The sequence below is a fragment of the Leiobunum rupestre genome, chromosome 9, assembly GCF_980474605.1.
Source record: "Leiobunum rupestre chromosome 9, qqLeiRupe1.1.hap1, whole genome shotgun sequence".
In the NCBI taxonomy this organism is placed as follows: Eukaryota; Metazoa; Arthropoda; class Arachnida; order Opiliones; family Sclerosomatidae; genus Leiobunum; species Leiobunum rupestre.
In genome coordinates, this window is record NC_143392.1 from 18,443,168 (window position 1) to 18,587,346 (window position 144,179).

The 144,179-nt window shown below is 35.6% G+C and overlaps 2 protein-coding genes across 3 annotated transcripts; one reads left to right on the top strand and one right to left on the bottom strand.

Moving 5' to 3' along the window:
- Nucleotides 1–16,957: 16,957 nt before the first annotated feature.
- Nucleotides 16,958–82,186, bottom strand: LOC149926761 (acetylcholine receptor subunit alpha-like). The gene is made up of 8 exons (XM_090159505.1): nt 82,106–82,186; nt 81,801–82,021; nt 28,249–28,388; nt 23,024–23,068; nt 20,020–20,129; nt 19,634–19,814; nt 18,237–19,145; nt 16,958–17,248 (listed from the first exon to the last, which is right to left on the bottom strand). Exons 2-8 carry the CDS (start codon nt 81,865–81,867, stop codon nt 17,060–17,062), a joined length of 1,641 nt encoding a protein of 546 aa, XP_090015631.1. The 5' UTR covers nt 81,868–82,021; nt 82,106–82,186; the 3' UTR covers nt 16,958–17,059.
- A 27,948-nt stretch (nt 82,187–110,134) lies between these two features.
- On the top strand, nt 110,135–117,025 carry LOC149926762 (C-type mannose receptor 2-like). Of its 2 annotated transcripts, none has more exons than XM_090158406.1 (19): nt 110,135–110,245; nt 110,305–110,495; nt 110,564–110,741; nt 110,817–110,948; nt 111,011–111,139; nt 111,199–111,338; nt 111,410–111,518; nt 111,580–111,833; nt 111,892–112,066; nt 112,134–112,283; nt 112,347–112,460; nt 112,519–112,686; nt 112,756–112,788; nt 114,081–114,343; nt 114,406–114,580; nt 114,646–114,807; nt 114,875–114,982; nt 116,577–116,744; nt 116,820–117,025. In XM_090158406.1, the coding sequence occupies exons 1-19, from the start codon at nt 110,191–110,193 to the stop codon at nt 116,927–116,929; spliced, it is 2,814 nt and encodes a 937-aa protein (XP_090014532.1). In that variant the 5' UTR covers nt 110,135–110,190; the 3' UTR covers nt 116,930–117,025. The 2 variants fall into 2 exon arrangements, with proteins under 2 accessions (XP_090014532.1, XP_090014531.1); XM_090158405.1 differs by having other exon boundaries at nt 110,136–110,245; nt 110,814–110,948.
- Nucleotides 117,026–144,179: the final 27,154 nt, after the last annotated feature.

Here is a 144,179-nt window from a genome sequence, read left to right on the forward strand (position 1 = left end):
GACGAAAATTACAAAGGGCTATTCTATCGTGGAACGACATTATGGTCGATAAGTTAGCAGGGCTACCAGGTTTAAAACAAAATGGCGGACTACAGTGAATTATCGTAAAAAGATTTATACATAGTTTGCATCCCTACGTCATCATTAACGCAGTTCCAAGTATAGATATATGCACCAAGAATAAATATGTAATATTTTTATTTTTAACCAAGAATGAAATGTACAATCACGCCATTTTGCTGGTGTAGATTTCTTACTAATATGCGAGGGTTAACTGTTTCAATCGTCTGTTTGCGGATTTTAATTATTTTAAAATGATTAAGAATTACGTTAAATATGGTTACCTGCCTTGTTAAAAATTGTTCGATTAGTTCAATTAGAAAGAGAGACCGAATATTGTCATTTTATTCGAAACCGAAGGTAATTGTAAAAGGGATCACCACAAAGGCCTAATTTGATAAACTTTGCCAACCTCTTTTCGGAGATTTTCCTGTCGTCATTTGCTATTTATTTAAATAACCCGGGTTTAAAATCTTATCTGGTTTTTCTTAAAGCCCATAACGATATTATTTTAAAAACTTTAAAGCGTATAAATCTAATTTTCGCCAGTTTTGTCGCTTCAATGAGATAACTTACAAAATGGATACCTATTTAGTAGCTATCGGCGAAATGTTTTGAATTTTTGACCCCCCTCCCGGATTCCATGGAGACCATAGGCCCCTCCCTTCAGTGCAAACTATATATTTCTTTTCTCGAAAATTATTATTCGATGAATAATAATAATAATGGAATTATTTATTATTCAATATTTTATGAGAGATAAAAAAACATAACATAACATAAAATAAATACTTAAGAAATCACAATATATAACTTATGATTAACCGTTTCGTTGAATCCCACATTCAACACTCGCTGATAGGAAATAAACAGTCACACAACAACCGATCAAACACTTATTTATCGATTTTAGTCACACAGTCGGTTAAAGTCACGGTCACACGACAGTTAAAACTCAATATTTAACTATTTATTTACTGAGTTCGTTTATCGTGCGATCAGAACGAAACCAAATTCGACGCTCAGTTTTGGGAAGCACCACGAATCTTGACAAGAAAACTCTATTGATAGTGAGCCCGGACTAGCGACGCGCTAACGTAGAACGCTAACCGATGGGCCGTGACGTCTTAGACTATACTACGTTTTGTCCACTTTCGGTCGCTGATACTAGACAAACTATAGGAGCTAGGGAAAAATGGCAATGGACAATTTTGCTTCTTTGATCAAGTTTAACAACAGGTTTCAATTTGAAAAAAATTTGTCGAAAGTCAAATCCCATAGAAGAAGTGCCGCGAAGTCCCTTCTTAAAAATTTAATTCCAATTACTTTTTTAAGCTTTGAAATGCAATTTTTCTTATTTGACATTTTTGGCCAAATTTCCACTATTTGCCACTAGCCTGGACTTTTCTCCAGAATGGTGGTTTTTATTAAGCAAACATGATATCAGCAGTAAAACACTGTGCGATTTTGGTTAAAGATTGTTTACGGTGGAGTGATTACGTAATCGGAAGTTTCGGAATAGGAAACTCGTCACAGCCTGTTCTCTTCGTCAGAAAAATTACAGCCAGATTAGGTTTCGAGTACTAAAATAACTAGCTCTTCAAAAACCAATTTTTTTTTCTGATTCAATAATTTATTATGATGTTGCCAAAATAAACAAGGGTTATACTCTCGTTAAGTTTACTTTAGATTTAAATAATTAGGTTAAATCACTATTTTTGGACGCGTTACTATAATTCTCAGAATGTAACGAAAAGTTTAAATGTTCAGTTTGTTAAACTTGAATTATTATCAAAGTAATAAAATTAAATTAGGGATAGCAAAAAGACCTAAACAAAGAATTGAAGTAATCTCCAGTTCCCCAGAAATAGATAAAAAAAAGGTATTAATACACCATTTAATTGACCCTGGCTCTCACTTATTATTGGATTAGTCAGTGTAGGTTGTAAAAATCTTAAACGTATTTTCTTAAGTAATTCTATTCTATTTATTCTTCAAATAAGTATGACGTAATAAATTAAGGATGCATATTATGCATAGTATGACTTCCCTAATCAAATAATATCGTAAGGATTACCAAAATTAAATTTTTAAACGATAAAATAACAAACACAAAGAATATTTGTGAATTTTTTTTAGGATAACGAGACAATCTTTATTTTCTTAAAGGCAATGGAAACAATAAAGAAGTACTTCAATGAGGGCGTGTAAAGTATAAGCAGAGCTCACACAACTAATTTGGTAAATGCCAACACATCTAAATCAACATTCATAGTAAATATAAATAATTATATGATGATAATAAATCTCAATATTTAAGATGGAACTAAGGAATTACTAATTTCATATAAAATTTATGCATAAATCTAAAATATGGTGTTACATAAAAGAGGTTTATAAATATCGCTTGATTTAACTCCTCAAAAGGAGAGATGAAGCTCGAAATTCTTTGATTAGAAAAATCGTTAAAATCGATTAAATTCATTGAATTTTCAATTGCAAATTTTGTTACGATAGGCTTTCCCATAAAGCCTCTCTCATTTACACCCACTTGCTTAAAGTGAGATAAATGCACAAAATATTTTCAAGGGCTATAGTATATAATATTTATATAGTCACTATATAAATTAGTAGTTTTCGTGTTCAGTCTATGTATATTAATACTTACTGGATATTTTTGAATCGGTTAGTGTAGTGAGCTGTTGGTTCGCGTGGCATGAAGGGCTACGCATTGTAACCCGGCTTTTAATGGCTTTAAAAGTCGCTTGTTGCCTTAGCCTAAGGTGGTGCCGTGGGTATTACCCTAGCTGATTATTATATTGAGTCTAGTAGGCTCTGTTTTAATGACTCCCGAAAAAAATTATCCACCTAATGTCACGCAATTTTACCAGCCTTGTGGTAAATATCGTAGGACGGAATGATCAGTGGTGGCGGGATGGGATTGCTACCAAGGTTTTCTTTTATCTTGAATGCGCCAACGGTTACCACCAGACCACCAGAGGGGTAATATTGGCTCTAGCTTAGAGCAGCGAACTTATGAAAAGTTTTGTATTCATGAACAATTGAAATAGTGAAATATTTAAAATAAATTAATAAGTCTGCCATTTTAATAATTTAAGAAAATGGTCGTATTAAGAGTGTATACAATAGCAATATACTTTATGTGAAGCCTTGGATTGTAAGAAATAAGATTTACATTTTGAATGGATTTCGTTTTAAGCTAAAATTTGTTATCACCTTTAGACAATAATATCGTGAAATTTATTATGCCATTACTTAAAATAAAAATGTAAAGAAGATTGACTACGTAATAGGGACTTGGCAGGATGACGTAAATAACACGTCACCCATGCTTTTTTCCAATTGAAAAAAGTATACCAGCATGGCGGCCATTACCAAAGGTATGGCGTGACGTCATGCTGCCAAGTTCTTATAGTTTATTTTTCTTTAAGGACTAGGAAAACATAGTTATAGTTGGGGCTTTAGATACAGCTTAAACATTAATAATTTCAAACATTCTACGTTATTATTTATCTATTCCTTGCGTCTAGAAATAGCGGAAACAACCTTTATTAGGGGTTCAATGGACCTTTCACTGAGGGGCAGATCACTAAGCTTTAGAGTGGCCTAGTAATCATGATTATATCATTAAAAATTGATATAATCATTTTAATCACGATTTAATCATTTTAATCACGATTTAATCATTTTAATCACGGTTTCATAATTTTAATCACGATTTTATTATTTTAATCACGATTTCATAATTTTAATAACGATTTCATCATTTTAATAACGATTTCATCACTTTAATCACGATTTAATAATTTTGATAATTTTAGTCATTTTAATAGATGTTTAATCCTTTCAATCTCGATTTAATAATTTCCATCATGATTAAATCCGATTTAATAATCATGCTAGTGATCTTCCCCTTGCCTTTCACCTCTGAAATAACAACCACTCTTGAATAACTAATTAACAACATGAAAATATATAACAACTACTAACTGCTATCTAGCTGTTGGATCACGTGGCATGCTGGACTTTCCACCACCCCCAACGCATTCCAACCCGGCCACCGGTAATTCGCTTTACAAGTCGCGTAGTCGATCTAGGCCTATGGCGATGCCTTAGCTAAGCTCATTATTTAATAAATATCTTAATTAAGGTTCTAAATGGCAGAGATAATTCCCACCAGTATAACAAAAGGTTATTTCTTTCTTTATCTCTCTCTCTCTATAGACTCTTTTTAAAACGTTTACTGAGCACCGCCATTATCGTACAGGCAACCGACGAGCAAGCGCTCTACCACAGAAATTGTATCCCCCCAAAACCGGGTTTTTTCATCAGCCTGTAGACTGTAAGGTAATGGTGGTCGATTGGGGAGGCGCGTTTAAGAGTCAATACGTATATTGGTGCAAAAAATACGTCACTAATTAGCGCATGGGCAGATGGCCTTCACGTTGTTGGGCGTAGCGGTGGCGGCGGGACGGCGGCGGATACCGGATAGTCAGTACTTCAATATTTCATTGCTCACCCCTCAACATAGGCAACGAAATGAAAAGAACTAAACAAGCGCAATTCTGAAATTGAAAAAATAAGCATTTTTCCAATGCGCTCTAATTGGGGCTAAGACCTATTAGTCTCCTCGTCAGAGAGACTAGCAAGAAAAAGATGGTACGACTTTCGACTCGAGTGTACCAGGAGACGCGGCGTATTTGGCCCAACGCATTGGAGATAATAGGAACACGAGGTGTCGAGGGCGGCCGCAATTTCTTCTTTTCTCACTCATCGAACAAAATCGTCTGAAGCTTCTTTATTCGAAAGGGAACCCATCCCAACTGCCTCTCTTCTAGGATGGATGGAAGCGGAACTTTGCAAAAGGATGAGGATGAGGATTGAGGGCAATGCTCATTAAAAGCCTTTAAATCGATTTAGCAGACGCTTCAAAGAAGATGACGTGGGAGAAAGCAAATACCAGAAAATCTGCCTCAACTTCGTTAGTCTAATGAATTCAATTTTTTTTCTCCCTGTTCACTTCGTTCTTTTCAAAGTGGCATTTTTTTTATCGGTTCCGATATTCTCTATTCTATTTGAGGGAGATTTGACTGCTAAGGACGTTAGTCTGTCTTCTGAACGAATTATTAAAGTAATAATCTTTAAAGGGGAACGGCCAAGCTTTTCCAAATATGCCCTTATTTCCGTATCAAAAGATTAACAAGACGTTCAATATACTAACACGTACCTTTTTTTTGTCTTGAAAAAATAGCTTTTGGCCCAAAAAGTTGAAACGAAAAATAACGCTAGGTGTTTGGGTTTGAATTTTCGCCGCCATCTTAGGGGCTGCCGCCTGCGCCCCTAACCCCGTATGAGCGATTTGCGAACTATCCTAACTTTTAAAATCGCGCAATTTAGGCTTAAATCTCTTAAAACTGGAACGCGCCGCGCGTGCAAAACCAATTTTTTGCGTCTTCAGCAGCGCGCGCTTTTACGTTGTTTTTCTGTCTCACCGACTTCCCACCAGGTGTCGCGGCGAACGCGCGCTTTTCAATTTCCCGAAATTTCTTTATTTTATTAAAAAGTAACCACTCAATATTTTTTGATGGGCTTTCGCCATAAATTTTAGTTTTTAATGGGCTATAGGGCTATCTAACTGGTTAAAGGTTGACCGTTCCCCTTTAAGATATTTAATATGACGGCCATTGATTTTTACCAACTCTGTACTACTTTCTTAGAATTACTTGGCAAAATTGTTTTCAAAAAAACTGTTGTCAAAAACTTTAATTTGACAACTTTCCCCTCGTTTTGCCAACTGGCAAAAATTATTGATGGCTCTACACTTTTCCTCTGTTAATTTCATTCTAATCGCTAAAAAATTTCAGGCCTCATGGTTATTTTACCACCATATTAATCGTCTAAATAAGCGATAAACCGCCAAATAAGGAATATTTTTTAAAGGAAAATGGGTTAAGCAAACAAGTTTCGGGCCGGGAAAAAACCAATTTCACAAGAAGGTTGAAAAGAGGGAAATGAAACGAGTGAGAAAATTTGTCTTAGTTAAGCAATTTTAAAGGATTCTTTAAGCTCGACTGAAGAAAATCCGAGAAAACGAAGAGAAGACGCCTCGAAGCGAACCGCGAAAAGAGGCGACAGACGAGAGAAAGAGTTCATGTTATTGATTCGGGTAAACTTGAGGGGTGTAAAAGTGAGAGACAACAATCAGACGTTCCCCTACGTGTTTAATCCTAATTACAGCTTGTTAAAGGTTTGTTATCTTATTTGCCAAAGATCCGTGTTTATTCTTCATTATCTTTCGATACTTAAACACAGTCCCTTCAAAGCAGAGATTCGCAACTTTTAAAAGCAATTTAAATTGGCGATTTTATAATTAAGATTTAAAAAAGAAATATTTTATTTTAAAATAATATTTAACTAGATAAAACGAGAAGTAAATGCACCGAAGTTATCAGACTGCTATACTCCCCATGTTGGAGGCGTTTTCCTTATGAAGTTACATTTTGATCTCGAATTTAAAATTTTGCGCGCTCCTAGGCCGAAAAAAAGTTTTGTTTTTATGAAACAATTTTTTTTTACATAGAAATAGCTACACCACAATTCCCAAGCGCAATTTATCACGTCAAAAGACGAGGATTGAAATTAGCTTTTATTGGACTCGATTTTATCATCATTTTCATAAGGAAAACGCCCTCCGATTCTAAGCGCTATTTCGATAACTTTGGTTCATTTACTTCTGATAAAAATAATTTAAATATGTTTGTTAAAAATAATTAGATGGTCTAAAACCGATAACGACTTTAAAAGGTCTTAGACCTAAAATAGATGAAAACGCCTGTAGAAGTGTTGTTCACGTCATGCAGCGGTGTACACTGAGAAATTACCCACCAGAGAGTTACCGAGAACTTCATAACTATGATTTTCTAAGCCAAATATTTCGGTGATGAATAAATCTATTTTAATCTCGTAAAATGTAGTCTGATACTTTAAAGGACGTTTCACAAAGCTATCTTTTGAATTTCTAACTGCCATTTACGGTGATAAAAATAAATTGATTTTAAATAAATCTTCAGCCTCAGGATCTTCCGCTCAATTTAAAATTCTAATTTATAGTTTTTGATGGCGTAGTTTACACAAAGAATGAATAAAAAACCTTTAAGAGTTAGGAAAAGAAAAAAAAAGCGAAATAAATATCCGGAGATATTCGCAGCTGGTAGTTTTCATTGTCATAGCCGGAACAGCGAAGACGGATCTGGCATTTCAATCAGCGCCTCGCAGCGGCCTTAAACGAAAGCTTAGAGAAGGGCCCGACACTCTCAAATAGAAAAACGTGTCTGGTTTTCCCGATAAGTTCGCCATCTCGAGAACAGCGAGTCATAAAAAGTAGGGCGTGTGGAATACCGTGTTAACTGCCGGAAGAATGGGGGTGGAAAGGGGGAATGAAAAGAAATCAAAAACAAGAGCCATCAAAGAAAAAAAGCGAGTCTTTAAAAATAAAAGTTTCCGTCACAGATTACTGGCCTCGATATCTTCTTCATTGACTCGGTACTTGGCTCGTAATCTGGAGATACTCAGAGAACGTGTTTCACGGAAAAGCAGCACCCGGATTCAACCCCACAAAGCTTAAGACTGTGGGGAGGAGGAGAGCAATTCCCAAAAAGAAACAGATGGCTTCCTACTAAAACAATAAAAATCCTAAATGAGTTTGAGAATCCAAATCAGGGATTTATCCAAAAAAGACCAAAGTCCATTGAGGCAATTTAGTAATCCAGCAAAAGATTAAAAAATTTTGGCAAATGAATCAGGAAATTAAGTAGAATGTTCTAGTAATCCTATAAACAAATCAAGAAATTAAGCACAATAATCAAGGAATCATATCCGAAACAAATCAAGAAATAAAGCAAACCCTTCCTATATAAAACAAATAAAGAAATTGAGCAGAATAATCCAGGAATCCTATCCGAAACAAATCAAGAAATTAAGAAAGACATTCAAGAAACCCTATTCGAAACAAATCAAGAAATTAAGCAAAATCTTCCTATCTGAAACAAATAAAGAAATTAAGAATAAAGACATTCAAGGAATCCTATCCGAAACAAATCAAGAAAATAAGCACAATAATCCAGGTATCCTATCGGAAACAAATCAATAAATTAAGAAAGACATTCAAAGAATCCCACCCGAAACCAATCAGGAAATTGAGCAGAATAATGAAGGAATCATATCCAAAACCAATCAAGAAATTAAGCAAAACCTTCCTATCCGAAACAAATAAAGAAATTGAGCAAAATAATCCAGGAATCTTATCCGAAACAAATCAAGAGATTAAGAAAGACATTCAAAATATCCGAAAAAAATCAAGAAATTAAGCAAAACCTTCCTATCCGAAACAAATAAAGAAATTAAGCAAAACATTCCAAGATTCCAATCCGAAACCAATTAAGCAAAACATTCAAGAAATGCTATCTGACACGAATAAAGAAATTAAGCGAAAAATCAACGAATCCTATTCGTAACAAAATCAACAAATTTAGTGAAAAATCAAGGAGTACAATTGGAAAAAAATGAAGAAATTAAACATAAACTAAAAATATAAAGTAATAGCAATAAATAAAGGAAACACTCCAGAAATGCAATGCCAAAATCCAGAAATTAAGCAAAATAAAACAAATAAATAAATCAAGAAATTGGGCACTTCAGTCCGACCCCTCAAAATCATAATAATGTAGTCACAATTTTTAATTTTTTGTTTTGTCTTAGAAAACAGTTATCTTAAATCAGCTTAAAAGTATCTCTAAACCTAAAAAAGTTTTAAGAAAGTTGTATAGTAGTAAGTTAGTCAAAAGGCAAAACTCGGTAAAGTTTCAATAGATTCGAATCCCCGGAGGGCTCCTGTTTACAAATAAGAAGAGCCAGTGAGGCGTGCCAGCCGAAAACCCATCTTTTCATCTTTCCTCCGCGGTAACTATCCGGAACAGTGCCCACCGAAAGACGCGAGAGAGAGGTTATCTGGTCTGCTTAGAAACACTTCAGTCGCTTCTTTTTCAAAACTGATATTAGAGCCTAAATTAATGCTGATAGGTTCAAAAGTTTGCAAGTTACGCCACCAGAGGGCCACTGCAATTTCCTTTCGACCTTACCAAGCCAACGCATCATTAAGGGGTTTTATCACCTGGGTAGAATTGGTATTTTTATACATAAAAATCGTTCTAATGTAGTTTGAAATATACCATCAAATTATGATATATCATTTTTGTAAACTATTTTAATAAAACTTTGGTAATCAGTTAAATTTAATCTCCTGTAAAAAATGTTCTATAGAAATTCTAAAGTATCCTTTAGAGCTCTAAAAAGAATTGATGAGTCTCTATTGCAAATAATTTTCTAGTTGACTTTTAAAAAAAATTATTTTTATTAGAACTTTATCAATTGCTGTAGTCTTGTTTCTTTCTCACGAAACGTTATAGGCCTAAGGGAATATAGTCCTATCTAGCGAAGTGCCCAGAGGTCCCATCTTCGGCGTTATAAATAGTTTCTCAAGTTTCACCATACCTTTCTCTATATCCAAAAATACCTGGCAAGGGTCGTAAATCTTTAAATTGAATTTCGTTTCGGGGAAAGGGTTTTTTTAAGGTCAAATTATTTTGGTTAAGACCCCAACCCTTCTCATTATAAGTCGCTAGATAACTTGGGCCTAAAGTGGTGCCTTGGTATTAGCTTAGCTGATTATAATTATTTAGAGGAGACAGTCCGTCAAGTGGATATTATCTTATAGAAGATGCCGACCATAGGGTCATACATTTCATTTATTGTGTGAACTATCTGGGTCACGTAGACCACTTTGTTTCTCAACTGTTGATAATAACCTTGAACATTCTTGAAGGTTTCAGTTGCTGTATGTGGTATTTGTTTGGCTGATGCCCATTAAAAACAGTAAATACTTTTAAAAAGAGGTAGTGACCAAGATGTTAGGGTCATGTGGTCGACGTGGTAATAACCCGTTGTCAGGGTGGAGGAACAGACTAGAGAGGAGAACGATAGAAGAGACGACGCGAGAACTTATTAACTTAACTAGCAACTTCTGGAGGTGCCGCTGGTTCTGTTTCCGCTATGTCGTAGTATACGGAGTCTCGTGGTCCAGAGTATTAGTAAGAGTTCGTAGTATATCGTGTTGTTCTTCTTGCGCGATATCATAAATTGTTTTGGTCTTAGCTCACTTGTTAAAATGTTCCCAGAAATTCCGCATAGCCCTGCCAACTTCTAAAAAACACTTCCATGATCGGGGTTGGTCGTGGTCAAAACATAGGGCCTTCGTCACCCCGCTAAGTTGTCCGCTAACGGACTCTTCTCGCACCGAATTTTTAGCTGGATTGTCCGTCCCTTTAGGTATAATAAAGTCCGTGGAGTCACGTATACCGGTTTTGATTTCTTTATGGGATAAATCGCTGTTAACGTTATACCTATGGCGGCTCTAACGTATGCTAGAACTAATAAATTGAGTTTTTCCCTAGAAACATTTTGTATGAGTTACGCGTAAAGGCATGAAGAAAAGTGATATAGAATAAACACGTGTTCCCATAAAAACTTGTTGAGGTTAACGGTAATAGTTAGTGCATGGAGCTGTTGGCTCGCGTGGCATGAAGGGCTAGCCACCACCCTCCTACGCATTTAAACTCGGCCACCTGTTTAAGGCATTGAAAGTCGTTCGATGGTTGGGCCTAAGGTGGTGCCTTGGGTAATAGCCTGGCTGATTATTAACTGGGGCTAGTTATGTTAAAAACTTCATAGCCGACGATTTTTCGATTTATAATACGCTCTTTTTAAGGTCCCACGAACCGTTAATCAATTAAAAAACGCGTATTAATATTATAAAGGAGGTCGACCAATCCTACGCCTCATTATCATTATTTTTATGAATTTGGATTTTTTCAATAAGTAGTGCAAGTCAGACAGAAGAACGGGACGCGAAAGTCGATAATCATTCAGTAAACATTCGCAGATAAGAGAACGAAGATTTGGGGAATATTTTCCCGATGGGAATTCATTCCCTTTCGAATCTTCGGAAAAACCGTAAAAGTCTTTGGTCCCGGTGGCCTAAGGTTAGGCATCCGCGGAGGTTTTCCCCACTTATCCTAATGAAAGGCCCACCGCTGCCGAAGATTTATAAATTCTCAAAGGGATTTCCGAGAAGGCGGCCAAGACCCCCGGGCCAAGACCTTAGAAGATGAGAGGAAGCCACTAACAGTGAGCGGAGTCAAGACCCCAGCTGCGCAATTTCAAGAATCCGCGAGGCCTTTTTATGAATTATATTTTCAAACGAAAATGGTAACAAACGTTTCTTTGTCTTTAATAAGAAGTTGGATTTTTTAAAGCGATTTTACGAAACCTGCCCCTTCTAAGGTCAGTTTCGACCAACACTTTCGATTGAAAGCTATGTTGGTAAAGAAATTGATCTCTCGTTAAACCGTCAACTATATGCAGAAATAGGTGTATAGTAAATAAATGTGTGTAGTAAAATATTTGCTCTTGATTTAATGTAGGATAATATTTCAAATAATTCTGAAATACTGTATATTTTGCTATATAAATTCAATGTTCATAAAACTAGAAATTTAAGGCCGCAGGATAATATATGGTTTTAATGTAACCTCAATTGTTAAGTGTTCTTCTACTTTACTAGAGTAGTGGTCTATGACTTGAAGGACCACAGAATCAGTTGAATTTCGAAACGAGTATTTTGAATAATACCAAAATGTAATTGGAAGTATATGCTACCACGAGGTAGAGTTATTCAAATTATTATGTAACCCTTCAACTCTCGCTAACTTCTCAGATTTATACAATATATTTCGAGTTTTCCAGATATTTCGCTGACTTCTTTTTCAGCAATCTAATTCCGTGATATTTAAAGATTTTTCAGGTATTCCTGGTTTGTTTGAATTATGAAATTCGACTGCAACAAAATAATTTTTTTTCGATTATTCGGCAGAGCATTTAGATTACTCTCTGACGTCATCTTCTATTTTTTTTTACTCACTTTGAGCATTTAGATTACTCTCTGACGTCATCTTCTATTTTTTTTTACTCACTTTGAGCATTTAGATTACTCTCTGACGTCATCTTTTAACATTTATTTTATCTCTTTGAGATACAATAAATTCCCCGGGGTAAACGTTTAGATTGCACTACGACGACATATTCTTAAATTTCTTTTCTCTCTTTGCGCTACACTAAATCCTCCGTGTAAGCATTTAGATGGCACTGTCACGTCATCTTTTAAAATTTATTTTATATCTCTGCAAAACAATAAATGATCTGGATAAATGAATAGTTTTCGCCTTAAAAATTCCACATAAATGTTTTGACCATATGGCTTTCTGGGGATTGCGAATTTCTATCAGGATACCACTAAATTCATTTCTAAAAATTACAAAATTCCTTTAACTTCTATCGCCAATCGATTTATAATTAAAAAAATGTTCATTTCTATACGTATGAATGTTAATTTAACTTTAGAAAACAATAGGTTATAAAGCCTACTAAGATAATAATTAACCTTGACAAAGCGGATATCAAAAGTTTAAAATAGACACGAATCTGGTGTATTGAAATGTGAAATTAGATAACTTAAACTGCTCCTTAAACAGCATTCGAGATCATTTCAGTTCAAACTCGAAGCTAGAGTATAATGAAAACAGGTAGTGAAGGTTTTCCGAGCTGGACTATAGAGCTTAATATAGAGAGCGCGTGTTTGCGAGTCTTATCAAAAGCCCAAAGCCCGTTAGTTGCAATTAATTTCACCGAGTTAACAGAATTCAGAAGTAAAGCTTTCTCTAGACATTACAAACAACGCCTCATAAAATGTCTAATAGCGGGTTTCTTGCACGGAGAACATAACAAACAGAACGCAATCATGAGCGAAAATTTTTCTCTTTACGTACGTAGGGTTAATGATTCGAAGAAAAAACATAATTAGTAGGAGGAAATAAATAATAAATATTACAGCCTGACTAGAAGCCATTTTAAGTTCCAGATATTCGCCACTTTCTAGCTTCTGTTAAATATACCAGGTTTATACTACTACATGTAGGTTAAGAAGCTGCAGTATAAATACAGTCGTTGCTAAGCCAAAACCATTTTCGGAAATGAAATTTATCAGCGGCAGCCCCACGATACTTTTGTAAATTGGCTAATACTTTATTCTTATGAATTGAGCCCCCTTTTAGACTAAATTAAATTCCATTGCCTGGGCTACAAAAATTTATTAATAGCCCTTTTAAAGATAAACAGCGAGTAACTAAAATTTAAAAGCATGAAACAAATTCAAACTAAAAGTACAATAAAGGTACATAGTTTTACATACATTATAGTAACTGATTACAATTCTAGTTTCTAAAAAAAGGGTTTTCATTCCATGATAAGCCTAATATTGTTCGCAAATTTCAATTTCGAGGCATTTTCGCCTCATTTGGTCGAATCCAAAAGTAAAACTAAACGTCTAGACTAGTCTTGAATAAAAACTCTTAAAAAGTAATACATGTTTAAAATATTTATTTTTCCAATTTCCGCATTTAATTTTTCCGGAATATTAACAACTCTAATTCTAGTTGAACACTGTTCTAAGTGCTAGTTGATTACATATCGGCTCAATATTGCTAACTTCCATATAAGAATATAAAATACACTAACCATACTGAACTTTCTTTCTTGAAGGCATCACAATGCATCTTCAACGTTAATAAGTAGTAGAATTTTGTGGTTTCCATGAATTGATACTCTGTTCATTGTACTGAATTTCTGAAAGATAATCTATTTATAAAGCAGGTGGTTTCTTTTCGCTTGTTCCGGGATTTCGGAGTAGGGTAAGAAGAGTAACGCAATGACGTCATCCTACTCAGATTCTGTGGTGGCGAATAGTTTGAGTCAGAGTAGAAAAGTTCTTCTAAAATGGCTGGCTGTGGCCTTGTTAACAGATAAATTCTGGCTATCAGAAGGAGTAATAATAATACTCCGGAACAAGCGAATAGATTATGGTGCAGAGTAATTCTCATCCCCGGAACAGACGAATAAAACGTTTTAGGGTAAAAAGAGGGTATCTTCCCATTGCACCGAATCCCATTCGACCGAATTCGAATTAGACCGAATTCCGCCAATGTGTTTGATGAAATTAGCCCAAAGGCGGGTTTTGTATTTTTCTAATCGACCAACGCAATATTCACAATTGAGCGACCGCAAAAAAATAGATTTACTTGCCTGGTTAGGTTAGGTTGGGTTAGGTAACACTGCATGCTGTTCTGACAGATTCTGAAACGGATAAAACCGAATCCTAAACCCGGAGAAGTGCGGGTTTTTCGGTCGAATGGGACAATCCCATTAGACCGAATCCTAAATCCGCCAAAGTGCGGCTTTTTCGGTCGAATGGGATTGGGTTCGGGCGAATAGGATTCGGCGCAATGGAACAGATTCAGAAAGAGTACACTTTTAGTCCGAGAACAGGCGAAAAGAAACCACCATGCTTATAATTTCAAACTAATTAAATTATGAAAATGTACAATAAACAATACAAACTTATGGAATAATGAATTAGCTTCGTAGATCTACTCAGCAATCGCAAAGTGATATGAATGTTTCGTGCTCGTCATTTTGAGAACAGTTAGTCTTCGTAAAAGGAAACTTACTTCCGCTACTGCAGATTTTTGCCACTTGGTGTTGCATGGAATGTGCAATTTCGATTTCTTGACCCAGCTATTTAGTTAGTCCTTGTAGAGATAGAGCTAACGGGTGGACTCACAAAGGAGAGGCTCTCCAAGCTGAAGTCCTTCAAAAATCAGTACTGCAGAGCCATTTAAGAGCCATTGAAAAAATAATAATGAAGAGGCCTGGAAAGAATACTGTAGTCTTAAGAATTCATCCAAGTAATGCTAAATAGCATTACAATCTGATACCACCCTCGCGTACTTTGTAACGAAAGGTCGTTTGCTTTTAAATATCAAAACCTAAACGCAGACGCGATCGTCCTTATGAAAAACTACCATAAAAAGTCGATATGAGTTTAAAATCTCTGCAGTCCCACATTCTTAGGTACCTGAATTAATTCTTGGTAGTCTTATATACTTTTGGTTTTTGCGTCACATTTTATACCGGCTCCACTGTAGCTACGAGTCAAGATACTAGGCAAGACTTTTTTTTTTTTATAAAATTAGCAAACACAGTAATTGCACAGTGGATAAACCGCAGAAATCTGAATTTTCCTCTATGCGGTTTATGATGCCTTTTATGCCGGGTCCGCTATAGCTACGAGTCAAGGTACTAGGGCTACCAGAGTTTTTTATATAAATTGCAAACACAGTCATTCATGCCCCCGTGGTTGGCACGCACCTGCCCTGAGAAGTCGAAGCCCTATGCGCTCGCCTTGGGCGCCTATTGAATAATTCGCCACCGTGAAGTTCTGTGCAAATATCTGAAAATTGAGATGGGACACAGAAAGTAAATTTCATTGAGGCACAGTTTTATTATCTCTTTAAAATTTCGTGTCAGAAAATTTTAAACGTTTTTAATTTGTTTTCTGTGTATAATATTTTTTTCACATATTTAACTAATTTTTATTCCCTAAATTCCGCGAGGATGTCTGTACATTTTTCGAATATCTTAATTTGATATTATTTACATTGTTTCTTAAATATAAAAGCCTCCGACGACTCTGGTGTCATACAAAAACCGTCTGGCTTAACATGATTTTTTTTAGCAATTTAGAATGTGTACTTGGTATCAGGAAACGATTAAATATATAGTGTCGCCTATATGTGTGATAGAAAATGTGCAATGCATAGTCCTATGACTTTTCAAACAACTATGATGGTCCTACACAGACGCCAAAATCACGACTCTATGAACAATATTTCGGATTCAAACGCGACAATTTTGTTGCTACTGTACAATTAATTTCTTACCGTATTGTACCAAACGAAATAACAAAAATATTTCGAAATAAATAAAATTTAATTTTATATAATTTGATAATAGTTTTTTAAGTATTTTTAAAATTCGTGGCTACTGATTTTATCGAGGATCAGTTGTCGAATGACGAAATCAATGGAATTTAGATTTTTTTAACACGTAGGTCTTACGACCAATAGAATGACGAAATCAATGGAATTTATATATTTTTTAACACGTAGGTCCTACGACCAACTTAAACGTCCTAGAAGTATCGGCTAGACCTTGACAACAACGATATAAGGCATATTTTTCGTCAACACCGGGAATATAGAAGAAACCGGTTACAATTTTACGAAATATATTTTTTTCTTCGAAAATGCACCAAAATCATCCGCATTCGAATTTTCGAACAAATATGGCGTGTTTAATATTTTTTAGCCGTTCAAAAGTTGATGAAATCGATAGTCATTGGACGTTAGGGAAAATGACGTGAAGTTCACGGAGTGTATCATTGGGTTGCGATGTCGGGAATGTGATGTCATTACGTATCCCTATTGACCAATAACGCGAAATGTTATCAGCGCCGCGGAAATTTCATCAACTGTTGATGGACTTTTAGAAATTCTCTCGAGAGGCCAAAATAGGGATTTCCATGGGTCTTACAATAGGATACAAAAATAAGTATGGGTTAGTAACGGCCATAGCTTGTTTTTGCGCTTAATATATATTTTTACCTGGCTCTTGGCAATAGATTCAACGATTTCACGTTAAGGCTCTGAATAATTGGGATGGAATATTCAATCGTAAAGTGACGAGTACTTTTATGAATGTATTCCAAACAGACCTTAAACAATTATTTGGGTGCGCGTAAATGGTAAACTTAATATCACTTTTTCAAATATACGCCTAAAAAGTAACGTTAATAAATTTCCCGCACTCCGATTTATACAAGTATGTATGGTCGTTAATGGGTTTCCTACGATTAATGTCATTGGGTCGACATCAGCTTAGATTTTAAAAAGTCTACGAATGGTGACGTCCATCAAAATCTTCGATGACTGAGGGCCGCCATGGCCACTTCGGAGAGTTTAAAGTCAATGGGTTCGCGGGTGTCATACAGCGTGGGCGCGTGCAAGATGATCCCGCAGGTGCCGACTAACACGGCTACCGTGAAGATCCACAGGAAGAGGCGATCTAGCACCATGGCAACGTACTTCCAGTCTTCCTTTACCTAGAGCCAGAAATAAAGATTAAGTTACGCCTGAGGTTACGCTCATTATCCGGGGTGGAAACCAGAGAATGGCCCTAGTGGAACTCCTAAACATTTTGACCTAGTTAGCACCCTGGTGTCAGAGAGTTCTCTAGCGAAAAGGTATAAGAAAATAAATGCGAAAAATGGATGACAATATATTTCATAAATCCCAAAAGTCGTCCAACAAGAACTATTTTGAAACGTTCAATTCTCTTTCTGACAGCTTGGGCTACTCTTTTTATTTGTTGAGGGTTTATCATCACTTATCACCAACGAAGTCGTACAGTTCTATCGCGAATAATACCACATTCGTGACACATTTCATAACAGAGACACTCTCGGTCAAGGTCTCGACGGGTGGCGTCAATCGAGTCAAAGAAAGCTCTAATCTCGGATACTTTACTAGCTAGTTCAGCAGTGACCTATTCCCGTCTCGAAGGTACAATTTCTTTTGGCGCGTGTCCCCTCGCTACCGTACAACAAAGTGGTCCGACCCAAACGCCAAAGGAGAAGAGTGATTCGCATTCGCTCCACCCGTTAATCCTATGATAGCGAGAAGAACATCATTTCTCAATCGTCTCTTTCTCCTCTCGCGGCTATTCTTCCCCGAAAGGAGAGGAATCAGGTTGAAAAGATTAATGCGTTCTCTCGCTTCGGCCGATAAGCGAAGAAAATCGTTCGTCTCATCCGTAGAAGCGTTGGACTCAAAACGTTCCCCGATAACATTCAAACGAGAAAGAAGTACGTTAAAAAATAAACCGCTCCCGAAATATTACGGACGCGTTTTTCGGACCCCGAGGGTGGTTATTATATTTCATTTCAGCCTTCCAAACGCGCTTCGAAATTAATCGCGCCATACTTAAAAAATTAAAGGTTCTTATTTCTTTAGTTAAAGACTCGGCTGACGATATATTAACTTATTATGACGTCAATTTTTTGGTGGAAAGGTTTACGGGTATCGACTTACCGATATATGCTCCTCGTATCTGCGAGTGTGTTCGGCGATAAAATTAACAGAGTCCATAGCTCGTAAGAATTCGGGGCAGAAATGGAGTCTCCGAATGTGAATTGGGCTTCGTTCGACGTCGGAGGCCAGCAGGTATTCGTCTTGAAGAACCCCGGGATGGACCCGGTTCCCGGAACCGGCCCCGCTTCCGGCGGTGACGCCGCCGTTGCCGTGGATGCGACAACCACTGAAGTGTCCTTCGACGCTGACCTCGGTTTCGTAGCTCTGGCGGCGAGGACACGAGTCCGAGTGGACGTTGTAATCGCGAAGCTCGGTCCCGTTACAAGTTCGCACCATGACCTTTTTCTGGTCGTTGGGGTAGAGGGGCCGCCGCATCAGAAGCATGCGGGGCAACACGTGCAAGAAGACGCGTTTGACCCAAGGGGCCATCTTGTGGGTGGCCGAGGTCCTGAAGTGGACGTTGAGAACTACCACCGTCACGCAGATGGAAAGCGTCACCAGGATCATGGTGAAGAGGAGGTACTTCCCCAAGAGCGGCACGACCAACGAGGTCGGCGGGATGATCTCGGCCAGCAGCAGGAAGAACACGGTCAGCGAGAGCAAAATGGAAATGCTCAAGGTCACTTTTTCGCCGCTGTCCGAGGGCAGGTAGAACACGAGCACGGTCAAGAAGGAAATGCCCATGCAAGGAATGATCAGGTTGATGGTGTAGAAGAGGGTCTTGCGCCTCATGCTGATGTTGAAGGTGATGTCGATGTACGGTTCTTCGCAACAGGTGTAGTACTTCTCATTCCTGACGGATGGTACGTCGAGAACGTCCCATTCGACGCTTAGGTAGAATTCGCTTAAATCGATTCCTATCTCCACGATCGACGAGCCCTGAAGCTCGTCCTTATGACGCAGATCGACCTACACGGACAAACTTCGTTATTCGTAAAATTAATACGCGTTTTCTATCTAAATTTCCGTTCAGATTCGTCTAAGGGTCAGCGCGCGCTCAAAAAAATTCCAATTTCGTTTGTTAGTGGTCATTACGCTGAACAAATACGAAACGAAATATAAATCGTTGACCTCCCGTAGCTAGACGAGAATACTTATAATCTACACTTTAGTCATAGTCCCTCGGGGATGGAACATATATAAAATCGATAAGGTCAATATCGTAACCTTGGGTAAAAAGATCCCATTAAAGCCTCAACCCTTTGAGCAGCGAATTCCAATTTAAGAACTTTACGAACTGTCGTCTTCTCCCATCTCGTCTATACGATCTCTCTCAGCGAGTCCCAATGCGGGATAAACGGCTCCTTCTTTTAACAAGGGGAGGGGATGGCCCGCGAGGGATCATTACCCGGGGAGTAGAGAGAGAGAGAGAGAGAGAGATACCAATGGCTCTATACCTTAAAGCCGTCGTACGTCCAGGAGCCGAACTTCATGACGCAAGTTTGTTCATCGAATGGAAAATACTCGACGTCTATCTCACAGGAGCTTTTGTAAATGGCCGGAGGCTTCCACTGGATAAATCCGCTGTAGTCGAGCTGGGCCTTGGTCTCCAACGTCACTTCGAAATTGCCGTCGGCGCTACGAAAGGAGAACAATTCGGGGAAGGGTTGAGGTGAGAGAGAGAGAAATGGAGAAACGCTTTGTTTTCGTGAAATGCGAAAAACGAGGCTTTCGCGTTTTAAAAACGAACGGTTCTTCCGTTCCTTTCGTCTCGCGGTACTTAACGGAGAAACTTTCCAGAAATAGGGAGGAGTTTGGGAACGGAGGGTTTGCGAACGCTTACTTGTTGTACAGAACGATGTCTGGCCTCCAAATATGGTCCGATGGTACGTGCAGCATTTTGACTCCTCCGTACTCCCTCGGCTCCCAAGTCAGTTTGTAGTCGTTCCAATACTGGGAATACGTGAAATCGAACGAGTTAAAACTACACGAAAGGGTACGCGCTAAGGAACTCATTAAAGAACCGGTCCTTTACTGCAATCAAGAATAGGCCATGATGTAAATTATTATAGGGAATCGGAAATTAGTATCATGTATGAATATACAGCTGGTGTTTCAAAAGGTTATGCAAAAGGTTGAAGGAGTTGTAGGGGGTGAGTTGAGAAGTATGCCTGTTTTTTTCCATTTTCCTCTGATGAGTTAAAAGAGCGCCAGAGAGCGTCAAATTTCGGCCTACTAGCCCCTGGAAGTAGGCTGCAACAAGCGCAAAACCAAGCAGCAGGGATTTTAAATACGGTTGAAGTTTACTTTTTTCCGCTGGTTACCTCGATTTGTTTATAAAGTCTTTTTTTTCGCATTTCCCTGCTGCTTGGTTTTGCGCTTGTTGCTGTCTACTTCCAGGGGCTAGTAGGCCAGACTTTGAAGCTCTCTGGCAGTCTTTTAACTCATCGTAGGAAAATTGAAAAAAAAAAACAGGCATACTTCTCAACTCAACCCCTACAACTCCTTAAAATTTTTGTACAGCCTTTTGAAACACCCTGTATAATTTCCTTTCTTCAATAGGCACTCTATTCGTTCTTAATACATTATCTGAGAGGATAGTAACAGCTTCGTCTAATCATTCGGAATTTGGGGTTGCGGAGTGGTTAGCACTTTCGCCTCGCAGCAAGAGGAGCCGGGTTCGATCCCAGCTTGTGGCACTGGGTGAAAACTCGGAACAACTCCTTCTGCGTTGAGTTTGCAAGTTCTCTCCTCACTGGTTTAAGGGGTTTTCCCCCGAGTTCTTCGGTTTCCCCTTCCATAAAAACTTGTTGCAAGGTTAACGGTAATAGTTAGTGTAGGGAGCTGTTGGCTCGTTCGTGTGGCATGTAGGGCTTGCCGCCACCCTCCTACGCATTGTAACCCGGCCACCTGAGTTAAAAGGCTTTAAAAGTCGCTCGATGACTTAGGCCTAGGGTGGTGCCTTGGGTATTAGCCTAGCTGATTATTATTGAATTAGGAAAATGGTAGATGAAATCTGATTCTAAAATTATACCAAAAATTGGTCAGATCCAAATTCAACATTGATCGAAAATTAAAATCCAATGTTATATTTGATTCAATTACAATAAGTTAACTTCATTCCGATTTGACCCAAACAAAATTGCACATTGGATCAAGTCATTTTCGTGAGGGAAATTTGCGTTTTACATTTAATCAATTTAAAGTTGAAATTAAAACCATACGTAACATAATGACTCATAATTGAACTATAAAGGTATGAAATAGAATGCAACCAGTAAAATAACGCTCATAGGATAGAAACCAATTTTAAAGAAACATTTTTACGTGGCAGTTATTTTACTATTTGGTTTTTAGACAGGTTTCTTAGCGCTGTGTATAATTTAAATGGTATTAATGTGAACGCATTCAAAATTGTATTACATAAATAATTCTGGGTATTGAATTATAAAATTATTTTAAGCCTACGTCACACCATCGACTCATTTAGCCGGTGACTTTGTTGAGCAGCCTAACTTCTAAAGAGTGACGACATACTTGTTAACAACGGAAGTTAAGAATTTGCATTAATCATGACCATAGATTTAATCATAAGTAACATAATAAAAATAAGTATGCCAATTCGCCATAATGATCACCGAACTGTTTTTCAAAGTTATTGCCCAAACTAGGTTTAGTTCCGCACATAGACCCCTAGTGTCTAAAATATTCCCATACAAAAAAAGTTCGGTTGCATGTCCAGGTGGGAGCTAGCTTGTAAAATCAGTATTGAAAATAAGTTCGGTTAGAAAATTAACAATGAAACAATATGAAGTGTCATACCTATGGTTATTACAATACTTATGGTGAAATAAATATATAATTTTTCGACGAAAAAAACAGAGAACGATACGAAACGAGAAGCATTTCAGTTTTCGAATAAAGTTTACAAAAGTACAAGAAACATAATTGATTTAACTTTCCAGTTCAGTGTGGAACAGGGTCGCAAAGTCTCATTGTAATTGTTTCTATGGAAATGTTAAACATTTATGAGCGATTACTTTACATACGTTCACAGTTGTTTAAACAACGCTGATGTTGAAAAGAAAGTTTAAACAAGACTTTTGTCAAAACAAACCTTTCCTAGTGAAGGAACTACATTTAAAACCCTGGATTTTGAAGTACACAGAGCCCGCCAGAGCTAATCAACATACAAATCATTTCCGCAAAAGAGGAAGTGGAAAAACCCTATTCAAAGAAGTTCGCCTTGCAATCCAGTACTAAGCAAGCCAAACTAGAACACATCGCTTGTCGCGGGATTTCGTATGTAAATGAAGTTTATTATTATCGGAGAAAGGACTTTGCTATATCGGTTGCGAGCGACTTGTTTCCGGGTTTCCCTTCTCACTAAAAAGTCCAATCTCAGTTCCCTTCTGGAGAGAGTCAAACTTTGCAAGGATTTCAATTATTCGTTTTTTACTCCAATTCCCAAACGGATGGTCTTCTTGGTTAGAGAATAGAACACAAATTCAACCAAAGAAACCATTTGGATTGAGGCTTAGATATATAAAAATAGAGATTCGAGTTCTGTTTGCATTTTATATTTGGCTTTCCTCGCGAGATTGCAATTAGAAACGTTAAGAAAATTAAGAATTTAAAAGCTAGAAGTTCGTTTTTGCGTCCAATCAAGACCAAAGGGCAAATACATATTTCTTTGAGAGTTAAATATTAAATTATTTATTTCAATTTCCTTTTTGAGAATAAATTATTAACGCGCTTTAAACCACAAAAAGAATTGGCCGTTTGGGAAAATAACGGAACTAATGGGATTTTCTAACGAAAATAGAGAAGATAAAAATCATTCGTACCTGTTCTACCCACAAATTCGTCGTCATTATTTGGTTCTTCAGATTCTGTAATTGAAATGAATTTGAGTCATTCCAAGGGAATTCTACTCGCGAAAGTCTGCTTAATGTTTAATTTTAATGATACTATTTCTAAAAATATATAGTAGCCTAAGAGACTGAGTTTCCCAAAGTATAGGACTCATAATTAAACCATGTTGAAAAGTTATATTTTCCCAAATATTTCCGGGTTTAAACCTATGAAAATTAAAACCTTAGGCATAGTTTCAATTGCCAAAAATTGGGTTGTCACAGATAACTAAACTGATAGGACAGTTCTTGTACATAATTAGGAGATTAAAATAATTAAAAACCACAGTTGTACAATTAAAAGGTTTTATTACCAAAAAACACGGCTACGGCCGTTTCGACGCCAACACCAGCGTTAGAGACAATAGACAGAGTAAATGTGAATCGAACCTGACGACCTAATAAAACCTTTTAATTGTACAACTGTGGTTTTTAATTATTTTAATCTCTTGTCACAGATATAAAATGATATTTGAATGTGGTGTTCAATCACCTTTAAAAATTCACAGTTATAATATTTTTGGCATAAGAGACTATTTTCTTTAAATAATACATTTTACCAATGAAAATCAAATTGTTGAGTTAAATGAAATATAATAGTTATCAATTTTTACACCTAATTTATTATAACTGAATGTTTAAATAAATGAAAATAATTTTTAAATTATTTAAAAATATCATTAAAATTTAAAATTTTCATCGAGTTGTTCGTATAGAATGACCCTTGTGATTAAGTTATAAGCGTGCCATTTTCAGTTATTTTATAGTGACATTTCTGGGTAATCAATGCTTTAAATTAATTGAAAAGGAATTAAATTAAAGCAATCGAGCCATACAGGCGTTCTCCAATATCGCAATGGACCTAAAAACGACCTCCTAACGCAGTTTTAATCGTATTCTACGCTCAAGGTCTCCGGTCCAGTAGTTCGATTGGAAATTAAATACTAAGGAAAGGTCTTTCCTTAAAATTTTACAAAGCTGTTGGAAATGAAATGAGCCATTCCCTCGTTTCTCGTACTTCGGGATTAAAACTCCGGTTCGCGGTTCTTGTCTCTCGCGGCTCCTCCGACCCAAAAATTGCCATCTTAACTTTACAATGAGGCTGACTTGGATAGCTCGAGGCTGAATTAAGGCTTCTCTTCTAATCAATTCCAGAACCACGCTGTTTGTCGGCGTAGAGGAACTCTTCCAGCGAATCTGAACGCTCCAACGAATCGAGCGTATTACCGGGGCCCATCCTGCTCCAATGGAGAAAGACAATTCGATTTGAGGCCTGTATTGGACCACCTACCGAAAAATGGGGCCTTTTTACGCGGAGGTATTTCCCTAGAAAGGGCGAATCAGAGGGAGGTGGGACCTAGAGTTAAAGATATAATCACTACAAAACTAATTATCTGGATACAACCTCGTAAAATCTTTATTTCGCTTCTGGGACCGTGAAAATAATTTGCTCAAATACACACGGTAACCGTTAAGGCCATCTCCTCCAAAGATTCTTCCACATTCCAAGAGTAAGACCAATGGCCAAGAGTGGGTCGATTTTAGAAGGTAGATCGTATCACACGCTTCGATTATAAACACCATAGGTACCTAGGTATATACTTCCTTTATTTCATAATTTTTCCTATATTTCAATGCTTTCCTTTATTTTACTATAATTTAACCCTTTTTTCCAATATTTAGATATTATTTTGTATTTCGCGCGGTTTTTTTTCGAATTTCCCGCGTACCTAATACAGATGGCGCTCAATGTACTAAATCTCTTTGATGAAATGTAAACTGCTACTACAAAGAACTGCACTGAACTGAATTAAGAATATCATCGTCTGCTTATTTATCTGATTTCACTATACTAAAACAAATTTAAATTTTATTTATGTAAATTTTCCTATATGTTACTATATTATCAAAGATAATACTCCTATATTTTCCTATAAATCAACTGTTGAATTTCCTATATTCCTATAAATATTTTGGGGTTTTCGGTGGTCACCCTGTATCTCGTATTGATTATATTTATTGGAAATGATGGGCTCCAGTAGTGTTGCACTGGGAACTATTCTTCGGTGTTTTTTGAAAGGTGTAAAACTGGTGCTTCACATTTTGGGCAGTATCTCGATAGAAAGGAGGATTCAAAATGACCATTTTAAAACGATCATTCACAGGGTTGCCACATTTTTTCCAGGGGTGGAAAAAACCGCGGTTTTTGCCTGGAAAAAACCGGGTGGCAAAAATAATTTTTGCCGTGGTTTTTTCCACTTAGTTTTGCCGATAAAAAGTGGGTGGCAAAATCTAAATTTTTCCGCGGTTTTTTCCACTTTCAATGGCAAAATTAAAAAAAACGGGGACCTTATTTCTATAGATAAGAATTTAAGTATATGGAATATTATAGTTGTTTAAAACTTTAAATAGATACCTAAGCCTAAACTTAAACGTAAATACTTCAGTAACAATTTATTAATTTTAAGTCATATATCAATTATTAATTTCCCTTTAAAATATTTTTTCCATTTTTTCCGGTTTTTTCCATTTTTTGCCACGTGTCCCGGAAAAAATTAAATTTTGCCGGCTTTTTTCCAACCCTGTCATTCAACCTATTAAATTAATAAATCTTGTGCGTTAATGAATCGCAAAAGCTAAACAAAGTAGTTAATTTTAATTTAAGACTAATTTTTTATTTTTAATAGACGTTTGACCAAATCAAACGTTAAGCCTTGGCGAATGCTTCCCATTACCATTAAGGAATATCAGTATCTGTTTCTCATACACTTTTGATCTACAGATAACATATCAGAGAAAACACTTTCATTTATGTTATCTGATGACATAAAATCTGATCGCCTTATCTGAATTTCTTAACTTATCTGCTTTTTAAATTAAGTTGAAAAAACCATGAATCCGCTACTGATTTTAAAATAATTTAAAACAAGTTCTTTTTCATTTTAGACTAAATCGATTTTTTCAAGAAATTATCTAATTTGATATCTGCAGATGGTTAAAAAAATGGGTTTATCTGATTGTGATACAGTTGAAAAATTCTTGGTGGTTTCGGACAAAGTAACAGATAACCTACTCGTTAGTGGTGTAAACTACACCAGAAAAACACTAAGAAAGGAGTTGGACTACACTATCCTATGCACAGAATAGATCGAGCGTAACCAATATTTTTTACTAATAGTATCGGAGATCTGCGAGGGATAGGGAGTTTCGATTCGATAAAACTATTTTAAATGATTGATGGAGGAAATTCGTTCAGAGGGTTGGAAGGAGAGGAGGAAAATTTCAATGTTTATAAAACAAAGGAAATAAATGGTGAAATATCGGAGCCGGGCAGAGGGGTAGGGGTTCCATTTCGTTTCGCGAAACTTCAAACGATCGAGCCAATGTTTCTAAATCCTATTTGTTCTATCGAATTTTGGCTAAAACTTTATCCTGCAGAAAGATTTCCGGCGGGGAAAGCGAAGGATCCCAGTTCGACGCGTTCTTCGATACATCACCAACGGAAGATCCATAAATCCGAAAAAGATTGAAAAGGAACAATCTAGAACTATCACGGCAATTTTTTTCTCTCTCTCCGATGTAGAATAATAAAGAATGACCTCCGGGATTCATCCAGATAATCCAGCAATTTTTCAGATACCAAAACTTCCGGGTAATGGCTCTATTTTGATAACTGATGTATCTTATTTATTCCAGTAAATTTTACGTAATTGTTGAAATGTTGCCCTGGAATAGTTCAGCCAATGCCTAAGAATGAGTTCATAAACTCTTTAGTGGGAGAGAAAACGGATCCACAGCTGAAGCGGGGAGGCAACATTTCAACAAAATGGTCAAGGTTATTTATAAAAAGAACTATTGTGGTTGTAGAGTGCGTTTTCAATAGAATTCTTACGGTTCTTGCCACGGATTCTAAGATAACAGATGTGTCCCTCTGACCTGAGCAAAAAATTGTTACATCTTATATGAGGGTATCTGTATTTACGTTCAGATAGTATATCACCAGTTGATACGGGTCAAAATGCAAACCATATAGTTTAACCCCGAAACTAATCGAAATTCATTGCAAACCGACGGATAGAAGGTGACAAGATTTCAGATGCCCCACAGTTATCCATTTTATCAAAAGCGACATAAGACCCAAAAGTCTGTCAGTAGCTTATAATGTTTAATGGGAGCTTGTCGCGAAGTAAAAAGAGAGAGGGAGTTGAAAATACATCATCAAAATTTCAAATTTTCTCCACTCCAGCGCCGCCGAGTGAGGCGTTTTAGAACTTATGTCTACAGGCGAGTAAATCGAAGAGAGAAAATCGCGCCAGACCATAGACTAAATATAAAGTTGATAGTACTATTCTAAATAGTAGATTATGTAGTCTATTGTGAGACTAGCACTCAGTAAATATTTTAAAGGATGCAAATGTAGAGTTGACACACATTTGGGTCTTATATCACTTTTGATTTTATCCTTTCGAAATTTTAATTAGTGTTTATTTTAATTTACTTTAAACAAGGTTATATATACACTAAACGTTTAAGTCAGATAACTATTCAGAAAACGTTTTAGCATACTGTTCAGAAACTTGTTCAGATAACCTTTTAGATATATATTCCTATATCTGTTCAAATAACTGTTCAGATTTTTGTGTAGATAACTGTTCAGATTTTTGTTTAGATAACTGTTCAGATTTATGTTCCTAAAACTGTTCAGATAACTGAACGTTTAAGTCAGATAACTGTTCAGACATCTATTCAGATAACTGAACGTTTCTGTCAGATAACTGTTCGGACATCTGTTCATATAACTGTTCGGACATCTGTTCGGATAACTGAACGTTTCTGTCAGTTAACTGTTCAGATAACTGAACGTTTCTGTCAGTTAACTGTTCAGATAACTGAACGTTTCTGTCAGTTAACTGTTCAGATATAGTTAACTTTTTAGATTACTCTTCAAATAACTGAGCAGATAACTGTATCTGATCAGAAGAACTATAACAGGTCATTTCAGATCGGATACTTGGAAAAATGAATCAGATACAATTTGAGATATAATTGCTTGGTGTGGGTAATAACATTTTGCTGTTGGAAGCACAAATTATCGAGTATATATATGCGTTAAGATCTGGAAATGCGGGGTGGTGAGGATGTGGCCAAAACGTACCTACCACTTCAATCAGTTGCGAGAGTTTAAGTTTGATGTGGACGGTGAGGGGCTCGCTGACGTTCATGACTGGCCGAACCAACTTGTTATAGCGAGAGATCAGGTCATCGTACAGGCGTTTGGCGTCTGGGTTGCATCTTCCGCCTGCAAATTAAACCAAATCACCATTTCAATCAATAAAAATCTTCTATACCCAGAATGCATTCATGTGAACTAAGAAAAAGATGCTTCGTGAGTTCGTGGGATTTCGTATTTCATTTTACTACGCAAGAATAACAATCAGGATATTTTTATCGAAAGGTCCACGCACTTTCGCTTTTTTCTGCCACCCATTCGTCAGATTAAAGCCGTTAAAAATAATATCACTGTGCGGATTTACCCAAAGCAACATAAGAAATTAAATAAAACAAATTATTCTATGGTACCAATAGTCGCATTGTATTTTTAAATATTTATAATAATATCCTAATATTTGAGCAAAAGATATACAATACAATAAAAACATTTAAAATTAGGGAAATGTTTCATTTCGTTTAAACTCGGGAGTTAAGCAGACTTTTTTGTAACTTAAAAAACCCTTAAGGGTAAAGTTGCTACAGGCTTTAGTTTTGCCATGGCAACCGAAAACGTTTCTATATGTAAATTAACATGGGAAAATCGATGATTTTAAATATTTAAAATTTTCAAAGATTATTGTTTTTATAAAAAAAAGGCAAAGGTGGTTAAATTTGGATATATATAATTAAATTGGAGGGATAGTTTATATAAAATGGGTAAAAAGTGAATTTGGAAAAATTCGCGAAATTTTAAGAAATTAACCAAATGTATGTGAATTGCCTACATTCCGGATAAAATGGCGCAAATTTACTTGAAATATCTAAAATGTCTAAATTTGGGTAGAATTAAAGAAAATATAGGATAAATAATGTAAATTTGGGAAATGTTTGGGAAATTTATTGAAATTCATAAAATTTTGGGAAAATTCATAGTTTTGTGAAAAATTTATAATTTTACATGAATTTGGTTAAAATTGGATAAATTTTGTAAGATTCTAAAAATTCGTGTAATTTTTGGTAAACTTTAGTCAATGTATAGGTAAATAGTAAAATGGGTAAACTAATTTAAATTGTATAAAATCGTATAACTTGCATAAAATAGGATCAAGCACTCTAAATTGGATTAATTTTGGATGAAATCGTGAAAATTAGTAAAAATTGAAAAAAAAAATCGTTTAAGTCTTGTAAATTTGCGAAAATTCGTTTAAATTCGTGCAAATTTTAGTAAAATTGTTTAAATTCGTGTAAAGTTGGTCAAATTGGATAAACAAAAATAATTTTAAGAAATAGAGTAAATTTGGTAAATATATATGAAATATCTAATTTTGGGATATATGGTTTGATGTTTGATAAAAATAGAATTGGCGATATATTACGTTTAATATAATTAGTGCTATCGTCAGTTCCGCGTCAGTGGCGTCACATTCTTTTGGGCAACAGTTATATCTCAATCAGAGCAGTCTTTCTGCTGATTCAGGATGGATGTTAATCCAATTAACGTGACTCAATGTTTGAAAGAAAAAGTAGTTCTTTAGATATTTTATTCGCGAGATCTATTTCAACGCATAATGTTTTATACAGTCTTTTTGGCACGATAATTGTTTTTCAGGAGTTCTACTTCATCCCTCTAACATACTAAGTCCGAGAAAGGCATTAGCTTCTGTTCCCTACCTATAAAATTGGATTTCCGTTAGAATATTATAGAATATAAATCGGGTGTCTACTATACTTGCTTTTATTGATGAATTACAACAAGTTATTCTTACGAAATAGTATTTCTTCCTCTTGCAAAACATATTCTGTTAATATTATACACATGTTCCTAAACATCTCCTTTGCTAATAAGTTTTTCATTGTCATTATAGAAACCGGAACTTCCAATAAACGAGGGAAATTATAATTAAACTGTTTCTTTTAAACCTAGATCCACGTTAACTGAATTAACATCCATGTTATTCTTGAATTTCTGAAATTAGCAGAAACAGTGCTCTGATTGAAATATAATTGTTGGCCAAAATAATGCGACGCTGAACTCACGATAGCGCTAATTATAACAAACGTCATTCGTCGGCAACACTATTATTATCAAACACCAAACCGAATATCTCAAAATTAGATATTTCATATATATTTATCCAATTTACTTCATCCAAATTTTATAAAATTTTACCAACTTTACACGAATTTCACTCAAAATTTGCCCGAATCTAAAAGGACATCGCACTTCTTCTGTGGTAAATGGCTTTCTAAGGATTAATTTCAAATTTAAATATGTTGTTAGGCCTGGTCAAAGGACCAAAATGGTCTATAGTCAACTTTGCCTAGCTCCTATCAGTGGTCATATTTAAAATCCAAATAACTGAACATATTTTTCATTCATTTTAACTTATTATTCGATGAATTTTCTTACGTGGAATTATTTGTAAATATTTCCCATAAGAAATGGTTTAATAAAGAAAATACAATAAGTAAGAAATAATAAATCGGAATATGTGAGACAAATGCACACACTGATAAGAATGAAACAAACGGCACGGTGACATAAATAAAACTCAATAACTAAGTAGTGTACCTGAGCCCACGACGCACGAGACTACAACTAGAACCAATATACCGTTAATTGTTTTTAACAAAGACTATTCTAACAACAAAATTGTAAGTTTTGTCCAACTTTGACCACTGATACTGGACAAACTATTGGAGCTAGGGTAAATTGGCTATGGACAATTTTGGTCCTTTAATCAGGCTTCACAACATATTTAAATTTGAAATAAATTCGTAGAAACCAGTTTGCCACAGAAGAAGTACGATGTCCTGTACCATAATTTAAGCGCCAAAATTTTAATGTGTTCCACTATGATATTTTATTTCTATTAACTGTCTTTTCCTCCACCAGGGGCAGACTACGCTTGTGGTTATACGGTCAACCAATCAATAAAAGGACCCAAATTGAAATCAGTGTGGTTAACCAGCCACTAAATTATCAAATACGTAAGTCAATTTTTACTATACAGAGCGAGATACAGAGTGTTATAATTTGATCGCCCCAGGAATTTGCCCCAAAACCTATATTACCTAGAAATTGTACATTTTCAGGATGCACACTATCGGGGAAGTTCGTTATAACTTGTAAATTTTTATTTTTTTAACGCTAGATGTTAGACGAAAACCTTTAATGAAATTGGTTTGGTCGGAATAGATCAATTTGTCACTGAGATATTGGGTCATGAAAAATAACAAGTTGGTAGTAGGTGACGAAAGCCTTTTTTACAACTAATTTAAAAAGAAACCTATCTAAATTGTAATGTTTGTATGACTGCTAAAAATGAACGTTTTTTTTATTGGTTATTAATTTTGAGGGAGAAAAAACATTTCAGAAAGTGTTACTAAATGTTTAAAAAAAGGAGGTTTTATTAAAAGAAATACTCGACTTTTACACAATTAAAAATACTTTATTATAATAAAGCACTACATGTTTCGACGTGTTCTCACGTCGTCGTCAGTTATGCACAAGGAAAAACGCCAATTTCAATTTATTTAAGGAGGTTTTAGGCAATATAGTTTTTGAGCAAAATGCCTGAGGCAATCAAATTGAAACACCTTGTATAGTTAACCTCCTAATTAAGAACTAATTATAGTACGTGCGTAACAAGAGCTTCATTTGGAAACAATAGACCAGAAATAGGTCAAATGTAACAATATCCTTTTCCAACAATGGTGCTTTTAGAAACCAACCGACTTAAGTCCCCGTAAATCGGAGGCAAGGAAAAGAACGGCGAAAGTAAAAATAGAGAGGAAGCGACATGTCCATCTTCATTAATTTCTTTCAACGGACTAGTTCCCATTTGACAGGCGGCCCCGCCTCATTTTCTATCTTCATTTTGGAGTTTGTCCTCACCGAACCACCCTCAAAAACACGTGCCAATCTAAAGCTACAGCTTGGACGTTTTCTTTAAAAGCTCGCTTCTTTTATTACACGGCCAACACCAGTTTTTTTATGAGAAAACAAAACTTCGCGAAGGTTAAACGCGACACCGGCCATACATTTTCCAAGACGTCAGTGATTTTCGAAGGTTATACTGTGTTTATAAGATAGGAAAATATTGCTCCGTTATCGGGCTTAATTTAATAATAATAAGCCGCGCGAAGAATAGCCGCCGATAAATCACGATGAAAATGTCAAGTCATCTTTTCTTCCTTCTTAGAAAACCCCTCTTCTCAAAGTTAAGCCTTATATTCCTTCGGGTAACGCGTGCTGGACCAAAAAGGTGTAGGTCTACTCTATGGTGTAGTAGGACCCTAAATTACGGGACGCGCTTCTAAATAATTAAGAGTGTAATTTAAAACTCCCAAAAAGCGGAGGGCCGGGTACGCGTAATTAAGATCAAAATACGGTCCTCCGTTCTTTGTTTGAAGACCCACCGCATTTATTAATTAGTTTCTGGTTCAGCCGTTTTCACTTCCACCCGTTTGGGACCGACCCTAATTTACGCCTTTCATTTACCGAATTTTTATCGGTACAATTCAGCGGACATTTCAGGTAAAATATTCAACTACGTCGTCGACATTTTAAGAATTTATTTCGTATTTATAGTGACCATTAAATAATGGGGAAGCTAGCTTAAGTCAACGAAGCGTTGTTTGGACGCTTCTATAACTTAATTAAAGAGAAATTGTGTTGTCGTCTGGTATTACCTCTTCTGGGAACAAACGTAACAAATATTTTCAAAATCAAAGGCTGGCCGTCGCCGGGGAAAAAATGGATGACGTTCACTCAAAAATATTGGATTTAAGGTACCGTGGTTCGTTCTCTCACTAAAGTTCTTGAAGAAATTAAAAATAATATTTCCGAAATAGTTATATATTAAAGAAGCGTTTGAACCAAAAATAATTGAGCTACTCTCAGCGTCACCTTAGACTAAATTTACGCAACTTTCGAAGATTCTAGAAGGCTCGGAATGGTAGTGATAGCGTTATATTGTAGGCAATATATAATCACAAAGATTAAAGAATTTAGATGGTTATGAAAGAGAAATTGGATAAGTGAACTTTTATTCTAGTCAAGTCTGAATATCCATTCGCCCTGAGGTTAGCGTTCCACGGTACGAGATAAAATCGAGGGGCAGATCACGATAATTAACTTTGCACCTTTGATCGATTAAATCCGATTGAATCATGATTAAGAAGATTAAATGGATTAAATCACGATTTAATTGAGTTGGTGATTAAGCCAATTAAATGACGATTAAAATGATTAAATCATGATTACTTTGATTAAATCATGATTAAAAAATAAATTTATTCTAAAAATGAGATCGTTATTAACCGATTTCATCAGGATTAAGTCGATTAAATCACAATTAAGCTGATTAGATTGTGATTAAACAGATTAGATTGTGATTAAACAGATTAACTTGCGATTAAAAAGATTAAATCATGATTAAAAGATAAAATCAAGATTAAATTAAAACATTAAAACCTGATTAAATCGGATTAAAATTTTAATCGTGATTAACACGATTTAATATATTTAATTGGACCCCACCTATTTCTACACAGTTTTTTCTTAGGCATTCCAAGTGTTCGCGTAAATAATTTCCGAACACAACTGATACCAGAAGTTTATAATATCGTATGAGAGAAGTATCCAACCACAGCATTAAAATTAAACATGTCCATTCTCAGGCTCAACTTCAATTCCAATTTTAGAAAAATCCCAACCACACCGCGGAAGCAGAATCCGAATACTTCGTGTATTATTCCGGCTGGCGGTAACAATACAAAAATTTCAATCTGTAAAGATAGTTACTTATTTATAAATAACATATTAGGTGGGGTGGCGGGGTGGTTAGCACTTTCGCCTCGCAGCAAGAGGAGCCGGTTTGATCCCAGCTTGTGGCACTGGGTGAAAACTCGGAACAACTCCTTCTGCGTTGAGTTTGCAAGTTCTCTCCCCACTGGTTTAAGGGGTTTTCCCCCGAGTACTTCGGTTTCCCCTTCCATAAAAACTTGTCTAGGTTAACGGTAATAGTTAGTGTAGGGAGCTATTGGCTCGATCTCGTGGCATGCAGGGCTTGCCACCACCCTCCTACGCATTGTAACCCGGCCACCTGAATTAAGGGCTTCAAAAGTCGCATGATGACTTAGGCCTAAGGTGGTGCCTTGGGTATTAGCCTAGCTGATTGTTATTGATTTCGTTTAAAAAAAAATATATATATTTCTGTGTAAAGTTTTAGAAATTCACTATTTTGACGTATTTCACCCCACATTATTTTCGTTGGTGGTAAATTTTTGATTTTTTTATGGTGATACGTGTCATGGTACTACTTAAAATCTAATGTCATTCATTTATCTCGTAAAAGATATATTATATTTTTTTGTTAATATTAAAGGATTATTTTAGCCAATAACCGAAACCTCTGTTAACATCAGAAGTCCGTATTGCAGCTATATTAATGTTTACCGTCAGATTGATGGTCGACGTTTGAGTTTCAACAACAAAACAGGTAACTTTATTTTTAGTTTATACTCATAACTAAAACGTGCTATTAAAAAAAGTACAGTCTAAAGAAAATCCCGTTGTAGCAAAAACGGTCGTATACGTGTCGTATGCTTTAGAACAAAGTGGGTCACGAAAAACCAACAAATCCAGTGTTTATAGCGAGGTTCCTCGGCGGAAAAGACTAGAAAAGGCAATGGCGATATCTCACGCTGGGCAAGTCTTCCGCGCTATAATCATTCATGGCTTACAACCTATTAAAGCTCCCGCTTTGAATATTTTAAAATGGCTTCTGAGATACAAGTGTCTCGCTCCAAACCATTTCCCAGGAGCTTTAGGAAAGGAACTACTAGGTCTACACTTTTTTTCCTTACAAGAATCTCTACAACCACTTAAAAATATATATATGATAATTTATGGATAACGTGGTTTTTAAAGGGTATAGAACACGTGTTTAGTCCGTTATATTTAAAATGTGTAGGTTTAGTTAGACCCAAAGAGTAGGGCTCTATTTCGCCAAAAGATATATCGTTAGGGGTCACTAAAAAGCTGAAAATACCGGGTAGTTAGAGTTTAGTAGACTTAAAGGCGTTCGTGCCCAAACCTTTGACAATGTTTTGATTAATCACCTTAGATGGGCAATATTTCACCAATTATCCGCTAAATTTGATTCGTTACAGATAAAACTAAAGTTTACAGTATAGTAACAGCATGCGTTTACAATTATGCTTCACATAACTGTGTCCGTAATCTTTATCTGACACACTTATTGGTCATAATTATGATTCGACTAGCTGACACACATGGAACATACTTTTCCTTTGAATAACTGATCCATTTGGAAAATTATCATAATTCGACCAATAGACGCACTTACGAAGCATAATTATAATTTGATCAACCAACGGACCCACTTACGGAGCATAATTATAATTTGATCAACCAACGGACGCACTTACGAAGCATAATTATAATTTGATCAACCAACGGACCCACTTACGGAGCATAATTATAATTTGATCAACCAACGGACGCACTTATGGAGCATAATTATAATTTGGTCCATCGAAACACTTATGGAGCATAATTATAATTTCGTCCATCGAACACTTATGGAGCATAATTATAATTTGATCCATCCAAACACTTATGGAGCATAATTATAATTTGACCCATCGAAAAAAATATGGAGCATAATTATAATTTGATCCATCGAAAAAAATATGGAGCATAATTATAATTTGATCCATCGAAAAAAATATGGAGCATAATTATAATTTGATCCATCGAAACACTTATGGATCATAATTATAATTTGATCCATCGAAATACTTATGGAGCCTAATTATAATTTGATCCATCCAAACACATTTATGGAACATAATTATAATTTGATCCATCAAAACACATTTATGGAACATAATTATAATTTGATCCATCAAAACACATTTATGGAACATAATTATAATTTGATCCATCCAAACACATTTATGGAACATAATTATAATTTGATCCATCCAAACACATTTATGGAACATAATTATAATTTGATCCATCCAAACACATTTATGGAACATAATTATAATTTGATCCATCCAAACACATTTATGGAACATAATTACAATTTTCGTATATTGTGACTATCAGAACACTTATGAAACCTTATTATAATTCGACTACGTGATACACTCATGGACTTATGGTAGCAATATTATAACACGATCACTATTTGGTATAGTCGACAATGAAGTTATATCAGACAGAGTTGTTTCTTTGTTGTTTCCGACTATACCATTAATCCTAATTTGAAACAGCTAAGCTTCCGCAAATAGCATTACGGAGAGAAATTGGTTTCAAACAAATTGTCCGAGAGATGGTGGGTAAAGAAGGATGCAAAGACGATTTTGCTTCCCGAAGGAGTGCCAAAATAAGAAATAGGCTTTTGCCCTTCCAGCTATTACAAGATCTCCAACAAAATTCCCGGTGGTATTATTTCAACGACAAACAGACTAGGCTAAATACCATATCCCCTACGATGGTATTAAGCTTTATTTCGCGGTTTTTGAAGACCGCGAAAACAGACCTATATTAGCATCTTTACACTACCGTAGGCTAGTATTCATACCGCATAAATATTTATATTTCCCAACAGCGTTATGTTTAATTTAAATTTGAAAAGATACTTTTGAATATTAAATTTGAATAAAAATGGACTTTGTTTAAAAATGAATAAATGTAATGTTACGCGAACCAGTTTAGTTGAGTAGAGGAGTTACTTTTATGGTTCTTTAATCATTTATTTAAATATAAATTATAATTTTTAAATTATATTATATATCTCTCGACAAATGACAAAAATCATAAATATTACCAGCAGATGCGTCTTATTGTTTTTGGTTAAAATACGACGCCATCTTAGAAAATGGTGGATAAAAACCTATAAGCCATCTGTTTTCATAACCAGCGCAAATTTAAGCAGTTTTAGGAGAGGTTTTCTGCGTTGGTTGATGACACCTGGTTACCATGTAAAAAATCTATTCAAGGAATCGTATTCGAAACTAAAAATAAATCAGAAAATTCAGTATTTTAACAACTGGCTTATCTTATCTAATTGTTCACGTAAATTATATATTTTAATTTGTAGAAAAAGCGAAATAACAGCAAGCATAATTAAACAGATATCTTCATCATTTTTAGTTCGTTATTGGTTCTTGAAACTACAATAATAATTGTTATTCAAATAATTTTATGTTCTTCATAAAAAGTCGCGATACACCCAGCAGCTGAGTACTATTGTTTTTGGGTTAAATGCAACGCTATCTTGGAAAATGCTAACACCACAACTGCCGTAATAATTAGCCGATTTAGTTCAGATTATCTACTTAGGTTGAACACACCTCGGAGATGAGGTTGATTTTGAATGAAATTCGACGATAAAATTTTTCTATGTATTGACTTTTTATCAAGCTTGGTCTAGAACCGCCAGTTTAGTTTTAAATAACATGGTGATATTAGTCGGCCTTTGATAAATTAGGTTTCACCAAAATATCCTGGGCTCAATAGGAATTAGTACAAGATCTGGTATGATATATTCCTCCTTACATATTTTAAACCTTTAGAAGGAACCAGAAAATGTACGTGTTTCAAAACAATAATATTCACAACAAAGTGAAATGGATACTTATATCTAAGATATATTTTGTATATTTGTAATTAATTCTTTTCTATTCAAAATATACACATTTATATATCTGAATGATGTATAAAATCTCTAAGAACGGCACGTACAGAAGATTGGGGTAGACACGCGCTTGCAGCTACGTTTTGGCCAAAGGTGTGTCCGCAAAACTGCCTTCAATCGATACTAGCTAGAAGAAGGAAAGGTGTGAGATACTGAACACTTACACACCGTAAGAGAGATGAGAGAGAGAAGATGTTGAGGAGTCACAGGTGGATGGGATTCAATTCCGGGAGAGGTTTCCCCATCCTCATCTTCCCCCGCATCACAGGATGCAAAACCTTCTCGCCTTCCCAAAAATGGATCAACGGCGCTCTCGTTTTCAAAGCCCATTTAGACGCTTCTGTTTTGTCGATATTTACACAACAGCCATTATTCCTTACATACTAATGCGTAGTTAAGCTTCGGACGGGGGTCCCTGCTCTAACGAATCCGCAAAGCTCGCTAGAAGAGATTTGCGTCAAAATGAGGACCATACGAACCCAATTGTACAATTGAGATTTTGTTGGAAGTAGATTTTAGAAGGGATTACGTAACTATTCGAAATCCCAACAGCTTTAACGAATACCAATTTGGAAACATACATCTCGGGTTATTTACTTATTTTGAAACCATATTTCTCTCTCTATAATAGCAAAAATAAATAGGATAATAAGTATGGAACTTGGAACGGATAATGCCACCAACCAATTGCGGGGCAAAATACTTTTCAATATTTCGCTTCCGCCTAACATTCCTCTTGCAGGAATTTTATCAAAACATGTGCTCCGCCGTGGTAAAAAGTAGTTCTTTCCTTTTTTACACTGAACTGTTACGACAATGACTAGATCCAATGTTAAAATTAGGATCCAACTGGAATCAAGGCACATCCAGTTTGCATCTATTTCGGCTATGCCCAAATAATTTTCATCGACTCGGAACTAGAGTTCTTAAATTACCGTACTTCAGTAAATCAGTAAATTACGCGGTAATTTACAGCGTAATTTACCGTGTTGCGGTAAATTACCGTAGTTTTATTTTTTTTTACAATTAAAACAAATCGCATTTACCGGGCTTCACCGTTTGTTGATCAAAATATTTCTGAATAACTAGGTCTAATTTCTCTCTTTTACCCATTTTTACCAAATAAAACTTTATAGAAAGAATACCATATTCTTTCGCTAGACTACTTCGAAGTAACGCTAAACTAACGCAGATGTTCGGAATAACAAAGTGAAAATATAACTAACATATTAGCAGACGACAGATGAATCATGAATGTGATTTTTCATAAACAGGGCTAGACATAAGTAATTAAGTATTCTTCCTATTAAACGTATCAAACTATTCTAACACGGCCTTCGACTCCTTGGAAATTCGCTACGAAAACGAATCTAGGTGGTGCATCGGTGCCTAGCTCTTAGAGTTAGTGCGTTACGCCTATGATCTAGTGTTTGCTGGAGTGAAATTACTTTATTAAACGATGCCAAAATACACTTAAACGCGAATAACGTTAGGTTTTGAGTTTTGTAATCTTGTGTGACGTATTTTACGTACATTTTAGCCCGAAAGATCAAAGAAATTGAGAAACAGTGAATCACGAATACGATGGTAAATTACCATGGTAATTTACCACAGTAAATTACCCTGGTAAATACCATGGTAATTACCATTTTTGTAATTTACCTGAGAAAATTGTAAATTACGGTTACCAGGGTAATTTACCGCGTAAATTACAAGGGTAAATTACCAATTCGTATCTCTACTCGGAACTAAAGTTGAAACATTAAATCAAAACATTGGGTGCCAATTTACGATCAAAGCCGAATTAGGATATAATTTTGGAATCAAATTTGATCCAAGGGTAATTACGGTTAAACTAAACTTTAAAAATATTATTATCAACAGTTTATCACTCAGTTATTTCTATTGCTAAAATATATAACATTTCACCCAGAAGCCTAGAAACGATTACATTTTTTTATCAAAAAGTTACTAATTTGGAACAATTCTATTTAAGTCAAGTGTTCTCGAGCTTATTTCAAAACATAATAATCTGTGAATATCTATGAACAGGAGCTGATCACTCTGAGTTATCACTGCACAAGCCTGCAGCTTTGACTGTACCAAATCGATTACGTCACTGATAATAGATTTAGCATGTCTTAAGGCTTTACTTGGCTTCCAACCGAATCTCAGGTAACATTGGCGTTAGCAGAATCGATAAAATATATGTGATATTTCAGATATCGGCATTGACGTTCAGATATTACCAGATCAGTTGATCCTGGTCAAAATGCAAACCCGAAAATTTAAACCTGAAACTTATGTTTTTATTGTCACCCGCCAGAAAGGTGAGCAGATTTCAGAAGCTTCGCAGTTATCGATTTTACATATCCGCCGATTCAATTCGAAATTTTAATCGCAGTTTATTTTGATATACTTAAACGTATAAGTTAAATAACTGCTCTGATAACCGAATTTGGTGAGATGAATTATAGCAGATAAGTTAAAAACGGTTACTTCGGATAATGAATCAGATATCATATAATATGAGACCAGATTGCTCGGTAGGGGAAATATAACATAGTTAGTGTATGGAGCTGTTGGCTCGAGTGGCGTGAAGGGCTTGCCACCACCCTCCTACGCGTTGTAACCCGGTCTAGAGGTCGGTAACGGTTAATCATTATCCATGTTTAAATGGATTTTTTTCGGGAAAAAAATGTAAACAAATAAATTTAGCGGTTAATATTTCGGAAAATGATTAAAAAATATGTATTATTCGTAAAATTTGAGCTTTTTATCGAAAAAAATTAATCGGATAATACAGAAATATAAATTACTTGATCAAAATGTTTTACGAATAATTTTGAGAGCTTTATCTATTGAATAAAAGTTAACCATCCGCGACCTCTAACCCGGTCATCTGTTTAAAGACATTATAAGTCACTAGATCTATTGTCGTTGGAACCACTAGTCAGTTTCATATGCCTGTATTCGGTGTACAGAATTTTAGAAAATAGTTTCAAATAAAAACCGTTAGTAGTAACGGGATACATACATCTCTCATAGACGCTACTGTCTATAGAACGTTCACGAAAAATAAAGTTCTCCGAATCGTGAAAATATGAGCCATAAGGTTAATGCGGAGGAAAAAGCCCTCGTAAAAATGTCCCAAAATCAGTAAGATATACCCCATCTATTGTTATTTAATACCAATTGCATCTGACAAGTATTATGGTAAAAAGTACGAAGAAAAGGATCATTTGCAAAGAGAGAAAACTGAACCGCTGCTTGTAAATATCCCGACTGCTTCTCCTGGGAAATTCCAAGCTGACACGCGCGAAGGATCGGAATCCCCGAGCAATACTTTGGTTTGTTTTTGGGCCGTGTCGATACGTCCGCCGACGGACAAAGTGGTTTAGCTGTCGCCGAGCGACGGAATTATGGGATGGGAAAAGTTACGTTTGATTGGAGCGCTCTAAGTTCGTCTTTATAGCTTCAATAGCGGCTGTTTCCAATTAGTTCCGAATGGAATCCCAAATTCATCCGCGATATGACGTGTTTAAGGCGGTTGATGACGCCCACTTTTATATCATGAAAGGTCAACTCGAAAACAACGCGGGTCGAAGCCGCGCAATCTTTTAAACGCTCCGATTGATCTCGGACGCGTGAGGTCGGCAGCGAGGCTGCAAATACTTAACGAGGGAATAATAGCGTACTCTACAATTATTGATTTTAATCCTGAAGGACGCTACGTTTTAAGAAATTTAGTCTACTACCACGTTCGTGAAAGTTTTCGGTTACAAGATTTATTTCATTGTTTAACTTATTTATCTTTTTAATTAAATTAATTTAATTTTTTATTTAACTTACTTCATTTTTTATTTAACTTACTTCATTTTTTATTGAACATATTTCATTTTTTAATTAACTTATTTCATTTTTTAAATAACTTATTTCATTTTTAATTATCTTATTTCATTTTTAATTAACTTATTTCATTTTTTAATTAACTTATTTCATTTTTAATTAACTTATTTCATTTTTGAATTAACTTATTTCATTTTTTAATTAACTTATTTCATTTTTGAATTAACTTCATTTTTTATTGAACATATTTCATTTTTTTATTAACTTATTTCATTTTTGAATTAAATTATTTCATTTTTTAATTAACTTATTTCATTTTTTAATTAACTTATTTCATTTTTTAAATAACTTATTTCATTTTTAATTATCTTATTTCATTTTTAATTAACTTATTTCATTTTTTAATTAACTTATTTCATTTTTAATTAACTTATTTCATTTTTGAATTAACTTATTTCATTTTTTAATTAACTTATTTCATTTTTGAATTAACTTCATTTTTTATTGAACATATTTCATTTTTTTATTAACTTATTTCATTTTTGAATTAAATTATTTCATTTTTTAATTAACTTATTTCATTTTTTAATTAACTTATTTCATTTTTTAATTAACTTATTTCATTTTTTAATTAACTTATTTCATTTTTAATTAACTTATTTCATTTTTGAATTAACTTATTTCATTTTTGAATTAACTTATTTCATTTTTTAATTAACTTCATTTTTTATTGAACATATTTCATTTTTTAATTAACTTATTTCATTTTTTAATTAAATTATTTCATTTTTTAATTAACTTATTTCATTTTTTAATTAACTTATTTCATTTTTTAATTAACTTATTTCATTTTTAATTAACTTATTACATTTTTTAATTAGCTTATTTCATTTTTAATTAACTTATTTCATGTTTTAATTAACTTATTTCATTTTTTAATTAACTTATTTCATTTTCTAATTAACTTATTTCATTTTTAATTAACTTATTTCATTTTTTAATGAACTTATTTCATTTTTTAATTAACTTATTTCATTTTTGAATTAACTTCATTTTTTATTGAACATATTTCCTTTTTTAATTAACTTATTTCATTTTTAATTATCTTATTTCATTTTTTAATTAACTTATTTTATTTTTTATTGAACTTATTTCTTTTTTAATTGAACTTATTTCTTTTTTAATTGAACTTATTTCTTTTTTATTGAGCTTTGTGGCTCAACCAAATTCAAATTCAGCCAATCCTCAAATATTTAGAAAATGTAGATTTCCCCTTAATAGGCTCCGCGTTTAAATCTCAAAATCTAGAGATTCGTAATTATTTTATCGAAGTAAGCGTTAGTTTTCATTTTGAAAGAGTTTTAACTTTATCTAAGCCTTAAGGCCCCAAGAGAGCTTCGACGATTACAGATTTCAGGAAGACTATCAGGGGCACTATTTCTTTAATTTTGGCGTCACTGTCAATGAACTATGTAGTAACATATTCAAGGCCGTAGACAGGGGCGGACAGGAGAAGCGTCCCCCACCTCTAAAATATTTACACAATTACTCGAAAACAACGCGGGTCGAAGCCGCGCAATCTTTTAAACGCTCCGATTGATCTCGGACGCGTGAGGTCGGCACGCGAGGCTGCAAATACTTAACGAGGGAATAATAGCGTACTCTACAATTATTGATTTTAATCCTGAAGGACGCTACGTTTTAAGAAATTTAGACTACTACCACGTTCGTGAAAGTTTTCGGTTACAAGATTTATTTCATTGTTTAACTTATTTATCTTTTTAATTAAATTAATTTAATTTTTTATTTAACTTACTTCATTTTTTATTTAACTTACTTCATTTTTTATTTAACTTACTTCATTTTTTATTGAACATATTTCATTTTTTAATTAACTTATTTCATTTTTTAAATAACTTATTTCATTTTTAATTATCTTATTTCATTTTTAATTAACTTATTTCATTTTTTAATTAACTTATTTCATTTTTAATTAACTTATTTCATTTTTGAATTAACTTATTTCATTTTTTAATTAACTTATTTCATTTTTGAATTAACTTCATTTTTTATTGAACATATTTCATTTTTTTATTAACTTATTTCATTTTTGAATTAAATTATTTCATTTTTTAATTAACTTATTTCATTTTTTAATTAACTTATTTCATTTTTTAATTAACTTATTTCATTTTTTAATTAACTTATTTCATTTTTAATTAACTTATTTCATTTTTGAATTAACTTATTTCATTTTTGAATTAACTTATTTCATTTTTGAATTAACTTCATTTTTTATTGAACATATTTCATTTTTTAATTAATTTATTTCATTTTTTAATTAAATTATTTCATTTTTTAATTAACTTATTTCATTTTTTAATTAACTTATTTCATTTTTTAATTAACTTATTTCATTTTTAATTAGCTTATTTCATTTTTAATTAACTTATTTCATTTTTTAATTAACTTATTTCATTTTCTAATTAACTTATTTCATTTTTAATTAACTTATTTCATTTTTTAATGAACTTATTTCATTTTTTAATTAACTTATTTCATTTTTGAATTAACTTCATTTTTTATTGAACATATTTCCTTTTTTAATTAACTTATTTCATTTTTAATTATCTTATTTCATTTTTTAATTAACTTATTTTATTTTTTATTGAACTTATTTCTTTTTTAATTGAACTTATTTCTTTTTTAATTGAACTTATTTCTTTTTTATTGAGCTTTGTGGCTCAACCAAATTCAAATTCAGCCAATCCTCAAATATTTAGAAAATGTAGATTTCCCCTTAATAGGCTCCGCGTTTAAATCTCAAAATCTAGAGATTCGTAATTATTTTATCGAAGTAAGCGTTAGTTTTCATTTTGAAAGAGTTTTAACTTTATCTAAGCCTTAAGGCCCCAAGAGAGCTTCGACGATTACAGATTTCAGGAAGACTATCAGGGGCACTATTTCTTTAATTTTGGCGTCACTGTCAATGAACTATGTAGTAACATATTCAAGGCCGTAGACAGGGGCGGACAGGAGAAGCGTCCCCCACCTCTAAAATATTTACACAATTACTCGAAAACAACGCGGGTCGAAGCCGCGCAATCTTTTAAACGCTCCGATTGATCTCGGACGCGTGAGGTCGGCACGCGAGGCTGCAAATACTTAACGAGGGAATAATAGCGTACTCTACAATTATTGATTTTAATCCTGAAGGACGCTACGTTTTAAGAAATTTAGTCTACTACCACGTTCGTGAAAGTTTTCGGTTACAAGATTTATTTCATTGTTTAACTTATTTATCTTTTTAATTAAATTAATTTAATTTTTTATTTAACTTACTTCATTTTTTATTTAACTTACTTCATTTTTTATTTAACTTACTTCATTTTTTATTGAACATATTTCATTTTTTAATTAACTTATTTCATTTTTTAAATAACTTATTTCATTTTTAATTATCTTATTTCATTTTTAATTAACTTATTTCATTTTTTAATTAACTTATTTCATTTTTAATTAACTTATTTCATTTTTGAATTAACTTATTTCATTTTTTAATTAACTTATTTCATTTTTGAATTAACTTCATTTTTTATTGAACATATTTCATTTTTTTATTAACTTATTTCATTTTTGAATTAAATTATTTCATTTTTTAATTAACTTATTTCATTTTTTAATTAACTTATTTCATTTTTTAATTAACTTATTTCATTTTTTAATTAACTTATTTCATTTTTAATTAACTTATTTCATTTTTGAATTAACTTATTTCATTTTTGAATTAACTTATTTCATTTTTGAATTAACTTCATTTTTTATTGAACATATTTCATTTTTTAATTAATTTATTTCATTTTTTAATTAAATTATTTCATTTTTTAATTAACTTATTTCATTTTTTAATTAACTTATTTCATTTTTTAATTAACTTATTTCATTTTTAATTAGCTTATTTCATTTTTAATTAACTTATTTCATTTTTTAATTAACTTATTTCATTTTCTAATTAACTTATTTCATTTTTAATTAACTTATTTCATTTTTTAATGAACTTATTTCATTTTTTAATTAACTTATTTCATTTTTGAATTAACTTCATTTTTTATTGAACATATTTCCTTTTTTAATTAACTTATTTCATTTTTAATTATCTTAATTCATTTTTTAATTAACTTATTTTATTTTTTATTGAACATATTTCATTTTTTAATTAACTTATTTCATTTTTTAATTAAATTATTTCATTTTTTAATTAACTTATTTCATTTTTTAATTAACTTATTTCATTTTTTAATTAACTTATTTCATTTTTAATTAACTTATTACATTTTTTAATTAGCTTATTTCATTTTTAATTAACTTATTTCATGTTTTAATTAACTTATTTCATTTTTTAATTAACTTATTTCATTTTCTAATTAACTTATTTCATTTTTAATTAACTTATTTCATTTTTTAATGAACTTATTTCATTTTTTAATTAACTTATTTCATTTTTGAATTAACTTCATTTTTTATTGAACATATTTCCTTTTTTAATTAACTTATTTCATTTTTAATTATCTTATTTCATTTTTTAATTAACTTATTTTATTTTTTATTGAACTTATTTCTTTTTTAATTGAACTTATTTCTTTTTTAATTGAACTTATTTCTTTTTTATTGAGCTTTGTGGCTCAACCAAATTCAAATTCAGCCAATCCTCAAATATTTAGAAAATGTAGATTTCCCCTTAATAGGCTCCGCGTTTAAATCTCAAAATCTAGAGATTCGTAATTATTTTATCGAAGTAAGCGTTAGTTTTCATTTTGAAAGAGTTTTAACTTTATCTAAGCCTTAAGGCCCCAAGAGAGCTTCGACGATTACAGATTTCAGGAAGACTACCAGGGGCACTATTTCTTTAATTTTGGCGTCACTGTCAATGAACTATGTAGTAACATATTCAAGGCCGTAGACAGGGGCGGACAGGAGAAGCGTCCCCCACCTCTAAAATATTTACACAATTACTATTATGTTAGCACTTTGGAATATTTGCAAGAGGAGCCGGGTTCGATCCCAGCTTGTGGCACTGATGGAAAACTCGGAACCACTTCTTCCACGTTGAGTTTGCAAGTTATCTCCCCACTGCACTGGTTAAAGGGTTTTCACCTTAGCTCTTTGGTTTCTCCTTCCGTAAAAACTTGTTGAGGTTAACGGTAATAGTTAGTGTAGGGAGCTGTTGACTCGCGTGGCATGTAGGGCTTGACACGACCCTCCTACGCATAGTAACCCGGCCACTTGAATTAATGGCTTTAAAAGTCGCTTGATGACTTTGGCTTAAGGTGGTGCCTGATTATTTTTATTATTATTATGGTTCTAGACCTATTTTTACCACTGACCAATACGTATACAGATTAACAAATTCGTTAGGTGGTTTTCTTATATTAGCATACACTCGTATGATTAAATATGATTAAAATGTGTAGCGTTGGCTGTACAAAGATGACATTGTTATTCTTGATTGTACAATGGAAAATCGGACAGCACGGCGCTATAATACTATATTTTCGCTGGTTAATTATGTCGCATACTGTTCTCCTTAAAGCTCTAGTCCTCCGCGTGGTTCCATCACAAACCCAATTAAGGTTTAATTTCCGATACGTCGTCGTTATCAAAAGCCACGCTTCCAAGTTAAAACCCATTTATTTCCAAATCGTGCGTCAAAAACACGTTGTAGCTAGACGTCCATTTTAGTCATATTAGGCTCTTTATATTTATTAATTTTTTTAAATTAAGAGGCACAATATAATTAATAAAATATCTTCAAAACATTTTAATATTTTTATTTCTGGTAGATGAGCACGCTAAAATGCAAAGGTAGTCCTTATAACATCTCCAAATAATTAGATCAAAAACTTGTTTTGGTTAATACGGACCCACGAGTCTACCATCTAGGCCTGATCTCCTACCTAAAATCCTTTGTGAAACTGAAATTCCACATTTTCCAATTGTTTCGCTACATTAATAACCCTTTTTTTATATAAAACTTGTACAAATAGTTATGGTAAAGCTAAATTTAATTATTATTTTAGCTCGAGTCACTTTAATTAAAATTGTATTTTACCATTTAAGGGCCTGGTGCAATGACGTTTTGCGATTCCTGTTAATTTTAACAGGATCGCTAAATTGTTAGTTGAACATAAATAACAATAGAGTAGATGCTCAATTTTGTGTAAAAAACCGTTTTAGCGGGCTACACTGGCGTTTGAATTCGACTTGTTTCACGCACCAGTTTCCAGAATGGGATTGGGTGTATCTGCTACCACGTACGAAATTCTGGCCAAATTTTTCAAACGCCGGTGTGGCCGTTTAAAACACGTCCCCGTCAGATGGCATTAATCTTCCAATTTGATTTTTTTTTAAATAGAGCTAATACCCAAGGCATCACCTTCGACCACATAAGCAATGTTGCTTGTGCGTGATCAAGTAACAGGTGGCCGGGTTATAATGCGTAGGAGGGTGGTGGCAAGCCCTTCACGCCACGCGAGCCAACCGTCAGCTCCCTACACTTACTATTACCGTTAACCTCAGCAAGTTTTTATGGGCAAACCGAAGATCTCGGTGGAAAACCCCTTTAACCAGTGGGGAGATAAGTTACAAACTCTACGCAGAAGGAGTGGTTCCGGATTTTCACACAGTGCCACTAGCTGGGATCGAACCTGGCTCCTCTTGCTGCGAGGCGAAAGTGCTAACCACTCCGCCACCCCACCTCGTACGTTCTCGGTAAATTAATACGTTCTTGGTTAGATTAGGACATATAGGATTATTTGCAATTGACAATAAGCCGATTTACACCAAATTTGGGATCAGGTGTTCAGCAGTCTAGGAGCGTAGTACTCCGCGACATTGGCGCCCGCAGTTGGGCTCAAAACAGCATAAAGCCCCCTTTGCCAAGCTAGGATTGCGCTTATAAATGTATGATATACTATCATAGAATATGTATGACGTTTGAACAATTCCAGCGGGTATCCATGGCGGGTATATTAGGGGCATGGACCAAGAATCTAAGGGGACTCACTGTACAGCTTTAAAAAGCACGCGTTAATCCTGGGAATAAGAAAATCATGGGTTATTTTAGTTCAATGTGGACAAACTTGGCGTCGCTGAAATCGATTTCCGACGTGGTTTCGTAGAGAAGCTGGGGCGTTCACGTTCAATTTTGAAAAAATGGAACCGTTGTTATCGGTGAAGGCTTAGTAAATTTTAGACCTTTTATTTTTAAAATTGGTTATATAAAAGTTTAAGAAATTGTAATTTAAACGGTGGTTTGAAAAAAAAAAGTCGATAAATAAAATGAAGCGAGTAATTCCTTTCTAAAAATAAATCAATCTTTTCTAAGTTAGAGAACCTATACAGGATCCTACCTTGCTCGTGCGTGAAATTGCACTCGCTATAGAGAGCTTTTAGGTGAAGGTGACGTCATCAACTAGCTCTTTTTTGTCCACTTAACAATTTTCTCGCGAAACAATCTTATTCGGAACCCGGTGAAAATATCCAGATGATCCCTTTGTTGACGCCGTGTTTCTTTCTGCCCCTGTAACTTGAGTTAAATAGATTTACCGGGGCAGACAGAGATAGTATATTGAGGGCAGTAGTATCCATCTACCAATACTCCTATTGTAAGTCTGTGGAGACTCTCGCCTCAAAGCAAGAAGAGCCGGGTTCGATCCCAGCACTGGCTGAAAACTTGGAATCACTCCTTCCGCGTTGAGTTTCTAAGTTATCTCCCAGCTGATTAGATGGGTTTTGCCCTTTCCATAAAAACATGTAGAGATTAACGGTAGGAGTTAAAAGTGTGGCGCTATTGGCTCGCGTGACATGAAGGGCTTGCCACCACCCTCCCACGCATTGTAACACGGCCGCCTGATTTACAAGGCATTAACAATCGTTAGTTGACTTGGGCCTAAGGTCGCGTCTTGGGTATTAGCATAGCTAATTAGGTTTGTGCTCACATATTTTTCGGATTTATAAAAAACGTTTCAAAAGAAGCATGCATACGTCATTATATTGATTTTAAACCTTTAACAAAGAGACAGAATATGATTTCAGAATAAGTATCTAGGATTTAGTTGAATCTGCCACACGAATATTTGGTTGAGTAGGCAATAGTCTGCGTTTAATTATAACAAAATGTTGTATCATTTCTATATTGAATTTGAAAAAAGCACTCGTATACATTTGGTTTTAAAAACGTAGCTAGAGAAAAGAAAAATCATGCGACTTAAACATTTTATGAATGATAAAATACGCGGAAAGGTAGAATAGCCCATAAAGCTAAACCTTAGAGCAAGAAACACAGGGACGTCTCGCTCATAGCATACTCAACGGTTTATTTTTTGGCGGGGCTTTGTTGCGGCTGCGGTAGGGAGAGGGGGGTTAGGTGATACAGATAGGTAATAGGCGCCATCCATGAAATATAAAATAACGTTTTTTACAGAACTTGAAAAAAAAAATAATCAGCTAAGAGTTACATATTTTTAAATTATTTTATATTTTTTAAATATTTTAGGGACACAAATATTAAAAAACATACCAGTAATTTAGTTTTTTGGAGCCATGCTGTTGCAGGCCACGTGCTGAAATATTGTAGGGCTGTGCAACGAAGCTTCGGGCGCGAAATATCTACCGTGCGACGTCCCTATGTTTCTTGGTCTAAGGCTAAACCCTCAACAAATTTGAAGACACTAAAAAAGATACAAAAAACTCGTACCAATAGGTCTTCGAGTAAAAAACTAAATAAATCTAACTAAAATAGTCAGAAATTCCAACGGTAGACCGGTTTCGTTCTATTTGGAACTCATCAGTACCGTGCGGGAAATCTGGCTTGCGACTATTACACAGAAAAGAGAAACTAAGCCAGAAACATTAAAAATTAACTTAAAAATGTTATTCTTATTAGCAGAAAAATACAACAACATTTGCAGCAATTGCCACCAAATTGTAAAAATCTCAGCTTCTGTAACTATGTTTAAAGTTTGAAAGCATTTAGACATAATTTGGGGCAATAGGCCTTTCTATAAAATAAGCTGCGCTTGCTGATCTTGTTTTTATGTAGCTCATTCGTCACGAAATACGTAGAAGTTCAGTTCAGGGTGCCTCGTCGAATTTACTCTTTATGTTCAGGGCTTTTCGTAGTGAAACATCATCGATACGTCACCCGTGACGCACCAGCAACATCAAACCAAGAAGGCTAATGTTACTTTATAGAAAGGACTATTATCTCGATAGACATATTTAAGCCAAAAATGTGTTCCTAATGTAAATTTAACATTTTACAACGTTAGGCGGAAAATTTTGAACTATGATCTTCCAAATCTAATTTGAGGTGCCTCTAGCCTGCGAAGGTACATTTTACACTTTCTGGGACCCACATGGATACTTATCTCGTAACAAATATCTTATTTACTTCTGGTTTAACGCACCGCAGTTTTTTTTATCTAAATACATTTCGCAGAAAAAAATAAATTAGATTTATCTTGGTATAAGCGTATTTCAGAATATCAGCAACCAAGTGTAAATTTAAATGAAAAAAGCGAAATACGAGCGTAGATACAAATTGAGTTGACTGCGCTTTTCTTGAGTCCGAAATCGAAGGAACTAGACAAGTTTCGGCCAGAAAATACGATATATCTCCCGAACGTTTTTACATTTAAGAAAAGATAAGTCACCCGGATTGAAGACGAAACCTGAAAGTCACGTAACAGAGTATAAAACAACTTTTTTTACTCTAACGCTCTCTAATCGAGAAGATCAGCGACGAACAACTGAAACAAGATGTCACGGACCTTTCTGTACACACAGTCCCCGGATCTGTTCCAATTTGCCAACTAAAGTTCAATTTTTAATCAATTTTCAACCACCCGCATTATATCAAACTCCTTCAATCAGAAATATTTGTGGATATATAATACTCCCGTAGTTCAAATACGTAGTAAACACCAACAATTGTGAAATTAATTTCACATTATTATAGCAGGACTCGTGCAGTCAAGAAACTTGGGAAAATGAGTTCAAATGTTCCGAGTTGTTGAGGTACAATTAGGGTTGGCATGGAATCAACCATACCAGTTATAACCACCAGGTTAAAACTGGTTATAGCCACTTGAAAAAAATAAAGATTTTTTGACTTTTTAAAAAAATTACAATATTTTACTAAAATAATAGCTTTTACTTAGTTTAGCTTTTGTTTCATATTTAAAAAAATTGGGGTGAATTCAAATTATCCTCTAATTGAGAAGGACAGGGGCCGGTTTAAAGTTCAAAAGTTCGCTGCCTCGCTTCGGTGACTCGGTCAGCGCGTCCCTAACAAAAACTAGGGGAAAATCAAAAGAATTTAAATATTTAATATAGTTATTTTGCTTTCTTTGTTTAGTTTCTAATTTACAAAAATAACAGCAGACAATTTCCTACTTAGAAAGTGACTTAAGTAAAAGAGGCTGTTTACATTTTAGCCGGCTTTAACTGTAACAAAAAACCGTTATAACCAATTATAAACACTGCTCTGGCTTTTTTCCAACCCTGAATTAAAGCGAGTAAAATAACACTCCTCAAAAACCTCTCGCCCCCTATCGTTGCAGCAGCGCGAAATATTTCAATTTTACCTGTCGAAAAGTTCCTGCAATCAAGGATACTGTATTAAGAGGATAAGCGGCAAAGAGAAAAACTGGCGAAACTTGATTCCGGCCATGCGCATTAGATCCCAGCTCGGCTTCCAATTTTCTATTCCGCCAAGGCAAAATTGTATAGCTGTTATCTATACGGCGCCATTGGAATTATGTCCTTGACGGAAAAGAAACAAAAGTAGGAGGCCACCAACGGTCAATATATAAGAATTAAACGACAAAACTGGTAAAAAAGACCGTATATTTAATAAAAATAAAAGAAACAAGCCGGCGCGTCTTTCGATTTATTTTAAACGCGGCAATGCTGCCGGCGTTTTTATAATACAGGAGGTACGGCGGGCTACCTGTCGTCTTATACGGTATCCATGCTGCAATTTCCCAGCTTCACCGACGAAAACTTTTACGCATAACTTAAATACTTAATCTACTACAATCTCTGTTGATAAACATAATGAGGCGTGTACCTTTCATATTTTAAATGATTTTTGTTCAATTCGAGGTATGCTAATTATAATTTATGAAATAAAATTTGTCGATAAGCCTCCGTCGTGAGACGGTGAACGTGTCCAATTCGAGGGACTATAGTTTGAGGGCAATTATAATTATCTAGTTCCAGTTCGTAAGCTTTAGAAATCTCAACCAATCGGAACTAATACACTAGGTTGGACAAGCTGTCGAAAACGACATGTATCGTAACATTTAGGTACTACACTAGATCCGCCACTTGCTATAACGTATTAAAAAGCTTATTTGAAATTAAAATCAATAACTGAAACGGTAAATGTCGGTCAGAATTGTCAAGGCCTAACGAAAAATATAATTTTCAATTAAATTGAGCTTAATTTAAGAAATGTATACAGATTTCTAGGCGAAAATTGATAAATATCACAAAAGTGGGCAATGCCCAAGTTTTGAGGCCCTGAACGCAAATAAATATATATATATTTGGGTTTGGAATTCCCCTTCTATTGTAAGTCATTCAGCTATACAGGTTTGTAGAAATAATAAAAAGATGTCCTGTTCAAGTACTGGTATAAAGGTAATAAAAACCACCTATGAGCTATAATGCAATTAAAGAAATAGATTTTCGAGAATACAATAAAAACTCAAAGATCTTTTTGGTCCGAGTTTCGCGTTTTCGTTTCATTCTCGAAGACCTAGTAATTCGTAAGTTTTATCATTACTATAAATTTGTAGCTTAATTTGTCCCCTTTTAATATGAACTTTTCTACCTTTTCGCGTAATTTAACCTCAAGTACTACTCTACCGATTACCAAAATTACTATTGGGATATCAAGGGCAAGTAAATTCCTATCAGTTGATGTATAATTTATTAGTAGAACCTAACGGTTGAATAATTACGTACAATACGACGGCGGTGGCGGCAGCGGCGGCTGCAGGCTACGAGACACATGAAAGTAGTACGCACCAATCCCCAATCGCGGTTGTGGATAAAAAGCAGAATGAGTATATTTCTAGACGGAAAACGAGACAGAAAAGGCCTGAGAAGACGTTCGTGGATAAAAAGCAAAGAATGCTCCTCCTAATGAGAGACGCCAAATGGAAAAATCATCATTTTACGCTATCTCCCTTTCATCGTTAATCATAACGACAACAGCGATCGATACCGTTAAAAGAGAAATAAAATTGAAATGTTGGATAAGCGTTTTTCAACTCTATTAAGACAGATTTAATGTGTTGATTGAGAAACGAAAGTAAAATAATATTTAGAGAATTTGAGAAAAAACTGATAGTAATTTTGTTTTATAATTTTAAGGAAAATCTCTTTTTAAGTGAACTATCGGTATATATCTCAAGAAAGCTACCAGACAAATTTATTAAATTTAATATAGGATATGTAATATGTAATTTGAAATATGAAATAGATAATATGTAATATATAATATGAAATATGAAATATATAGAATGAAATATGAAATATATAGAATGGAATATGAAATATATAGAATGAAATATGAAATTGATAATATGTAATATATAATATATAATATGAAATATGAAATTGATAATATGTAATATATATAATATATAATATGAAATATGAAATTGATAATATGTAATATATAATATATAATATGAAATATGAAATATATAGAATGAAATATGAAATATATAGAATGAAATATGAAATATATAATATGTATAATATATAATTTATCATAAAAAATATATACGATATAATAGATAATAATATATAATATATAATATATTATATTTTATATATTATTATGTGATATGTAATATGAATATGTAATATGTAATATATGATATAAAATATATAATATATAATATGATATGTAATATATAATATAAAATATATAATATGATATGTAATATATAATATATAATATGATATGTAATATATAATATAAAATATATAATATGATATGTAATATATAATATAAAATATATAATATATAATATGATATGTAATATATAATAAAAATATATAATATATAATATATAATTTATATGTAATATATGATATAAAATATATAATATATAATATATAATAAGTAATATGTAATTTATGATATAAAATATATAATATGTAATATGTAATATATGATATAAAATATATAATATGTAATATGTAATATATGATATAAAATATATAATATGTAATATGTAATATATGATATAAAATATATAATATATAATATGTAATAAATTATATATAATAAATTGGGAGAAACCCTTAGTATAAATAAATTAGTAAATATTTATTTGAAAATAGTTCCATTGAAAGATGTTTTGAGCCTGCGAAGTTACGTGTTCCATTTTAAGGGCTTAGACGATCACTTAAACTCTTTAATCGTATTAAAAACCTCTGATATTATATTAAACTTATAGACAATACGATAAAAACTTAAACAAAAGACACAGATAGGTTAAAGATAAAACCAAATATTTTTATGCAATAAAAATTAGTTTCCACAACTCCAAAGTGAATGTTTTTGAATGAGACAATCGTAGAAAATCTACGAAACATTGGCAAAAACTGAAAAAAACGGGACATTGTGGAAAAAAGAAGAATGAAAAAAGGGCTGGAGGCTAGATGGCGGTAAAAACGGAAATAGCCAGATTAATCAAAGAGCGTAGAAGAAAGTGTAGAATTTTAGAGGAAAACAAAGGAAGTCGACGGATTATTCAGAAACAAGAAAAGACGGAAGGAACCAAACCCGAGAAAGAAACAAAACTCTTTTCCAGGGCTGGAACAAAAGAACGGCGCGAAGGAAATCCCAAACTCAAAGGAACTCCCTACTTCAGCGAGCGGAAAGATTAAACGAGGTTACTTGGTAGTAATGTCAACGCCTTCCGAAGCTCCCGTTGAAGTTCTGCTTATTATTAATTTCGTCCGAGACTGCCGTGTCTGCTTCCAACGCCATACAATGAACGAATTTCCACAAAGGATTGTCTCTTCCGCGGTTTACAAATTATTCAAATTGATTTTAAAGTTTACTTCCGAGCCAGAGGAATAAGAACTTTCTTTCTTCATTTATTAATTTTATTTAAAGAAAATGTTCCGATTTCCTTATTGCCACCTACATTTCTCCAAAAAACGTGGCTTTAAGAGAAATCTTAAAAAATGTGGCTTTTACAGAAATTCTTAAATAAGTTATAAAAGAAGAAAAGAAAGTTCATAAATAAAGACCCTGGATCAAAATATTCTAAAATATTTGTCAGGAAAAGAAAAGTGAGTACTTGAACATGGACACCAAATCTGAAGTGTGATTTTTAGAAATATTCTAAAATATTGGCCAGGAAAAGAAAAGTGAGTACTCGAACATGGACATTGGACACCAAATCAAAAGTGTGATTTTTATAAATATTATAAAATGTGTCAGGAAAAGAAAAGTGAGAATTTGAACATGGACACCAAATCAAAAGTGTGATTTTTATAAATATTATAAAATGTGTCAGGAAAAGAAAAGTGAGAATTTGAACATGGACACCAAATCAAAAGTGTGATTTTTAGAAATATTATAAAATGTGTCAGGAAAAGAAAAGTGAGAATTTGAACATGGACACCAAATCAAAAGTGTGATTTTTAGAAATATTCTAATATTCTAAAGTGAGTACTTATCAAAAATTAAATTTATGTAGAAATTGTCAAGTAAGTTACAGAACAAGAAAGATCAAAAGGGCCATTTTTAGAACATTTATAAAATACGATACAGCACAATAAGAGGAGTGAGTACTTGAATAAAAATACCAAATTAAAAGGGTTATTTAAAGAAAAGTTCTAAAATCTTGTCAAGGTATGTATATATTGAAAAGTGAGATTTAATACAGAAATTTTAAAATAAGCTACAAAACAAGAATATTGTAACTTTCGATTTTAAAAGAATTTAAATTTAAAATTTAATTTTAAACTTTGCGACATTCAAAAAACGTATAAGAAAGGTGAGTACTTATAGTATAGATACCAGATTAAGAGTGACATTTTACATATAAATTTTAAAATACGTTACAGGAGAAGAAAGGGAAGTACTTAAATAAGAAAACCAGTTAAAAAATTGATATTTTCGAAAAATTCTAAAATGAATTACAGGACAAGAAAAGGAAGTACTTAAATAGGAAAACCCGTTAAAAATTGAAATTTTCGAAAAATTCTAAAATGAATTACAGGAGAAGAAAAGGAAGTACTTAAATAAGAAAACCAGTTAAAAAAATGATATTTTAGAAAAATTTTAAAATGAATTACAGGACAAGAAAAGGAAGTACTTAAATAAGAAAACCAGTTAAAAAATTGAAATTTTCGAAAAATTCTAAAATGAATTACAGGACAAGAAAAGGGAGTACTTAAATATAAACAGCTGATCAAAAGTAATGCAAAGTTGATCCCAATAAACAAATATTATTTTTCCGGTTGCAAAATAAGGAAAATACAGTAGCCTTGCAAGAGAGCCGAACCATGGGCAGCGACCCGAGACCGGGATGTGGGGAATATCGCAGTTTTTTCATTTAAAAAAAGACATTCAAAAACTATTTCCAATTGGGGAAAAAAAAGGAAAAAGTGTTCATTCGGTTCGCGGGATAAATTTATTCAGATTGAAAAATCCGGAATCCTGAAACGCGGTTTCGCTTCGAAAGAGATTTCTCAAATCAGATTCAACCCGGCTTCCGACAAAACTTGGCCAAGAGCAAAAAGGTTTTAAGAAAATACCCGCTAACTTCGTTTCTTTTCCACAGCGCAAATTCGTCGTAATTCCATTTTATTTCAATTTCTACGCCGCGCCTTAAGTTAACCGACTCGTCCAATGAGGTTTGGGGGCGGGAGGGCTGGCCTCCAATGTGATTTATGGACAGGAACATCCGGATTGAACCATTATTATTACTGTAGAGTTAGACTTCCTCGAAAAGTCCTCCAAAGTTAATATTCTTTCCGTTTCGATGATTTCAAAAAAGAGTTAGTTTTGGAGGAGTTCCGCTTTAAATTTTATTATTAATAGTTGATGGAAATAAATATACAAAGCGGCTAAAGAAATAAAGTTTTGTTTATCTAGATATTTTAAACGGACAGTTATAACAAATAAAACTACTTAATCTTATATATTAAACTTATTATTTACCATGGTGAATATTAGTAGAAATTATGTTTAATTCAGAGAAAACGGCATGGTATTAGAAGATAGGTCTTCGAGCAAACATAATGACGTGAAACTCGGACCAAATAGATCTTCAGTTTAATAGTCGCAAGCCAGATTTCACTCACGGTACTGAAACCAGCATACCGTTGGAATTTCTGGCTATTTTATTTAATTTAATTTAGTTATTCACTCGAAGATCTATTTAGTCCGAGTTTCGCGTCTTAATGTTTGCTCGGAGACCTTTTGGTACGAGCTATTTGTAAGTTTTCAAATTTCTTCAAATTTTTTTAGGGTGTAGCTTTTTTATCCCTTTTCATTATGGACTAATCTACTTATTCGCTATTTTTATCAGCCTTTGCCGTGGTTCCTTTTAACATGATAGAAGTATTATCAATTATGAAACAACATTTTTGTTCCTTTGCATAATTGAAACAGACATTTATACAACAATAGAGTTTAACTTATTTCCTACCAAATTTTCAAATTTCTCAGATCTCTGAACACCAAAGGGCGCTAACTTCAGAAAAATGAACTATATTGCTTTGTCTTAGAAACAACTAAGAAATATCTTTAAAGTATTCCGCGTTTATCCTTGAACATTTTGTTTTCTGTGTATTATTTAAACAGATATTTACAAGAAATAAAATGTATACACAACTTATTTTCATAATTGTTAAATATCTCACGGCTATTAAAGGTATACTAGATTTAGCAGTAAGTTTTTCCTTGATTGGGGGTGTATATACTAGCGAGAGTAGTTTGTCTTTCACAAGGGGATTTAAGGCCTCTGGTTTCTTATTCTTCTGTAGAGCATATAATGATATTTGTAGCTTAAGAATTTATGGCTACAAAGGAGGTCTTATTATGATGGTTGCCCGTGGTTTGTTTCTTTTTAAGACTTTCCTTAAAGACACTGAAAAATAGATTAATAACGAATACAATTAAACTTTTAACTTATTTTCTACCAAATTCTGAAATTTCTCAGATCCATATTTAATAAAGTGTAGAATAAGCAAGATCATTAAAATCAGAAATTGGACTTTTTCAGGATAAAAATATTCAATGATTATTTTAAACGGTGTCTAATAAAATTTAAGTTAAACTTATTTTCTACCAAATTCTTAAATTTAATAGATCTGCATTGAACAAGGTATTTAATCGTCAAGATGAGTTAAACTCAGAAAAATTACCTTGACAAGATAAAATTAAATCAAAATTATATTTAGATTTCTCTCGAGAAAGTGAAACATACATTTAAAAAAATGAAATTTAAGTTTAACTTATTTTCTACCAACTTCTAAAATTTCCCTATTCTACAATCATTATGATTGTTAAATTCAAAAAAATAACCTTGATAGTATAAAAGTAATTTAAAATAATTTTTTACACTTTCCCTAAAAAAATTACCTTGACAATATAAATATATTCAATAACGGTTTTAGATTTTCTCTAAAGAAACTGAAACATATATTTATGGTAAATAAAATCTAATTTTAACTTAATTTCTACTAAATTATGAAATTTTTCAGAACTCTATTCAACAAGGTGTCTAATCGACAAGATCGTTAGCTCACCTCATACACAAATCCGACTTAGAAACTTCAATTTTATATTATCAAATAAAAGAAAACTGGTCATTGATTCTTTCGAGTGAATGACTGGAAATGAGGCGTCCAGATAAAAGTAAAGAAGGAAATATCTCATCAATTATTCCATACAACCCAGCCTCAATTCCTTTTCGGAGTTCATGCCATTCCTTCGAACACTTCTTAGCGCCATCTTTCTAAACCAAATCGAACTAGCGAAAGTATGAGCTTTTAGCTAAACTTTCATTCGTAAAACTGGCGCAGTGACTTTACCCCTTTCCCGCTTTAGACCACAATAGTCAAGTAAATGTGATGGTGGTTGACAATAAAAAGTCAAAAAAAACGTCGCTTCCGACCAATCCAAATAAATTTGGCGGGAGTGGCCCAACACTTTAGTTAATAACTCTGCCCGAGAATTTGGCTCGCTCCGATATTTAATTGAAATCAGAATCCCGAGCTTTACGAATAATGTATTTTATGATTGAAAGTCTCTACTTTTCTTTTAAATCCACAGCCAACATACGTGATAAAGATCCGAGTCCGTTGTTTCTTTGGTATCACGTTATGCTATACCACCAACCATAAAGATAAAAAAAGTATTCTTATATTGGGTTTTCCATCCATCAGAAGGTTGCCAACATCGCGAGAAGATTCGCTTAAGGTTTTTGTAATATTATAAAAAGCTGTTCAATATTCTATATTTTTTCTTTTTTTTTTTGAGAATGTAAATTCTAGGCCATTTTTTTCGCTCCTACGCGAAATACGTTTTGGAATAAATTTGACGGCTGCGCCCCTAGTGGTAGAAATTGAAACTTGATATCTGAAGGGAAAGGAATACTTCTAGTATTACGTGAAAACACTTTATTAAAAAACCCCGAAGTTAGAAGAAGAGTGGTTCAAATCAGTCAATGTCATCCATTCGACGTTATTGAATATGTTAAGTGGCCGCGGCTGTTATCGCTTCACGACGAAATCGCGCTTAAACACTTTCAACTTTAAACGATCAAAGGAACTTTCCCCGTCATTTGCCAGTCAAAAACATATAGACCATTTTTTCTAAAAAAAAGTACCGAGCTTAATTTTTGGGTATTTTTAATTATTTTTCTAGAACTATCCAAAATTCCGACGCGCCAATTTATTTATGTATAAAAGACCACAATAAATATCTTATAAATTACATAAACAGGATTAAATCAGAGAAGTGCCGATATCGGAAAGATTTCCACCCAAATATGAAACACGTGTGCAATATAAAAAGAAACAACGATAGCTCATCAGCTAACGTATTAGCGCAGTTGATTTTTTTGCTTCTAGCGCCACGGTGTAATTATATCAAAACAATTTAATTGGGTAGTTTTAACTAACCAAATGAGGTTAACTGTAATAGTTAGTGTAGGGGGCTGTTGGCTAGCGTGGCATGAAGGGCTTGCCACCACCCTCCTACGCATCGAAACCCGACAACCGAAATTAATGGCTTTAAAAGTCGCTTGATGACATAGACCTAAGGTCTATTAACTTATATAAATCTATTCTTTATAAATCTATTAAATCGGTAAAATGTTGTTTATAAATATGTTAATATGTCTAGGCACGCCCAAATTTGGATCAAACTTTAATCAAGTTTGAATTCAATTCTGTTTGGATCAAATAATTTTGATCAATTCAGAAAAAATTAATAAATTCAGATATTGTAATTGGATAAAATATTACCCATTTTTGTATTTGTAATTTTCGAACAAGTCGATTTTGGATTTTCCCATTTTTGGATATAAGTGTGGAATAAAATTTTAAACATCATTTTAGTAAGAAAATATACTCAATGGATTTGTTTGTGGTGCCTTGAGTATTAGCCTAGTTGATTATTAGTTATTTTTAAATTTTTAAATATTTCGTGAATAATTTAGAATTATTGAAATAATTCTAAGCATCCAACAGTTCCTAGGGCATTAGATTTCTATCGAGTTAGAAATGCCAGAAATTTCAATTAATATTTAGGCGGAATAATACGAAATATAATTTAAGCCACATAATGCGGTGTAAGCATTCGCGTTCGCGAGAAATTTGGGGCGACGGGACCTTGCCTCAAACCTAAGTGTGTTTCTGTGTCTATGTACATGTAAGTAAAATTCCCTAGTTGACAATTTATTCAATTAGGAAATATATATAACAACTCTTTTTTCAATTTACAGATATTTTTCCAAAACGTGTACCCCGGTACGATAAAAAGTAGTTCGCTTCTTTTTGGGGCTTTAATAAGCCAACAACTAAACTTTTAAGTGTTTACGAAATAACATTATACAGGGTGTTTTAAAAGGTTTTGCAAATATTTGAAGGAGTTGTAGGCGGTGAGTTGAGAAGTATGTCTGTTTTCCCATTTTCCTACGATGAGTGAAAAGAGCGCCAGAGAGCTTCAAAGTGTGGCCTACTAGCCCCTGGAAGTAGGCTGCAACAAGCACGGGGCACATATTTTAGTTGAGTGTCCGACTTTTCAGAGTGTTCGAAAGGACTACATATACGCCGAAGAGCTGGAAAGATCCGAAGAGTGCGTTGCCTTTTTGCTGGGTTTAGGATCGAACTGCGCAGCCTCGCCTGATTTAATAGTTACGAAAAGAATTCTCGGTCGCTAGGGTGGCCTGCGCTTAAAGCGCTCAACTAGTTAGTATGTTCTTCGAATACTGGCTTATGCATTGTAAATAGTATTTGTTGTAAATATATGTAATTTAAAATTGTGTAAATAGTTATACATTCTTCGGTTTTTACTACGCTTGCGCTAGTTTATCGTTTATATCGAGAAGTATATTAGTGTATAACGTGTTATTTTTATCTTTATCTCTGCTTGTGAATCCTATTTTAAATTAGATTCCTCCCTGTTATAAAAGGGACTTTTGTAAAAGAAGCAAATAAATATTCATACATTCATTCATGCCAGTTCGGGTACCTTTTCCGTTAGAGACGTTGTGCAGCCAAAGCATTGCCATCCGCTAGTCCATACATGAAATGAATATCCGCCAGTTCTTCCGCAGTTAACTCCATTGTTGCAGTTTGAAAGTGATGAGAAATCGCGGTCCATCACGACTTTAAATACGGTTTAAACTCTGGTTACCTCGATAAGTTTACAAAGTCCTTTTTTACCTATCACACGAACCCAAACCTTAATGTTCACGTTTCCCTGCTGCTTGGTTTTGCGCTTTTTGCAGCCTACTTCCAGGGGCTATTAGGCCACACTTTGAATCTCTCTGGCGCTCTTTTAACTCATCGTAGGAAAATGGGAAAAAATCAGGCACCCTTCTCAACTCACCCCATTCAACTCCTTAAAAGTTTTGCATAAGCTTTTGAAACACCCTGTAGAACATCATCCGTAAAGAACTCTATTTAATTTCTGTTGAAATGGGACTTTTGAAAATTTGCTATCGATCATAGATTGTATTCTAAATTTCGAATCTGATAGGATAGTATTGCTAATTTTGAATCTGATAGGATAGTTTTGAAATGTTTTAATCTAATAGTAAAGTATTGGAAATTTTGAATCTGATAGGATAGTATTGGAAATTTTGAATCTGAATTTATAGTATTGCAAATTTTTAATCTGATAGGATAGTATTGGAAATTTTTAATCTGATAGTATAGTATTGTAAATTTTGAACCTGATAGGATAGTATTGCAAATTTTGAATCTGATAGTATTGCATGTTTTAAAACTGATTTTCGACTCTTATAGCCTAAAATTTTCGAATTTGATAAGTTTCTAATATCCCCGCACATTTAATAAATGGGAAAACTAAATAGTATTTGAATTTTAAAAGTTTAGGAATCTGATAATTAGTCAGTTTTTGAAATCTAATAATTAGTCAGTTTTTAAAATCTGATAATTAGTCAGTTTTTAAAATCTGATAATTAGTCAGTTTTTGAAATCTGATAAAAACAGGCATACTTCTCAACTCTCCCCCTACAACTCCTTAAAATATTTGCACAACTTGTTTGGAACACCCTGTATATTTTTACCGTGATTACCTATTTGTTTTGCTAAAATATATTAGATTTGAATAAAAACTAATCAAAATATAATCATTGTTTTGGCTGTATGAATTAAGTTTGAAATTCTTTATCCAGATGCCCTATAAAAGAACGCAATTTGTGGCAATTCTATTGGCTCTTTGAGTCACGTGTTCTCTAGTTCGACTGTCTCAAAACCTAGTAAACGCCAATTTGGAAAATGTCAGGCTACAATACATTTGCGAATGGTTAACCAAATGGTAAAATTTCCAACCTCTATAACCGTTACGTTATAATAAAAATAATGCTAATCAAAATAAAGAATCTAAAATATCACAAATTTAAAAACATGACGGTTACTAGGTTTTGCCACGGGACAACCGAGCGCAATTGAAGCCAGAACATACGATCAAATCGAGCCAATTTTCTTTTGGTCTTAAGTACTTTTATATAAGCTACATTAACAGGAGATAAAATCTCTTTTTAGACTATAACAACATAACACTGCCGTACCAAATTCCACTTGAGAAAAATAATCTTTTTTATCCAGAGTCAATACGGGTATAGATGGTTCAACATCGCTATGTCCCCATCGGCCATTCCTCTTTGAAGGACAATGGCGCAATCTCGGGAATGACTTCTGAAGAATCGAATCAGGATAAAAAAGGGGACCTGGGAGGGTGCGAGGTACGCGGATTCGCGCCTAGATCAGCTCCTTTCCGCTTTGCCGATCTTAACAATGCGACCCCTTTTTGTCTCGAAGAAACTTCTATCGGAGACTTCCACCCTATCTTCACTCATACATCAAAGTGGATGTCTGTTTTTGCATTCACGCTCTAGCATCGACTCGCTCTCGCCTTTTCGAGCGCGAGCTGCAAATAGTCGCGTCACTTTGAATGTCCCCTTTATCAGCGTTCGCCTGTCCAATTCCACTCCGGTTATCCATTCTCGACGCTTATTTTTTCTAGCCTGTTTTTGTTTGGTTCTAAACCTTCTCTTGTCACGTCGTATTTGCATCATCGCGAATGTCAAATTGGTTAAGCGGGGTTATATTTAATATACGTGTTCGGACGTAGTTGGCGGTGGCACGGATCGATCCTCCGTATGACTCCGTCCTGTTTCTTGACAGAAATGTCGGTCCGACTGAAAGGCTATTATTTTAAGGGTCATTTGTCAGACGCGAGCCGTGTACCCCGTCGAGAATCGATATTTCCCAGTTATAGAGCTTCGCTTAAAACAACGGCTAAAGAGATTTCGAGGTCCCGCGATGAACGTCTATCGGGGGAAATCCCGACGATAGGTTTAGAGTGCGTTTCAAACCTTCTTGCGAATCTCTAATTCCACTCTGATACGATTGAATCGATGGAGAATCCGTAGGTTCAATTCGAGATTCGACATCATTTATACAGGAAGCCGCTTAGATCCTTATCAGAGATAGTTTATCTACCGCAACTTGCCTTGGATTGCGTTTGTATTGGAGCTAGATTATCAGATTCCAAAATTTTACATACGTTTCAGCTTTAAAAAATTGTACAATTATCATATTTGAAAAACTTAATAATTATCAGATTTAAAAAATTGTCTAAATATAAGATTTTAAAAACGGATTATTTATCAGATTTTAAAAACTAACTAATTATCTGATTTTAAGAACTGACTATTTATCAGATTTTAAAACTGACTAATTATTAGATTTAAAAAATTGACTAATTATCAGATTTTAAAAACGGATTATTTATCAGATTTTAAAAACTAACTAATTATCGAATTTTAAAAACGGACTAATTATCAGATTTTAAATCTGACTAATTATTAGATTTCAAAAACTGACTAATTATCAGATTCTTAAACTTTTCAAATTCAAATACTATTTGTTTTTCCCATTTATTAAATGTGCGGGGATATTAGAAACTTATCAATTTCGAAAATTTAAGGCTATAAGAGTCGAAAATCTCAAACTATCAGATTGAAAATTTGCAATACTATCCTATCAGAGTCAAAATTTACAATACTATACTATCAGATTAAAAATTTCCAATACTATCCTATCTGATTAAAAATTAGCAATACTATCCAATCAGATTCAAAATTTACAATACTATCCTATCAGATTCAAAATTTACAATATTAGATTAAACATTGCAATTATATCAGATAAATAATTTGCAGTAATATCAGATTAAAAATTTGCAGTAATATCAGATTAAAAATTTGCAGTAATATCAGATTCAAAATGTTCAATAATATCAGATTCAAAATTTGCAATACTATCCTATCAGATTCAAAATTTGCAATACTATCCTATCAGATTCAAAATTTACAATATTAGATTAAATAATCAGATTCAAAATTTACAATATTAGATTAAATAATCAGATTCAAACTTTTCGAAATTATCAGATTCAAACTTTTCGAAATTATCAGATTCAAACTTTTCGAAATTATCAGATTCAAACTTTTCGAAATTATCAGATTCAAACTTTTCGAAATTATCCGATTCAAACTTTTCGAAATTATCCGATTCAAACTTTTCGAAATTATCAGATTCAAACTTTTCGAAATTATCATATTCAAACTTTTCGAAATTATCATATTCGATAGCAAAACTTGTAAAATAATAGGATTATTTACTATATTTTGGTGAGCTACTGTGGTTCACGTATAAAGAAACACCACACCAAGGTGGTTCACGGCGGCATGTACAATTCCAAGCGACTACGCAAACACCTCGCGTAAATTTCCAATTAATAGAACAAAGTTAACAAGACGTACGACGGTCAGAATACACACAATCGTTCTAATGTGTTAAGTTTGTTTGAGCTATTCACAGCAACCTTCAACGCCGGTATCACAACCAAAACATGTCCACGGTCAAACATATATACAAATTTACACTTATTTGTTACTTCTAGTCATACTTTGAAAGCATCGAAGATTCCTTCGATCAGTGTCACTCTTATTTTTACCTCTCCGAGGGGACTTTGTACCCTAGGAGGGGTTATACAACCACCGTGTCTATCTGTGGGTCTGTCTGTCAGGCCTGCGAACGCGTTCGCATTTTCGGGGCAAAGGGTAATCACTGCGTACGCAGTTTCTTAGAATCAGGGAAAAGGTTTTTCCAAAAGCGACCTCTTTTTGTCATTGGGTGTAGTATAATTTTTTAAACGGCCGGGATTCGAACCCGAGCCCTCTTGCACGACAGATGAGTGTTCTACCGCAGAACCACGGATACAGTTACGCTTCATTAAAAATTAAAAACTCTTCCGAGGAGAGGTATATTTTGGCTTGTCAACTTGTTTACTTCTGATAACACTCATTTGTTACTACTAGTCAGCCGTTGAGTGTCACACTTATTTCTTCTGGTTATACGACAAAGACTAGTTCGATCAGTTTCATACTTATTTGTTACGTCTGATCACACTTATTTCTTTTTCTGATCACACTTATTTGTTACTTCTGATCGTACTTATTTGTTTCTTCTGATCACACTTATCTGTTACTTCTGATCACACTTATTTGTTACTTCTGATCACACAGATTTGTTTCTTCTGATCACACTTATTTGTTACTTCTGATCACACTTATTTGTTACTTCTGAACCCACTTATTTGTTACTTCTGATCATATTTATTTGTTACTTCTGATCATATTTATTTGTTACTTCTGATCACACTTATTTGTTACTTCTGATCACACTTATTTGTTACGTTGAGTGTCACACTTATTACTTGTGGTCATACGCCGAAGACTAGGTAGATCAGTGTCATACTTAATTGTTACTTCTGGTCATACATTGAAAACGCGGCCCACTCAAAAATATAACTTTCATGAAAATCGGACTTAAATTAAGGAATTGTATGTAAATTTTTAGGCGAAAATATAAAAACACGAAAATTGGGGTCCCGTAAATTACCCTGTAAACTATACTTAAATTTAATATTTACTGATAAAACCGAAACTGTAGGTCCGCTGAATCCTAACATATCCAATAAATCTTTTTTAACGTTATCGGACTTAATATTAATGAAAATATCTACCACATAAAGCGAAATCACCGAAAATAATAAATTGGGCAAATACCCAACTTCTTGGGCTCCGATTTGAAAACTTTATGAAAGGCTATCAATGGCAATATATGTACATTCGAACGAGATATCATTGACTCTTCTAGTTATAACCGTTGAAGAGGTATGCGCCTCGATTTATCATCACTTTCAAAAGTTCGAAATCGCGGTCCATCACGACTTTAAATACTGTTTAAGTTTACTTTTTTACGCTTGTTAACTCGATTTGTTTACAAAGTCCTTTTTTACCTATCACACGAACCCAAAACTTAATGTTCGCATTTCCCTGCTGCTTGGTTTTGCGCTTGTTTCAGGGGCTAGTACGCCACACTTTGAAGCTCTCTGGCGCTCTTTTAACTCATCGTAGGAAAATTGAAAAAAAAAACAGGCATACTTCTCAACTCGCCCCCTCTAACTCTTTAAAAAATTGGCATAACTATTGAAACACCCTGTATATAACTTTATAATCTCCCATTTCACTACTAGAAATTTCACCTTCAATCCATTAACAAGATCATTAAAAAGGTTAATTAATTCCCCCTTTCGTAACAGATAAAATTTCAATTTTAAAGAGAGTATATACATATAGACGTCTGGGAAAAAGTCGTTGAATCGAGAAAACGTTGTTAAGTTCGCGATAAGAGCGACGAAACCTATCATGCCTTAATGAAGCGTCTCCCACTAAGACCGGGTTTTCAATCAGAAACGGAGGGCGGCGAACCATTTTCAATTAAATAATTTATCCTCGCCAGCCATATCTCCCGGTTCATCCATCGCAGTCAAGGGAATTTAGAAAACTTCTCGGAAAAGACAAATGAACCTATTAATATTAAAAGCCCGCCGTAAATGCTATATCTTTCCCAAAATAAAGTTTCATTAAGATGTAAATCTGGTACATTACGATATAGAGTCCCGAGAAAGTTAGATAATTAAACCCGGATGGATGGAAGATTAATAGGGAACGGGGGATGGATAAAAATACAACCATCAGTATTCAAATTTATGACAAGAACCCACTTGTTTATCCTCGGACGAGACCGGACCCCGATTGGGGCTTTAATATTAAGGGTGGACGGTCGGAATGTACCCTAAAAAGATGGATGGTATAAATGAGGCGGGTACTTGTACGTCCGCCATTGTACCGCGGATGACAGCGACTAAGGACCTAAAACGCTCCGTCGTGGATACAAGGTGCGCGAGTATCCTTAATAGGAAATGATATATAGGTATCGCGATACCCTTGGGGACTCGGTAACAGCTTCATCGCCTCCAAGAAGATGTTTTGCCATTCTCCATCTTTCTCCGGCTCTCTGGGAGGAGGCGGCGGCGGCGGCGGTGGAGCCATCCACGGCCAGTGAGAGAGTGACAGCCTTATTCCTGGATGGATTATTCATCTTCAAAGAGGATCTCGACCAGCGTTTCTTCTTCCACCCCGCGAGCCTCTGCACTCATCCTTCAACCCATTTTTCCTATTTTCTTGACGTCGCGATAAAAGGATAGCGCGACATCTAACGAATTTTTTTCTTATATTATTTTTCCAAAGGGCAAAATAAGGTTAAGGTTGATCTTAAGGTATGATGGTAAGAAAAAACATGAGTTTTTGTATACATCCGTGAAATAACAGGAGCAGGTAAATATGTGTCGAAGATGGCCCGGGAAAGTTCTCCGAAACTATTGATCTTTAATAAAGTTTTATAAACTTACACCATTTTTCTTCCCAAACGCGAGAAATTGACATTTGTAAATTTTGCGAACGGGATTTGCAATCTCAAAGTGACTTCGGAATTCAAAAACTAATATTGAAATTTCAGAGCGCGTTTTTCGAGTTCATTTCTGGTCTTTAAGGCTTATTTTAGACAATTTAGTCTCAAGATAAACGTCACCACACATCTTAAATAAAAGTTCAATCTGATTTTTAAAACCAGGTTATTCTAACTAATATTGAATATGGTCTTCTCATTGTTTGAAAAAACGCACTATCAATATAATTTACTTAAACTCAAAAAGATTTCTTCCTCAACAAGTTTAAGTAAAATATACCAAAGCCGTTTAAGACCTTGATATTTTGATCTTTAATCATTATATTAACTTACGGAGGTTTAAGAGCTTAAACATTAAAGTCATCAGCATTAAGCCCTTTGGACACGGGGTAAATGCAATAAATAATGCAAATTAATTTAGAAAATCAAGAACGTGACTAGCGATCAAATTCGAAACTCAAACGGATCAAAATTGTAACGGCTTAGAGGCTAAGACCTCAACAGCCATCTTTAAGGACTAGACTCGAAAGCCAGACTAGATTAAAACCTGAAATATTTGGTCGAAGGAACGCTGTCGTAGAACGAAGCTGCCGGCGGAATATCTGCCAAATACAGCCGTTGGTAACTGCACTTGTAACTTGGCCAAAGATGATAGAGGCTGGGGAAAACTTTAATAAAATTACACGCGACAAGAGAGAAGAGCCGCTGGTTTTCCGACTAGTCCGTCTCCCAATGTGTCTTTCTGCCGCGGGAAAACTCGTAAGACCTCGTGAAACTACTACTTCGGGCTGACATTCGAACAGTTTGAATTTATGAAGGACTCTTTATCTGTGGCGCTGTCGCTGCATCAATTGGGTTTTAGTGTAAGAGGCAGTGCTCAGGATGTGAGAGCGTCGTCTCTCGATCATTTACGCCTCCAAACATCTCCCGACAGATGGCAGCGAGTTCGATACGCCGTACGTAGTGTTATTAAATCTTAATGATCCAGATTATAGGTAAGTATCTCTGTTCGTCTATACCTTGATGAGACCGCGTTAGAGGCGATGTATATAGTCCCGCGTTAACTACCTCACTAACAACCCTGTTTATTAACGTTCTACGCGTGCAATTATTTTGCTATTTATCACTTTAAATTAGTGAGGTTTTAATATTCGCACCGTCGCCATCTATCGGCTTTAAAATGAACCATTTTTTAATCAATCGTGATACGATCTTAATTTCACCTCGCTTTTGCAAGACAAAGAATACATACAAGATGAAGTCATAGATGACATATTTATGATTTCATAAGAGGTACTTCAAGTTGAAAAAATTCTTGTTGTTTCAAGAACAATATCTATTTACAACAAGTATTTCCAAATAATATTAAATTACGAAAAAATCACCCGTGTATGATCTGAATCACTAAGCTTTGCTGTTTTTCGTTCTTATAAAACATTTTATAATTTCATATTTGTTGAAGTAATTGTTCAACGGAGATAGCAAAGCTTCCAAGTGATGAAGACGCGTATAACAATACGAAACTGGTTTATTTACATATGAACAAGGTTACATGAGAACGATCAAATGAAAACTGAACCAACTAACAACAGTTACAGGCGATTAAATATAATAATATAATAAAAAACGTATTATCGGGTTTGTTTAAAAAAAAACACGCTCCCGATAATCTTGCAGGGTGAGATATAATACGGGTCAAGAGTCGTCCTCGTATTAAACTTTAACATTATTAAATGTGTTAATTGCCTCCCAAAACGTGTATGAACCCAGTTTTATAAAATGATGACGTCAGTCGTTCGTAAAAACCGAGGGGTAAGACACTCTGCGAACTCGGTGTATACTGCCGTACCTTTGACAGTGCTAAATGGAACTCGCGAACTCTTGAAAATATGTACCTTTAATAGTTCTAAATGCACGAACTCGGTGTACAGATTATCTTACCCCTCGGTAAAAACCCGTCCAGTTGGCCATATTTGAAAGAATCTAGATATTTTTCGAAGAATTCCCATCCAATTGCTCATCAAGCGCCAGACAATAATGATTCTTAAATTAATTAATCACTAATTGCGCGAATTTAAGGAGATCCAGCATGAAAACTAAAATATTAATCACTAGCATAATTTCAATCACAGCCTTCCTGCCAGAGTCTAATTTAAAATAACCTATAATTAGCGCCGCGGATTAGTCTTCTTCGACTTAATCCAAGGTATAAAAGATTAAGAAAATTTCGGGTAATACATAAAGTATAAAAAACGAACTCGGTAAAAACTGAGATAATCCCATCGCGGGGATTTCCCATTTCGAGTTAAAGTTCTTTCTCCCCCTTCGAACGGAACACCGCGTACGTGAAAATGAAATGAAGGAATGGAAAAAATGAAAAGAGAGCATCCGGGAGTAGGGCTTTACTTCTCCTAATGAACCCCGGAAGAAAGATTTATAAATTCCCACCAGGGAAGAATTTCGGAGGATATGGTCCAGGCGATGCACGCGAACCTCTTCGTCCCTGCGCGCGCCGGATGGAACGCTAGAGGCGAGCACACAGATGCGGGGATAATTTAGAGAAATTATCTAGACTCACATTTTCTAGAGCGTTAGAATAACGATCCGCGCTGCCACAAAACTACGGCCGCGAAATGTGACGGTGTAAGGTGATGCGTGGTAAGAAATGAAATCTACAAACTATGCGGGAGATGAGGTTCTTATTTTTTGTATGAACGGGGATTTAGAGTAAGGTAGTGGATAACGCTATGAAATGGTTTAATTTAATAAGCGATTGTGATTAAAATCATAAATAACGTTAAAAGTGTAAATGTAACGCTTAATTTTGTTCTCATAAATGCATTTTATTGTCTTACTACCATCTAGGAGCAACAAACGCAACACCCAAGGAGAACGCAACCCGTCAAAAGTCGTGTATTTTCTCGTGTACAGTTTTAATTGGTTAGACGCTTTAGCGCCTGCTGCCATCGGAAGGGGAAAATTTGGAAATTGTATTCCCCCTTTCCGTATAACGTTCAGCGTAAAGGCTCGTCCAATGAATTTTGTACACAACACGGTGTTAGCGTGGCTTGAGGGGCTTGCCAGCACCCTCCTACGCATTGTAACCCGGCCACCTGAACTATTTTTAATGATCAATTTTATTTTTCATTTCAATAATTCATAAATTTTTTCTCAAAGTAAAAATAGTGTTTTCATTCTAATATATTGTTTGTAAATTTAAATAAAGCGGCATTTTTGAACATTTTTTTCGTACCTAAAAGTAAAACTAAACCTCTAGACTAGTTTAAACTGATTAACAATGTAACACTATTAATGTTTTGTAGTATGTTTACTGTTTTTAGAAATTTTATATCGATAAAAAGGTAAAAACATAAAAATCCCTTAAAAAGTAATTTATGTTTCATTTTTAAATTTTTCGGAAATTGTTTTCGCATTTTATTTTTCTGAAAAATTAACAACTCTAAAAAATTGGTTTTCATTCTAAAAGCGTTTTAAATTTCACTAAGCCTTGGTTTTGGAGAAGCTGGTGAAGAAAGAATGTAGTAAAATATTTACCGATACTTATGTTATATGGTACTTATGTCATAAGATTGCTGTCGCCAAAAGAAAAAACCATCCAATTTCGGTTAACTAAAAAAATTTTGATTTTTTTATTTCATTTCAAAATTTTAAATTAAACAGAAAGAATAAAATGCCCTAAATAAAAATAGTTAATGATTATCTATCCAAGATTAAGACTACCAGCAAAAATTTCAAACGGGAATAAATTAACTAATTAGGGTTGGCAATTAGAGCGTTAAGCCTCGCTTCTGACGCGGAAAATTAGCTATAAGATGCAAATGAAAGTTTCCAACTAAAGCTAGACTCATATAAAAGGGAAAATATTTTTGATTTTTGATATAGAAGTATATATTTGGGCAGTTTTAAGGGAATAATTTGCAGGAAGAAGTCTTTTAGTTTAACTCAAATTAAAGTGGAGAGGAAAGGTTTAAAGGATTTACTGGCCAGTTGCTTCCGGCAAAATTGACCGTGGATTATAGTGCATTATTTATAAAATAGGTCGTTATATCTCACAAATCTACAACAATACGCTTTCAACAGTAGAAATAATATTCTAATTTATCTTTAAGTCTAACCTTGTTTGAAGTTAAATTTTAGAACAACACGTAGAACTTAATTTAAATTTTATAAACCTACTGTTATTTTAAATTTAAAATGACACGTTGTTTCTGAAAAATCGGCCAAAAATGCATTAAACAAAAATGTTAAATAATAAACGAACTAAGTTTCATTTATTTAAACCAATTAAACATTTATGATTTAAAATAGTGTTGTTGATTTTCCGGGAAAAAAAATGCGGAATATTTTCCGCAAATCGGAAAAATAAAAAATTGAAACACCAATTACTTTTTAAAGGTTTTCATGGTTTTAAATTTTTATCGATATCAAATGTCTAAGTAAACACACTAAAAAACATTAATTGTGTTACATTGTTTATCAGTTTAAACTAGTCTAGAGGTTAAGTTTTACTTTATTATTCGAAAAAATTTCGCGAAAATACCGCTTTATTTAAATTTGTAAACAATATATTAGACTAATCATGGAATGAAAACTTTTTTTATTTTTCCGGAAACACTAATTTAAAATGGCATGGTTCAAAAATTCATTATCTAAACTAATTAAACATTTATGGTTATTTCGTTTTATGGGGAGGAAGAATAAATGTGGAACAAATTATAAAATATTTCTGCCTATCTTACTTGAAAAATCCCCGTTTTAGCGATAAAATATTCTAAATGAAAAAACTGGCCTAATAGCGCCTGTAGAAGTGTTTCAACCGCAGCGCACCAGTGCTCAGGGTTAAGTTAATTTACAGGGTATTAACCTACTAACGCCATCTATAAAATAACACCCTCATCAACGATTTTGTACGCATTTAGCGAAACTAACTCAAAAATTGGAACGATAACAGCCAGAACTAGCTTATTTTTTCATTACAGAGTACCCGAAACACCATTAAAAATGAACACCCTTCTTTGGCTCCCACCCACGCAAATTACCCTCGTGAGATTTACAATATCAAACTCCTACTTATATTAATTATTAGCATTACATAATGACATTTTCAACGGTATAGCCGCGTTGGGCTGGAAAAAAAGTATGGTTTCCCACCGACCGTGTGGCAGATAGAGTGTATTTTCATTACGTAAATTGCGAGAAGGACCAGGGGCAAGATAAGAGGCTACCGCCCCCGGAAAAAAATACGCCAGGAAAAACGATACTGTCACATTAAATACGGTCGTATTGATTTGAAGGGATATAAACCTAGAATCAGGGAAGGTACAGCCACACCTATCATCTACTGACTGCTCATTTGAAAATAACGTATAGAAAAATACGAGTATGACCAGTTCCACGTGGCAGTGGGTACGAAAGTAACACTAACATTTTAACGTATTCAATTTGATGGGTGGAATAATTTTCAAACTATGTACTTACATTTTTTATCATATGATACGTGGAGTGACAAGTTAGTCACGCAATTCCATAACGCGGGGCCTTCGCACGCGCTTTTCTACGCGTTTGGAGTTGCGTTGGTGCGATATTTCTAGCAAGTACTTCGACCCTAAATCTATCTTATACGTTTCCGTTCAATATCAATATATTTTATTTACACTTAATATATATTGGATAGGTTAGTACATCCTATTACTACCTAAATATTTCCCAATCGCGCAAATCATCGAGTGCAAATAAAAAATACTTCTTTCTAGGGAACAAATATTTAATTCAAAATATTTCAGATCGCAAATACACTTTTAGGGTTAATATTTCACGAACGTTCATTGAAAAATATGTTTGAATTTTCATGTTTTATACAATTATTATTTATTTTATATTTCATTTAATTTCGAGATACGTCTTAATAAAGCCTGGTTGACAAGATACCATTTTGTCACGAGCGACCAATCATTCTAAAATGGCATCGTATGAAAAAGTTTTTTAAAATCGCATGCGAATACGACCAAAAATAGGTAGGAACCTATTTTTATGTGCGGCCAAAATATATTTTAAAGAGTAAGTGTCAAATTATTCGTTACCGCCTTAATTTTGTTATAAAACGAAGCGCTTAGGTTTAAAGTACTCAAATATAATGTTTCGTTGCTTTCCGTTTTGTAGTTAATTATAAATAATTAGTAGAACGCCTACACAATTGGAATTTTAGCATGGTGATTGACGTCATTGACTACACGTTATTTCTTATTGGCCACGATCCCCAACATTGAGTTTAGGCTTGGATACAAAATGTAGATGCTACTGATTATGTGATCAAATCCGAAAACTATCCTATATAATTATGGGAATTTTGTACGTGGGTGTTTACCATTGAGTTAGGAATATATATAATATATATATTATTCCCAACACAATGGTGCTTACACGGTTTTAAAAACACGCACTCCTTTTTTTCCTTTAGAGCACGCGCTCAATTGGCATCGCCATATTATCTAGCAAGGATATTACAAGAATCATCTTGGTAGGATAGTGGGGACCGAAACAAACTAGGCGCGATAAAATTATCGTTTTATTTTAATATTAAATAAACTTATCGACGGTATTTCATCAAGTGAGTGATATTTTCGGAAAAACCATCATCAAAGGAACGAGAAAAATATAAAGTAGTTTACTTTCTATTCCGCAAATCTACTTGCAACTTACTCTTTAACGCGTGCAACGGGCTTTTTGTCATTGTTTTTGATGGGTTTACCACGCACTAGTTCAGGGGAGTCCGCGGGGCAGGGCAGGAACTGCGTTTGTCCTTCGCTTCGCGCACAGTATACATAGGTTGATTAGTTTTATTAATCCGTGGTTAAAATGTCGAAACACAAGCAAAATTCATCGAAAAACTCAAAGCAAGCTTTCAGCGCTAAACAAGAGGAACACTTAATTGAATTTTTACGCGGAAAACGCATTTCTATGGATTGTTTGAACAAAAATTAACGATAAATATTCTTTCGATATTTGGTCAATATAAGTTAAAGCTGATAACTAAAGTATTAAAATACGATTTTTATATCGTACCTCTACGGTAATTAATTAAATTTTATTTGATTGGATTGCTATTAGATTCGAGCACCCCTTTTATTCTTTTTAAGTAAATAGATATGTGAAATAATTAGCCAAGAGAATTAAGATTGTAGCTTTGAATTTTTCAGAATTGTTTTAATAATGCTTTTGATAAACATATTAAACAATTAATACATTTATAATTTCGAAGTAAAGTTATCTGTTTTTATTTTTATTGGTCAGCTAAAAAAAGTAAAGTTATAAATTAATCATATACTACAATACTTATATACCAAATGTGGCACAATTGTGATAATATTAAATTAAATGTGAAAATAATATTTTTATCAACTAACCCCTTTAAGTATTTAAGGAAAAATAGGTTAATTATGCTAAGAGTTGGACTTAAATAATCAGGCTTAGTACCAGAAGTGTATAGTATTCTTCCATAAGTGAAAAACTAGCTATACTGCACATGCAAACCTGATAACTAATCGAAAACACAGACGCTACAGCGAGCTTGGTCCTCGTTTAGTGTCGGATTTCTACAAAGTAGGCTGTGACTGCCCCTCGCTAGGTGGCGATTTTCTTCCTATGATAACGTCACAATACAGCCGTGCGCAATGTTGTAAGTCGGAAAAATTTAGTATTTTTCCGAAAAAAATAAAAAAAAGTTTTCATTCCATGATTAGTCTAATATTGTTTGCAAATTTAAATAAAGCGACATTTACGCTTCATTTTTTCTAATCTAAGAGAAAAACTAAACCTCTATACTAGTATAATTTTAAACTGATTAACAATGTAACACTACTAATGTTTACTGATATTAGACATTTTACATCGATCGATAAAAAGTTAAAAACATTAAAAACTCTTAAAAAGTAATTTATGTTTCAAATTTTTATTTTTCCGATTTGCGGAAAAGTTTCTGGAAAATTTTCCGCATTTTATTTTTCCGGAAAATTAACAACACTAGCACGACTTTCAGTAAAATATTTTTCAAAAATAAATACTTACGGAACAAAATCATACCCAAACGTAATATAAAACAAAAAAATGCATTTATTTATCCTTAGTTTGTAATGTTCCCAATATCCCCCCTAAGATTCTTCCCCCTTAAAAAAAGCAGCCTGATATCTCATTGGTTCCCTGAAACTGACGTTTTCCGTCGCGATTGAAGTGCCACCCGGTTACGGTTTTCTCCCCCCCCCCTCTCAACATAGTCTTTCTTCCTAAGAATAAATAAATAAATTATTCATAAAAGTAACTCGGAAGTCCATTTAAGTTTTAAATTTCCAAATCATTTGATCCATAACATTACCTAACCGTCAGAAGTATAACACAAATGAAGCCATAAGTAACATGATAACAATAAGTATGACAATTCCTATTGCTTTAATGCTCATTTTCTAACCGAACCTTCTTTCGGCACTGATACTCTCTTCAAGCTGTGACTTGGACTCGCGACTTACCGTTTTGGATGACTACTTTTTGATAAAAATTTAAGCCTAATATCGGAGAGCACGTTCTGGAGTCGCGAGGGGCTTCGGCTTTGTTTTGAAGCCCGCGTGCGAATCACGCGTGATAAAAAACATGAGCTCGTGGCGCCGAGAAAAACTTTTTAATTTTTATCATTTTAGCCTAATATTCCGCCTATCTATCGGAAACCAGATATTTCGCATTAGCGCGAGTCTCGCGTATTTTAGACACTAGAGGGCTCTGTGCTGAGAAAACATCTTGATTACGCAATAACTATGAAAATCAGTTTGGTTGTAAATCTCGTAAATTGTCATACTTTTATTGTTATTATGTTACTTATGATGAAGCGTATAACAGTTTTGAAACCATTAAGTTCGCCCGTAAAGAAAATAAATTGATGAAAAGTTAGAAACCATCGAGATATAAGCTTCCAACAAAATAAAAATAGTGATTATCAGCGTGGCTTACAAGTCAATAGAGCCGGAACAGCGCTCCACGAGGGCCATTTACGAGGTTTTATATCCTGGAAAAACTTGAGTCGCCGTTACACGATGCATTTCTTAAGCTATATCAGATTTCAGCAGCCTATTTGGAGAACGCGAGGAAGTGATCCCGCCCACCCATACAACCTAATGTTTTTGTATACGCGTAGACTCTTCCAAACGTTAGGCGATTTTTGAAAGTCGCCGAGACAAAACAATAGAGTAAAAATACAACTAAGTCGTAAGCGGATAAAAATACCGTCAAAGGGGTCATTTTCGCGACTCCAAATAACTGTTTTCCCGAAGATTTACGAGCCGACTTTTAGAGGACTTGATCCCAAATTGACACTATACCGCCACAAAAGCTCATAACTAAATTGACGCTTTTTAATAGCGAAACCACAGCCTCGTTATAACTTGAATGGAAATAATTGTTACGAGACCAATATGATATTAGCCTTGCAGATATACATAACTAACAAAATAAACTATTTAATGTAGAAATTTAACCACCTATCAAAAAATTAATTATTTACATTTTTAGTATTTACATAACTAAAAAATAATTTATTTAATGTAGAAATTTAACTGTCTATCAAAAAATTAATTGTTTACATTTTCGTATATACATATCTAAAAAAATAAATTATTTCATGTAGAAATTGAACCACCTATCAAAAAAAATATTTGCATTTTAGTATTTACATAACTCAAAAATAAATTATTTAATGTAGCAATTTAAACGATTATTAAAAAAGACATGCTTTTTAATGAAGGAAATTAAACGGCCAATTAATAGGTTATTTAAAGGGGAGATGATTTTTAGTAGCTTTTCCAAATGTAGAAATTTTACCTTTTATCTAAAAATAAATATTTTAATTCTAAGATAACTTTGAAGTCCCATAATTAATTTTGTTTGGATTTCTAACGTAAACATTTTATCTATAAATATGTTTAATATAAGTTTGAAATACCACCTAGATTTCTACACTTTTGTAATAAGATTTAATTTATAACCTAAAAATTAAACAAATAAATAATTTTCTTTTTAGATGACTTTGAAGTCCTTTCATTAATGCAGTTCGGTATTCTAATGTAAAACTTTAAACGACTATCAAATAATAAATAATTTACTTTTTAGATGACTTTGAAGTCGAAGAAATTTATCTAAATACGTTTTCTAATATATAAATTTAACCGCTCATCAAAATATAATTTAATTCTAACGTGACTTTTAAGTCCCAAAATTGATTACGCTTGGTTTTCTAATGTAGACATTTAATCTATAACTACGTTTTTTTTAAAGATTTTTAAGCCAATTAAAAATACGGTTTTTAAAATACAACCGAAAACTTTACGGTTTCGTAATAAGACTATATTTCCTTTATAACCTAAATATTAAAACCAAAAAAAAAGAATTTAGATCTTAGATGACTTTAAAGATTTAAAATTAATTTAGTTGGGTTTTCTTATGTAAAAATTTAACCGCGTATCAAAAAACTACTTAAATATGAAGTTATTTTAAAGTTGAATAAATTAATTTAACTGCGTTTCTTATGTAGAAATTTTATAGCTAATATGAAAATAAATAATTTTAAGTGAAAATAGCTTTGAAATCCCAAAATTATTTATGTTTGCGTTATTAATGTAAACATTTAAACAATAAGTACGTTTAATACAAGTTTCAAAATAGCACAGATATTTCTAGAATTTTGTTAGAGTACTATATTTCCTTTACCAACTAAAAATGAAACAAATTTACTTTGATACTGAATGTAATTTCTTTACGTAGACGAAGGTACGCGGTCAGCCTTCTTAATGTAATTTCTTTCCTTGAATTTAGTATTAAAAAAATGGAGCGGCGCGGAATATATAAATATAAATACGGCAATGTGTCAAAATATTCTGGAAGTCAAATGTCCCTATCCATTCAAAAATCCCGCAAAATTTTGTAGAGCTTTACTCTTCTCAAAGTTTGTGTAAATACGAGAACAGTTTCAATCCAAAATCGCGATAATAATGTTAATGATTTATTCACTTTTGAAATTCACGTACACAAACGAAATATTTCAATATTATTTTTCCAAATTTGAAGCAGCGGCAGCTTAGAAAGTATCCCGAACCGTTGAAACCACTACGGTCGTAAATTTCGTGCCCCCTTATATGATACCATTATATATTATATAATGCTAAATAATGATATATATAAATAACTATAAATCTATATTATATTCTATAAGTGAGTCTGTCAACTGAAATGATGATTAAAGAATTGACGCCATACCCAATAATCTAAACACCCCTCGGCACACGTTGCACTAAACCTAGCAACGGTTCCCTTATTTCATTGGTCAAAAATTGTCTGGCAAGCCAAAGTATATTCCAACTAAATAACCTTAGTATGCGTATAGTAACCTAATTTAACATAACCTATAACTAAAGGCTAAACCTAAATTTAACCTAACCTTTACCTAAAGGTTAAACCTAAATTTAACCTAACCTAAACTAACATTTAGGAGCAACAAACACAAGGAGAACGCAGCTAGCCTTTAAACACGCTAACGAAGGGTTGTGAACGAATTTCATTGGACGAGCGTCACGAGCCTTTACGTGAACTTTTTACCGTCGGGGGGGTGGAAGACAATTTCCGAATTTTCCCCCTCCGACGGCAGCAGGCGCTAAAGCGTCTAGCCAATGAAAAACGTACACAAGAAAATCCACGACTTTTGACGGGTTGCGTTTGTTGCTCCTAGCTAACATTAACTTTACTTTAACCTAACCTAACCTTAACCTAACATTAACTTTACCTTAACCTAACCTTAACCTAACATTAACCTATCCTAACCTAAGCTTCATTTAATCAAAAAAGCACGAAAAACTTAGCCTAGCCATCGAATCTTTTATTTCACAGACCCCGTATAAGAAACAAGATGACGTAATCAGCAGCCAATGAAAATGGGAACCGTTGTTACTTTTAGTCGCTTCTGTCGCCACGGTTGCCTGCACGCGCTCACTATGACGACGAGACAAAGAGCACTTAATAGGCCTAGTACCTTAAATCTGAAATCCATCAAAATTGAGCGGTCATTCTGGAAAATGGTTTTCGGTAAATAAATTAAGGAAAAATAGGGAATCGACGCGCTTATAGTTTAATATAGTTTAATATAGTTTAATACCTCAAAGTAAAAATGCACTTACCGTGAACGAGAAACAGTAGAACGAGGCAACAGTTGAAACTTAAGCGTGTGAAACAACAGCATTGCATCACGGAACAATCAGATTTTCCCTCACAATCTCTCTTCCCACTTCCGATCAGCGAAGATAATATTCGGACTATGGCTTCCGATCCTTCTCCTGATAGTCCATGAAGAACCGATTCCAAACACAAGCGTTATAATATCACCTCGAACGTGATTAATCTGCAATCGCAACAAAATAAAACCAAAGACGTTATTAAGATTCGTAATTTAAGCCCAACAATTGTTATAATTATATTTATGTACCGATAGCTAAAACGCTTTCTAAACCGTGATCATCATGATCTCCGAGACAGAGCTCGTAAGACTTTGGAGAGCGAACGGTCGGCTGTTTGGTCTCAGCGCGCAAAGTCCCGGGAGTTGTAGCGCCGGCATCTCGTAAACCAACCAAACAACTCGGCGATGAGAAGCTCTATTGAGCCGCGGATCCCAGGAGCGTGGGCCGCATTTTTAGCCGCGTCCACCTAGGTGGCGCTAGGGTATTCCCGCCTGCCGGAGAAGCCCAGCGTCCAGGGGAGGGGTCGATTTTTCAATTTGCGCCGCGTAATTTCGTAAGAATCACCCTCTTTCTTATTTTTTGCACCGTTATATAAAACGGGTAATCTTAGCGGTTAAAGTAATTCCAGCCTCCCTCATTGGAATCCCTTTGAACTAACGGCGGAACGGTCAACAAGGAAACGGGCGGTTTCAATGGCTTGAATCGAAATTGATGCGAAATCCGTGTCAGTCCCGCAGCGACTGGGATTAGGAGGGAATCGGACTTAAAATTAATCGACTCATTTATCAGGATGAAACAAAAAATCGATATATCGGTTTTCAAGGAGTAATTAAAGTTATTAATCTTTGATAATTGCCGCGCTTTTAATAAATACCATCGGGAATTTGTCTCGAAATTTTAAACAATAGTGAGCTGCTTTTGGCATTTCAGATGGTACCTCTCTAGGGTCCAAAGAGGCGTTGGGAGCATTGTGTCGATAGCAATATTGTCGATGATCTAAAGGTCAAATTGGCGTGATATTATTTGACCTTATTTATTTATTACGAACGATATTGCGGGATCTCTTCGCGATGTTACTGGTGCGATTTAAAGAATTTCGAAGCTACAGCAGTATTAATAGAAAACCGAAGAACTCAAATTGAACGAGAAAGGAGTTGTTTTAAGTTTTTGCTCAGTGCCACAAGCTGGGATCGAACCAGGCTTGTCTCGCTGCGAGGTGAAAGTGCTGACCACTCTTCCACCCCACATTAGATGACCTTGAATACTGAATTTATCTTAATTTTGGTGCCAAATAACAAGAATAGTAAAATTTCAAAGGAAAATTGTGGAAAATGCTAACCCTTTATAGAAGCGAACTGGAAGATTCAGATTCGTATGCATTTACGCTACGATAATATGCTCAAATTCTCCAGAACTCCGAATTTAAATTTGACGTTTCCCTCGCGAATCCGATTTTAGACGATTTTTTTCCCAAGTTTTGATGGAAAGGGGAATCTGAAGAGACAGAGGGAAAACCCCTTTAACCAATTGGGAGAGAACTTTCAAACTCAATTTGTAAGGAGTTGTTCCGAGTTCCGCTAGAACGTATTTTGGAAAATCAACGGGATTATGCTAAGGTACATGTTTGAATGGAATTAAATTAGCAATATACGGAAATGAACACTTATCCCAAAGACATATACAATTCACTTTTGGCAGCGTGACTTTACTTCGTTTGTAAAACAAATGAACTCAACTAGTTAGGCTTCGCGTTCTATTCAGTCCGAAACAATAAAACGTGCCGCCCTGTTGTTAAGTACTTGTCCAATCTCGAGGGGAAGACAACGCGTTTCCAGTTCATTAGTTATAAATTACACGAGCAAATTTCCTTCTCTCGGAGTTTTAAAACGAATTATTTTATTGTACGGAGAATGTGGGCTCGCCAAAGTTCCCCGAAATGAAAATAGAAAAGAATGAGCCACTCGCTTTTTTGATCCCGGGGTTAGAGTCGGCCTTTCTTCTCTCGGCGGTGGCCGCGCCTTTTACACCGAAAGAATTTTTTGTTGGCGAGAGCTTATTGCCGCTAGCCTCGTCCATCTTTCATTTTTCCGACAACAATGCTTTATTCTTCGAGAAGGCTTCTTCCAACGCCTGCTTCGTAATATAAAATATACAATCTCCGGAACGGTGAAATTTTCAAGAAGGGAAGCACTCCAGGAATTTCTGTTGAATTATTCGCTACACTTTGCCAAGATGGCCAAGATGTTGGCTTTTGGAACGACTACTTCTTTGTCATTCGTTTAATTAAAAGCTTTTTTTCATTTATTTATTTTATTCAATATGTATCGAATTTTCATTTTGTGAAAAACATTATTAATAAATAATTTTAAACCTAATTTAATTATGAAAAAATATTTGATCAAACTGATTCGTGGTAAAATGGAATCAAATCATATTTTAATAAAGTAAAAAAAATCCAAATATTATGGCATAATTCGAAACCTAATTTATTTATAAAAATAATATTTGATCTAACTGATTTGTGGTTAAATGGGATCAAATGATATTTTAATAAAGCAAGAAAGCCAAATATTATGGCTCTTTTATTAACCTAATTTTATTATAAAAAATATTTGATCAAACTGATTTGTGGTAAAATAGAATCAAATCATATTTTAATAAAGCAAAAATCCCAATATTATGGCAAAATTTTAAACATATAATTAATTTTTTATAAAAATTATCAAACTATTTTGGATGAAAATTGGATCAATTCTTATTTTAATAAAATCAAATATTTTTTGATAATTTGAATTGTTTTTAATATTAGATAAAAATGGGAAAAACCTAATTTTAATAAAGTCAAAAAGATCCAAATCTCATCAAATATACTTTGAAAGACATAATTTATTTATAAACAAATATTTAATCAAACAACGTACTTTGTAAAAAAAATTATCAAGAATATGTGATTATTAAAAAAAAATTTGATCAAGATATTGCGATAAAAATCTTTTATCGATTAAATCTCCAAATTCAATGATCGATATTACGCGATCAAAACATATTGTATCCACTATTAATCAAACCTCCGCGATTTGATCAAGTAATTTTCGTAAGGGTAACCTTTGCATTTAAATTTAAATATTACCCAAGCCCTTACATAATCGATTATTTTAACCAATTATATTTAGAATTAAACAATAAGCTGGGACTGATAAACCATACAGTGGCTAAAACATATTAAGTTTCTCAGGTGCGAAAGAATTTTTCAGCTACTTTTTACATTAAAATTATTTCCAAAAAAAATAAAGTTATTTTAAGCAAGTTGAGAACGAAATATCTATTCGAAAATCTTTCTTCATCTCTTTCTCTATCTCTCCGAGTTTTTACTGACGGATTTAGCGAATTTAAATGCAAATTTTTCTTTTTTTTTCTCCAATATACATTTGAACATTTTCCCCGAGCCTCTTTCGAGAGGATTCGAGGTGTAAAGGTGGACTTGTCAGCTTCTCGTCGAAAATATTAAAATCAGATTGCTCAGGGGAAAAAAACATGAAGACAAGATTGAAAAGGTTTCATTCTGTACCGTATAAATAAACAGACGGACAAACCTACAATTTTAAAATAACTGAAAAAATTCCCATTACCCCAAAAAAATCAATGAATTGCACCATAAATATAGTTCAATTCTAAAGTGGCAATGACAGCTACTACATCTTCGCTTAATCACGAACAGCTTTCACCCCTATCCATAACTTGAAGAACTGTATTAAATAACCTGTTCTCTCAATAGGATATTTCCGGAGAAAACGCAACACTTCCGCTAATTGGTGGAAAGAGGAAGTTAAAGAAGGTATTTTTAACGACAACCATGGGAGACATTAAGAAATACACTCGCCAAAATGATAACGAGTGTAGGTAAGAAACGCCCGCTCTGCTCCCATCCTTAATTAAAACCAAGCAGTCAGACAAATTTTCTCCGACGGCGGAGAGTGTCGACATCAGCGAGAAAACCTTGATTGTAATTATGGCTAAACCAGACAAAAATTAAAACCCACGACTGAAAATCATTTTCAAAGCGAAAATTGAAGAAAACTTGAAGATAAATTCAGACCAAGATACTCTACTATTTCGCGGGTTGAGTAAAATTAAACACATCTGAGTAGCGCTTCAAACTGATTCTCAGATAACAGTTCCATTAGCGGAGCCCAGGAAATAGTTGTGATAGTTCAGATATAATATTTTTTCCATTGACGCTCGGGTATTATCAGATCAGTTGATATGGGTCAAATGCAACCATATACACTGTTAAAAATGAAGGTTTATAAAACGACCAAAATTGGACCTTTAATTTACATTTGGTTACTAAAAACGGTCAAACCAATTATATTAGGGCCATTTTACTCTTTCATGCCTTTTGGGGTATTGAAAGGGAACAAGCCCTAAGAATAAACCTTTTCCAGTCCTGGTGGTAAAGGTATAAAAAAGTTATGCTCTCACATTTAGTCCTTTTGAATACCCATTTAATTCCCTTAAACGAAGAAAAAATTATATGAACCAATTTCGAGACTAGTATTTGAATACTACGTTATTTATTTTTGTAATATTTTCTTTAAAATAACGTAATGCGAAGAAATTCCAATCATCAGGAATATTTAACTAAGGTTAAGTCTTTAAAAATTTGATAACAGATTTTAAATATAGGCGATATCGATTAAGGCGTCAAACTATGATAACCCAAATATCGGCACCAAAGAATTTGTGTATATCAAAAACTGAACGTAATAAATGACGCTTTACGTGATCAACCCCCTTCGTTCAACGACTTCAGGGACGCTCATTCGGCGAAAACCAGCCTAATCTGGCCATGTTAATGGTTAATATATTGAGTCGTATAGAATAATAAAAAAAATAATTAAATAAGGGCCTATAAAGGACTAAAATAAGGTTAAAAGGGATTAACTTCTTACTGTTCATGTAAAATAAGTAATTAAACCCTCCACAAAAGGACTGAATTTGGGGAGCAGAAGGTTTAAATATGTTTTATGTTAAAACCCTAAATGGTCTTAAATATTGGAAAAAGTTTTAACCACTTTAGAGGTGTAAAATAAAACCTTTATTTTTAACAGTGTAGTTTTAGACCGAAACTAATTTGAATAAATTGTAAGCAGACTGATAGATTAGTGAACAGATTTCAGATTTTATCGATTTTACACATCAAACTTTTAATTACTGCATATTTTTATTTGATTCCCACGAGATTATGTATAAACCAATCGTATAAGTCAGATAACGTAAATTAGCTTGGATCTGTTACTTGGGATAATGAATTAGATGCAAATTGAACTCAGATTGCTATGTAAGTGTAACATAACAGATCAGCCTGAAGGCTATTCTGTAAAAATAAAAATAAAAATAAATCTCGATCCTTCAAAAAAGGCAATGCCCGTGTAGAGGGGCGGATATCGAAATATCAACCTATCGATTGTGTAAGTTCAATTTTAAGAAATGGCAGTATGTTACTCTATGTCCAGTATTTTAGTCAAATCATAAACTAAATGCTTAAGCGACTTAAAATATATGTTTATTTTTGGTGCCCAAGGCTTAAATTGGCAGCATCGACCGTATATCGAAGCGTTTCATTAAAATCACTAACGTCGGCATTACAGACCGCCACGATTTTGAATTTGACCAATATTATCGATAGTTTGATATTTCGATAGCAGCCGCTTATGCACACGAGCATTGCCAATTTTGACGGATCATGATTTTTTGGTCATTTTGGATTTTTACAGAATAGCCTCCCTGATCTAATTAACTGATGATATTCAGTATAATATGAAAATTGGTAGTGCTACATTTGAGAACATCCAATCGAAAAATGGTCAAATTTCCCAGCTTCATCGATTGCCCAAATGGAAGATAAAAGCAACGTCGGAGAAATGCTTTTCGATAATATTGAAAATCCGAATCATTCCTTGGAAACAAACGCGAGTAACGTACAAAACCCAACAATTTCGAGAGAATGAAGGTGCACACTTTTGGAAACTTTTCCAAATAGGTTTAGCGGTAGTAAAAACCATGGTCGTATACCAAATCTAAAGCGAACCTTCTGACCGAAGCCGCTATAACCATAACAAAAGAATCATTACCTCCAATAAATATCTCTTTACGACTAAGGCCCAACGCAGTTTCACCTCTAAATATGTAAAAGATGGTGCAACCACGATGGGCCCGGAATGAGTTCCTTCTCGAGACCGCTGGGAAACGGTCAATTCGAGAGCGTATGTTCTAGATTAAAGGATCTACTCTTTATTCAAAACTTAGACCTCTTCCTTTGACGAGATCGAGAAACGAAAGAATATATCTAAAATACACCGAAACTCTCTTCGCTTACGTAGAGCCGCGCTTCTAACTCTCTTCCGATGGAAAGGGGGAGGATTTAGATTCTAACCAAACGGGAAAAGATTAACCGATATTAAATTGTACGCTACAGCGGTGATGGTGGAATTAGGCTTCCGCGAAACACTTCGGCATTTTCCCCCCAGGGAAAATGGTTTGATGTTTGTTCGAAACGAATATTCCGTAATCCAATCTAATGAACGTTATAACGTAAATGAAACAGAGAAATCACGCTATACTTGGCCTAAGCCTACGTTTAATAAGTGTTTAAATTTAAACACAAATTTTAATTGAGAATCTGATGAAATGTGTACGTAAAGCTGATTAATTTGGTTCTACGTTTGGTTCGATAAACGTAATGTTATGTTAGAAATAAACTTGAATGAGACACTAGATGTAAACTTTTAATTTCGTGTAAAGTTATTTTCTAGTGAAAAAAAGTATATCTTTCATGGAACATCAGTCATTGAAATATTTGTAATGTCATTATTACAAGTGACCGTGCTACAATGCTTATGACGGTGGTAGCGCTTTTATTTTTAAGAGGAGCTACACCACTACTTCCATTCAGTCCCAATAAAAGTGTAGCTCAAATTAGCTGTATGCGGTTCTTGAGCCTTTAACCTCCGAAAGTTTTAATGGAAAGGAGAATACTAAGAACTTAAGGGAAACCCCTTTCCCAGGTTCTGGCTACATATATCGTCTATAAATCTATTTTAGTTTACGTGGTTGAAAAGTTTAATTACCTCTCCGAGGGTACTATGTAACCTAGGAGGGGTTTAACAATCACCGTGTCTGTCTGTCTGTCTGTCCTGCGAAGGCGTACGCATTTTCGGAGCAAAGCGTAATCGCTGCGTACGCAGTTTCTTAGAATCAGGGAATAGGTTTTTCCAAAAGCGCCCCCTTTTTGTTGTCATTGGGTGTAGTTTAAATATTTTTCAATTTGCGTAAGTATCGCACGGGATTCGATCCCGAGCCCTCCAACACGTCAGGTGAGCGTTCTACCACAGAACCATGGAAACATGTTTCACTTCACTGAAAATTAGAAACTCTTCCGAGGAGAAGTATATTTTGGCTTACCAACTTGTTTTAATATACAGCGAAATTAAACGTACATAAACTATATTTAAAAAATTGCAAAATTGAGCTGTGGTAATTTCACGCCCAAAAAGAATTTTGTAATAGATCAATCGATAATTTCCACGCTCAGTAACCAAAAACAAAAATTTAAATCTTTGGAAAAGATTCCCTGCGCAATTCTAATTATATTCTTTTAATAAGAGCGGAAACACGGCGTGCGTGGTTTGAGTAAATGGTTCCTAGACGCTGCAGTGCAGTTCAAATGAGAAATGGTTTTGTAACACGCCATAAAGTTCGCTACGGAGAACTGGACGCTATATACGATTATGAGAGAAAATCGGAGGCTACGAAAATCGTTAAAAACATTTAATCTTCGTCAAAATAAATTTGTCCATAGCGTATAAAAGCAAAAATCTTTTGTCAGATTTACAAAAGCTTCGGCCCAGTTTTTAACTTTGAACGATTTACTGAACTGCCCTTTTCTTCATTTTGCTCTATCCATACTTCATCGCGCCATTTTGACAAACTCATTTTTTAAATATTCTTTCGATAGATGTCTCTATTTTGGATAGGAAAGGGTGTTTCACCTAAAATTGTCGGTTTCAGATGTGTCAAATTTGTGAGTTACTAAGAAAAAGGAACATTTTCTTGGGAATTCTTATAAATTTTTACTTTTAATAAGTATTTAAAATTCAACTCTCCGATTAAATCAAGGTAACTAGTGCTTCCAGGTTAGACAGATCGGTTTAGTCTTATTAAGAATTAAAAGACAAAACTGGTAAAAAAGACCGTAAATTTAATAAAAATAAATCGCGGTACTTCGGCAAAATATGCCTTCAAGGCGGTACAAGATTTGAAACAAGACTTAAGCCGGGTTTTCATGGACGCTTGTAGCTTGAAAAAGAAAAGATTGAGATTTTTCCATTTTGTGGGAAGCGTATACTTTATTTTATATTTCGCGCTCAAGCTGCAAGGAAAGCGCTTCGCGTTTTCACGATGCAAGATATTTCTAGCGTGCCGTTTGAGCTGGCGGCTGCCGCGTTAAATAAATATGGCGGCTCCGAATCGCGGACGTCTTTTGATTAAGAAAAAAAATGTTATTACTTAAACTTTTAGTAATTATTAAGGCCAAAAACAATAAAAGAAGGTGTAAAACAAAACGATGGTAGGTGCACCCTATTTACATAATTTTGCTCAACTCTATAAATGCAACATTCACTGCATCTCTGTCTCGGTGTTCTTTTAATGTTCGGTTCCAAATTATTGGGTTATCCTTTACATGGCTTATAAAATTGTTCTTCACTTCTATTTCCCTTTGTTGTTTTCTCTTCTTTTTCTATTTATTTTTGTTGCTTTTTGGTTAATTTGGTTGTGGTTGAACTCATTGTTATTTGTTTCGAACAGCGTACAATAGTGTGATAAGCCTCGGTACCAACACTAGCACATACTACATAACCATTGGCTGGCTGAAGTCACATGGACCGACGTCACGCGCGAAATTTTCGCTTGGGCGTAAAAATATCTAGTTGGTTTTGATCGGTGCTAGAAGCGTGTTCCAATCTATTTTCACACGCGCACGCTCCAAGTGCAAAACACAAGCGTTCTTGAAAACAGAAGCGATTGCAGCGTGAGCGCGAACTTTAAACTATTTCTTGCTCAAGCCAAACTTTTTCAAGCTAAAAGCGTCCATGAAAACCCGGCTTAAGATTTGAAAATTTAAAAGCTCGCGCGGTGGAATGCCTAATGAACGCGAGCCGCAAAAAGAGAGCTAGAAATAACAATACCGAAAAACTAAAGGGGGAAAATATTACAGAAATAGAAAATTTAACGGAACGAAAGCTTATCGTTCAGTCCGGCTGGGAATTCCGTTCCGAATTTGAAAATCAGTCGGTTTTCTTCAGTAACTCTAAGATTTCGGTCACGGTTAAGAACCTTGAGAACGCGGATAGAAACGGCAGAGATGGTGTGGACGTCGTTGAAGTGTCTAGTTACATGATTTTTGTCGCGGTTGCTTCTGATATCAAGTAAGTGTTCGCGGAAACGATCAGCGAGGCGTCGACCAGTCTCTCCGACGTAAACCTTCTCGCAAACTTTACAAGACAAAGAGTAAACGAGGTTGGATGTTGTACAGGAAAAGGATCCTTTAATAAGATAGTTCGATTTAGGGGTTGTAACCACCAAGTCGGAACTTACATAAGCGCATGTGTTGCAACGAGGGCGATTGCATCTCGTGGTGCCAGAATGAGTGCTGGATGGATCATCTTCGGGTAACGAACTAGAAACGAGAATCGACCGAAGATTCTGGTCGCGACGGTAACAGAACCTGGGGCGTGATTCTACTCTTATCGTTAGCTACTTAACGAAAATTATTTTTCGTTAGCTAATATAATTTCAATGGAGCCAACGAAAATTTTCTTTCGTTAACTCCTAACGATAAGAGTAGAATAACGCCCCTGGGCGGTTCAGTGAAAACATCCCTCGTGTCTTGGTCGATTTGTAGTTGGTGAAAGTTCTTACGAAGGATGTTTTCGACCTGTCGAACTTGTGGATGGTAAGTTAGAACCACCGCGGGACGATTTGTTGGTTCAGGACGAATTTTGTTTGCGAGAGCTTCGTTTCTAGTTGTCTTGGATGCACGATTGAGAGCCGATGTCTTATTATACTCCCCTCACCCAGCAAACTGTTTTCAAGTTGTATCCTATTCATTATCACAAGAAACCGACCTGAACTGTCAGGTATGATTCCTCTCATCAGATTCAGTTTAGTATATACAATGGAAATAAAATTATACAGAAATAAAAACTTCGAAAGGAATTTAAAAGTGGAATATGAAAATTTTATAAAAATAAACAGAAGTTAAAAATTTCGAAAGGAATTTATAAATTATAGTTTAGAAATTTATAAAAATAACAGAAATTAAAAATTTCGAAAGGAAATTAAAAGTGTAATATATAAATTTTATAAAAATTTACAAAAAATGAACAGAAATTAAAAAAATTTAACGGAATTTATAAATTATAATTTATAAATTTAAAAATAACAGAAATTAAAAGTTTCGAAAGGAATTTAAAAGTGGAATATGTGAAATTTATAAAAATAAACAGAAATTAAAAATCTCGTAAGGAAGTGGAATATGTAAAATTTATAACTGAGGAATCTGAAACCTGCTCACCTTCTGTCTCTCAGCTTAATTAATTCAGATTAGTTGCGGGTTTCAACTATTTGGTTTGCATTATGTCTCATATCAATTGATCTGATAATATCTGAGCAGCTTAAATGCAGATTACCTAATTTCTTATCTATCGTAGTTATTTCTTCTGTTCAGATAACGAAACTGTTATTTGAGAATCGGTTGGAAGTACTAAAGGTATTCCAACAGGTAATTTTAACTTAAGTATTGCGGGGAAGCTTATCGCGCATGCAAGTTAAATATAATGAGGACATTCTCAACATAGCCGTACACATAGTAAGCATTAACAAATGTGAATGTAATATTTAACATAAAAGGAGCTATCTTGGTACTATAGGTCGTGACGAACACAGACTTGATATATTTGTGGTAACTACACTAAATAAGGCTATAGCTAATAATATTCACTTGAATCTAAGACTAGTGGTAGCAGATGTAGTTGCAAGCAAGCACGTGCTAAGATATAGTTGAATAAGGTCCCACTACGCACCCAATATAAAACCCACGTTTGATTTCAAAATCCTTTTGATGTTTCGAAGCGGGAAAAATGTTTTAAAAATATAATAACAATATTAAAAAGATTTTATAATGCATTTTGACTTGATTATTCCCATAGTACACTTCATTTCAACAGGAGGACTATACATTTAGCGGTAGAAACAAAAATTCGATATCTTATATTTCCTGGAGAATTTCGAAACTTTAAATTCGATTTCTTTAGTTAGTAACAGCTAGGAGCAACACACACAAGGAGAACGCAGCTAGCCTTTAAACACGCTAACGTTTTACGGGCGGGGGGAGACAATTTCCGAATTTTCCCCTTCCGACATCAGCAGGCGCTAAAGCGTCTAACCAATGAAAACTGTACACAAGAAAATGCATGACTTTTGACGGGTTGCATTCTCCTTGTGTGGGGTGCTGTGTTTGTTGCTCCTAGTTATAATTTTATGGGAAAGGCTGTAATTTGGCTAAACCTAGTAAATATCATTTGGAAAATGTTTGAGTTAGTAGCAAATTTAAGGTTGATAAATAATTTTACATTTCCAGTAGAAAGTTCAACTCAAAAAACATGTATTAATTAAATATGCGTTTTTTCTTGAATAACCACTTCATCACTCACTACGTGCAAAATTTATATCGTTTTACCATGAGGGCATTCAATTCCAATGGTAAAACCTGCTAAGAACTTAACATACATGGTTTCACCATGGAAGTATTTTTTTTTGTTTTTGCAAAACAATTTAATTGGTTTCACCATAGAAATATTGAAGCTTCAGGTCTGTTCCAAAAACCATTTATAAATTTAACTGGTTTCACTGTGGAAATAATTAATTATTTGTACGCAGCATATATTTGGACTATATCAGTTTTCGTTTTGGAAAAACATTAAAATTCCCATTTACCAGGAAAATATTGGAATTTATTAGTATTTCTTACCTTATGACATTAAAATAAGAAATGGTGGATTTTCCTTTATTTTTAGCGGATATTACCTAGAAAATATTAGACGTTCGACGAATTACTTTAACCGATAAATTATTTAAAAATAGTAAACCTAAAATTTCAACTTTTGTAATTTGTGAAGTTTTGCCATGGTTGATAATTATATATCAACTATTTTGTACAAAACATATTTTAGAGGTATGTAGAAAGATACAAGAATTGTTTACCGTCGTCAACAAGATGGTCCCATTTAAATACCCTTTTAATGACGGCCCGGAAACAATTAAGAAGCTTAAATTAAATGTTCTTGACTTGTTGGACCAATAACACGCCACTGAATTTGTGCCAGACTTATCAGAAATGTTTAACCTGGCCAACAAAACCTCTTACTACAAAATGGTTTCGTTTAAACACCCTTTTAATGAGGGCTCGGAAATAGTTAAGAAGGTTAAACGGGAACGGTCAAGCTTTAACCAGTTAGATAGCCCTATAGCCCATTAAAAACTAAAATTTATGGCGAAAGCCGCATCAAAAAATATTGAGATGTTAATTGTTAATAAAATAAAGAAATTTTGGGAAATCGAAAAGCGCGCGTCCGCCGCGACACCTGGTGTGAAGTTGGTGAGACAGAAAAACAACGTAAAAGCGCGCGCTGCTGAAGGCGCAAAAAAAATGTTTCGCATGCGCGGCACGTTCCAGTTATAAGAGATCTAAGCCTAAATTGCGCGATTCTAAAAGTTATGATAGTTCGCAAATCGCTCATACGGGGTTAGGGGCGCTGGCGGCAGCCCCTAAGATGGCGACGAAAATTCAAACCCAAACACCTGGCGTTATTTTTCGTTTCAACTTTTGGGCCAAAAGCTATTTCTTCAAGACAAAAAAAGGTACGTGTTAGTATATTGAACGTCTTGTTAATCTTTTGATACGAAAACAAGGCCATATTTGGAAAAGAAGCTTAAAATTAAATGTTTTTGACTTGTTCGACCAATAACACGCAACTGAATTTGTGCCAGACTTATCAGAAATGTTTAACCTGGCCAACAAAACCTCTTACTACAAAATGGTTTCGTTTAAACACTCTTTTAATGAGGGCTCGGAAATAATTAAGGTTAAATAAACGAACGAGGCTAAAAATTAAATTTAATTGCTTAACTTTAAACAATATAGCGGGGATTAGGAAAACCACTCTGTTTCGGCGACGACTTAACTACTTTCAAGCGTGTTGAGGGAACTGGGGTAGAAATTTAAAGGGAAAAATCTGCGAATTTTCCGCTTGGTTCGATCCAATTAGCGCCAGGATCCCCTGGTGGCCGAGTGTTGAAACAGGCGTCTCTATCCAAAATGGAAGACAGATAGAAACCATATATATATAGGCTCGTGCTCCTTTGGGGCCGAAAAACCATTTACTTAATTGGTACGTCGCTAGTTATAAGCCCGCTACCCCCCGACCTCTTAACGGAAAGTTACGGAACACTGTCACGGGGGGAGGTCCAACGGTAGGACCAAACCTTTCTAGGATCACGCAATCCTGGAAACATATCTCTTTGTCTTAAGGTTCCACCAATTTTCGCGAAACTCGGCCTTTCATATATAAAATCAGTTCCGGAGAAGAAAAGCACCCATGCTAGGCGATTGTAGTAGCGTTACGTTAGTGTTCACGGAGCAGTAAACTTACAAGGGTTACCCCTCTATCTATCAGTTTCTCACAACAGGGGTTAGATTAATATTTTTACAAAAATGTTTTCCTTTTAACAAATTTAGTAATGAACGCGACCAAACGCGAAGTTGAGATCATTTCGTAAATCGTAATTAAATAAACGAGGGTGAAAACTCGGCCAGCTGTGAAAGAGAGATTTCCAATTGAGATAATATTTTAAAAATTAATTTCGTGTAAAGTCGGATTCGGGAGGGAAACGTCAAATCCAATTTCGGAGTTCTGGAGAATTTGAGCATATTATCGTAGCGTACATTTTGTATCTACCCACGCGAGCTTTCCGGGAAAATGCATACCAATCGGAATCTTCCAGTTCGCTTCTAAAAAAGGGTTAGCATTTTCCACATTTTTTCTTTGAAATTTTACTATTCTTGTTGTTTAACACTAAAACTAAGGTAAATTCAGTATTCAAGGTCATCTAATGTGGGATGGAAGAGTGGTCAGCACTTTCACCTCGCAGCAATAAAAAGCCGCGTTTGATCCCAGCTTGTGGCACTGAGCGAAATCTCGAAACAACATTTTGAGAGTTATCCCCAGGCTGGTTAAAGGGTTTCTCAGGAGTTCTTAAAAACTTGTTGAAGTTAACGGTAATAGTTATTGAAGGGAGCTGTTGGCTCGCGTGGCTTGATGGGCTCTCCACCAACCTCCCACGCATTGTAACCCGGGCACCTGATTAAAAGTCGCTAGATGACTTGGGCCTAAGGTGTTGCCTTATTAGCTTATTATATTATTATTTCACCACAAAGAATGACCAACGACCAACTCTTCAGGTTATTCGGGTTAGGGCTTCTAACGGTGATCTAGTATCTGTTGCTTTCCAAGATTAACTGGATTATTTGTAATCTGATACCTTTAGCGGATAACATATTTGGTTACTCTAATGGCAGTACGCGTATACGCTTTGGGCTTGTCTGACAAACCTAAATGCTTTTCACGGGTTGATCTGCTTTTTAAAATGTGTCTTTAATCCGCGATAACTGAGGATCAAATCAAAAATCAAATCAAATAATTTTTATTTTACAATTTTAGTGTATCTTTATATTATCTTGGTGGAACTAAGCCATTTTTTTGTTGCCATAAAAAAATTTTAAAGGATTAAAAACATTTAACTAGATGTCTAAAGGTAGACAACACGAAGACCGACATCTACAAAATAAAAAACCCGAAAGCCGTAGGTCAGATAAAAAAGGGTACAAGCAGCCAGATAAATCAGGTTGTTTATCGGAAATATATCTGATATGAGATATATTAATCAGTTTGCCCTATTCAAATAATCGTTAGAAGCCCTAATTCAGGTCGTAATTTTCAGATATCAGAAGATAATTAGTCACTCAGATACGGTGTATCGTTTTTATTCCAACTATACCTAGCAATCTGATCTCAAATTGTATCTGATTTATTATCACAAGTGAAAGATTTTAACGGAGCTGTTATAATTTATCTGACCACATTCCGTTAGCCGAACAGTTATTTAACTTATACGTTTAGTAGAAATATAATGTTGTCGTAGAAAATTAAAATGAACAGTAATTAAAATTTCGAAAGGACTGTAATAGTTGGATATGCCAAATCAATAACTGCGATGCACCTTAAATACTTGCTAATCTTCCGTCTGTCGTTTTACAATGGTTTCGGATTAGTTTCGGGATGAAACTATCTTGTTTATATATTGACCCTTATCTGAATGTAAATTCGGATAGTCGGATATCTGATATATAGTAATTATTTTATCGGATTTGAATAAATGTGGTATACTTTTTCTGTGTCTGTATCCTTAAACTTATAGTAGTAATGTAGTAACCAGTAGTAACGGCTCTCTTGGGGCCCGAAATTTATAATTTACCGGGGCATGGGCCCACTCTCGGGGCCCTGATTGAAAATCTGTTGAAAGCACTATTCATTACGTAGCGTAAGTGAATAAAATGTAAAAACGTTTTAAAAGGTTCTGGAATCTGATTTTGACACGGGTTTCGTAACCATCGATCCGACCTTGTTAGAAATGCTTACAATTTATCCCTATCGGATGAAAAACATCCTTCCGTAGTTCAAAAGGAAAATATTTGAATGGGCCGTGTTTAGAGTCGCTTTCAAATTTACGGAATACAACAAGAGCGTTAAGGTACGGAAATAGACCAGTTTCACCTAGAGTTTATCGCATTGCATCACATAAATACGAATTAATTAAAGAAACCGATGATGATATAAGGATTCCATAAGCATCCTCGAAATCTATTTTTTCGGACACTATTTTATTAAAAAAATTTAGTCGGGCAAATATTTATCCAATGATTCACTGGTCTATAAAATACCGGGTGCTGCGAGGCCCCTCTAGAACCAGCCCTAGGCTTCACCGCAATGCTCACATCCATTGCGTGTTAGAGCGATACGGTAAACTCGTAGGGGAACGCTATGTAGACTTTTAAGAGAAAACATAAAACCGCGGAAATTTGGGTCCCGTAAATTACCCTGGAAACTACTTGAATTTAATATTTGCCGATATAACCGAAGGTGTAGATTCGCTGAATCCTAACGTAAAAAAATATTTTTTTTTAACGTTATCGGACTTAATTTTAAATAAAATATCTACCACACAAAGCGAAACCACCGAAAATAGGAAATTGGGAATTTGCCCAACTTCTAGGGCTCCGATTTGAAAACTTTATGAAAGGCTATCGATGCCGAGATATGTACATTCGAACGAAATATCATTGACTTTTCTAGACCTAACTGTTGAAGAGATATGCGTGACCGGCGTCATCGGTGGCATCGGCGGCATCGGCTACACTGTACGTGAACCTAATACGAGTGTGTTAAAGAAATCTTGTGTTTTAGTTTATTTTCCCCTCCCCGCGTAGGGGGAAGCAAGTATATTTCCCCCGTTCCTCCTTAACCCCCAAATAAATAAGATAACATTTTACGCTCTCTCTCCTCGCGTTGCTTTGCCTCGACTGACCCCTGCGGATATACCGTATCGCTATAGCGCAATAGACGTGAGCATTGCGGTGAAGCCTATGGCAGGTCCAAGGTGCCGTGTAGCACCCGGTAGACATTTGATTGAAAATATTCGGATCTGGCTAATGCAGATCCTGCCTTCCCTTCAAATTTATCACTAACGGTCGGAAGAGATTTGATTGTAACATTTGCTTTAAGAAATGGATCGTGCGAACTGGAAATATTTTAAATCTCCGTAAAATGAACTTGGTCACGGAATTCTTAAATCTAGAAAATTATCTCGGATAGTGCAAGCCAAAGTCACATACACCATCTGATCGATTCTTACGCGTACAAGTTCGACGCATATCATGAACGCGTGCGCGTAGATTTAAACAGCGATAATACTGATAAATAATGAAAATAGTGACCGTATAATAGTCTAATTTTGACGCATGCGCAGAGACGCGAAAGAGCGGAAAAGGATGTTACTTTGGCGTCATACTGGGTGAGTGATGACGTCACTTTACACTTCAGCTTTGTTGCGAAAAATAACATCCTATAATACTGTTTAAATGTATCGAAAATTCCTTTAATTGCAAGTGCAAACATTTCTCACGAGACCCCGACGCCGCGTTATTTTTACCGGCGGCGGCGGCGGCGATCCGGAGATTTTCCATCGGAGTGTGCCAACTTTTTTATCGGCAGCGTCGTTGATCCAAAATTTAGCGGCGTTTATATGAGATTTCGTTTTCATTGTAGAACGTTTTAGCAATACCCTTTCTAGGAGTTTAAGACGTTCGTTAAAATGTGATCAAGAAAGAACTAAATTTATTAAAGCTGCAAAAAGATTGATATCAACGGAAAATATGGTAGCCCTGTTAAAACATATTATAAAGCGCCGGCGGTGAGCCGAGAAAACATCGGCGTGGCGGCGCAAAAAATGACCTGCGTCGGCGGCGTGCCGGCATCGGGGTCTAATTCACACTCAATTGCGGGTCTTGTCGCTAGGGGGCCATTTTCTTACTGTGATCCCTTACGTAAATTGAACAAATGATTTTATCAAAAATTGGACGGTTCAAATAGTTATTAAAATTTGATCAAATATTGTTTTAACAAAATTTGGTCAAATATTGTTTTATCAAAATTTGGTCAAATATTGTTTTATCAAAATTTGGTCAAATATTGTTTTATCAAAATTTGGTCAAATATTGTTTTATCAAAATTTGGTCAAATATTGTTTTATCAAAATTTGGTCAAATATTGTTTTATCAAAATTTGGTCAAATATTGTTTTATCAAAATTTGGTCAAATATTTTTATCAAAATTTGGTCAAATATTTTTTGTCCAAATTTGGTCAAATATTTTTATTAAAATTTTATAGAATCTGAACTGCTAGATTTGGTGAATTTAGTATCAAAGTTTGATAAAAAAAATATTTGATTACATTATATTTCGATCAAGGGATATATTTCTAATGAAATTTTGATATCAGAAAAAGAAAAACTAAACCAAATTTTTATATGTTATTTTAGCAAGTAAACGATTAGCAAATGCCGGTCAAATGGTATTTCATCAAATAGAAATTAATTAAATTATGATAAAAAGTTATTTAAGCAAGAAATCGTTTATCAAATTATGATCAAATAGAATTTTATAAAATAAACGGATTTCAACTTTGATAAAAATTTATTTATGTTATATAATATTAATTTTTTTCATATTCTGATCAAATTACATTTGATCAAGTAAGATTTGATCAAATTCAGATCAAAGTATAATCAAAAATATTTTATTAAATTAAATTTCAATCAAATATCACTTCTTTTGATAAAATTTCAAAAATTATATCAAGCATTTTCGTAAGGGATGACGTCCGTTCGTAAAAGTGTTATGAAAAAGACGTACTTATGAAAGAACGCCTTGCTTCGACCTAGGCTGCTTCTATTTAATAAATGCGCGCGACGCACGCTTGATGTCACTTGTTAGGTGAAACTCGCGCCATTATTAAAAGAAACGGGAAAGCCCCCTAGTGATGTGTAGCGCCATCTTAAGTGCGCGTCACACCCCATTATTACATAGAAACGGGAAAGCCCCCTAGGTTGTGTAGCGCCATCTTGAGCGTGCGTCCCACCCCATTATTAAATAGAAACGGGAAAGCCCACTAGTGATGTGTAGCGCCATCTAAAGTGCGCGTCACACCCCATTATTACATAGAAACGGGAAAGCCCTCTAGGTTGTGTAGCGCCATCTTGAGCGTGCGTCCCACCCCATTATTAAATAGAAACGGGAAAGCCCCCTAGGTTGTGTAGCGCCATCTTGAGCGTGCGTCCCACCCCATTATTAAATAGAAACGGGAAAGCCCCCTAGGTTGTGTAGCGCCATCTTGAGCGTGCGTCACACCCCATTATTACATAGAAACGGGAAAGCCCCCTAGATTGTGTAGCGCCATCTTGAGCGTGCGTCACACCCCATTATTACATAGAAACGGGAAAGCCCCCTAGGTTGTGTAGCACCATCTTAAGTGCGCGTCACACCCCATTATTACATAGAAACGGGAAAGCCCCCTAGGTTGTGTAGCGCCATCTTGAGCGTGCGTCCCACCCCATTATTAAATAGAAACGGGAAAGCCCCCTAGGTTGTGTAGCGCCATCTTGAGCGTGCGTCACACCCCATTATTACATAGAAACGGGAAAGCCCCCTAGGTTGTGTAGCGCCATCTTGAGCGTGCGTCCCACCCCATTATTAAATAGAAACGGGAAAGCCCCCTAGGTTGTGTAGCGCCATCTTGAGCGTGCGTCACACCCCATTATTACATAGAAACGGGAAAGCCCCCTAGGTTGTGTAGCGCCATCTTGAGCGTGCGTCCCACCCCATTATTAAATAGAATCGGGAAAACCCACTAGTGATGTGTAGCGCCATCTTAAGTGCGCGTCACACCCCATTATTAAATAGAAACGGGAAAGCCCCCTAGGTTGTGTAGCGCCATCTTGAGCGTGCGTCCCACCCCATTATTAAATAGAAACGGGAAAGCCCACTAGTGATCTGTAGCGCCATCTTAAGTGCGCGTCACACCCCATTATTACATAGAAACAAGAAAGCCCCCTAGGTTGTGTAGCGCCATCTTGAGCGTGCGTCCCACCCCTTTATTAAATAGAAACGGGAAAGCCCCCTAGTGATCTGTAGCGCCATCTTAAGTACGCGTCACACCCCATTATTACATAGAAACGGGAAAGCCCCCTAGGTTGTGTAGCGCCATCTTGAGCGTGCGTCCCACCCCATTATTAAATAGAAACGGGAAAGCCCCCTAGTTATCTGTAGCGCCATCTTAAGTACGCGTCACACCCCATTATTACATAGAAACGGGAAAGCCCCCTAGGTTGTGTAGCGCCATCTTGAGCGTGCGTCCCACCCCATTATTAAATAGAAACGGGAAAGCCCCCTAGTTATCTGTAGCGCCATCTTAAGTGCGCGTCACACCCCATTATTACATAGAAACAAGAAAGCCCCCTAGGTTGTGTAGCGCCATCTTGAGCGTGCGTCCCACCCCTTTATTAAATAGAAACGGGAAAGCCCCCTAGTGATCTGTAGCGCCATCTTAAGTACGCGTCACACCCCATTATTACATAGAAACGGGAAAGCCCCCTAGGTTGTGTAGCGCCATCTTGAGCGTGCGTCCCACCCCATTATTAAATAGAAACGGGAAAGCCCCCTAGTTATCTGTAGCGCCATCTTAAGTACGCGTCACACCCCATTATTACATAGAAACGGGAAAGCCCTCTAGGTTGTGTAGCGCCATCTTGAGCGTGCGTCCCACCCCATTATTAAATAGAAACGGGAAAGCCCCCTAGGTTGTGTAGCGCCATCTTGAGCGTGCGTCCCACCCCATTATTAAATAGAAACGGGAAAGCCCCCTAGGTTGTGTAGCGCCATCTTGAGCGTGCGTCACACCCCATTATTACATAGAAACGGGAAAGCCCCCTAGATTGTGTAGCGCCATCTTGAGCGTGCGTCACACCCCATTATTACATAGAAACGGGAAAGCCCCCTAGGTTGTGTAGCACCATCTTAAGTGCGCGTCACACCCCATTATTACATAGAAACGGGAAAGCCCCCTAGGTTGTGTAGCGCCATCTTGAGCGTGCGTCCCACCCCATTATTAAATAGAAACGGGAAAGCCCCCTAGGTTGTGAAGCGCCATCTTGAGCGTGCGTCACACCCCATTATTACATAGAAACGGGAAAGCCCCCTAGGTTGTGTAGCGCCATCTTGAGCGTGCGTCCCACCCCATTATTAAATAGAATCGGGAAAACCCACTAGTGATGTGTAGCGCCATCTTAAGTGCCCGTCACACCCCATTATTAAATAGAAACGGGAAAGCCCCCTAGGTTGTGTAGCGCCATCGTGAGCGTGCGTCCCACCCCATTATTAAATAGAAACGGGAAAGCCCACTAGTGATCTGTAGCGCCATCTTAAGTGCGCGTCACACCCCATTATTACATAGAAACAAGAAAGCCCCCTAGGTTGTGTAGCGCCATCTTGAGCGTGCGTCCCACCCCTTTATTAAATAGAAACGGGAAAGCCCCCTAGTGATCTGTAGCGCCATCTTAAGTACGCGTCACACCCCATTATTACATAGAAACGGGAAAGCCCCCTAGGTTGTGTAGCGCCATCTTGAGCGTGCGTCCCACCCCATTATTAAATAGAAACGGGAAAGCCCCCTAGTTATCTGTAGCGCCATCTTAAGTACGCGTCACACCCAATATTACATAGAAACGGGAAAGCCCCCTAGGTTGTGTAGCGCCATCTTGAGCGTGCGTCCCACCCCATTATTAAATAGAAACGGGAAAGCCCACTAGTGATCTGTAGCGCCATCTTAAGTGCGCGTCACACGCCTTTATTAAATAGAGACGCCATCTTCACTTAAAGATCTTCCCCATTATGCTGGGAAGTATATATCTTCTTCCAAATGACGTGTTCTAGTTGCTTAATACTGAATGGAAATGGCGGGCGCTTAATAAATATCCGACCGCACTCAACAACGGAATTGGAACTTGACAAATGAACTTGCGACTATTACAGTGTCAAATACAAATCCCCGTCGCATTTCACACGAGTTAAGCCTTTTCCGAGAGATTGGATTTATTGTCAAACATGTCTAATTCGTTTAGGAGAAAATTATAATCAATGAGCTTAATTTGTGTGCCAATTTGTAGTCCAAACAATTAATTGAAAACAGCGTTACTTAAAACCGTTTATACAGGGTGTTTCATTATGCAAATATTTGAAGGAGTTGTAGGAGGTGAGTTGAGAAGTATGCCTGTTTTTTCCCCATTTTCCTACGACGAGTTAAAAAAAGCTTGTTTTTGCGATTGTTGCAGCCTACTTCCAGGGGCTAGTAGGTCACACTTTGAAGCTCTCTGGCGCTCTTTTAACTCATCGTAGGAAAATGGGACAAAAACAGGCATACTTCTCAACTCACCCCCTACAACTCCTTCAAATTTTCAAATAACCTTTTGTAACACACTGTATAATTAGTAGATTGTCTTGTAGCGAGATGATAATTATTAATTTAATTAATGAAACTGATTTATCATTGACAAAATGTTTCTACCATATAATATCAAGCATATATTTATTTATATGTATTGATAATAATTAAATACCTTCTTGGTAATATATAGTCTAGTAACTTTAGGATTTCATTTCGTAATTTTACATGAACCTTTATTGTGTCTTAAGGATTTGGTGTACGGGGCTCACGTACAGTGTAGCCGATGCCACCGTATTCCACATAACTCTCCAAGAGTTAGGCTTAGAAGCGCCGCCAGCGATAACTTAATCGAATTTTGGAGATCGGGAGCCCAATAGTTCGTCATTTCCCATCTCCGTGCTTTTTGATGATATCCGACTTTAGACGTACATACTTTTTTAAATTAGGACTGACTTGATTGAAAATTGTATTTTTAGTTAGTACTGATCATTTCTTAACTACGTGTTCGGTCGCATGAAGAAATTTAAATATTCAGTGAGATATCTGGCAAATTAGTGGGACCCCACAACCAGCGTACGCACTATTGTCATATTTGAATAATTTGTACTAATTACCTTATTTATAAAACCAGGTAACTCGAAAAATTCAGTTTGTCAAAACATTAATGGAAATTAAAGTGTTCGCGTTTTGCTACCTTATTTCCGAAACCAGGTAAAATTCATTTTCGATGAAATTTCTCTTGGGTTTATGAAGTTAATGTACAAGATGTTTGAAAATTTGTTCAAATATAAATTTAATATTTAAAATAAAGTTAATATGTAGAGGGGATTGCGTGTAATTAAATGTTTGTCACATATTGTTTAATCCCACGGCTACCCTTAAAATTTAAGAAGTAAATCAAAAGAAATACAATGTAACGTAACGTAACGTAACGTAATCTTTAATTAAAGCCAATGCGAACCAGTCCCGTGTCATTTGAAGTTTTTCTTTAAGTATTTCTGCCTATAAAACAAGAAAGTAGATCGTGGCATGGTCAGTTTGCGTAAGCTGTCAAGTCCTCGTTCCCTTTACACTATATAAACTACATCGGCAACTCCTGACTCCGAGTACACACTATACTAGGCGCTTTTTACTCTCTTTCTGGTGATTTTTTCCCCAAAGCGTGATAGAATCTTTGGCGGAAAACAAACCACGTCTCTTTAAAGAAGACGAATCGCTCCATCTATTGGTTATAAAGGAACCATCCGTATCAGAGTTATTCCTTCAACACCCCGCATCTTCGTTGGGAGCAGACCTTACCCTCGCTCTTGACTTAAATAGAAAGGTCAAGCGACTACGGAGGTACCTAAAAGAGAATATCCAACAGCTGTACCAACATTATAAGTCGCCTGAGAAAAACAGCTACTTTCGGCAGTGTCGTTGGGTTGAAGGCGAGATACACGGGTAGCTCATCAAACTGGCTAAGAATAAAATCAAGGCAAGAATAGGAGGGGTTGCATCTATGGCGGGGGTCTTGCCCCTGGAACGGATAATAATAACCCCCCGATGTTTCAAAACTTTACGAAATATACTTTATCTATTGCCGAAAAAAATAAAGTTTGTTCTACTTGTTTATTGTATCGAAAGAAAATGATAGGGTGTTGTATCCATGGGTAAAACTTTGACTATATACGATATAATTTAACTTGTAGAACTTTAACTAAATTCTTTGTGTCACGGAAATTTACCATCGACGTTGAAATTTGATATTTTCCATATTTGAAAATAAATTTTGCTTCTTTTTTGTTTAGCAGATATTTTTTTTGAAAAAGCTAACTTTGCTGGTTAAATTTTGAAGAATCTAAATTATTTTTGAATAAAAAATGGCAACAACGTATCTTAATGAGTAACATATAACTTTGAAAATTGAAAAAATGCTTAATTATACCATTGCTTTAATGCTAATTTTCTAACCGAACCTTTTTCCGGCACTGATACTCTCTTCAAGCTGTGACTTGGACTCACGACTTACCGTTTTGGATGACTACTTTTCAACCAAAATTTAAGTCTAATATCGGAGAGCACGTTCTGGAGTCGCGAGGGGCTTTGGCTTTGTTTCGAAGAATCGAAGCCCACGTGCGAATCATGCGTGATAAAAAACGTGAGCTCGTGGCGCCGGGAAAAACGTTTTTAATTGTTATCATTTTAGCCTAATATTCCGCCTATCTATCGGAAACCAGATATTTCGGCTTAGCGGGAGTCTCGCATACTTTAGGCACTAGAGGGATCTGTGCTGAGCAAACATCTTGATTGTAATCGTAAACGCAATAACTATGAAAATCAGTTTGGTTGTAAATCTCGTTAATTGCCACACTTATTGTTATTATGTTACTTCTGATTATACTTATTTAAATAGATTGTAGTATATTTTCGTTACGAGACAATAATCAATAAAAATAATTTCTAAAAATCAGAGATACTGTCATAACAAAACGATTATAATAAACTTTTAATTCAGTATTAAAACACGAAAATGAAAAATGTTTAATCTCGCTAAGGCCAGAATTTGAAACCGCGATCTTCCAATCGAAAAAGCGTAGAATACGAATAGACCATCGAGCATTGCGTAAAATAATCGGATGCAACTCTGTTGTAATTCGATTCGACCAAAGGAAATATGGGACTGCGTACCCTAGATTTGAATTCTAGGAACTTTCAGATTTTAGTTTTGTAACGAAGCAATTACCTACTTCCGGCACGTGACCTCCGAAAAAATCGACCTCCAATGGTTGCATACTTGGTTACCGGGGTATAAAAACTAAATTTTCGGAGTTCCGGCTGGAAGCGGTTAAACGTTATTGACTACGCACGAGGCAGTGATTCGAATTTAGGGTACCTGGTCTATATTATCTTTAATTTGACTAAGCTTTCATACTTTCTCCAAAGGGGTTTAGTATACAGGGTGTTACAAATGGTTATGCAAAAAGTTTCAGGAGTTGTAGGGGATTAGTTGCGAAGTATGCCTGTTTTTTCCCCATTTTCCTACGATAAGTGAAAAGAGCGCCAGAGAGCTTTAGAGTGTGGCCTACTAGCATCTGGAAGTAGGCTGCAACAAGCGCAAAACCAAGCAGCAGGGAAATGCAAAAATTAAGGTTTGGGTATGTGTGATAGATAAAAAAGGACTTTGTAAACAAATCGAGGTAACCAGCGTAAAAAAGTAAACTTGAAAAGTATTTCAAGTCGTGATGTACCGCGATTTCTCATCACTTTCAAACTGCAACAATGGAGTCCACTTCGGAAGAGCTGTCAGATATTCATTTCGTGTTTGGCAATGCTTTGGCTGCTTAACGTCTCTACAAGGAAAGGTACCCGAACCGGCGCATCCCCGTGCTTGTTGCAGCCTACTTCCAGGGGCTAGTAAGTCACACTTTGAAGCTCTCTGGCACTCTTTAAACTCATCGTAGGAAAATGGGAAAAAACATGCATACTTCTCAACTCACCCCCTACAGCTCCTGAAAATTTTTGCAAAACCTTTTAAAACACCCTGTAGACCTCACGTCATGTCTAGACCGGAGCAGCTTAGGTAAACATTTCATCTTTAATTGAAATTTACAATCAAACGATTTGTAACCGTTTCCGATAAAAATGAATGATAAGGAAAGTTACTTTGACGGGGGAATACATTCACATACAATGGATCCTATCATTCAGAAAGCATCACGATATAAATCAATATTATTCGAGCCGACCGAGCGTAGCTTATGTTTGAATTGTCGAGTCGTAACTACCATACTCACGAAAATGTCATACACGACTGTTATAAAGGTGACTAATTATATGAAAAGAACTCGATAAAAATGTCTACGAAATTCTGATAAGAGAATAATCTAAAAAATGTAAAAACAACACCATCGCTATTCGGACTATATTGATTCACGCCTCAAAAACAAGTTGGCCTGTTAGGATAAATGTTTCACGCGCTTCCATAGAGCCTTCCACTATGTGAGTGGATTACTCTATGACCTGGATGGTACGATAGATGTCGTTTTCAGCAGTTCATCTAACCAAATGTATTAGATACGATTGGCTGAGATTTCAAAGCTTACGAACTAGGATTAAATAGCTGCCGAGGCTTAGTGTAAAATGTTTACTGTAAATTATAATAAAAATCATTATGTTTATCAACAGAGATTATAGTAGATTAAGTTTTTTTTAAATATGGAAAAGCATCCAATGGGTTTTCTTAACATTTGGCGTTACCTATTGAAGCAACTAGGCGTATACCGCTCTACGCACGTGTTCTTTTGGGCGGTTACACCTTTAAATATTTTTGTGTTTCTAAGCCAAGGGCCAACTGTATCCTGTAAACGTTTCACTATACGCTACTCGGTCTGTAAATTCCATCCGCAGATATTTCGAACGTTCTGTTACACTTAGCCAACGTAGCGGCCAGCGTAAGAAGTTTATAGGCTTTAGGATTTTCGTCTGCTATGTAGAAGATAAATAATAAATGGTCCGCTTATCAGTTTATGACGCCGATGTAAAACTGATCAGCGGCGGCGCAGTGGCGTAGCCAGGGGGAGGGGGCATAGCGGGCGCATGCCCCCCCCCGAAAAGTATGGTCGTACGTACAAAGCCCCTGGAAGAAGGCTGCAACAAGCACGGGGATGCACCGGTTCGGGTACCTTTCCTTGTAGAGACGTTGAGCAGCCAAAGCATTGCCATCCGCTAGTCCATACACGAAATGCATATCCGCCAGTTCTTATTTATTTTTTTTACAAAATCCTGGCAACGCTACTGCAGCGGCGTGTCCCATTTTTACAGCCTTCGCCGGCGGCGCGCGACGACAAATTTTCAACGGCGACGGCGTAAGGATAATTTAACCAGCGGCGGCGGCGCTTGCCGGCGTAACAGTGGCGGATGCAGTGGGGGGTGCCCCCCCCCCTTTGACTTATAAGATTTGCTTGTGATTTAAAAGTGCCATCCTTTTGGTGTTGAAGTTGACCAAAATATTTCCATGCTTGGCTGAAAGTTTGCCCTTTTGTACTACTTTTTAAATATACTCTAAATTTAACTCCATTTTCAAGTTCTTTTAAAATAAGATCGCTGTTTTCTGCACCTTTTCGTCGCTGTAATTGAATTGTATGAACAATATTTATGTATTAACTATAAAAAGACTTTACTACATGTGGCACTGGGCACGCCACGACCAAGGTTTGTAAAAATGGCACTATCGTATCGCACCACGACGGTACGCTACTACGTTCTTGGTGCAGTGATGCCAGGTGACAAGAATAAAATTTCCCTCAGAACGGAACAATACTAGATATCCCAGATCTGGGGTTTATACATATAAATCGGAATAACAAACGGGTTTATACTCTTTCGTAGAATTTCTGCTAGAAATCATTCATTGAACCATAATTATAATGACTTGGATTTTTTAGAAAATAGTACGGCGTCGCGCGGAAGAAACGTCGTCGGCGGCAGAGGTGGCGTGGCGCGCCGAAAAAATCACCTATCGTCTGCGGCGCGCCGAAAATAAGGGAAAAGCCGGCGTGGCGGCGTGAACAGCGGCGGCGTCGGACTCTAGTTTATGATAAACTGAAAACAATGATAATTTTGTTTACGTATTTCGATTGCTATGTAATTTTGATATTGTAAGTGCTAAAAAAAGTACAAGTTTAATAATATCTCGGACAACAAAGGTTCTGTTGGTATAGCTAGTTTTTTCACCTTCAGAGATAGTGACACTTATAATAACTAATTTATTTCTTATTTTTGAAACAGTTTAGTTTCTTCTCCTTGTTATTTACATTATTAAATATAAACAATTTCGTTGTATTATTACGTTTCTAGAGCAACCAATCAGAACCAAAACATTTTACGTTCATTTATAGACTGATGTATATGGTTAATCGATATTTTCAATTAATGGGGAGTTTCATAAATTATCTTTTTCTATTTACCCAATTTTTACATTCTGATTTCTGTGGGCTGGTGAGCTCCGCTTCAGTTTGGGAACAACGCTCAAGCAACAATGATTAGAAATAACAATGGGAATACAAAAGATATATAAGAGTCAAAAGAGGAGTGAATCTCATCAGAAAGGGATAAGATGACGGAGAGTCAAGTCACGACGACTTTGCTTATTTTGGCACTTTTATCCATTGGTAAACTTGCAATGTCGAAGTGAATCGAATATAAACTTATTTTAACCGATATTATTTAGCGTTTTGCGAGTTGATTCCGTGTACTAATGGTAAAGATGGTTGGTATCTCTTCAACGAGTCTTGTTACAACTTCATCGAGGATGGCACACGACGAACGTGGGATGAATCTCAGAGATATTGCAGGGATAACTTGAAAGCCAATCTCGCCTCAATTACTTCCAAAGAGGAGAATGAATACATTACGGGCGTTGTGAGTAACCAATATTCCCAATTTTGACCTTAACCATCGATGGCAATATATAACACGCGTATACCTAGTTGCAGACCTTCGAACTTATTAAATCGCCATCATCGTACATGGGACTACGGGCGATTGGTATTAACGCGACGTACAAGTGGTCGGATGAGTCCATCTTCGACTTCAATCTTTTCAAGGACGGAAAAGTGATAATGCCAGAGACAAGGGCGTCGTGCGGCGTAATCACCAACATCAAAGGTTAGAATTGTTTCCAACTTTATGAAAATAAATTATTTGAAACAGATTTAGAGCGAATTTGGACAATTCCAGCAGTATGGGGAGGGGTAGATTGCAACACCGTATTGAGAAGTTTCATCTGCAAAAAGAAAATCTCAGCCGTGGAACTGGCGATCGAGTCACCTTTCGTAGAAGGAAACTGCAAAGACAACACCTATCGCAATTTCAGTAAGCATGAAACTCAAATTGCCAAGAATTGAGTGCGACATTTTATTTTCTTGGTTCCTAAGGGGGTCAGTGTTACAAATTCTACAGCGACCGAATTGTGGATGGCCGTGGTAGTACGTACGATAACGCCCGGAAGATTTGCCAGAAAAACGGTGGGGAGTTGGCTTCTATCCATTCCCAAGACGAACAAGGTACAGCTGCAGTGCCTTAATCCAAATTGGATTACGTTTAACCGTTAAATTGTTGGCAGATGTAATGACAGTTGAGTTGGCCTCTCTGAACACACCTGTATGGATTGGTCTTCGCAAAGAAGGTCGCAAGGGATCCTGGCACGAATGGGAAGACAAATCTAAATTATATTTCACGAACTGGGCTCCCGGAGAACCTTCGGTAAGCAAGACTCATCTGCCAATATTGATAGAAAAATATGTTGTTTCTTAAATCGTTACTTTCATCGCCAGAGCTATAAAGAACCGTGCGTCGAAATGTACCACATCTTGAACGTGGCCGGGAAATGGAACGACGTTCTTTGCGACAAGAAATTAGGTTTCGTCTGTCAAAACAAAGCTGGTAAAGAAGTCAATTGAGAGGTATATTCGAAATAAAAAATAATGTAAACTTTTTTACGTAGATCCTAAGGAAAATAAGCCAACACCGGCACCTAATCGCTGCAGAGCCGGAGAAACGCGTTTGCGAGATGCTTGTTTCAAAGTAGCAACAGAACCCTTGGATTGGGAAAGCGCCGAAAACGCCTGTGAGAGGTATCCCAACAGCGGACATCACACGTCGATCAACGACAACTTCGACCAAGCCCTCATTGACGTGTTAGCCAAGGAAACTATTCAAGGGGATATGTGGCTGGGATTCTCAGACAGGAACCTATCGGTAGCGTACTTAATATCTAGGAAGTCGATAAAATATCTAACTTGAATGGTACTTTAAGAACAATGGCCTCTTCACGTGGGCGGATGACCATCCAGTGTACTTCACGAAATGGGACACGGACCAGCCCCAACCGGACACCGCCGGCGACCGATGCGTCTCCACGAAGTCAAACGAAAGATGGACGGTGAACTCGTGCGCCAACAAGCTACCATACGTCTGCCGAAGAAACGATTGTACGGTGGAAAATATCAAATTACAGTATTTTTAGAAACTGTTCTAAACGTAGCTTAAAACACGCAGACAGGAAACCGGATAAGCCGGTCATAGTTGGATTATGTCCGGAATCAAACACGACTCAATGGGTTGACGTTGGTAACAAATACTGTTACACCGTCAACTACAGGAATCCCAGAAGCTGGGACGAATCCCTTAGAGCTTGCTCGTCGTTAGGTAATGCGGAAGAACCTGGATACACTTAACATATATTCTATAACATTTTTTCCAAAACTCAAGGTCGAGGTGTAAAACTCGCGTCATTCCATAGTAAACACGATATTGATTTGATGAGGACCTCAATAGCCGACACTGAGAAAAACCTGTGGATTGGTCTGATACAAGACGATAACGGTTAGTTAAATTTTGCTCCAAATTATCGATTACCGCAGATATATGAACCCATTTTAAGGAGTGTACAAATGGTATGACGGGACACCGGCTAACTTCATTCCTTGGGATAATGGAGAGCCAACGCCATCAAGGAACGAGGGCTGTGTAGAAATCTTGGGACACAAGATGTTGTACAACAACCGCAATTGTCAAGAGAAAGGAGGCTTCATTTGTGAAGTTCTAAAATGTACAACCGTAGTCAAACATGTAGTTATTATATTTTAGCCGCTTTATAAAACGTTTTCCCTCTTCGCAGCTCCCGCCCCAACAACCACACCAGGCCCAATTAGTAAGTTTCGCCAGATTTCATATTCAATACCATATTTAATACCAATACATTTTTTCCTACTGCTACCTTTCACTTCCGCAATATAGTTGAAGGATTATCCCTAAATTTAGTAGTGTTTGTTAGTTTAAGTTTTCCTATTGGTCAGCTAAATCAAATGTAGCAGTAAATGTAGGTCAATGTTGAAAAATATTACCCCCAGAGACAAAGAGAGTGGTTTTAATAGTAAATTTTAAGATACGCATTGTTGGTCGTTATATATCAGACATCTTTTATGCTCGGGCTTCCGTTGAAATTAAACTTTCAGATAAACATATCAAAAGTCGAAGTGGGTGCATACTTTTAACCGAAGTAAATTAACCGAAGTTATTGGAATTAACTTGAAAACTGGGAGGCATTTTCCTTATGGAAATCTAGTTAAAATGGAGCGGATCTACAGGCTCATCTACTCCAACGAAAAATTTCACTAGAGAGTTGTGGGAACTATATTCCCTATAAAAGCTGTATATAATTCTGTGATTTAAGCGGGTGCTCAAAAAATTGTGAGCGCGCGTTTTGAATATCATTTCAATATCACGTGTTATTCTTATCCATTGAAAGGTAACTTAAGCCTAACAATGGGTAACATCAGTACGGGGTTTAGCTGTTTTCTCCGAGAGACGGTAGGTGGCGATGGTAAAACTTAGGGTCGATAGCAACTTAGCACGTAAAGTTTTAAAAGTATGCCTTAAACCATGGACCAAGAATCTAAAGGGGCTCACTGTTTAGACTTTAAAAAGCACGCGTTAATAATGGGAATAGGAAAATCACGATTAACTTTAGTTCAATGTGGACAAACTTGGCGTCGCTGAAGTCGATTTCCGGCGTAGTTCCGATTTAGGCCACGCATACGGTGTCGAAATATCGGGAAAAGTGAATCCCCTTGTATTATTGGTCCATGTTTAAACTATGGTTCCGTAAGGAAAACGTTTCCAACATCGCCAATATAGCGGTCTGATAACTTGGGTTCATTTTCTTCTGGTTTTACTGATATCGCCAGATTTCCGAGTAAAGCCAGAATTCCTACTGATGAGCCCCAAAAGGGACTTTTTAAATAGTGTTGCTTTCAAATTAAATACTTCTCTAATGCCAATTATGGTAATAAATTTAACCTTAACCCGTTAATTTTGAAATTAGCGGTAAAAAATGTCAATCTACGGACTGCACTGAGAAAACCCCTGACATTTGCCAAACTGCTCCGATTAAACAGCGCGAAATGAATAATTTCTCAAAAAAAATACGATTACTTTAAAAAGGTACGGTCGTGGTTACTACGGTCCCAACACCTCCCGACTGTTGGACGGACGAAGAGGGTTACGTCAAATTTGGAAATTCGTGTTTCAAAATGTACACGAGCGAACAGAAGTCGTGGGACGCCGCCGAAGAAGACTGCCAACAACGAAAGGGACACTTGGCATCCCTCAACAGCGAGTACAAACAAAGTTTCATCAATACTCGCTTATCCGGGCTAGATGAAAATAGCGACTGTCTTTGGATCGGACTAAGCGCCGAACCCGACGTAAGAATACAAATATTCCGATTTCCCCGGTAAAAAGGCGAGTCTAAACGATTGTCTTTCAGACCAACCAATTCAAATGGGCCGACAAATGGCCGGTGTACTTCACAAACTGGGGCTCCCTTCAGCCGCAACCCTTCAACAGCACCAAAAGATGCGTTTTCCTCGACACAAACCGGAAGGAGTGGAACAGTACTGAATGTTCGGAGGAACGAAGTTACATTTGCGAAATCTCCAAAGGTGAGTTTATTCAATACCGAAGATTAGTCGCTGAAATATAAACACCCGACTACCGTTCTTGGTAGACGTACCACCAGTGGTACCCGAAGTACCCGACGGAGTTTGTCCGGATCACGTGGGCGAATGGGTGGACATAGGAACGGAATATTGTTACTACGTCGAAAATGGGGATGTTTTTTCAAAATCAATTCCATGGGCCTACGCAAACATATTCTGCGTTAAAAACGGTAAAATATCTGGAATAATCTTAAGTCTTTTAATCAAGGGTTGGTAATGAGGGCTTTTGTTCTCTAGACGCCGAGCTCGCCAGCATTCACTCGCAACATGAAGCGGACATGTTGGCACCCTACTTGAAGGAAGCTCAATCCCCAATATGGATAGGCCTAGTTCAGAAGCATCACGGTAAGCTACAATCTCGCGAAAATTATTAATCATAAATATTGTATTTATTATCTCTAAATATAAATAAATACACTTTTGGTAATAACTAATGATTATATACTATTGAACCGAATCCCATTCGTCCGAATGTACCATTGAACCGAGTTCCAATGGACCGAAAACCACGTTTTGCACGGTTTTCATTCAATATAATGTTAGGGATACATGCAACTATTATAGATTCGGTCAAATGGGAATTCGGTTCAATAGTATATAATCATTAGTTATTACCAAAAGTGTATTGTATGGGAAAACTCATACAAGCGAATTCCCATTCGGCCGAATCATACGATTTTGACGGATTTTAACCTAACCTAACCTTACCTTACCTAAGTGCAACCAGAACTATAGCCTATACTATACCCTATACTATGTCTTTAGTGTTGGTTTGACTAATAAAACTTGCAATGTATTCTAAGTATGGGGCCTGACGGCGCCACGCACTCACTTCGCTCGAGCGCTGGGGTCGCGTGGCGCCACCCCAACCAAATTCTTGCTATCACGTTGGGCCGTCTATAACGCAACCTAGAGGACAGTACATAGCCAAACGCACCAAGTATTGTCCAATCCAATATGAATCCAACCTAACCTAACCGAACCTACCAAATCAGATATGAATTAATTCGTTTGAATGGGACCCCGCCAACTTTCGTGCTATTTTTATAAATATATTGGCTATATATTGATTCGGTCGAATGGGAATTCGGTTGTATGGGATATAACCATAACACGGATGTGTTCAGGTTAAGGGGGAAGAATACAGTAAAAGCCTCTTTTTCGTTCAAGCTGAACGTTTCTGTGTTAACAATTACATAATTGAATTATATTTTTCTTATTAGGCTGAACCTTTCTCTAGTGCTTAAAATAATTTTGATAATTATAATAATAATAGTTAAAGAGATATAAGGTCCTAACTAAAGGGTAGTTTGGGCGCTTGTCCAACTTGTTTAGCTCCGGGGGTCTGAATTAAAACGTAATAACTTAATTACTTTAAAATTTTAAATTATCCAAATTATTTTAGTCACTAAACAAGAGGTTGTTCTACACTTAAATATTAATTTTATAAGTTAAAATACAAAATTAAAAGAGTTTAGCTTGAAATAGCGCGAAAGTAGAAAATGGCCACTGTAGTCTTCCCACTTAACAGATAATATTTGACCGCAATAATAGTCTCGGTTTTCATGCTGACTGAAAGATATTTTCCGCCTAGATGGAGCAAGATAGACCTTACAAAATTACACTTTAAAAGTCGGTTGGGCGTGGTTTATCTTCCGGCAATCACGATGCGAACAGGTGCTGCTCTTCGGATACCTTTTCCATAAAAAAAGTGCTGCGGTTAACGGTAACAGTAAGTGTAGTGAGCTGTTTGCTCGCGTGACTTGAAGGGCTTGCCACCACCCTCCTACGCAATTTAACCCGGCCACCGGTAATTGGTTTCACAATTCACTAGTTGCATAGCTTAGCTGATTATTGATTATTATTATTATTATTATTATTATTATTATTAATATTATCTGTCCAACTGAATACAATCCCGATAATAATTTATAATTAGGTGAATTCGGGTGGCTTGATAAAACGCCAATGGATTTCCGCCACTGGGACGAGGGCGAACCAAAAAACGCCAGCACTCATCATTGCGGAGTAGTTGATCCGATCTCGTTAAAATGGAGAACGAACAACTGTGCGCCATCGCTAGGATTCATTTGCAAAATTAAGAAAGGTAACTGACAAACCCGTCTTGTTCAATATAAATAACAACATTAATTTTAAATAATATTTATCATAACGCATTTAGTGATGTCCGACATTTTACCACCGAAGCCACTTATCGATAAAGGTGTGACGATAAACAATATTTTTCACGTGTACCAGGGTGGTCGATTAAATATTATACCAATTTTTTAAAACCAAATAGAATAATTTTATGTTTTAATAATTTAAGGGTGTATAAGATTATTTTTTTCGTTTATGGTAATATTAAATACAATTGGATGATAATTATTTGTGGAAAAGAGCTTTTGCGGAAATAAAAACTTTTGGTTTCATGAAGTTTCAGTCTAATTTTATTTAAATTGAAGTTAGGGCCGTGCAGAGGAGTTGAAGTAAGCTCCCCAGGGCCCGGCAGAAGAATTTATTTTTAGATAGAGATAATATTTTCAGTTGACTTGGCTCATATTAAAGAGATACGTATATGAAGTTTCTTCATCAATTATTTAAAAATATAGTGAAGAAAAATATAGCTATAAAACATTTGGTATAAATATAAATATTCACGATTAATTTCAAATTTTAAAATAGAAAGATAGCGTAACTTTTTTATCACATACTGTCTACGTCATAGCTAGGTTGAGGTTTATTGGCTGCTACTAGAGCGAGCTGGAAATATAATTTTTAGGGGATTACAGGAGGAAATTTTACTCCCATCGCTTTCTTTTGATCTGAGTTTCCCGCTTTCACACGCTTTTAGACCCTCATTCGATGGAAAGTAATGGAAAGATAAGCCACTTTTGTTGTTATTATTACTGCAGGAAGGAACTGCACAATACACCGTGGCGCTCACGGTCTTCGGTGCTTTCGGTGGCATCTTTCCGTAGAATATAAATATTGTTATAATGACTACGTATAAGAAATAATGATATAATTTTTAAACAATACCTTGTTATCGATTTTTTCTACAATTTCTACTTTGAAAACAATATTTTTACACGTAGCCGGCTCATGAAGTCGTGTTTCGAGAATCTCGAACCGCGTGGTCCACGAGAAGAAAGTCAAAAATCCTCTACGCGATAGTAGAAAAAGACTACTGGAAATTCCCCGCCGCTCGAGTGCGCCGAAATCGACCAAACTCATGACGTCAACAATCTGTGAAGTTTTGCGCGGCTATTGAAATACCATTATTTTGCATTAAAATATAAAACTAAATACTAATTGAAATTGCTAATATGTATATATATTCTGATTCAGGACTTAAAAATCTATCATAACGTGTAAGCCAAAGAACAAAATTTTAAATTAATCTGAGTTGGCACTATCTCTTTAAACTAAATCATCAATACTGTCTGAATAATTTATACGTAAAGTGTTTAAAAATTAAATTTTATTATCGACTTCACCCACCAAACTGTAGGAAGATGGTGGCTCGCGTGTCACGAAGGGCTTTCCACCACTCTTCTATACGCATTGTATCCCGGCATTAAAAGTCGCTAGCTGACTCGGGTGGTGCCTTGGGCTTATTATTATTACTATTATAAATCCCTGACTACTACGAAAAAGAAATGATTGACGAATTAACCGAAACAGTGGCGTATTTAAACACCAGCAGGATTTTCAATAATAGCCCAATTGCGCTGTTTTCTAGCCCAAATGTCAGTTGGTATCTTCGAATAAATAAAAGAAACAACGAGTTTGAGAAACGTGGATCAGGAAAGAGACGCGAGTTACCCTTGAAGTTACGAGACACTTGGACGTCTCGCGGGAAATCAGCCAACACGCCCGAAGAATTCCCCCAGCCGGGTCAATAGTTCAATTCCGGGGGTCCCATCGCGACGAACGACAGTCCCGAGGAAGGCGATGAACCGTGTTCGCGTACAGTAACCACCGCGACGGTAATACCCACGCGGGCACACGAACCAAACCTGGCGGAAGAAAAACCTTCCGTCCACGGAAGCGCGAGAAGAAAATAAAGAGGCGTCGACTGGCCTTTGCAGTCTGATCCCGGATTAAGGGAAGTCCGCGTACCGAAAAATCTCCCGGTTGGCATCAAAAAGACTTAACCCGGATAAAGGGCGACCCACTCTCCGATCCGAGCGCCGTTCCACGAAATGACCGTTGTTACTCTCGCCTTCCCAAAACGGAAAGCAACGGCCCGAAAAATATTAACCCATTATAGGAAAACGGCCGTAGCCATGGAAAATGCTTCGATGAATAATATTGTATATCGAATAAAATCACAATGTCGGTGCTTTGTCAAAAGAAAATTGGCTTCGGCCTAAAACTTGGGAAAGCCACTCCTCTTGCCATATCGGCTAAATTTAGACGCATTATCCAACAAAGACACGGATTTATCTACGTAATAATCTTAAGTACGTTCGCCAAGTATGCAAAAATTCGAACATCTCTTATTTATTCGCCAATAAACTATTCAAGTTTTTTCAGCCGTATACAACTTCTACGTCTTGAATTTGTCAATCACGGCGAGAAGGTTAACGAAGAACGAAGTCTTCGAAGTTGCGAAGAACGTCCGGGTGTACGGGTGTTTGGATCTATTGGAAAATACTTTATAAATCCGTGGGTTGTATAGTATAGACGGACGCTTTATTGAATGGCAAACGACACGGTTTGCTCTGTATCAAGAAAAGAAAAACTAAATTTTACGACAAAGAAAACCGACCAAATGTTCAAAAGGAAGAAAAAAAGATTTTCCTCCCATTTCTCTCTGCCTCATCATAGATGGCGCCAGAATTATACTGCGATAAAGTGATATATTCCGTTAATTTTATTTTAGCTGCAGGTCCGGACTAGCCCGGGCGGCTAACCGGTGATTGCCGGTCAGATTGGGGACAGCTCAAATTGGAGGAAACATTTGGCATTAATGGGAAATGGGGTCAACACGATTGCATAGCCGATAGGGCCAACTACTAGATAGTCCGGCCGTGTTTAGCTGACACCGTTTCCAAAGTTAGTTAGGGAGCTGTTGGCTCGCGTGGCATGAAGGGCTTGCCACCACCCTCCTACGCATTGTAACCTGGCCACCTGAATTAATGGCTTTAAAAGTCGCCTGATGACCTAAGGTGGTGCCTTGGGTATTAGCCTAGCTGATTATTTATCTGCTAACTGCCTCCCAAGGTATACAGGGTGTGTATGTGGGATCGGCCTAGGCAATTTCATCAAAAACTATTTAATCTACAGTTCTAATGTTTTCAGGGTATATTTATTGAAAATGGAACTTTTTAATTTGTAAATTTCAGAAAAATCTCAAAATTGTTTCGTTGTTTTCTAAAATAATTTTTGTCTTTAGACACAACGTTTCAATGTGATATTAGAATATCGTACTCTCGAACTTACAAATAAAATTGGTTCCATCGAAAAGGGTTAATTTTCCCTTAGATTTGATACAAAACCAAGCTGGTTGGAAATCGCCTTATCGGACCGTTTTTTCTTCTACTTGGTCTTAATGGTCAGAACCAAGGAGGATAGCAGGGAGAGCCAACTCCGCCTTTGGACTGTGTAAAGTGATTTTGGAATAGCGAACCAATTTGGGGCGGGCAGGGGGTAGGAGACACAGGTGAATCAGCAAATTTTACGATGGTGGACGAAAGTCAATAAACTAGTCTTTCCTCAAATTGGAAATATTACGGTCGTCAAGTTTGCACCTTTTTAAATTACGACAATGCACAGGGTAAGACCAAGTCGGCAATTTAATTTTTTGATATTCCAAACAGAGGTTAGTAATAACTTATCATTTATATTTACGTAAGACTCGGTTCTTTGATATATTTTGCATATAAATAGATTAACAGGTTTAGAAAAGGTTTTTTCACGTGCATTAATTTGATCTTTTTAAATTTAAAAAAGGATAATAAAGTCATTTTTACCTTCGATAAAAGTGTTCCTAAGTGGAGTCCATGCTTCAATTAATTTTCAATTCATCGCCTATTTCTCTTAAGCCTTTCTTAACAGCCAATTTAGCAGACGACAAACTAATAGTTATCAGCATGTTAACCAGGGGCCACTAGTGTCAGCAAGTCTACCAGGCACTTTCCAAAAATCTAATGAGTTGGCTCTCCTAATTGGCCTCTTCACAAAACGATGTTGCGAATGAGTTGGAAGATCTTATATTGTCGATGTTCAACGACTTTTGTTTACTGCACGATGGTGTTCCAGCACATCAACAGTGAAAAAATAATTTTTATAAAACTACGAATTCAATTTTTCTGAAATTTACAAATTAAAAGGTTTTCTTTCCAATAAATTTACTTTGTGCAATGTTCGGTTTCACGAATGTAGATGTCGCCGGACTATATTTGCCTTTGGCCAACTTGTTTTTCCCTTGATGCCGCATCTCTCTCTCTTTCCACTTGCCAGTGTGTCTTCTATATATTTTGTACCGTCCGATTGATTGAATTTTTCTTTACGCCGATGGAGGAAAAATAACTTGTTTCTTTTGTGAGAGACATCCTTCGAGCGCGACAAACTCCGGCGAGGGAAGATCATTTTGGTGTTTTCGGCTCCGAGGCCAAAGCCCCGCAGAATGGACGGCTTTTATCGCGGGGTTTAAAAACCAGATGGAAACATTTCTGAATAAGGATATTGTAAATTCGATAGGAAAATACTCGGTTGAAACAGAAAGTCAAAAACTGCAACCTTTTTTCCTGATCTTCTGCTTGAATTTAAAACTTTATCTACAAGCGTACGACCCGTGTGGTAAAAACAAAAATATTCCATAGAAATTCTAAAAAAGTGTATTATTTTCAGTATCCTATAGAAATGTGGGTATTGCAAAAAACCTGGAATTTTCGAGGTGTCTTTTATTCGCTACCGAAAGCTATCGTTACGGCCTCTTTTGGTGGCTGTCGAAAACTGTGGCGTAGCTAGGAAAAATCGGCCCCAATGCAAGATAAGAAAATGGGCCCTGTGACATGTCAATTTTGGTGCGTTAAAATGTACGCGATTGGCCTACTTACGTTACTGGCTTCCAATATCGTGATAATGACATCACGGTAATACTCTCTTTAAAAATATACATGTATACGGCGTTGTATCGTGAGACAGCCGATCGGACAGTCGACTAAGTAAATTAAGTTTATGGGTCCCAATGCACCGCATTGTCTGCGTAGACGGCGTTGGCGTATTTACGCCACTGGTCGAAAACGAGGAATAGAATCTATAAAAGGTTTATATTTGGGTATCATTATAATTTTAAATCGTTTTGGGGTTTCTCCATGGTAACACGGATCAATTACGGTTGAGGTATTTGGCCGAAAATTTTCAAGACTCTATGTGCTTTGACAATTCGGCGAAATTTCTTCAGTCAGCGGATAGTGAACCACTGGAACTCCCTCCATACTTTGGTTAAAACACGTTCCTCGGTCTGTGCTTTCAAAAACAAATTAGACAAACCTATGGGTTGGGATAGTACTTAAACGGTGTGCTTCTTTCATTGTACCTCATTGTAACCATTGCTTTAAATGTATTTCTGTGTCGCTGAAGCTGGCCCAATAAGCGTCCACGCTTGTATCTATTCCAGTTCAATAAATTCTATTCTATTCTATCTAATTGGACAGTAACAGAAGCTACATCACAGGCGCCACCTAGACTATTTTTGGTCTCAAATAGAAAAACCTATAGAGCATTCTGTTTGTAAGGCGGGCCCAAATAGACGATCTTTGGTAAATGGAGATATTTACCTTTAACCTTTTTATCAAGTAAAAATACTAAATCTTAGAATACAAAAAAAGTATAATAATTCAGGCGTTCTTGACCTTGAGAATGATAATCTTGACATTCAAAATGATGTTCTTTAGAATTGGAAACGTGGACACAACTGCTATATACCCTAACGAAAATGGTTGATCAAATATTGATCAATTAACACTTCTTTCGTGGGGGATATATTTCTATTGAAATTTTGATATCAGTAAAAGTAAAATTTAATTAAATTCCGATGTTATTTTAGCAAGTAAAAGATTAACCAATTCCGATCAAATGGTATTTTCATCAAAAAATAATTATCAAATGCTGAACAAACGTTTTTCAAACTTTGATCATATTTTATTTGATTAAATTAATTTTTTACATATTCTGATCAAATGACATTTGATCAAGCAAGATTTCATCAAATTCGGATCAAAGTATGACCAAAATATTTTATTAAATTATATTTCGATCAAATATCACTTCTTTTGATCAAATTTTGATCAAATTCATAAAATTTTATCAAACATTTTCGAAAGGGTAGGACATTCGATTTTGTATATATTTATGTTAGATTTTATCGAGGGGCAGATCACTTTGTTACAGGGTGTCCTAATAACCATGATTAAATATTTAATCATGATATAATTAATTTGAATCTAATCTAATCATGATTTAATCATACAAGGGTGTCCTAATAATCATTGGAGTGAGCTGCCCCTCGGATTTTATAGAACATCGTTTTCATAACGATTTCCAACTATACTCGTGGTACACTTGTGGCAACCGGCAAATGAATTCCTAAAGCCCACGCACCGACACATTCGACTATTTAATGCTAAATAATCAATATAAAATACGGCTTCGAGAAATGCTAATTAGCCTTGGCGTAATCGATTCCTAGAACTTCCCACAAAATATAAACAAGACAGTAAAAGAGAACGACCGCGATCATATATCTTCTCGCCGCGGCAGTAGCAAAGTGGAAACCGTGCTGGTGCATACGTGGTTGAGCTTTGATCCCGAGAGAGATTTGGACTATCTCTATAGACGATATTTCGAAGAAAAGACGCCGAGAATAAATACACAGACAAGAAAACGAACTACGGAGGAGGAGAGTAAAAAAAAGTATCTCTTCTTTGGAAGCGATAATGCTTTTAGCCACGCATCTGCCGCCCACCTTAATGCCGAAGCCCGAAATCAAATAGAGAAGATTCGAAGCAATCGAGATTGACGATTGAGCCCGAAAAACCATGTCCACCCATTCGAACCACCCTCGGGTTGCGTCCTGCTGGTTGTGTCCTTCTACGAGACCGTCCTCGACTAACTTTTTCCCATTTATACCGAATAGGGGCGTTTTTGGGTATAACCGATTATATCTCTATCTTTTCGGATAATCGTGGCGTTTCCAGGAGTTATACGTCCCTTTGCCCCTGCTTAATAAACTACTCGCTTCCGGGGATAGCTCGTCTGGCTCGACTTCAATATCAATTATTCTTAATGGTTGTTTTGCCCGTTTTATGAGAGTTCTAAGGACCCCGATTGGTTTCGTCCTTATACGCTAAACAGGGAAGCCGAATCTCGGGAGATGCGACCTAAAGACTATTTTATTCCCATACATCCGTGGGGGTCGCCATTACGAATTACCAGAGGAAGCGAAGGTGATTCCGACTACAGAAAGCGCCACCGTGAAAAAGGTCTATTTGGGTTCGCGTGGATAGCAATGTGATTATTAAGAGAGTCGCTCCTTTTATGGACTATTAGAGAAAAAGAGGACTTGGAATGAGCAGTATCTCGAGATTGTTACTAATGAACTGCCCGTTTTATTAGCTTAGACATGTTTCAGGAAGACAAATAAACGATTTACCCTTACTTTAAAAGGGTCCTACAAAGCATCGACCACGGAAACTTCACATTACGTTATAGCGAAAGTTTATAACGTACCTCTTACGAGAGAAGTAAACATAAAAGTATTAAATGGCTCGACACAGACTCCCATAAGTGGGAATTTCCTGCTAGACCAAGGTTACGTACACCGCAGCACGACTCCAAATTTAACGCTTGTATTATGTAAAATGTACAAATTACACTGCTTATTTATATGTACTTATTTATATAATAATATAATTATAATAATAAATTATTTTTTTAAAACAACGGTGTTTATTGCACAATGGTATAATTAATTAAAATAACCATCTTCAGGCATTGATAGGCCGAAACTATATAGTTGATTATTTTAATTGATTTTAAAATTGTTCAATAAACACCATCGTTTTTAAAATTTTAGTTTATTAGTTTACGTGCAAGTAGCCATAATAGCTTAAGTTAAAATAAAATTATAATTAGCTAGGCTGGTACCAAAGGTACCACACCCGTCCCAAATCAGCTAGCAACTTTTAAGGCCAGTTAGTGAATGGTATTTTGAAAACGCGCTTTAGATAAGTTAACGAAATTTTGTTTCCATGTTAACCCTTTCAATAGCGCAAATATCATTAGATTTTCTATTAAAAATATCTCATTGAAATCTTTTCTGTGGAAATATTATACAGAGGCATACTAATGAGTTATTATGTTACATACGCTTCTGATTATAGCGTAATTTGTCGATTATTGAAAACTGTCAAAGGGCGTCCGCTACGTATCTTCATTGGGCGAATGTCAATCCATCGAAACACTGCGGCGCGGATCACGAGAGGTGATTAATTATCCCGGCATCGTGTCTCGGACGCGGAACCGCGGTTCGCCACTTTGCATAACGAGCACTTGGCCTCCTCCAACAAGCCCTCGAGCCCTCTACAAAGGCCAGCTTCCATATTCTAATATATAGAATTACTAAAAGGGGATTACTTTTCTTATTATCTGTAACGATATTAATTTTTAATAACTTTCTGAAAAGTGTAAACAAGAACGTATTCAGGTGAACAGAGAAAATGTGTTCGTCTCGTCTAGTGTTGTAAGTCGGAAAATTTTCCGTATTATTCCGAAAGAAATAAAAAAAGATTTCATTCCATGATTAGTCTAATACAGGGTGTTTCAGAAGTCAGTGCAATAAATTTGAGGTGTTATAGGGGTTGAGTAAAGATGTTTGACTGTCTTTGTCGCAATCCTCTGCGACGAATAGGAAAAGCGCTAGAGAGAGCTAAAGTTTGGCCTAAAAACGCCTAAATGTAAGCTTTCAACGAACATAAGAAACCAGGTAGAAAAAAGGTTTTAAAGGGGTAGTAGGAAATTTTACTACTACCCCTTTAAAACCGGTTTTCTATCTGGGTTCTATAACACCTCAAATTTATTGCACTGACTTCTGAAACACCCTGTATATTGTTTGCAAATTTAAATAAAGCGGCATTTTCACCTAATTTTTTCGAATCTGAAAGTAAAACTAAACCTCTAGACTAGTTTAAACTGATTAACAATGTAACACTATTAATGTTTTGTAGTATGTTTACTGTTATTAGACATTTTACATCGATAAAATGTTAAAAACATTAAAAACCCTTATAAAGTAATTTGTGTTTCAATTTTTTATTTTTCCGATTTGCGGAAAATTTTATGGAAATTTTTCAGCATTTGATTTTTCCGCATTTTATTTTTCCGGAAAATTAACAACACTGTCACTCTCGTCATTCCCGGAACCCAGTCCACGCCCCATCATCTTTCCCCGTGTAATCTATCTCTAAACCAGAATGTATTCGTGTGAACAAAAAATATGTGATTGACTAGTGATTCCTATTCAGTTTCTCTGTTAACTTAAACCAGGGTTGAACAAATTTCCAGTTTAAGAAATCGCCATTTTGAAGGTCGAGATGACCATTTTGAAGGTCAAGATGACCATTTTCAATATCAAAAAGGCTTAATTTCTTGTAGTTATTTCTTATTACGTATAAGCTTTTTTTATAAGTTCTAAATTAACATTTTGAAGGTCGAGATCATCATTTTGTAGGTCAATATCACCATTTATTAAAGATCGCTCATTAGGGACACTCCTGATGTAAACAATAGCGTAATTAAGAGAAAAACCCAATTGCTAGACGTTGAGGAAACTAAGCTCATTAGCCTAATACGGTCCAATTTAAGGCAAATATGTCGTTTCAATAAAAAGGGGATTATTATTATAATGATTGGAAAATCCGTTATCGACGAAACGATCGAAGAGACAGCGCCCCCGCACGGAGGAGAAATGAAACAACGGGTGGGAGTATTGGAAAACAAAACCAAAGTTCGATCCCGCGGAAAACAGCGATATATACGATAAAATGAAAAGAGGAAACCCGAGAGCGGATCGATTTCGGAGGCAGTAAAACGGCAAAATGAAAAGAGTAAAGCCTTTAAATGAATAAGTACAGAGAGCCTTTCAATCAGATTGAGCGTCCAGACTTGGATCGTTCGGACCGAAATAGCGAGGTGACGTCTTGCATACACAATTTAGGAGACGACGTGGACACGTCGCTCTTACGCGGAACTAGATCGATCACCGGCGCAAAGTGTCCTTCCATCGTTTTGGGTACTCATTCGATTGCGAAATTTCCAAAATGGATAGACTCTGATAAATATTGAATAGGTTTGCCCAATCTACGGCTAATAGGACCGACTAAACTCTTGACTAAATAGCGACAAGTTATACTAACGAAGTTAGGGAGCTGTTGGCTCGCGTGCCATGAACTGCTGGCCACCACTCTCCTACGCTTGTTGTTGGGGCTGCCTTGGGTTTAAAATTAATCATGATAATCATGATTATTACAAAGGTTAATTCACACTATATGCCACGAAGAACGCGCGGAAGTAACTAAGAACTATGCGAGATAACACTGTCTTCTGGTGCTATGATGTTATACTTCTTAGAATAGAAACGCCCTACAAATCTGTCCGTAGCGCCATCTGGAAAATGCAAGAGTGAGAAGCTTTTTGCCAGCTCTGATTAAACATTCAATAATAGGAAATTTATTCAATTTTCTATCGCTGACTGAATTATTATATTTTTATGTTTATAAAAATAAGAATCATGACAATAAATAATAATAACAAATTATTACTTATAGACTCCATTTTCCATGATAACATTGAAATGTAGTCCCTAGAGTTTGAAAAGCATAACTTCGTTTTCTATTTTCATAGTTCTTAGTTACTTCGATGAGTTTTTGATACCACTAACTAACCAGCTTTGTCTATCCAACTAATTGCATAGTATGATAAATTTCCGAATTAATGCCAGACAATTAGTTGCGTAGACAAGTTGCTCGATTGAAGTAGTGCAACGCGAAATTATTGGGTCCCTCTCCAGCAGCGGTGACAAAAGACTGCCGCCATTAATATTTTAAACGTTATCGATTTTGGTTTGGTTGACGAGATTATCGCGTGCGTTCAGACCATTTTCAAATATAAAATACTTTTTGAATTTATATTTAAGACCGCTATAAATATTACATTAAATAAACCGAACCTCCTTCTTAAAAAACCTAATTTCACTGACAAACAACAAAAGCAAAAGCAACAGCGAAAGACATAAAAGAAGTAACGCTTGTCATAAATTAAATATTACTCATTATTATTGCTGTTTGTAATAATTTTCGGTTACGAGGAAAAAGCTGTGATAAAGAACAAAGGAACGAAACGCAGAAAAGCTAGAGAAAAACGAAATAATTACGGAAATTAATCAAAGACATTATTGCTAGAAAATTGGGTGGAAATTCCTAGAAAAACAAAAGGGGGCAGACTTCAGTACAAAAGTACCAAACAGCAAAACGGCGAAAGAAAAAGAAGCGATGGATATTTGGAATAACTCATTTCACGATCCACCGAAACAATAAATCGCAGTCCGAGAACCACGGCTCTTCAATTTTTGCGAGAACGGACAAAGAGTGGCTTTGGCAGAGAGTGTATTTCGCTGCCTTTCTTTCCAGGACAATACGATCGGGAGAGGCCGTTGGTCCGCGATGGTCAGCTGTTCTTCGGGAATAATTGGACCTTCCATCTTCTTCTTTTGATGGTTCTTTTTCTCCGCTAGATGGGAGGGAACACTTGACGCGCCGCTCGCAATTAAACGCTGACGGACTGAACTGGCATTTCGACTAGATGCCCCTAACAGACCCGCTGTCCACCAATCCAATAAAAAAATCTATCCAATACCGGACGATAACACTTAACACGAGAGATGATTATCGGGTTTTGTTCGAATACACGTACGAGGGAGAAGATACTTTCACGGGGATAACGCCATTAGAGGTTCATTTTTAAATACTCAAAGTCTTAGAAGATGGCGCGAACAGTCTGGAAAGAAAAAAAATTATTTATAATTTTCGATTTTCCTGTGACTCGAGGAGAAGATCATTTCATAGAGGTAACGACCCTAGAGGTTCATTTTTATACACTCGAAGACTTACTAGATGGCGCCGACAGTCTGAATAGAAGAAATTTTAAATTATTTAAAAGCCGTGAGAAAATTATTATTTTGTGTAAATTTTTATGCCAGTTTTTCTAGTGTTAAACTTTTAAATAAAACTTCGTTTCAAATAGTGTAATAAGTTTTCCTGTAGTAAATCAGTAAATATTTATTACTTTTCCGCCATAGCGTTTAAATCTGAGCCATCTAGTATAAATAAAAGCGTTAAAATAAAACCTCCAATAGCTTCCATCTAAATGTTTGTTTGTTTAAGAAATTCACGATTCGATCTACTAAGGAAAATCCGGATAAATATTTTCTATCGCCAGTTGGACTCTTTCAAGGTGTCATTTAATATCTTCGCTGCGTGTCCCAATTTTATAAGACGAGCAAAGGCAAGTGAGTTACCATCCATTCCGATCATCCGAGGACATAAGGCAAATTCCCAACGAAGTCCTTTAGATAAAGTATCCATCTTGGCCATTCTATTTTTCTAGAAAGTGGAGCAATATCTGAGAAGGTAAGTACGCTATATGGAGGAAAGAGCTGGTCCGACTGAGTGGCGAAAGCGGAAAGGTCCTTGAAATGGAAACTGATTCTCGGACAATGAGAGAGGAAAGTGGGATTTCTCTCATCAAATACGTATGAGAGAAGAGAGAGAAAAAACCGAAGGGAGATTCCAAGAAGAAGTCCTTAAAAAACAAGTTCCCAACTATTCATCTCGAAATCCCTTTCAGACATTTTTTCATCGAGAACAATTCGCTTCGGCTTCTTTTATTTTATCCGGGGTTCCTCAAGGAACCAAAAGAAACAATCGTGGGCGCGTTTGGACGGAAAAGTCTTTAGACAAAACGAGAAACCACTTATCTTAAGTGTCCCGAAAAAAATACACCCTCAGGAAAAACGGTCAGTTAGGACCTCCCCCCCCCCTCCTCGGCGTGTCTTTCAATAATCGAATCGGCCATCGCCCCCTTTCCCCGGTGCAGCGCCCTAATCGGACCATATTGGACGTCCGACTACGATATGGCCAATGTCCACAACGTCCTGGAAATTATTGGAGAAGTTCAGCGCGCAGCTGGTTGGTCGATGGAAAATGATTATACCCCACCCCCCTCCAATAAAAACAAACACTAGACTGACCCCTTAGCCTCCAAACCAGCCCCAAACTGACCCTATGATTTTGACAATAAGTTTGCTTAGTAGTTACTGGATTCGAAATGAAATTTTGCCGCAGAAGCCCTCTTGATGGTAGACCACTTTCCTTTGTCATTTTCAAGCTTCAGTTGGCGTACTTTCTCTCTTTCAAAGAGCGGTAAATTAAAAAAAAAAAGTTTCTACGTATGGTCCGTATTTTTGACATAATAATTGGTTTCTTGTTTTCGCTATTTCCTAAAGTATTGTGCTCTTAAATTTAAATTAAGAAAATAAAATTGACACTTAAGACATGGCGAGATATTCACATTTAATCAAACCAGAAGACCCAACACGGAAGCGAACGAATATCTGTCGCATCATTAAAATTACCTATTTTTCGCGTGATCCGACTTTTATTAAAAATAAAACACGTCAGCTTACTGGTTATTTTTACTTAACACAATGGTTAATTACCATTACTTAAACTTTTAAAGAACCAATTTCAAAAATAAAATTAATCGACAACAACGGCACCATTTTGTCAAAATTGAAAATGAACTCTCCAGCTTCTCTACGAAACTACGTCGGAAATCGACTTCAGCGACACCAAGTTAAGTCCACATTGAACTAAAATTTTCCGTGATTTTCCTATTACCAGTATTCACGCGTGATTTTTAAAGCCCTAAGATTCTTGGTCTATGGTGCTACAGAGCGTGTGTAGCCCGCCGGTATTCAATCGCTTATTGCGTAGATCCATCTTCAGAAATTGCGCGAAATATGTCAATTAAGCGAGCCTTTGAATCTGTTACAACTGGAAAATATAGTTTCTAAATAACTAAAATTATGCAAAGTCATTTACAAGCGGTAAATTTTAAGCCGTAATTTTCTGTACGATTCCGTGATTTAGCGGGAAATTAGCGCTCATTTGAAATTTCCTTTTGCCTGAGAAGATACATATTTCACAATCAGGAACTAGATAGATGATTCACTCTTTAGAGATATTAGACATAATTCTGGTAATACTTGTATCCGAAAGTAAAGACTTAAATTGAAAACTTTGGAAGAAGCAGACCCGCGTAAAGCGAGCTTTGGTTGGTTGAATTCCAACGCGTCTATTTGAAGAGAATTTCGAAACCCATTTAGTCACTGGCAAAGAGAGTATTGGACTATCCCTAGCTAGAACTTCAACGGACGCGACCTCGACTCGCAAATCGGACGTACAGCCGGCTGGAGTGCCCTTACAAATTAGGCTGGAATCGCCGACACAAAGCCTTTTGATCCGCGAAGAAGGGTTTCCTTCCGCTAATTATATCTGGCTCCTAAATCGGTAATTAGCGCGGGACCGGAGTTAAACCCCCTCAGGCCGAAACCCGCCCCTGCGCTACAGGTCGTTTGACCCTTTTTCAAACAAATTCTTGTCCCGTTTATGGACATTTAAATGGTGGGCTGGCTAATCTATGTATAAGGGAAATATTTTCAAAGGAATTCGTCGCGTTGGGTTAAACACGCAAGTTCAACCTTCGCAATTTAGCCGTGTTCCGCGGGGAATTCTATCAACGAATGGTTTATTGTACTCTTTCGGAATGTTGTCCGATTTCAAATGACGTAATTATCGGGGAACGTTGAATTTCCAGTGTTGAGGTAATTTGAATTAATTTCAGTTTTATTTAATTAACACGCGTACCCTTTTCTAATTAGTAAAGGTTATACACGGAGGTTCGGATAAAGGGTTTAAATTATATACGCTTTCCGTCAACTTTACTTGCCAGAATGAGGTTGGAGAGATTTATCAGTCTACCTAAGTAATTTAGTTTCCACAGCGCTGTAAAGAAACTTCGTTAAATTAACTTAGCACTTAGCAGCGCCGTCAAAGTATTCTGAACTTCTACGGAATTTTTTGTAACCTTTGTAATATTAACTTTACCCACTCTTTACTTTCGCTGATTCATCCAACTAGACTTGACTTAAAAAGGAGGGGTTAGTCCGCGTGTCGGGTCACATATCAAAAATTTTAATTAAACTTTCATCTTCACGGATAATTCTATTATTTACGCGCCCAGAAAAAGGCTTTAAAAAGTCAAATTCGCTGTCATAAACAGCGGTCTTTTTTACCTTCAAAATTTGCCCCACAATTTTTACTAGCTACTATCCAAACCTGAAACTTTCCTTAAAACTCTCAACTCTGTTTAAAATAAAACGAAAAGTTAAAATTGAATTTATGTCCGCTGATTCAAAGAATTGGGTACACCAAAGGGACCTTGGAACAACGAATATTGGTGACCTCGACGTGTACGTCATAAGGGACGCAGTTAATCCAATTTAAAAGCATCGTAACTATTAAACTTTATGGTAAATGTGCTTTGAACATTTTATAAAGTATTTCGAACTTATTTATCATACTATATTTTATTGCAGTATTTAAAACATTCTAGTCTTTGATTTAATATTTACACCCAAAAACTCTATTTCCACGTTCAACCTGGGATATGAAGTCAAAACTCAAGACTTGTTTTGCTTGCGAAGGGCTATCTGTTTAATCGTTATAACGAGAGTACACTGGTAATAAGATTTTCCAGTGTAAATAGTAGAGTTGTTAGTCGGAATATATTCCGGGAAACTTTCTGTATTTTTCCGAAAAAAGGATTTTCGTTCCATGATTAGCCTAATATTGTTCGCAAAATTTTCGCGGCATTTTCGCCTCATTTTGTTGAATCCAAAAGTAAAACTAAACCTCAAGACTAGTCTAGAAAAAAAAAACCTTAAAAATTTATTTATGTTTAAATTTTTAATTTTTGTCTTGTCGGAACATTTTTCCGGAAAATTAACAACTCTAAATTGAAAAATAAAAATGATCTATTTGTACTTTTAGTACAAATAGGCGATGTTTATTCAAATCTTGGTACAAAAGTTACTTATATAAACTAGGTGATCTGGACCTTCAAAATGGTGATTTCCACCTTCGAAATTGTGATCTTGAGCTTCAAAAGGTTTATTTGAAAATCTTATAATAATAATAATAAAATATCTAATATCAACAAGACGAAATCGACCTTACCTGATATAAGGCAATGTCAATAGTATTCTGGGTGTGAATTTTTCAAAAGTACATTTCTCAAGTCTCAACTTTTTAATTTTAATGTAACGATCTAATGAATTGATTTTTTACTCGTAATCAAAGTTATCTCTCTTCTGCCTCGCAAAAGAATATTGGTAAATCAGATCGAATGATATCCCAGACAGGCAGTGACCACAGAATACAATTCTAGTGTTTGATCTGCTCTACAAAAGAAATTCGAAAGAAAAAAAGCAGTTTTTTTGCACCTCTCCATTGAGACTGGGTGTAGAAGTCCATGAGAATAGGAAGGGAACGATTTTTACGTTGTTCACTCTCGAGATTTGGATCGTGGATTTTGGTTTCTTCGCGAGTTCGTCGGCACTCGCCAAAAGAAAAGCGTTCGGAATCAAAAAAATAAATGACGAAAGAGAATGTTTGGAGAATCAGACGAAAAAAAAAAACTCATCCCGACTATTCCAGAAATTGAACTGGCGATGAAGTAGTTGGAGAAAAAAAATAGACCCTAAGAAAAAAAATAAAAAAGGTTGGAATTCTCTACAGCATTCCCTCTTTTTCTGTAGCTACTTTTAAACACGCAACTAGATGGGACTATGACGACACTTACCAAATTAAAGAACGAGGCTCATGGGAGCCCAATGTTATACAATAATATACGTATGGACTAATTCATACAAATTTATTTTCCATTTTTAATATGCTGATATATTTCCGTTAATTTAACTATCAATATTTGTTGTATCAAAAGTGTATAACATATACTCTTGTGGAGAAGTTTTCATCTTTGATATAACGCTAATGTGATATGTAGCTAGTGTATTGTTTTCAAAATTGCAAGAAAAAAATGTTTATCAGTAATTAAATAATTTCATATTTGGTACATTTTTGAGTCGTGGTATGATTCTCCGATTGAATCTAGTATGTAACATCAGGAATCCATACCTCTACTTGGAATGCTTATCCCGCCGTCTCGCATATGGTACGATCATTCTGACGGCTTTGGCCCCGCCTACGAGAGAATAAATTCCCTCTGCGCGCGCTCCCCTATCACGTTGTTGTTTGTTAAGTTAACATAGTGACGTCCAAAAAACCGTCAGCCACATCGAGACGAAAATCTGCCGCGATAAGCATTCCAAGTAGAAGTATGGATTCCTGATAACATAACTGGCAAAAACATTTAATGCAACTTTGTTCACGGAATATGACGTAAATTACGTCACTGCCAACTCTAGAAGGTAAACGGAAGTTATAGTGTGGCCGATTTTCAAAACGCTCGTAATTCGTCGCACGTTTCTGCTTTGGACAATCTATAGTTTAGCTCGTTACTCAGAGGTTTCGTTTCCATGGAAACATTTTTAATAGCACAATGATTATAACAGTTTTCTTTGTTTGGGTCCAGTTATTGAATATTCCGAGTGAAACAAGTCGTACTCCGAACCGATCATCTTATAAAAATTCCCTTATCTGAACCGAGGAATTAATTAAGTTGGTTGAGATATCAGATAATTTATCAGATTTACGATCAGATATTAAAAAGCAGTTGATATTGGTCAAAATGAAAAATTATCAGATGCCTCACATCTATCGATTTAAATATCCCCCAATTAAATTTCAGCAAACTGAATCTGGTGAGAGGAATTTAAAAGATTAATCTGAAATGACTAACTGATTACCTTCAGATATCTGAAAATTATGACCTGAATAACGTGATCAATTGGTTTTTGGAAGCACTAGAAATAAAGTCTAATTGAAATTGTTTCAATGGAAATATTATACAGTGGCATACTTATGAATGATTATGTCACTTATGGATAGATGTATACTGAAAAATATCATATGACCTTTAATAAGAATTTAAAAATTTACGGAGAAATACGTTTTATAAGACATAATTTTAATATTTAAAAACAATTAATTTCATTGTATTATTATTAAAACAAAACTCAATTTGGAAATAAATAAAAAAGTATCAGCAGCTTGTCCATTTAATTAAAAAATGCCAAAAAAAGAACGAATTTTATATAATAATTCTGTTTCTTCGAGAAGAAACACAAAATGGAAGATTATACAAGCGACTAACATTGTAAGTGAAACGGAAAATAAACTAATGCAGAAAGAAGGAATTTAAACTCCATAATAATGATCTTAAGAATACAATTTTTATTTCATTTTCTCTTATGCCGGGAAAGAATTAATATAAAAAATAAATATGTAATATGTTTCTGGATCACCTTAAGAGGATTTTACGGTAAAAGGTTGAAACCAATATATAAAAGGGTGAGGAAAATGGATATTCAAGAAAAAGAACTATTTTATATTACTAGCCTAACTCAGAAGCGGTACCTTTTCTGCCAAATTCTTGTTCCTTGAACAAGTTCGTCAGAGGATCGGAAAATGCTTGATGCAGCTTTAGTCTCGGGATAATAAGGGCCCCATAGTCGAGTTTTCCACTAGCTGGAGTGAGGGGGAAGGAAACATGTCACAGGCGTGCCCTTCAATCGCGTCGGAAGATGTCAGTTGAAAGGGGAAAGGTCAAGCTTTAGCCAGTTAGATAGCCCTATAGCCCATTAAAAACTAAAATTTATGCCGAAAACTGCATCAAAAAATATTGAGTGGTTAATTTTTAATAACACCTGGTGAGAAGTCGGTGAGACAGAAAAACAACGTAAAAGCGCGCGCTGCTGAAGACGCAAAAAAAATTGTTTTGCACGCGTGGCGCGTTCCAATTATAAGAGACCTAAGACTAAATTGCGCGTTTTTAAAAGTTAGGATAGTTCGCAAATCGCTCATACGGGGTTAGGGGCGCTGGCGGCAGCCCCTAAGATGGCGGCGAAAATTCAAACCCAAACACCTGGCGTTATTTTTCCTTTCAACTTTTTGGGCCAAAAGCTATTTTTTCAAGACAAAAAAGGTACGTGTTAGTATTTTGAACGTCTTGTTAATCTTTTGATACGGAAATAAGGGCATATTTGGAAAAGCTTGGCCGTTCCCCTTTAAATGGAACCAATGAGATGCCGGTTTGATTATATATTTTTAGGGGGATGAAGCTTAGGCATAAATGAATAAATTATTTGTCACCCTATATGTATAAATTGAACTGCCTGAGAATATTTAATGATGTAATAGTTTCGGAAAATTGTTGTAATGAGGTATTATTTTTTCTTCGTAGACGTCTTCCAAAAACAACTGAGAGTGTATCATTGTGCCTCTACCAAAATATCAAAGTTAGTAAACAAAATCCATAAATAATGTCCTACTCGCGTATTATATTTAGTTAATTTTAAACAACATTATTTACTTTCCGATCTTTCGCGTATCTATAATAGTATCACTTCCACCATAATAACTTGACCCACCAATACTTGTGTCGAGTCTTAAAGGCCTAGGTTTTCTTCTGCCTGTCCCCCTTTAAATTAGGCCAACATGTTCAGCGGTTGGCCTACCACCAGGGTATTTGTACTCCAGTAAGTTAATTTAAAGGGGGACAGGCAGAAAAAAACCTAGCCCTTTAAGTTTACACATTTTAGTCTCGCTATCAGCAAGCGTAGCTTATTTATAGAATTGCCTATTGATCATGTTATTTAGGTCATATTTCTCAGATATCTGAAGGTAATCAGTTAGTCAGTTCAGGTTAAACTTTTATATTCCCCTCACCCAGCGATCTAATTTCAAATACATGGTACCCTCCCAACGAAAGTAGGGGGTGCATTGGAGGGGTACATAAATGTTATATATATATATATATATATATATATATATATATATATATATATATAAATTAATATAAATCGACGTGTGCAGTTTGATTTCGTAAGGACATTTATTCTTTTCTTTATTATCGTCCAAGCTAGTTTTGTCACCGTCGTATGCCCTGTTCCTAAGAAGTACTATGATCCAATAACGCTTAAATAGTATCAAGATGAACCAGATAAAATTGGTATGAATGAGGTAGTTAAAGGTTTAATTAATAAAGAGAGTAGAGTTAAAATCTTTGGCTAACCATAAGTACGATGATAAAATAAAATAAAATTTGTGTTAATATTCTGTGTAATTATGTTTGACTAGTTTGATTCTGTTAACCGATATAGTCGGACTTTCTAGCTCGTTTCATTTTAACTTACAAGTTAAAGAAAATCTGGAAATATGCATTATATATCTCGACAAAAATCTAGCGCTACCGGCATCCGTTTTCGATTCATTGTACCCAAAAAAGAACACACACATTTGAAATCTGCTCAACTGTCTATCTATCCGAGTAGTTGAAGAATATATGCCGTGATTCATGGAAACAGAGATTACATATCAATTCTTCGTGAAACCAACGTATTTTTTTTTTTCATTTTGGTAAGCTAAGCACACGGAGTTGGCTACGTCTACCCCAATTATAAAACCTCCATCGAAACCATATTCTTGAAGAAGGGCTGCAGACAAAACGTGATAAAATAGAAAAGTACAAGTGCGAGGATGGCTTTTGATATCGGACATTCCATAACTTCAATTATACACGGCTCGCTAGAGTTATAACCGGGCTCTCAGTGCCCGTGGAATTCCAACTTCCGGGGGGAGATATCCCGTATTGCCGTGAAGAGATAGACAAAGGGAGAAAAGAAACAATATTGTTATCTTCTCCATCCCTCCCATTTTTTCCCTCTTGCCCTTCTAGAGGTCGTTTTTTGTGTACCATTAATCAGCGAAGCTCCGCAGTCCCGATGGTCAAGAATTACTACACGCTCGCTTTCAACTCCCCCGCTCCCCTCCCGCAGTTGGAGATTTATTAATATTTAATTCAGTGGAAAAAGGAGGAGCCACAAACGTTGCCCGCATCCTCCGCGTAAATTGGAAGCTTTATATACCGTAGTTTCTTCTTGTACCGTTTCTTTCCGACGTTTGCTTTTTTTACGAGAGTTTCTCTGGTTGTTATGTTTCTTTTATACATAATATATAAACATATAAACATATTTATATATATATGTATGTATATATATACTAAGACGCTTGGAATATAGGCTAAGAGCAGTTTCTATATTACCATATGCATTAATAAATATCCTAAATCAACCATGCATTGGCTCGCGTAGATGACTTTCGAGGCGTAGCGAAACGAGTGTCCGGTTTACGATATTATATCAAGGATTTATTCCTGTTAGCAGAGAATGTCATCCTGACTATAGTCGCTGGTTTCGCGATACCCGGGAGATAGTCCCCGCCTACATGGGGAGAAAACCATCCTACCGGAGTGTCTTCCCCCCTTAACCGGGAGAAAGGGGGGAGACAATTACTCTAGGAAAGGCTGAGGGGCGTGGATTCCCTTCATTGCTATCACGAGCCGAACTCGTATACTCTCTGTTAACTTGAATATATTCTTTTGTAAGATTTTTTTACAGAAATTCCAAAAGATAAATATTTTTTTCATTTTTGGGTTATTTAGAAAAATAAGATGTTTTCAATGCAGAAAGGTTTTTTATTCAGCACTATCAGCAAAGCTAGCCTCGTATTTTTTGTATGGGTATCCCTTACAATATGGGCCTTTAAACTTTCTATATCGCAAACAGTGCAGCGGCTTTACTACAGCTATTCAATTGAAATCTTAAAGTGTATTCTAAATAATTCTCTAACAGGATTCATGGTAATATCTAATTTAAAAATATAAAATTTATAACTGTACCAAACAAACCATCTCTGATCCTATTTTTAATTATTCATTTACAGGTATATTTGAAAGTTAATTTAATGCGCTTGGGTTTCTTACTCCGAAAACCTTCGTTAGCTCGAGTTAGATATAAGTATTTTAAAATAATTGTAAAAACACGCTTTTCTAGGCTATTCAGGTAGATTTGATCTGGTAACGCTATTTGACAAGTTGATGCTAAAATTTTAATAAAATAAACCTATTGCAGTATATTCTGCAGTATTATCTGTACTACCTTCTGTATTATCTTCTGACTAATCGTCTGCAGTATACCCTTACAAAAATGTATCGATAAAATTTTGGAAATTTGATCAAAAGAAGTAGCATTTGATCGAAATACAATTAAATCAAATATTTTTTATCAAAATTTGATCCCAATTTGATAAATTCTTACTTGATCAAATTTTATTTGATCAGAATATCAGAATTAGATCAAATTTAACGTGATCAAATACAATTTGATCAAAGTTTGAAAAACGTTCATTTGATCACATACTATTCGATCAGAATTTGATAAAATTGTATTTGATAAAATACTACTTGATCAGAATTTGATTGAAATTTGATAACCGTTTACTTGCTCAAATATCATTTGATCAGAATTTGATTAATATTTATTTGATGAAATACTATTTGATGGGAATTTGTTAATCTTTTACTTGCTAAAATAACGCATCAGAATTTGATTAAATTTTACTTTTTCTGATATCAAAAATTACCTTAGGAAAATGGTTGATAAAATTTTGGAAATTTGGTCCAACTTTGATCAAAATAAGTGTTATTTGATTGAAATTTAATTTAATCAAAAAAATTGATCAAACCTTTATCCTCGTTTGATCAAATCTTTTTAGATTTGAACAAATTTTGATAAAAACAATATTTGATAAAAATATTATCACCATTTGATCGGTCCAATTTTGGCACTATCTTTTGCACTAGCTCCTATATTATATTCTACAATATCTTTTGCACTACCTTTTGAAACTATCTTCTGAAATGTCCTCTGCACATATATTCTTTGGCACTATTTTACGAGAGAAGTATATGCATCTAAGATGTATTAATGAAAGATGTAAATTCGCAGTTTCCAATGGGGTCAAATTTATCGCCAAAGCACATTATGTGGTAAAAATTGCGTTGCTTATGAATACTTATTTATTTATAAATAATATTTCTCTGACTTCACAGGTTAAGAAATTTAGTTAGAATTACTTTTCCTTCTGAAAGTCTTTTGAAAACTTATTTGGAGCCCCGCGAAAGTACATGGTTTCAAACGAATGACTACTATATTCATATGAATAAAATATACTGCTTCACGTTCTGCTAAATAAGTAGTTACAAGAATGTTTCTATTGAGACTTTGGGATAAAGACTATGTTGAGACGATTTTTAGCCTTACTTTCAATCCCCCTCACGCTCTAACAATAAGCACCTTCCCTCTCACGCTCTAACAGTAAGCACCTTCCCCCTCACGCTCTAACTGCAAGCACCTTCCCCCTCACGCTCTAACAATAAGCACCTTCCCTCTCACGCTCTAACAGTAAGCACCTTCCTTCTCACACTCTAACAGCAAGCACCTTCCCCCTCACGCTCTAACAGCAAGTACATTCCCCCTCACGCTCTAACAGCAAGTACATTCCCCCTCACGCTCTAACAGTAAGTACATTACCCCTCACGCTCTAACAATAAGCACCTTCCCCTAAAATCTAATAAAATCAGCACGCTTTCTCATTGGCTCACTACAACTGAAGACTTTTGACGCTATCGTCCCAACATTGTCAATTCCCGTTAAGTATAAATAAATAACATTCTTGATAGAAATATTCACCTCCTTCTAAATTTCAAAAACCGTGAACTTTCGCAAGCTCAAAATGGCGAGGGGCGAGGGTTGCGTATACAGATATATAATTGAAGAGATGGCAACGCGTTCTTGGTGACAATCCGAGCAATAAATAGAACTTGAAGGGGGCACTCGGGAGAGGGAAGAACAGAATGGGACTATCCTGGAAATGGCCGATAAGGAATCGAGATACGCAACATTACATTTTCGTTCTGTTCATCTGTAAAAGGGGAGAGCGCCTAATCGAAGGAAAAGGAAAAAAGAGACTCGTTCAGCTCCCACTAGATGGAGCTCTCCATTCTGAAAGAGAAATTGTGAAAAGCGCCCCAGGTAGCACTCAAAATCAAATCTCAGCTTCTCCCTTGCCGCGGCTTAAGGGACATTGGATCCCGGCGGATATAGGGCGCATTTACTAGACAGAGTTCCCAATTTCCTCTGCCCGCATATCCGATGCGAATATGAAATGAAATATTCTTTTTTACTCCGGAAAATATCGTTGAAGGACAAAAATTCAGAAATATACCAGCAATGGGTTCATAAAGTTGGGATTGTCTAATTTGCTGAATTTCTGGACGTCTGGACCGCTGAATTTTGAAGGATTCCTCCTACATAGAAGCTACTAACTATTCGAAATTAAAGTAAAATTTTCCGGTCCTGAAATTCAGCACTTCAGCAAATTAGTCAATTTTGTCCAGACGGTTTCAAACTTAAAGAAACTATTCGAAAATAAAGTAAAATTTTCCGGTCCAGAAATTCAGCACTTCAGCAAATTAGTCAATTTTGTCCAGACGGTTTATAAGATAGTAGCTTCTATGTAGGAGGAATCCTTCAAAATTCAGCGGTACAGACGTCCAGAAATTCAGCAAATTTGACAATCCCCCTAAAGTTTAGTTCCGCGTTTTTACAAAGACGAAAAAGTACCAGGTCTTTTTTCAATCGAAATTGTACTGGCATTATAAAACTATTCACAAATTACTTAACTTAAAAAATGGCTCCTCCTAAGCAAGAGTAAGATGATTGAATCTAGTTAGTGATTAAGCCGAATAAATCATGATTAAGATGATTGAATCTAGTTATTGATTAAGCCGAATAAATCACGATTAAGATGATTGAATCGAGTTAGTGATCAAGCCGAATTAGTCACGATTAATATGATTAAATCACGAATAAGATGGTTAATCACGATTAAGCTGATAAAGTCACGATTGAATTGAGTAAGTGTTTAAGCTAATTAAATCAGGATTAAGATTATTAAAACACATTAGGATTATTAAATCACTATTAAACTGATTAAATCACAATTAAGCTGTTTAAAACGCGACAAAAAGATTAGACCATTATTAAACTTGTGACTAAATCAAGATTAAAAGATTGAATCGAATTAAAAATTTCACCGCGATTTAAAAGATTTAACCCATGAAATCGTATTAAATCCGACTAATTATTCACCCGAAAGAGGGGTGATCTTCCCCTCGTTCTCCCTAAGCATAAATTAATTATACATTCTTGTTTTCATCTAGAAAACTACTCATACTATTATAATTGTTCCTTAAAGTAATTGACAATTGAAGTAGAGTTAACACTAGACACTTTGGAAACGTTTTAAACCGGTTTAGAAAGATCAAATCGTAAAGTTTTGGTGTTGAATGTATTTATCATATGCCTATTAACATGAATTTATTCATTTTACCCATGAATATAGAACTGTACCTTATCTGTATGGTGCTATCCCGATCCGGTAGAAGGCAGGGCTTACGAAGCTACGCCGCTACTACGTCAAATTGTTTAGCCAATTAAAAGCTAGAGGAAATGACGGACATCTCCATAGAAGAGTAGGGATTCAAAAATCAAGTGGCTCTGCCGAACGGCGAACTGTGTTGTAATTCGGAGACTTTTAAATAATTTTAGTGTTTGTACTCAACTATGAATTTTTCATATGATTGTTAGTAAGTTTCCAGGTTTGATTTAAGACTACTTCCATAATTTTCCCTTAATTATTTCACTCGTAATCTACTTTTCAAATCGACGAAAATTTTAAGGCGAGGAAATGAATTCCCCGCCTTTGGGACTTGTATTTGTGCTAGGCCTCGGTTTTTATGTTTGGAATTTAAAAACCATTGCACAATAATTGAAAACGGCTGGTTCGTTACTCGTTTGCTCCTATAGTGGGGTTTTAACTGTGAAAAGTAGATTACGAGTGAAATAATTAAGGGAAAATTATGAAAGTAGTCTTAAATCAAACCTGGAAACTTACTAACAACATAAGTGGTATTACTCTAAGTACCCAAGACGCGCTGTTCTCTGGGACGTGTTCTCCCCCTTGTCGTGACGTTAGCACGTGAGGAGGTTCAGGGGGCCGTTGCGAGCGCGAAAAATCCTCGAGAGAATCCAGCGTTGCCAACCTGATTGAATAGAATTATCGTACCAACACCTGAAAATTATCGTATTTCAGTTCTATTTATCGTACGCTTCAAAAATATCTAGAGGTCTGACTAGCGAGTAGAAAAGGGGGGCGAAATTAAAAAAGGGAGTGGTTCTTCTCTCTCTTTAGACAGAGGAATAGAGAATCACCTGCAACGTTCAGTAGCGGCGCTAAGGGTGGGCTGAAGTGGGCCTTAGCCCCCCTGCATTTCTGAGTGAGGCCACATATTTATAATTAAGAGGCCACATATTTCAATTTATGAATTTTCTTTATCTCTAGAAATTTGTTTTATTGCCAAAAAACGTTTTTCTGGAATTTTTTTTTTGAAAATCAATTCGTATATTCAAGAAGATAGTAGACCATAAACAGATAGATTTGGGAGGAAGGGAGCAGAAATTGAGAGATAGTTGAATGGACAATAGAAAGAAAAGAAAGGGGGTTTAGGGAAATACCCCGGGAATGCACGTGTCCCCTCTAGGTCGGATACAAGGTCAGTGTGTCAGAATTTATAGCCCGGTGTACCTAATAACAGAGACCATACCACCGGAGGCCTATCATCATAGTGCCCTACGTCAGCGTCCACCTAGCCCGGACAGTTGACAAATCCAGCATGGGTAGCAGAACCCTACTACTGATGGTCGCACCTTTGACGCAAGCCACTCAACCCAGCAGAAGGTGCAGCAATGGGTGGACCAATCCCCACTTCGCTCACAGCAGTGGGAGTAAGAGTGGATGCTGTAGCAACTCCAGCCGACACCCTACCTACGTAGGTAAAGAGTCAAACCCTTTGGAGAGAGCTCCTAAAGGGGAACGACGAGCACACAGCAGACCAAGTAACCCGGCACAGCTGGCACCGAAGATCCCAGTTTTACTCCAAAAGGCCGGGAAACAGGACCACCGTGCCCGCATATGGAGGCATGCCGCCCCACAGCAGGCTACCCAATCCGCCGAGGCGGCCAGTTTGCACGGACCCTCTCCGTTAGCATGAGACGAAGCTCATTATCCAGCCCAAACCTGACCAAAGTCGGAGGTGAAGATAGGACCATTTGATCAGAGCAAACATCTCCCAATGCGCCACCGCCCTTATGGGTTACAAGAGCCGGACCCCGACTCCCGGTAAGGCCACCAGTTCTTGCACACTCTTACCCATTTAGGGCACGGATACAAGGTCAGTAGGGGGTCCAGTAAACGCAACGAGAGCCGCA

Bases quoted from the DNA above. Each gene is read 5' to 3' on its own strand.
- LOC149926762 (XM_090158405.1), top strand. From the start codon at position 110,191: ATGACGGAGAGTCAAGTCACGACGACTTTGCTTATTTTGGCACTTTTA. The intron at 114,344-114,405 runs GTAAGAATACAA...ATTGTCTTTCAG, and splicing joins GACTAAGCGCCGAACCCGAC to ACCAACCAATTCAAATGGGC. The intron at 114,983-116,576 runs GTAAGCTACAAT...ATTTATAATTAG, and splicing joins CCTAGTTCAGAAGCATCACG to GTGAATTCGGGTGGCTTGAT.
- LOC149926761 (XM_090159505.1), bottom strand. From the start codon at position 81,867: ATGCAATGCTGTTGTTTCACACGCTTAAGTTTCAACTGTTGCCTCGTT. The intron at 28,389-81,800 runs GTAAGTGCATTT...TTTAATTTGCAG, and splicing joins TCTACTGTTTCTCGTTCACG to GCGGAAGATGCAACCCAGAC. The intron at 20,130-23,023 runs GTACGAATGATT...ACGTATTCCCAG, and splicing joins CGAATTTGTGGGTAGAACAG to TATTGGAACGACTACAAACT.